General features: G+C 43.1%; 3 protein-coding genes across 9 annotated transcripts; 2 read left to right on the forward strand and 1 right to left on the reverse strand.

Moving 5' to 3' along the window:
• The first annotated feature begins 14156 nt into the window (after positions 1-14156).
• On the forward strand, positions 14157-42714 carry Il15ra (interleukin 15 receptor subunit alpha). 2 transcript variants are annotated; one of them, XM_027405119.2, is made up of 7 exons: positions 14158-14365; positions 25650-25844; positions 27939-28037; positions 32206-32403; positions 32910-32942; positions 40049-40127; positions 41635-42714. In XM_027405119.2, the coding sequence occupies exons 1-7, from the start codon at positions 14272-14274 to the stop codon at positions 41729-41731; spliced, it is 795 nt and encodes a 264-aa protein (XP_027260920.1). In that variant the 5' UTR covers positions 14158-14271; the 3' UTR covers positions 41732-42714. The 2 variants fall into 2 exon arrangements, with proteins under 2 accessions (XP_027260921.1, XP_027260920.1); XM_027405120.2 differs by lacking the exon at positions 32206-32403 and having other exon boundaries at positions 14157-14365.
• Positions 42715-62226: 19512 nt separating this feature from the next.
• On the reverse strand, positions 62227-97435 carry Fbh1 (F-box DNA helicase 1). Of its 2 annotated transcripts, none has more exons than XM_027405114.2 (21): positions 97278-97435; positions 88717-88872; positions 86321-86922; positions 83205-83335; positions 82965-83100; positions 81780-81970; positions 79534-79626; positions 78960-79054; positions 77131-77299; positions 76310-76532; positions 75418-75505; positions 75246-75332; positions 74358-74494; positions 73078-73177; positions 72859-72980; positions 71244-71319; positions 70437-70634; positions 69795-69920; positions 68242-68348; positions 63296-63427; positions 62227-62666 (listed from the first exon to the last, which is right to left on the reverse strand). In XM_027405114.2, coding segments are annotated over exons 1-21 (3141 nt in total). In that variant the 5' UTR covers positions 97279-97435; the 3' UTR covers positions 62227-62495. The 2 variants fall into 2 exon arrangements, with proteins under 2 accessions (XP_027260915.1, XP_027260914.1); XM_027405113.2 differs by having other exon boundaries at positions 97250-97402.
• Positions 97436-97714: 279 nt separating this feature from the next.
• Positions 97715-108965, forward strand: Ankrd16 (ankyrin repeat domain 16). Of its 5 annotated transcripts, none has more exons than XR_003483284.2 (8): positions 97715-98824; positions 99781-100001; positions 101888-101930; positions 102020-102091; positions 104335-104443; positions 105006-105167; positions 106534-106639; positions 108334-108404. XR_003483284.2 is itself a non-coding variant. In XM_027405115.2 (8 exons), the coding sequence occupies exons 1-8, from the start codon at positions 98484-98486 to the stop codon at positions 108489-108491; spliced, it is 1185 nt and encodes a 394-aa protein (XP_027260916.1). In that variant the 5' UTR covers positions 97720-98483; the 3' UTR covers positions 108492-108965. The 5 variants fall into 5 exon arrangements, 4 of the variants coding, with proteins under 4 accessions (XP_027260919.1, XP_027260916.1, XP_027260917.1 ...); XM_027405115.2 differs by having other exon boundaries at positions 97720-98824; positions 106561-106639; positions 108334-108965; XM_027405116.2 differs by lacking the exon at positions 102020-102091 and having other exon boundaries at positions 97723-98824; positions 106561-106639; positions 108334-108965.
• The last annotated feature ends 17966 nt before the right edge of the window (positions 108966-126931 follow it).

Consider the following 126931-nt stretch of genomic DNA (forward strand, 5'->3'; position numbering starts at 1 on the left):
AATGAATTTATCTTGATGTTTATAAAATTATTAATAAATGATATTTTAAGTTTTTCTTGGTTTTTGTTTTTAAAGATGATTAATATTGGTAGATACTAGTTTACATTAAGAAAGCCCTTTGGGATCCTCGGTAATTTTTGATGGTTTTAATAATTTTTGTGGGCTTTTTTTTTTTTTTTCCGAGCAGGGTTTCTCTGTGGCTTTGGAGGCTGTCCTGGAACTAGCTCTTGTAAACAAGGCTGGTCTCGAACTCGCAGAGATCCACCTGCCTCTGCCTCCCGAGTGCTGGGATTAAAGGTGTGTGCCACCAATGCCGGGCTGGTTTTAATAATTTTTAATAACATAAAATAGGTCTGAAAAATTCTGCTAAAAACCTGTTACGCTTTGAATGGGAGATGTCCTCGACAGGCTCTTGGGTTCAAACACTGGCTAGCAGAACTACTTTGGGTTATAGGACCTTTAAGAAGCCCTGCTCATGGAGATAGGTCATTGGAGGTGAACCTTTGAGAGTGCCAGCCCGGCCTTGCTTCTAGTGTCCTTCATCTGCTGTCCTATGAAGCCACCATGTGAGGAGTTCCACAATATACCTCTGTCACAACATATCTCTGTGCCTTGCCTGCCACTGTGGAGTGTACCCTCTAAAACTGTGAGCCAAACCCAAACTCTCCTCCCCTAAGTTACTTCTGTCAGCTGTTTTGTCATAGTGATGAAAAATGTGGCTAAGATAAAGGCAAGACATGGTTTGGAGGCTCGTGAGAGCATCACAGCCAGACTTGGGTACAACTGAGATGTTGGAATTATCAAGAGTGGGTCATACATCAAATGACTACCATGGCATCCTAAATCTATTCTTCCCTTGGTAGTAAAATCTCCAGGTCTTAGAAGAGCACATCCTGTTAGTGTTCTAGTTCATTTATATTGCCAACTTGGCACAACCTAGAGACACCTGGGATGAGGGAACCTCAATTAAGACACTCCTCGATCAGATTGTCTTCACTGATGATTGATATGGGAAGGCTCCGCCCACTGTGAGTAGCATCATCCATAGGCAGGTAGACTTGGGTTATAAGCAAACTGGTTGAGCATGAACCAGTGAATGAGCCGGTAATCAGTGTTCTTCCATGGCTTCTGCTTCAGTTTCTGCTTGAGCTCCTGCCTTGATTTCCCTCAATAAGATTGTGACCTGGAAATATAAGCTAAAATAAGCCCTTTGTTACCCAGAGTTGCTTTGGTTATGGTATTTATCACAGCAATATAAAAGTAAACTAGCCGGGTGGTGGTGGCACATGCCTTTAGTCTCAGCACTCGGGAGGCAGAGGCAGGCGGATCTCTGTGAGTTTGAGACCAGCCTGGTCTACAAGAGCTGGTTCCAGGACAGCCTCCAAAGCCACAGAGACCCTGTCTTGAAAAACCAAAATAAATAAATAAATAAATAAATAAATAAATAAATAAATAAATGTAAACTAGAACAACATTTTCCTTACAAGCTAATGGCATTTTCCAGCCTCCTTTGCAGCTACATGTGACCATGTGGTTAGATTTTGAACATAGAGATAGGAGTAGAAGCAGTGTGTATGATGCTGGGCTGCGCCTTGAAGAGAGTGTGAGTCACACTTAGCTCTTCTTAGCTGACAGGCACATGGTCTTGTAGTGGGAGCTAGAACCACCAGTGGGATAAAAGCCCGTTTTAAGTTTGACAAGGACACAAAATTGAAGTTTAGACATTTGTCTGATGCCAGGAAGAGTTGAAACCTGACTGATTATATTGGACTGTACTTTGGCCAGAAATACCACTCTGATTGAGTCCACTATGACTTTCCCCTTGTTATGGCAAAATTAACAATCATTAACACCTATATTTTTTTTATCAGATCTATACATACACTCTTCCCACTCCAAAATTTTCTCTTGTGGTAATATTAACACCAAAATATTTTTTCCTAAAGACAGAGAATCAACATTTGACTTAAGAGCAGACTCAAGTAAGTACTTGTCTTGTGCTGCATGACTCTCGCCTGAGAGCTCTCCTCCAGCAGGTACATGAGATGAAATGGCATGGGTTCTCCTTCCTAATTGGACTACTTCCTTACTTGTCCTTGGAGATGCAATTAATTTGCAACAACCCTGAAGGATTTACAACAACCGTAAAGGAGTTCTGGAAATTGTTGGTTCATATGGAGATATTCCCGTCAGATAAGGTTTCTGGGTAAATCGAGCGTCAGAAAGAGAAGGCTGCTGGGTGATTTCCAGAGCCCTTCCTCTGATTTCCATTCTGCACTTCAAGAGGTAAGGGATAAAATACATCTTCTCTTCTGCAGCAGCAGTAAAGACTTGTGGTTTTTTTTTTTATTTTTTTTTATTTCAGTCTGGTCCCTAGTCCTACATCAAAAGGTTACAGAAAGGGACCAGTGAGATGGATCAGTGGGCAAAGGTGCTTGCTGCCAAGCCTGATGACTGGATTCAATCCCTGGAACTCACATGTTTGTAAATAAGAGAACTGACTCCATTAACTTACCCTGTGAACTCCATATATACACCATACTACAGGTTTCTTACACACACACACACACACACACACACACACACACACACACACACACACACACACACCTTTTAGGAAGAAAAACTAGAGGCAGAAGTTGAAGATACAGGACTCATGATGTTAAGTTGGTCTTTGGATAAACCTAACACTATCAGTGCCATAGAAGAGGAAAAAAACCTACAAGTTCCTTATGCAGCCCAGAGCAGCCTTATACTTGCAATCTTCTTTCAGCTTCCTGGGATTGCAGGCATGCACCAACATACCCATTCTAAACTTTTATTTGAACCTTAAACTTCCTATGTGTTGAAGTATTCAAGGATACCCTGGAACTTCTGGTCCTCCTGTCTCCACCAGTTGAGTACTGGGATTACAGGCACACGCCACCATGCTGCATTTACACAATGCTGGGAATAAAACACTGGGCCTAGTGTAGGTTAGGCAAGCACTCCCACAAGTCAGACTCAAAGAAAAAAAGTTCTGAGACAAATGACAATTAGAGTCCTAAGTCCTGCCCCATAGGTTGGCCACATAGCCCAGATAAATCTGAAGTCTAGTGGCAAACGCATGTGAAGGGAACTTCCCATCCACACAAATGGAGATGCAGGTTTGGAAACACTTGTAGGAAGCCTACATGCAGAAGTTCCATAGCTGGTGTGGCAGGGTGATGAGTGAAGTGCTGCTTTTCAGTTCACAAGCCAAGAAACCCTTAGAACCACCTACACATGGATTTGGGAAAATAGAATCACTAGATGTTAATCTGGTCACACCTGGTGTATGACCAGAAAAGTGAAACAGGAAACAAACAGAACTGGTTTTGTTCCTACCTACTCATGGCCTCACTGTGAAGGAAAGGGGAAACATGGATAGTAAGTTGGACTAAAGCTTCGATCTTCTTGATGCTTTGTGATTTGAGGAGGAAAGTTAGTCCTAACCCACAATTCCCTGTTGAACTGAAGTACCTGAGACCTTAGAGGTGTCTGTGTTTTGAGATCAGCCACAGACTAGAAATGGGAAATCAAGGGAGAGTTAGAAACATCCCTATGAATTTTCCTCTGGTAAGTATGATCCAAACAAGATCCAAATGTTTCCACTTGCCCGACTCATGAGGAGTGGTTAGCTGAGAGCATGGGCAGGCATACCTTCTGGAGGGTTAATAAGGAAGGTGCTCAGAGCTCTGCTATAAGCCCCCAGGAAACTGACCCTCCAGGTGGGCACCCTCACTGGGAATTGATTGGACACCTGCAGCTCTGCAGGTTGCTGCCTGCTATAAAATCAGATGCTCCCTCATCATTAAACGTCTTTACACACCCAGGACAGAAAGAGAAGTGAGGCTTCTGCATGGAATGTGTGACTAGCCATAGCCTTCTCCATTGTTCCTTCCCAGAGTGTCTGCCTGCTGGAATTCTAGCAGTAGGTACCCAAGGAAGAGGGGATGAGAACACTGAGGAGAAATTTTTAACCAAATTCTGATTGAGTTAATAATTGACTTAGGAAATTACTGAAGTGGATAAAGAAAACCAACTTGGGGTATAAAAAAGTTCAGATGAGATACCTTGTAGGCCAGGAACTTAGAATCAGATATTAACTGCTATGATCCTAAAATATGATTCTTACCCTAGTTTCTTAGGCCTGTTCTTTTGTCTTAGGAGAAACACACACACACACACACACACACACACACACAACACATGGTATCTTTGCTACACAAAAGGCATATTTGGGAGTCATGGCCTTTTGCTTTCCTTGTCAACAATTCACATCCCCGGAGATGTCTTGGGGTTAGCTGTTTTAAACTAAGAAAACATCTGCTACAATTCTGCATTAGTTACTGTGATCAAACACTTGACAAGAAACAACTTAAGGGAAAGAGGGTTTGTTCAGGATTGCTGTTCTAGAGGATGCAGCCCATCCTGGCAGGGAAGGAATGACAGCAGATGTGGAAGGAGGCTGGCTCATCTAAAATCAGAAAGCAGAGTGAATGGTGGTTCTCAGTGTGCCCATGAAATGGTACCACCCACATTCAGGGTGGACCTTCCCTGCTTAGTTAAACCTATCCAGAAGCATCTTCATAGACACACACAGAGGTGTGTTTCCATGGTGATTCTAAATCCAATCAAGTTGACACTTGGTGCCCAGACAAGGGGAGAGAATTTCCACGTAAAACCTGACAAAATCTTCTTTCTTTCTTTCTTTCTTTCTTTCTTTCTTTCTTTCTTTCTTTTTTTTCTTTCCTTTCGAGACAGGGTTTCTCTGTGTAGCTTTGGAGCCTATCCTGGCACTCGAGCTGGAGACCATGCTGACCTAGAACTCCTGAGTGCTGGGATTAAAGGCGAGTGCCACCAACACCCAGCCAAACCTGACAAAATCTTTAAAAAAGGTTCTAAACACACAGAAATGGAGCTGAAGTGGGCTTCCTAGTCTCACAGTCTCATGCAGACCATGGTGCAGAGATGTTGGGGCAGTTGGACTTGAACACAGCATGGCAGAGTCCTGCTGAGGTACGCAGAGGCAGAGTCTCCAAGCCGCACAGGATGCTGCATGTCAGATTTAGCTTTTACTCACTCATACAGACAAAAAAAGGTTTATGGGCAGTGTGATACAAACTGCTTGATGGTGGCATAGGCCAGAGTCAAGGTGCTGAGCGCAGCTCCCAGAGCTGGTAGTAAAAGAACCCTGCCAAGTTGGAAAGTCTAACTGGTTGGAACCGGCTGCCAAAATGTCCACTTGAATCCTAGCAATGCTGTTTAGCAGATAAAAGTCTCGTGGTCAGAAAAAGATAAAGATATACAGTAAAGACTGATTCAGATGAAGAAAACCTTCTAAAGGGTTTACAGTGTGTTTAAATATACACACAGGCTTGGGAGAGAAAAGAAAAAGGATAAAGTCCTTACAAAAGAAATAGAGTAGTTGTGTGTGGTGGCACACAGCTTTAATCCCAGTACCAGGAGGCAGAGGCAGATGGATCTCTGTGAGTTCAAGGCCAGCCTGGTTTACAGAGTAAATTCCAGGACAGGCAATAATACACAGAGAAAACCTATCTCAAAAAACAGAAAAAATAAAAAATTAAAAGAAATAGAGTAATAAAAAAAGCCATGTAAAGATGGAAAATACACAGAGAGTCTGGATACTGTATGTTACTGTGGTGTCTTTAAATTGTTTGACTGCTGAGGAAGGAGCAACAGCTGCTAAAAGACATTTGATTATAAGTGCTGCTGGATTAATCCAACATATATGTTTTTAAAAAATATCTTGACTTCAAAGTTTAAGGACATGTTACTTTGGAAAAGAGATTCTGCTTTTGTTTCCACAGATATGGTTTGTTCAAGCAAGACCCCCTGAAGCAGTGGCCCAGGTGATCCAACATCCAAAACAGCTGAAACAATGCAGCTTCAGACTACTACAACCAGGATTTAGCCAGCTAGCTGAAGGAGTAACATGCTGGAGCCTTCTCCAGTAAGATAAGACCATGTAGAAATACATAGATTAATCGTTATGGGCTAGTAATTAAGAGAGAGCTAGCCAGTAAGAAGCCTAAGCCATCGGCCAAACAGTTTATAAATAATATAAATTTCTGTGAGTTTATTTGGGACAAAGCAGCTGTGGGACCAGGTAGGACAGAAAATCTGTCTATAGACACTCATGCTTAACAATTACAAATCCAAAGAGATCCTAGAAGACATATTATGGGATACATGGGCTACAAGGAGAATGCATCATACTAACTCAAAGTGGGTATAATGTTCATAAATATTTGGTGTCCCACATAGGGAAAATACTCATCATCACCCTCGGAAGCTCAGGCAAGGCCATATGATTTGTTTTAGCCAAGGAGTATGATAGACGCATCCATACTCATTTCCCGAGCTAAAGCTTAAAGAGATAGCACATACTTCAACAACCACTCTGTATCAGTGTATCAGGTTGTGAAGACCAATTGGGACATACGCTTAGCCAATACAATATAGCTCAAAACACACGTAGTGAGGGATCTTTGTTGCTGAAGCTCTGACTGACTGATTGTGATTGATATACATACTTCCAGACCCATATGGAAATTATAGCTGCTCCTTCCTCCAGGCTGGCTAGTGGTCATAGTGTTAGAAAATGCTGTGTAGGAGCTGGGCGTTGGTGGCACACGCCTTTAATCCCAGCACTTGGGAGAGGCAGGCAGATCTCCGTGAGTTTGAAGCCAGCCTAGTCCACATCATGAATTCCAGGACAGTCAAGCCTACATAATCAAACCCTGTCTTGAAAAACAAACAAACACAATAGCAAAAAGAGTGTTGAATGCTCAGTCATTGATGGGCCATTTATACCATCCCGTCATGGAGGATCAAAGAACAGCAAGCTGAAGAATGTAAAAGCCAGAGGTTGGAGCTGGGTGGAGTGGAGTGAAACACTTTCCTCTGGATATGATGTGACCATTGCACTCTTGAAGTCTCAGAAACGGATTACCTGCTCAAGACCTGCATAGGGCCCATCGACACTCCATTATAGAGGAGTCAGGCACTCCCTGAGTATTTATGGAGTTATTGAATGCTGAGGGAGAAAGAGACAATATAATGTTATAACTAATTGTAAGTTGCCCACACTCCTGTAATAACCCCTTACCCATATTCTTGTAAGTTATCTTCTATAAGTAACCTTCATTAAGCTCACTGTACACACACACACACACAACACACACACACACACACACGACATTAGAAGAGGAACCATCTGTGAAGAGGAAAGAGACCATCGACAGGAGTGGGAGGGGGTAAGAGTGTAATGAGGGTGCTTATGATCCAAGTGCTTTATATATAGATGTGTTTAAATTTCATAATGAAACTCGTTATTATGAACAATTAAAATATATGCCAATTTAGGGCTGGAGAGATGGCTCAGTGGTTAAAAGCACTGCCTGCTCTTCCAAAGGTCCTGAGTTCAATTCCTAGCAACCACATGGTGGCTCATGATCATCTGTAATGAGATTTGGTGCCCTCTTCTGGCCTACAGGCATACATGCAAGCTGAACACTGTACACATAATAAATAAATAAATAAATAAATAAATAAATAAATATTTTTAAAATATATATATATGCCAATTTAAAACTTTCCAAAACAAGAAATTGTAGCTTCCTCATTGAATCTATAGTAAATCCAGTCTCATCCACTAGTTGTCAGGAAGGCAAAATGTCTTATCCAGTTTAAACAATTCTAATAGGCAGATATCTCTGGGTCTCTAATTAACAAAAATGCTGCATCCAGACCTGCAAAATGGCTCATCCAGGAGGAGCACTTGCCACTGAACTTGACAACTAGAATTTGATCCCTATGGTCCAGTGGCAACAGGAGAGAACCAGTTCCCATATGTTGTCCTCTAATGTACTCTTGCCAAGCATTGTGGATACAGGTGGGGAGAAGACCAACTCCTTCCAACTTCACAGTACTGTAATGAGTCAGGTTCACAAAGGCAATGGTCCACAAAGACAATGCTACCCTCCACCTTTCTCTAGATACAGACCCTGATTTACCAGCTGAGATTCTCAGCTGAATATTGCCTAAGTTGTAAAAGGTGGCCTGGCCTCTCTAGGGCTGAACATAGGCCCAAATAGCATTACCATGCGGTGGCAGTTTGAAAGAAAATGGCCCCCAAAGGAGGTGGCTTTATTAGGAGGTGTGGCATTGTTGAAGGAAGAATGTCACTGTGTAGGTGGGCTTTGAGGTATTATATATGCTCAAGCCACACCCAGTGAGAAAGTTCACTTCCTGTTGCCTACTGATCAAGATATAGAACTCTCAGGTCCTTCTCCAGCACCATGTCTGCCTGCACACCACCATGTCCCACCATGATGATAATGGACTAAACCTCTGAAACTGTCAGTCACCCCATTACATATTTTCCTTTATAAGAGTTGCCACGGACATGGTGTCTCTTCACAGCAATAGAAACCCTAACTAAGACGGATGTTTGTACCAGAGACTGGGATATTGCTGTGATAAGCCTGAACATGCTTTTGTTTGAAGGAATATGGACCTTAGGACTGTGGATTAGAAAAGCAGTTGAACTCTTTAAGTGCTGTTTAATGAATCATACTAGTAGGAGCATGGAAGACAGTAGTTCTGGGTGTGATCTGATGAACTGTGGAACCCTGGCTCAAGAGGTTTCAGAGGAGAATATTAATATGCATCCTAGAGACCTGGTCTTATGATATTTTAGTAAAGAATGTGGCTGCTTTTTGCCCTTGTCCAAGGAGTCTGACCAAGGCTAAAGTGATTGGGATTAATTCTGTTGACAGAGAAAATCTCAAAACAGCCTAGTACTGACTGTTTTTTGTGTGGTTATTACTGGCCACTCTTACACCAACCTTCCACAAGTGCACACCAGTCAAGCAGCACTGTCCTCTACAAGTGCTGCTTCAGCTGCTGCTGCCATTCCCTTACAATGTACTCAATAAACCTCTTTTCTTATTATGATCTAAAGGAAGGTTTCATTCATTGCCTTCCTACCACTAACATAGACTTTTGTTTGTTTGTTTTTCATTTTTTGAGACAGGGTTTCTCTATGTAGCCCTGGCTGTCCTGGAACTCACTTTGTAGACCAAGTTAGCCTAGAACTCACCAAGATCCACCTGCCTCTGCCTCCCGAGTGCTGGGGTCAAAGGTGTGTGTTACCACTGACCAGCTTGACTTTTTTTTTTTAATAGTATGTAGTTCTCCAGTTGATGAGCTTGACTAAGATGCTATAAATTAATTGTATTTTTTAGATTATTCTTATGTTTACATTGTACTTAAAAATCATGTCAGGCCATGTTTGCTAAAATAATTTATTATGTGTGTCTTAGTTGCTGTGAAGAGACACCATGATCATGGCATCTCTTAAAGTAAAGCATTTCATTGAGACTGGCTTACAGTTCAGATGTTTGTCCGTTATTATCATGGCTGGAAGCATGGCAGTGTGCAGGCAGACATGGTGCTAGAGAAGGAGCTGGGAGTTCTACATCTGGATTGACAGACAGCATGAAGAGAGAGACCCTGGTTCTGGTTTGAGCATTTGAAACATCAAAGTCCATCCCCAATGACAAACTGTAGGGGAAGCTGTAGCCACGCCTTCTTAGGGGCTGGCTACAAGAGTACCTGAGGGCTTATGAGGGCGTGGTCAGAGTGAGTAGGGGGACTGCGTTTTCGGTTTCGGTTTCTCTTTGCTTCTTGCTGTACAGACTACCACCGGCTGGCTGGTTCACTCTGTAAGTAAGGCTTTTCCCTATTAAATACCCTTATATTTCTACCTGACTCCGTATTGGTAATTACCTACTATAACAAACTTCCTCCCACAAGGCCACACTTCCTCCAACAAGGCCACACCTCCTAATAGTGCCACTCCCTATGAACCTATGGGGGCCATTTTCATTTAAACCACCACAATGTGTAAATGAATAAAAAACAAATGATTTTCCAACCTGAGATATTTGCATCTGTCAGGTCATTGGCAGTTCATAGTAACATGGAGTTCTTATATTTGCTTGTTTAAGGTGGTTAAGTAGTGTTTTCCTTTTAATGTTCTATAATAAACATTTGTTTTCATGTAAAAAGATTCGGTGATTGTAAATATGCATGGTCCAAAAATCACTGCATCCCATTAGAAAACTAACACTACTGGACATAAAGGAACAGATAGCTCCAGATATTACAATAGAAGTAAATTTCAATACCTTGCTCTTATTAGAAGATTATCTATACAAAAAACTAATGAATAAACATCAGGGCTAAACTACACCATAGATCAAATGGGCTCAACTGACATCTATCTTTTATCTAGAAGCTGTCCATTTTAGTCACCTCTGGGACTTTCTCTAAGATCACATTTTGGGCGATACAACAAATCAACAAATACACAAAGAAAACATAATGAAGCAATAATTTGTATCTCACCAGAGCATAATTAACTAAAACCAAAAATCAATAACCAAAAAAATTATACAGACATATTGAGCCAGAACAATACATTTTTGAGCAATTAGCAAGTCATTAACAAAATCAGGCATTAATTTGTTCCTGTTTGATCCAGCAGTACTGGGGATAGAACCTAGGTTCTTGTGTATGCCCATCAAGTACTCTACCAGTGAACTAGACATTTAAAAGTGTGTGGCCTTGCTCACAACTGCACTCTGCCCACTGAGATCTATGAAGAAAATTAAGTCTAAACAACCTTAAATTCACAAGGTGTGGTTTGCACAAAGGTATTTATTAAGTACCTTAATTAAGTACCTTAATAAGTACCTTTTTTCCATTTTATTTATTTGAGACAGGGTCCTTCCCTGAACCCAGATCTCACCGTTTCAGCCTGACAAGCTGGCCAGTCAGCCCCTGAGATCCAATCCACCTCTCTCTATTTCCCAGTGCTGGCTATACAGACATGTCCCAGCATGCCTAGCTTTTACCTGGGCTCTAGGGGATCTGAACACAGGTCCCCATATTTGTGTAGCAAGTACATTACCCAGTGAGCCATCTCCCTAGACCTAAAGTATCATCTTTAATGATGAAATGTCAGGAGGAGGGGCAGTTAAATTATGAAAACCCAGTCATTCTGACACCTTGATTTTGGACTTTTAGCCTCTAGAACAGAGACAACATGTTTCTCTTGTTTTAAGCCATAAGATATTGCAAACCTGGGAACCCAATATACATATAAGAGCATGGAATTTACAAAGCACTTGTCACAACACTAAGGATTTAAGTCATATAGTAACAAGCTTCTTGTCACTGGGGATGGACTCCCCTTTCAGAGTCATCAGCTTGCAAAACTGGGAAGTAAAGTATCAGCCTTTTAATTACTGGTCAAATGAATGGCATCTGAGTCCATTCCATGGATGGGAACATGACATTTTAAACTGTCAAAAACACCATAATATTATTACTTATAAGGGACAAAGACTTATCCTTGTCCTCTCCTTTAAGAGTTAAGTCAAGTGGGCTAGCCAATCACCTGGGCAGGTAACCACCCCCCAGCAAGTTTTGTGTTCCAGAAAGTTAAAGAAGTAGTATAAAGCCGGTTGTGGTGGCGAACGCCGGTAGGATTTGCTGAAGGAGGCAGAGGCAGGAGGATCACGAGTTCGAGGCCAGCCTGGGCTACACATTTAAAAAAACAAAACAAAACAAAAAAAGAAGTAGTATAAAACCTTAATGTCACAACAGTGGTCTCTGACAATTGCTCACAATAACCCTGTGTGTTTCCTCTTCAGTGGCCTCTTTGGCCATTGTCTGCTCTCACTTTGTGAGAGTGCTTTTCTCTAATACAGTGTCTTTTGTCACTGTCCACGCTCATCTTTGAGAGTCACTCATACTATTCTATAATAATCCTGCCTGATTTCTGCACTGTATTCTGTGTCTCCTCTGAATTCATGCCAAAAAGATCACAAGATTCTAAAAACAATAATAGGAAAACACTCTACTTCATAGACTAGACAGAAGTGTTTTTGCAGGATGGTGGAACGAGATAGGATTCCATGTAGCCCAGATTGGTCTCAAACTCACTACAAAGCTAAGGTTGACTTTGAACTCTGGATTCTCCTGCCCCCATCCCCAAGAGCTAGAATTACAGATGCATACCACTACACTCAGCTCAGGAATCATTATATTTTTCTTATGCATTTAATAAAACCTGAATATGCTTGATGTTATTAAAAATATTGTTAATTTTTCATTTTACATCCCTACACACATGCTTACCTATTTAGGGAGGAAATGAAATGACATCCAGGTTGGCCTCAGTTGGAGGAGTTGTTCCTGCTGGGATGAAATAGTAGACTTCCTGTGCTCACCATGTGGATGGGTGGTGAGTAGGCTAATTTTGTTTTGTTTTGTTTTGTCTCATAGAGTGCCAACTCTCTATGCAGCTGAAGATGACCTTGAACTCCTGATTCTCCCACCTCTAGCTCCACAGTGCTAAGATTATGGGCATGTGCCACCATGCCAGGTTTATGCAGTATGGAAGATAAAATCTCAGGGACCTGTTCATGCTAGGCAAAAGCTCTGCCAACTGAACTATATCTCCTGGTGTTTTTGTTTTGATTTTGGTTTTTAGCTTTTCTGGACAGAGTCTTTAGACAGGCTAGAAAGACTGAAATAAAATAAAATAGAGAAACATGAGACAGTAAAGGAGTCCCTCACTCAGAAATGGGTTAAAGCTTTTGCCATCTAAGAAGCAAGAATTCCCACACAATCAACATTTTCTGTAAGTGTTGCCAACACAGCAATACCATTCCTTTTGTGGGTACATATTTTTTGTAAGAGTAGCAGTGAACCTGGCTTAAGGCATGAGTGTGACCTGGGGTAGGGTCTCAGGAAGACATTTAGCTTTGTGCAGTAAAGTTGTCTTGCCTTTTATAATCTAAGCCTTTACTTTTCAATAGGTTCCTCTCCCTCTCTTTAAATAGCTACAACATCCAATAAAATCCCCTATGTGACTATTGTAAAGGCAGTGAAGTGGGGCTCCCTCTTAGAGAGCCCCACACCCAGGTTCTAGGATGTGCTTTTTACCTTTCTGAGCTCCACCTTTTTTGAACCCTCTTTTGAAGCTTGGATTAAATATATCAATAGCGCCAAATGGTGTCAGATTTTATCTAGGGAGCTACAAATTGAAACTCGGGTGTGTCTGTCTTCCTAAGGCAACTACATCTAGACTGGGGCATTTCTGACTGAGCCCCTATCCCAGGGGTTTTCCCAGGGTCAGATTCAGTCCTCCATACCATGGGGCTTGACTTAAACACACACACACACACACACACACACACACACACACACACACACACACACACACACGCTTTTCTTAGACTCTGAAAAGTTGTCTATTGTCTAAAGAAATTAAATGTGAAATACAAAGATGACTAACTTACCTTCCTTCCTCCTCCCCCCTCCCCCGTCATCCTCTATATGTTTCTTCCTCTTCCCATTCTCCTCCCTCTCTTCTCCTTCTTCCTCCTTTTCCTATTCCTCCTCCCTTTCCTTCCATGCCCCTTCTCTCAGCTCAAACACTTGGCATTTTCTTGAGTTGGAAAGGTGCAGCCGGAATAAGACGACGTGTCCTGGGCCTGGGCAGTTGTTAATCATTGTCAGCACCACTGCAGGCAGGCGGTGCTCCTTTCTTGGAGCATAATACACAGGGCAGCAGGAAAGTGACCTGGGTGTAGAATCTACCATCTGCCCAGAACGGCCGCACTGGGGCGACACCTCCGCAGTCGCCCAGGGACGGGGACACCGAGCGAGCGTGGACTGTCAATCTCAGGGCTGTCTGGAGAGAAACTCTGAAAACTGCAATCCGAATTACCGAATTCGGACCAGAGGCCAGGGCAGGTGACAAGTGAACAAGGCTGCAGTCAGGTGTGCACACAAAACCGCAGAGTGGAAGCAAAGGAGTTTGCCTCTGCCGTGAAGACAAACTCAAGGAGCGAAAGGGAGATCGCCGGCTTGGGCAGGTGAGGGCCCCGCGCTTCGGGGGGCGGGGGTACAGGAGCAGCCTCTCTGAGGAGGGGATGTCACTACGGGCCGCCGGGGCTTCTTCCAAGCAGGGGTGGGGATGCTGAGTCACAGATCTGTCACCACTTCGCACCTCTCTGCAACCCCGGGGGCTAAAGCAAAAGCGAAAGCGAATGCTCCTGGCTGCCGGCTGGTCCTGGAGCTGAGCTCGCCACCTCCCAGAGACCCCAGCCTTACGTCCCGGTGGGGCACTGAGAGGGACATTCGGCCATGACTTCGCGGCATCTCCGGGGCTGTGGAGTCCACGCCCTCCAGGTGTTGCTGCTGCTGCTGTTGCTGTTGCTCCCGCTGAGGGTGACGCCGGGTAGGGAGCGTCGTGAGCCCGAACAGGGGAGGGGGGGGGACACACACACAGGTGAACTTGACCCGTAGGGGTCAAGACTTGACCGGGCTGAGCCACAAGACCAGCTGGAGAGAATCACGGCGCGGTGAGGGGATTTGGGGGAGCGGGGGAGTCAGGACACGTGGAGGCAGCCGCGCAGAGCGCAGATAGATAAGTGCCCCTTGCCCTGTTCCAGGCTGGTTCCCGAGTCACCGCGTGCGTGCAAGGGAGTCGAGGGACCCTACTGACGTTTCGGTGACTTAGGGAGAAGAGCAGGTCTGGCAAGCTTGGCAAGAGTTAGGGAACTTGGAGACATGTGCATCTGCCAGCCCATACGCGCAGCTATGGGGTGTCGCGCCGCGTGGGGTTCCAGGAGGGACTTGAGGAAAAACCACCCCTCACGACTTTCAGGTCAAAGGAAGGTAAAGGGAAAGCACTGGGCAAAGAGCTGCGCTGTGAGTGGAAGAAAACGTGTGGGGCAGGTTACACATCTGAAAGCTGGGAAACAATTCCCAGTTCTCAAGTGCTCAGGAACCTGTCTGTGGGCTGGGATGGTTAGAGAGGAGGACAGACTGTGCTCCCAGGAAAGAGAGAGTGTTACAGGTTCCAGAACGTGTCACCTAGATCTAATCTCACGGGGAAGAATGAACGGGACCCTAGTTTTGTTCCTATAAGTCTAGAGGGAAAGAGAAAGAACAGATGGGTCTATCTTTTCATAATCACGAAATTCTTCAGAGTCTGATAAAAATCAATGTACGCTCTGTACAGAAAGTACATGAAAACACATGCTTGCAAAATGTGCGCATGATTTGGGGGCCGAGAACTCACTGAAGGTCATCCATGGACTTCCCTGCGAGTTAGCAACTCCTTTTTTCCGAGTGTGTTTTAAAGCAAGACTTCCCAGTTGATGGGCATCAAATCCAGTCTCCTTGGGACTTGGTCATAGCCATCCCACTCACAACTGCTCCTGGGGTTGGCTCTGTAGGGGTGTTATGGGGTTCATTTTCCCAAGGTTATTCTTGGGTCCCTGTCCTCCATCTGTAAAGCTGGCTCTTGTTGGTAAAAATTTTAAAACTGTACAGATAGCAGAAAATCGTCCTGAGCTTCCAGAAATGGCCTGCAGCTATTTCAAATAATCAAATAATTCAAAGTGAATGCAGTTTTTGCTCTGCTCAGCCTAGAGGAAGCACCTCCCAGGTAGCTACCCGACAAGGCCTTTCTGCAGCTCAGGTGCTATGCAGTCTCACTCCTTGTCCTCATGATGCTTTTGCCATCGGCTGGTACCTGAATCTTGGTTTTAAGAACAACCATATTGGGTCATAACCGACTCCAGTATACTGCATGTATTTAAGTTGTATGAAGACAAAAGTGTACACTCTTGAAACTATCACCACAATCAATACAGGGACATGCCCATTACTGCCAAGATCCCTGTGTCCTCCATAATCCTCACTTTCTGACCCACCCTGCAATGGCTTATTTTTTTCCCTTTAGATTTGTTGCACTTTCTAGATTTTTTTTATATAACTGAAGTTATACAGCATGTGCTCTTTTTTATATGGCTTCGTTAGCTCAGTAATTATTCTTATATTTTTGGTTGTGAGCCTAGCCTTTAACGGCTGAGCCATCTCTCCAGCCCGCTCAGTAATTATTCTGAGACTCCATTCATGTTGTCACTTGAATCAACAGGAAAGTCCCACCAAATCTGGTGGAGCATTCTTACTCATAATCCCAGCACTCCGAAGGCTGAGGCAGGAGGACTTCTGGTTCTAGGACAGTCTGGGTTGTATGGTAAGATTCAAAAGCAAAAATAAATAAATAGAAGGCTGGCTACTGAGGAGATGGCTTAGTGGGTAAAAACACTTGCTATTCAGATTTGAGGGCCCGAATTTATGTGAGCAGGATGCACAGCACAGTAGGGTGGGATGAGAGGACGGGATGGGAGATTCCAGATTCCAGAAGGTCAGGGGTGGAGAGAGAGAGAGAGAGAGAGAGAGAGAGAGAGAGAGAGAGAGAGAGAGAGAGAGAGAGACTCAAACAAGGTGGAAAGAGGTGAGGAATGACTCACTACTCTCCTGCCTCAGCATCCCAGGTGCTGGGATTACAGCAGTGTGTATGCCACCATACCCAGCTAAACAATTATTAATTGTTAGAGATGTGGCTGAGCTTTAGCTATCCCCTGATTGTTGGGTATTTAGGTTGTCTCAGCATGTTTAATGTTCTCTAACAGCCCCCCCAAAATAGTAATATTTAAGAGGTAACATGTTGGAAAATGATATACTCTCTTTTTCTTGCTCCTACTCTTCTTCTTTTCTTAACACGGGGTATTACTGTGTAGCACTGGCTGGTCCAGAACTCTCCAAGTAGACCAGGTTGGCCTTGCCAGAGATCTGCCTCCCAAGTGCTGGGATTAAAGGTGTGCACAATAATGTCTGGCCCTGGTGATTCTCTTTCTTATACAATCCCTTCACATGTGTCCTAGGAGTCCTTCCCCTTGAAAGACTTGATACTCTTTTCAGCAATACAGTAGGGGAGTCTGGAGGAAGTCCACTGCTAGGAACTTAAAAGGGTGGGAGCAAACTGTAGTCAGGAGAGCCTGAATGCTGCAAGTAAGACTGAAGCTTCTCGAAGCACAGTGGTATCTATGGGAGACTGCAGTAAGTGAAGTCTTCCTAAATCCGAACAGTAAGGGACAGGTTTCGTTCTTTTCCTGTCATTTGATCTACAACTTCTCACCACCAAGCCTTCTGACCTTCACACTGGATTAGGAAACCTAGTTAATGAAACTAAGGAACGAAGAAGAGTGGATGAGTTTGGGGCAATGAGCTGAGTACAGCCTGTACTTATTGCACCATGAGGAAGTATGTTGGGTTGGCTGGAACTTCAGCCAGGAAGAAAAAATAGGTTACCGGAAGCCTAGATGCCCTGACTGTTTGGGCATGTCTGATTCAGAGTGAGCTTCCAGAGGGCAAGAGCCACATTTTCTCTTCATGGTGCCTAAGCACATACCTATCATAGTGTTCAAATGGGAGACTAAGGAAAAGAAAATGGCGTGATGGATTCTAACTCCACTTAAAGAATGGGAGAGGCATGCTAACCTGATGAGTCTTAGACTCCAGATACAAGAGTAGGTCAGGGCTCCTTGCCCATCTTAGACTCAGTAAACCAACATGATAAAGAAGCCTGATCCACAGGTTCTGGGAAACAGAAAGAGGTGTAGCCTTTTGCTTTATGCAAATAATCGCTAGGACTGTAACTTAGCTCCATGTTCCATAACGTCATCCACTATATGTATTCATAAGTTCTTAACTTAGAGAAACCTACTGAATATGGAGCTCAGAATTGGAAAAGGAGTACCAGGGAACTGCAAAATACATGTATCATCTTCAAGGCGCTTATGATCTAGCAGACAGGATGAGGCTTGCTGGCACTGGATATTTCCCATCCAAGTACCAACCAGGCTTGACCCTGTTTAGCTTCCAAGACCAGACAAGACCCATCAAGTTCAGTGTGGTATGGCTGTAGACTTATACTGGATATCGGGGGGGTGGGGTCTGGGGAGATTAATATCATTGTAGTATTAAAAGATGTAATTAAGGCTGAAGGAAATGAAAACCCTACCTATCACATACCCTTTCTCCTATTCTTCACCTTACTCAACCTTTCTGCTCCCTCATGACCTCTGTATCCCTCCTCTTCTCCCCTTCTCATTCTCCTAGCTCCCTTCCCCCTCTTCCTGTGCTCTAAATTTGCTCAGGGGATCGTGACCCTTTCCCCTTCTCCAGGGGACCATGTATGTCTCTCTTAGGGTCTTCCTTGTTTACTAGCATCTCTGGCACTGTGGATTGTAGGCTGGTAATCCTTTACTCTATGTCTAAAATCCATATATGAGTGAGTAGATACCACGTTTGTCTTTTTGTGATTGGGTTACCTCGCTCAGAATGGTTTCTTCTAGTTCCATCTATTTTCTTGCAAATTTCAAAATTCCATTGTTTTTTTCCGCTCAGCCTACTTTCTATAGAACCCAGGACCCACAATGGGCTGGGCCTTCCCCCACCAATCACTAATTAAGAAAATGTCCTACAGTTTGCCTTAAGCCTGATCTTAGGGAGGCATTTTCTCAATGGAGGCTCCCTCCTATCAGATGACTCTAGCTTGTGTCTAGCTGGCATGACACTATCCAGCACATATGTATTTTAAAAAAAATATGAACGTAAAAGGAAGACTTGTTAGAAAGAAAAGGGGATGGAGGGAGTGTGAAGGGGATAAGGGGGAATTGGGGAGTCATTATAAACATGCATGAAATTAGTAAAGAATAAATTTTAAATATATTTTTTTAATATATTTTTTATATTTTAAATTTTTTTATATTTAAAAAAAATAATTAAAAAAAAATTAAACCCGTAGTACATCTGACAAAAGATATACAAGTCTAGTATGCTGAAAGCTCAAGGTGAGATGGCTCACCTGGTAAAGGTGCTTGGTGTTAAGCCTGGTGCCTTTTGTCAGAATCCTGAAAGCCCCACGGTAGAAAGGAAGGACTCCTGCTGTTGTCCACACACACACACACACACACACACACACACACACACACACACACGAAATCTTAAAGTACTATAAAAAACTTTTTATAGAAATCATGAAAGACTTAAATCAAGGCAGATACTATATTTGGGTTTGAGAAGACTTAACATTACTTAGATTATCAGTTGTCCCCTGAGCTGGTCTACAATTATAACACCCTTCCAGTGGGGACTTCAGCAGGAAATTGGTGTGTTGATTCTATAATTCAGTAAAAGAACACAGAATCAACTTTGAAAGTAATTAACAAAGATTTACATACACAGACACAGTTCAAGACTTGTTATGAGGAGGGAATGACAAGTTGATAAACGGATTGAAGCAATAGAGTGACAGGTGGGGACACACACAAGCACACACTTGGTCCTGGCTCAGGATCCTATGAAAGTACCACTGGATATCTACCTGAGCTGGGGCAGGAGGTGGGGCACTAAAGATACATGTGAGAGCTTAGCTGTCAAGAAAGGGAAGGTCAAAATGACAAAGCTTATTTGATCCCTAGGATCCACATGATGGAAGGACAAAACTGATTTCTGTGGGTTGTCCTCTGACCACACAAATGTCACAGCATGAATGTAGCCATATATATATATATATATATATATATATATATGTGTGTGTGTGTGTGTGTGTGTGTGTGTGTGTGTAAAAAGAAAACTTTTGGCAAAAGAAAGGGTTGGAAATGTGGATTTAGACTTAGGGAGGAATATGCTGAGAAGTAAACAGCACCTGCTCAGGAAACGGCAGTAGTGAAGTCTTAGGGGAAAAATTAGACAGACTCATGTAGCTCAGGCTAGCCTCCAAATGGCTGTGTAGCTGAGGGTGCAGCTGAATTTCTGGTTCTCTTGCTTCTGCCTCCTGCGTGCTGGGATCACAGGCATGGATCACCATGTCTGGACATAAATGCAGGCCATGCTGAGGACAGAGGGAAGGATGCTGGGGCATCATCAGACCAGCTCCATGTTCACTCCTGTTTCTATTAGCTGTTCTGTTTTAATCTTTCACTTATTTCTTTACTTTTTAAAGATTTATTTTTTCTTTGTGTGTTTATATGTCTGTGTGAGTGTCTGCCATATGCTGTGTATGGGCTCCAAGGGAGCCCAAAGATATGGCAGGTCCACTGGAGCTGGAGTTACAGGCAGCCATGAGACACCTGATGTGGGGGCCCGGGAATAAACTCAGACCCTCTAGAAGAGCAGTATTTTCTCTTAAACACTGATCCATCTTTCAGCTCCAACTTTTGTTTGTAAACTTCCAACACATGAGGCAGGTTTTCATTAAGACTCTGACAATAGTAGATCTTCCACTTGCCAGCAATGAGCATGTTCTGCAAAGCCACAATGACGGAGTCTTCTCACAGGAATGTTTTGGAAATGCGCTGGTCCTTGTTGACCAGATTGGACCACTTACCCTGTTTTTCTTTTATTCAACTGGCTAATTCTTGCTCATCCTTGAACTTTTTCAGCAACTGCAATTAAGACAATGTCTGTCAATCCCAGCTGTGTCCATCTGGTCTACTACACTCTGTACACTATGTTCCCAGAGCAGAAGCACTCCAGATGTGTGGAGGGGACCAAGCAGAACTTGGTCTTAGCCTTCAGGGAAAGGGTGTTCCGTACTGAGTTTGTTACCTCTGCAATTGCAAAGGCAGGAAATGTCCTGTGCAAGGCAGGGGTCCTTAGGCTCCTTTGCCTCCAAGGTTTCAGAATGACCCATGACAGGGCCTGCCAGTTCTCTGGGGAGGAAAACAAACTATGTGATCTCACAGGATCCCTGACAACCCAAGACAAGATAATAACATTAAGAAGCAAGCTTGAGGCAAACAAGAAAAGGGTAGTTTAGCTAGATGCCTTCTCTCTGCCTTTTTCCCTGGGGAACTCACAAGGCCCTGGAGATACTGATCTATGGCTGGAGACTATCCATCCACAAATGATGTAATAGCATTCCCAGAGGTCCAAAAGTCCAAGCATAGTACAGGCTTTCTCAGAAGGAGGGAACATTTTATCAAAGATCAGGCATAGCATTTTTCACTGGACTCTCCATTCTGGTCTGCTGCCAAATGTTATTAAGGTTATTTGAATTGATTTTTCAGATTGTTCCTCCCCACTCCACACCGTTACTACACCCCTAAGTACTTTCCAAGCAATGTAACATATAGCAAAGTGCCACAAATGCAAATTTAAAAATTAGGAAACATTGAGCTAAACACATGGAACTGACAAGCTACACACACACACACACACACACACACACACACACACGCACGCACGCACGCACGCACGCACGCACGCACGCACGCACTCACACACACACACAGTGGGTGTATATTTTAGAGATTGAGGTAGGAGAATAAGATCCACATAAAAGCCCAGCCATTGAGATGGTCAGTGGGTAAAGGTACTTTCTGCCATGCCTGATGACCTGAGTTGAATCATGCCTCTCTCAGCACCCACTTGATAGAAAGAGATAACTGACTCCCACAACTTGTCCCCTGAACTCCACATGTGTGCTGCAGTATGAGTTCATCACACACACACACACACACACACACACACACACACACACACACACACACACGTTTTTTAAATTAAAGTCTTAGTATAGAAATTTAGAAGATCATATAAAGACAAATGTGTAAAAGCAATCCTCGTTGATGGGATCAACACCCTGGTCTGAAAATGGTGTGAGCAGGCTGCTGTTTACACCATTGCTTTGTAAGCCAAGTGCCATTTGCTCTGCTGTACTTGTAGACAGAGCAGCAGTTCCCAAAGTACGGTTCCTGCAACTACAGGGCCTGTACCATCTGGCACTTGGAAATACAGATTCCTAGGCTCTGCCTTAGACTGACTGGCTCAGTAGCTCTGGGTTGGAGCCAGTTAGTTTTAACAAGCTCTTCAGATGGGTCTAATCCACACAACTCCTAAACATCACTAAAAAAGAGGACCTGGGGTGATAAGAGGCAGGAAACAGCAGAGCAACCATTCCACGTGGAAATGGTGAGTTTGCCCCCAGAAAACAAAGCTATAGCTAAAATACCAAACACAGAACAAGTGGAATTTACAGCACTGGACCCTGGTCATGGAAGAAGGAACACTAAAAGGTGGTTAATAAGAAAAAGGTGTGGCAAGCCAGCACTATGAAAACCACAACTAGGGGGAATAACTAGAGGAAAATGTCCTCACCAACTGATAATCTTGGCCCAAACTGTCACAGGCTCTTAGAGTTTCCCTCAAGAAGAACCTGGTAGAGCACTTGCCTAGCATGTGCAAGCCCCTGAGTTTGATCCATAGAACACAAGAAGAGGAAGAGGAGAAAGAGGGGGAGGAACCCTTAGAGGTGCTAGTCACAGTTAATTTTTTGTTGCTATAATAGAATACCTGAGACTCACTGGCTTATAAAGAATAAAAATTTATCTAGCTTGTGATTCTATAATCTGGGATACCCTGACAAGGGATATCACCATCTATTCTAAACTATATAATGCATTTGCAGTTGTATGTGGGATAGTTGTATAATGTTAAGTAGAATTATGATCTAGTTATAGTTTTCTTTTGGAAACTAAGCATGACGTAAGGAGATGTGATTATGCGTCAAACTGACAAGATGTGGACTTACAGTGTGCATAATCTTGGCTCTCAGCCTGATTATACCTGTCACCTAGAATCCAAGCAGCTACGCACACCTGGGAGGGCTTTTCTTGATTGGATCATCTGAACCACACCTTCTGGTGGCAGCCCACACAAAAAGACATGGAAGAAGAAAGCTTTTGCTTGTTTGACTGCTTGCCCTTACTCTGACTGGCAAGTTTGTCTCTTGTGCTCCTGAGGCTCTCGTTTGCTGGTTATTAGAACCCACTTCTTCAGGACAATGTAGACTGAAGACCGGCAGCTCTCCAGGACTTCCCTGGGACTCCAGCATCAGAACTGTATGCTGAGGCATCAAGTCTTCATGGACTGAACAACTACCTTTCTGTCAGGAGACAACCATTGATGACTATATTATAGTTATTGCTAACATGTTTTCCATTTTAAAGCCTCTCGAGTGATAAGTCCTAAATGTTTCACTTCTATGTGTGCAATGAATGAGAAGAGTTGAAAGAATCCCAGAGGAGACTACTTAGAGACTCGGAAGATGTGAAACCGCTTGCTGATAATAATCCCCCAGTCTGAAAACAACAGAAAAGGCAGTGGCCCTGAAAAAAAAAAAAAACAAAAAACAAAAAAACAGGTGGATTCACAGTCAAGCCATTTCAAATTAAAATCAATTGATCTTAGGTAAAAATGCTCTAAAAGGAAGTTGGGCAAGCACTGTGCAACCACAGTTCAGGGGACAAAGAGGAAAGAAAGTACAAGATGGGGCTGGAGCAACGGCTCAGCAGGTAGGAGCACTTGATGCTCTCAGAGAGGACCCTGATTCAATTCCCAGCATCCATGTAACAATGACTCACAACCACCTCTAACTCTAGAGCCCATGTTTCAAGGGATCTAACACCCTCTTCTGACCTTCTTGGGCACAATGCACGCATGTAGTACACATACAAATATTCAGGAAAAACACAGAAAATGCAATGAATAAATCTAAAAAGAAAAAAAAAAACAGTACAAGAAATCAACCATATGAGGGTGGAGAAATGGCTCAGTGGTTAAGAACTCTAGTTGCTTGTCCATAGGACCTATGTTTGATTCCCAGCACCCACATAGTGGCTAAAAACAATCTGTATCTCTAGTTCTAGGGGATCTGACATCCTCTCTGGACTCCCTGGGCACCAAGGATATGTACAGTTCACATATATTCAGGCAAAACACCTATATACATAAAATAATTTTTTGGAGACAGGGTCTCTCTATATAGTCCTGGATGTCCTGAACCTTTGCTATAAAGACCAGGCTGGCCTTGAACTCAGAGCTCCTCCTTCTGTTGCCTTCCAAGTGCTGGGATAAAAAGAAGTCAAATACAAGTATGAAATTCCCAACTAGAAATAGCCAACTTTTTAGACCCTCCATTTGTTTCTAGGACCTCAGATATCACCTTATAACACATGCCATTTCTACAATACAGAACCCTCCCACCACAACCAGCTTTAGCAGGAGCTTTGCAGTGTGGGTCCAATTCCAGCTATCATGAGAGTAGACCCATCTAAAGCAGTCTGTCTTTGGGACAATTCATCTTGTTCCTAGTTTCTTCTGAAAATGTGATGATAATCAGAGTAGCTGACTATACAGAGAGAAACAAACTGAACTAAATTACACCAGGAGGTCCAACTCCAGCTTGTTATTGAAGAAAAGTGTTTATTCATCGTTCTTTCATTTGTTTTAGACAAGGATTTGCTATGTAGCCCCAGCTGGCCTTGAACTCACTGTGTAGACTAGATTGGCCTCAAATTCACAGAGCTCTGCCTACCTTTGCCTCTGAGGTGCTGGGATTAAAAGTATGCACCTCCATACCAAATCTACCTATTATTCTTTTTTGTTTTGTTTTGTTTTTGTTTTTCGAGACAGGGTTTCTCTGTGTAGCTTTGGAGCCTATCCTGGCACTCGCTCTGAAGACCAGGCTGGCCTCAAACTCACAGAGATATGCCTGCCTCTGCCTCCCGAGTGCTGGGATTAAAGGTGTGCGCCACCAACGCCTGGCTCTACCCATTATTCTTTTAGCATGTATCTGAGCATCAAGTATTTCAAGGTACTGTACTAGGATCAGGAATACAATGGTAAACAAAGTAGACATGGCTTCTACCCTCACATCATAGCTCAGACTGCAGATGGTAAGACATACACTAATTGTATAGTATCAACATCCTAAATACAAACTGCCATGGAGGGGAAGATCACAGAACCTCAGGACTCAGGTTACCAGCTAAGCAAATAAAGACTTTTCCGGCAGGTAACATGGCAGTCAGCAAGGAAGGGTGGTGGGAGGTAAGTCGATGAGAGTGTGATGGTGCATTGTGAAGGAGGAGGGGCTGTGGGGTGTGGCAGTGGGGAATCATTAAAGGGGAAGACATCTAGAAGGGCAGATAGGGCAGAATCTGACCAAACCTTATAGGCTTCTTAGGCATTTGGGGTTTCACTATGAGAATAGCAGGCTACCGAGGATGCATGGCCAACGATCATGCTGGTAAAGTTGTTAAGGATGCAGGGCTAACAATTATGATGGCAAAGCTAAGGATGTGTGGCTAACAATCATGCTGGTAAAGTTGTTAAGGATGCAGGGCTAACAATTATGATGGCAAAGCTAAGGATGTGTGGCTAACAATCATGCTGGTAAAGTTGTTAAGGGGGCAGGGCGAACAATCATGCTGGTTGCTGGCAGTGGGACACAGGAACACCAATCTGGAGACTCTTGCTATTGATCAAAAACAACAATGTGACATCCCTCAAACAATCTTGACCCAGAATGGAGAAACATGAATAGCTTTGAGAGCTATCATGAGCTTGGAGACAGATAGGTGATGGAGGGTAATGGAGAGGTTTGTTGAAGACTTTTGGGTATCTAGTTGCACTGAATGGCTGGCATTTAAAGGAAACTCCTGGAATGATGGGTGTCCTTTCTCATCACACCCATGTGCTTGGGCCTGGAATCTATCCTATGAGCCCCAGGAGAAGCTCAACCCTAGCTGCAAAGCATGAAGACACCCATGAATAAACCCCAGCCTTCTCATCTCTCTCCCCTCTCATGCACTTTCTAGGCACCACATGCCCAACCCCCATATCTGTTGAACATGCAGACATCCGGGTCAAGAATTACAGCGTGAACTCCAGGGAGAGGTATGTCTGTAATTCTGGTTTCAAACGGAAAGCCGGCACATCCTCACTGACTGAATGTGTGATTAACAAGAACACAAACACTGCCCACTGGACAACTCCTAACCTCAAGTGCATCAGTAAGTACCAGTTCCCCCACTGGTCGCCTGCCTCCTGCCAAGGCTGAACATAAAGGAGAGCTGAATAGTGGGAGCTGTGAGAGCCAAAGAAATCTGTGCTGAGATCTGGGCCCTAACCAATCCAGTGGGATTCCTCCTGGTGTAGGAATACATGGGCAATGGGTTCTGTCACCCAATCTTGGCTCATACCCTAGCTCTGCCACTTATCCATTTTATGTCCTTGGGCAAATCCCTTAGCTTCTTGGAACTCTGCTTATCCAACCAGAAAATAAACCTGATGTCAACAATGTTTTGTAGTGTTAAGTAGAACCTGGTAAAGGTTAACTATTATGACCATCAGTATTTGTTTTGGCATGATAGTAGCCAGAGGATTGGCTATGGTCTAGGGTGTGTGCTCAAGCTGCCCAGAGAGCATTTTGGATCTCTCACAAGGCAGAGGGCTTCAGGAAAACATACACTGTTCTTGTTTGTCAGAACCCAGGAGGTTGGCCTAGCCTAACCAACAGAATATCCCTGGCTTACTTGGCAGTGTAGTGTCCAGCTATGCTCAAGAGCAAAGACGAAGGTTGTGTGAATCAGCTTTTTAAAAAACTCACCCACAGTTGGATGAAGGCCAACATTCTAGGGGTAGAAGCCACTTACTTAGTGGTGCTTCCAGGAATACTAATCCCCATTCTGCTCCCTACAAAAATAAAAAGTGGCCCACAATCTTCCAGGAGAGCACTGCTCCAACAGGCACCCATTGTATATCCAGTACATGGCTAACACCAGTGAGGACTTAGGTGGAAATGCCCACATCCATCTTCTGAGCCAGGCTTTCTCTTGGCGGTCAGATAGCCTTCATCTCCACCCTGCCACATATACACACAGCTTCAGGATGAGAGTTTAGCAGAGGGAGGGAAAGGAGGAAGTCCTGATACCTGTTTACCTGCATAGCCTTTGAAGGACCATACAAGCTGGGGATCTAGCCTTTAAAACATGATCCTGGGGGTCATATTCCAGATGCAAACCATAACACTCAAGTTTTCTCAAACCCCTACATCTTTTGGTGAAGGAATTCAGGATGAACAGTCACTATGAATAGGGGCAAGAGAGTAAGGAGGAAATAAAGAAGTTGCAATTAGAATATTTTAAAATTAAATTTATTTATCTAATTTATTTGGGGAGAGAGAGAGCATCCCAGTTTGTGTGTGGAGGTCAAATCTGTAGCAGTTGTTTCTCTCTTTCTGCCATGTTAGGCCAGGGATTTGAACTCACATCTTCAAGCTTGATGGCAAGTATGTTCACCCACCAAGTCCTCAATTGTTTTTCCTTTTTTGAGATATGTATATGCAAATATGTTTATGTAAACACGTGGGTGTACGGTGTTCATTCACATATGTGCCCATGCATGTGAAGGCTGGCAGTCTATCTTAGGATGTTCACCTCTGTCACTCTCTCCTTTTTTGAGATGGTGTCTCTCACTTAACCCAACACTCACTGATTGGCTAGCTGCTGACCACTGAGCTTTGCAAAGCTACTTGTCCCCATTCCCTCCTGACAGCACTAGGGTGGCAGATCTGTGCCATAATGGGGATCAGAACTCAGATCCTTATGCTTATGTGACAGGCACTTTACTGACAGCCATCTCTCTAGCCCTGTACTCACAATTTCAGAACCCAAAGGCTGCAGGAATCTTTCAGTATCATCTGGTGCAAAGGTTTTGATCTTTTGCAGTTTACCGTCAACGATCTCCTTCATTGTTTTCCTAAAACCTGTGCACTGAGTGATAGTCTACTATATAAATGGAGTCTGTTGAGTGATTTTTTTTCCCATGAAAATCTTGTATGATAAAATTGAGTTGATTGCACATATATCGCTCTGCACAAAAACTATTTGATGACTGACCTGTAGAAAATACTAGAAAGGCATTTTACAGACTGTGCATTTGAGTTGGGAAAGTGACACTCATTTCCAGTGCTTCTAGCCTTGTCCCAGGAAGGCAGAAGTGAATGCGCACTGATGCATTGATTATTTTTCTTTGTAGCTAGTGCTGAAACTGCCCCAGAGTCTGCCCTCAAAATCATAAATGCCATGTGACTGTCCTCTCTCTAGGAGACCCCTCCCTGGCTTACCAGAGTCCAGTGCTACCTTCCACAGTAGTGACGACAACGGTGACCCCACAGCCAGAGAGCCCCTCCCCTCCTGAAAAAGGTAGGAATACTGGGAAAATGTGAAAGAACTGCCATCTAGGATCCATCCCCCTATCCTAGATACCATGGCCCACTGCTGAGGTACGATGCAAACCTAGGCAACAGAACTTTTTTTTTTTTTTTTTTTTTTTTTGGTTTTTCAAGACAGGGTTTCTCTGTGTAGCTTTCTTTGGAGCCTATCCTGGCACTCGCTCTGGAGACCAGGCTAACCTCTGACCTCGAACTCACAGAGATCCGCCTGCCTCTGCCTCCCGAGTGCTGGGATTAAAGGCGTGCGCCACCAACACCCGGCCAGAACTTTATGTTGATGGCAAGATTCAGAACTTATAGTGGTTTAGCTTTTTCAAGGTTATTTGCTATCCAGAATTAATATAATTTATAGTGACTTAAAATCTATCATTAACTTATTAAATCATAGTTAGCTGTAGACACTCACCCTTATCAAAACCCGAAAAGACCCTGAGATTTGATCCCACTTGTTTTTGTTTGGTTGGTTTTTTGTTTTTTGAGACAGAGTTTCTCTGTGTAACCTTGGCTGTCCTGGAACTCACTCTGTAGACCAGGCTGTACTGGAACTCATAGATCTGCCTGCCTCTGCCTCCTAAGCACTGGGGTTAAATGTATGCGACACCACCACCTGGCGCTCACTTGTTTCTTAACTTGTATCAGCATTAATTTTTTTAATTCTTTTATTTCAATTAGAAAGAAGATTATTTTACATGTCAATCCCAGGTCCCTCTCCCTCCACTCCTCCCCTGCCCCACAACTAACACACTACCTATCCCATACCCTTTCTACTCCCCAGGGAGGGTGAGGCCTTCCGTAGGGGGGTCTTCAGAGTCTGTTGTATCCTTTGGGATAGGGCCTAGGCCCACCCCCTTGTGTCTAGGCCCAGGTAGTATCCTTCCATGTAGGATACTGACACCCACATTCAGGGGGTCTGGATCAGTCCCATGCTGGTTTCCCAGCTATCAGTCTGGGGACCAAGGGCTCTCCCTTGTTCAGGTCATCTGTTTCTGTGAGTTTCACCAGCCTGGTATGGCCCCTCTGCTCGTCAGTCCTTCTCTGCATTGGATTTCAGTTCAGTTCAAGGTTTACCTGTGGGTGTCTGCTTCTACTTACACCAGCTGCTGGATGAAGGCTCTAGGATGGCATATTAAAGAGCTTTCCCAAGTGGCTCAGGGAAGCAGGAGCATCAACTCATCATCTCTCAGGCCCTCAGGGAAAGCAGAATAAGCCAGAATACATCCCTGTATGTGTAGCAGGCTGCACTGGGCCAGGGAAGCCTGGGCTCACAGAAGCTGAATGTCTGTCTTATAATCGGCAGCAAGCATGCCTGTTCTTTGCTCCAGAGGTAGATACTGTCTCTATCTTCCAAAGCACTTGCTACTTAGTATTCATGTCCTTGGCAAGATAGTCCAAAGAAAGGGCATGGGCAGGGCTCTTTGGCAAAATGTGAGACAGTGTGAGGGATTCATTGTAGACTTGTTTTTGGCAGTGGGGGAGGGGGTGGGTTGAGGCAGGTCTCACTATGTAACTCTAACTGCCCTAGAATTCACTTTACAGACCATGGTGGCTTCAAAACCACAGGGCTATGCCTATCTCTGCCTCTTGAGTGCAGGGGTACTACTACTCCTGAGTAGTAGTGTGCCATTATGCCCAGCTTCCCAATCTTCCCCATTAGCTATTTAATTTGGATGCTTGTTCTAGTTTCTTTTGTGTTACTGGGTTAAAATATCCCAACAAAAAGCAACATAGAGGAGAAAGGGTTTGTTTCACCTTACATTTCCAGGTTATAACCATCACTGGAAAAGCCACAGTGGCAGGAGCTTGAAGCAGCCAGTCGTATCACATCCACAATCAGGAGCAGAGAGACAGGAATGCATGTGTTCACTTGCACGTGCTCAGCCCAACTTCTCCACTCTTAAGACAGTACAGGAGCCCCTGCCATGGTGTGAGGAGTCTTCCCACATCAATAATCAAGACAATCCCCCACAGACATGCTCACAGGCCAAACCAGTGTAGACAATTCCTCCTTGAGATTCCCTTCCCTTGTGTCACGTTAAAGCCAACCATTATAACATAGCAATAATACAGAAATATTGTGCAAATATCACCCCTCTCTCCATCCCTGCCTTCCTTCTTTTCTTCCTTCCTTTCTGACAGGGTCTCTCTATATATCCCTGGCTGGCCTCAAACTCACAGGCATCCTACCTCAGTCTCCAGAGTCCTCAGATTATAGGCATGTGCCATTGAACCCAGCTCAATATTTTGTACTTCTTTTGGGTGTTATGTAAACTATCTCAATGCCCTCAGCATTTGTCTACTGTTAAGAATATTTGAAACCTATGTTCTCTACCCTACGATGCTCTCATTTTCTATTAAGTTTTAGTGTCACATCATCCAGTTTGTGGTTTCCCCTTGTTTCCTCCTTCCACTCCCAGTTATGGGAACCTCTGTTTGCAACCATTCTCAATTGCTCAATTGGTCACAGCTTCCAGTGTGCTGGGTCTCTGCCTTCAATCCACAGGGAACTCGCTAAAGAACTCCAGTTGGCCTGGGGAAAGCTCTGGGAATCAACAGCTATGGATGCTTCCCAGGTGGTTCTTGCATATTCCAGGGTGAAGACTTCTCTTCTAAGGAGGATAGAGAGGTTTCTGAACCTCATGCTATTGCAAAGCACAGAAGGTTCCAGCTCAAAAAATTAATAATAAAATAGGGCTGGGGCTGTAGCTCATTGGTAGAATGTTTGCCTAGCATGCAAAAGGCTCTAGGTGCAACTTCCAGTACTATTAGGAAAACATAATAAAATAAAAAGGAGTATCTCTTCTGGTGAGTAGGTTGCATGTAATGGAAGAAATTGTAGGTATGTGACCCATTTAATATAGAAGTGATTTCCAAGCTCCTTTGGTATGATGCATCATACATACAGTGTTTACTCAAGAGATAAGAATGATAAACTACTCTCAGCCCTGTCTCTGTGTCCCAAATGCTTGGTCAGATGTTCCTCATTGAGACAAAAATGTACAGACACAGCCTTGGACACTAACTGGTATGCTCATGAGTGCTTGGATGTGAGTCCTCTACAGGGCTGGTGGTTTGTGGAGGGAGGAATGCATCTGATTAGGACCAATGGACTGAAGGGTAAGCACACATCTTACACGGCGCATGGCTAAGAGAGTGTGGGACCAGGACACCACACCATGCCTCTGCAGTCCAAGATGCCCGGCTTCCCAGCATGCTTTCCTCAGACTGCATTTCCCCAGGCTTGATATTTGTCACAGTGGAAGACCCATTTTCATTTGGAAGAGAATAGAGAATAGGGAGCAGGTAGGCCATTTTAGAGTTTAGGGGCATCCATCTACCAGTGATGAACAAGGAACACAGGAACCGAAACCCAGGTGTCTTCCATGCCAGCAGGAACTAAATTAGAATACTCTCCTTGGATTTTTGCCTAGGGCACTCAGGGAGCTGAATGTAATTCCTCTTATTTCAAAATGTCATGCCAACATGTAAAAAGAGTCAGGTGAGGTGGTGCACACCTTTAATCCCAGCATTTGGAGGCAGAGGCAGGGAGCATTGTATGAGTTTGAGGCCAGCCTGGTCTATACAACAAGTTCCAGGCCAGCCAGGGATACAGAATAGACCCTGTCTCAAGAAATCGCAAGGCTGATCAGGGTGGTGGTGGCACACACCTGAAATCCCAGCACTCAGGAGGCAGAGGCATGTGGATCTCAGTGGGTTCAAGGCCAGTCTGGTCTGCAAGGCTAGTTCCAGGACAGCCAGAGTTGACACACAGAAAAACCCTGTCTCAGAAAACAAACAAACAAAAAAAGAACTAACAAAACTAGAAAGGAAAACTAGCATCCCAGCTGTCTTTCACAAATACAGTTCCACTTGCATTTTGGCATCAAGTCTTTGAGACTGTAACATTCTTTCTACAGAAAACAGTCTGATCTGCTGAGTCTCTTGGGGTGTTTTATTTTGTTTCAAATGCACATAAGAAATAACTGTATTCTTTGGAGTTACCAAAAAGTGGACAGTTATGCCACCTACTTAGGGGACAGTTTTCTAGGAGCAGGCCGGCCAGGACAGGCTCCCTGAAGTGGCTCCTTGGGTTCCAGACACTAGTCTGAATTTTTATGTCTCTGTCTTGGAATTTCCTGCAGAGCCAGAAACTGTATCTCCCAAATCAGATACCACATTGGCCACAGAGACAGCTATTGTGCCAGGCTTCCGGCTGACACCATCCCAACCAGCATCTACAGGAACCACAGGGACAGGCAGTCATGAGTCCTCCCGAGCCCCATCTCTTGCAACAACAATGACCTTGGAGCCTACGGCCTCCACTTCCCTCAGGATACCAGGTTAGCCCAAGCTTTTGCACAAGGATAGGCCAGTTCCCCACAATACTGCTTCTGAGACCTGGGTTGGGATCTTGTAGGAGGGTGTCTGCATTAGCGTTGAAGCACTCAGGCTCAAGTCAGAACTGACTGTGGCCCAGTGGCCTGCTGCCCACCATCATGCTTGAATGGTCCCACTGGAAGAATAGCCAGGAAGGAAATCCCATTTCTCAGATACGACATGGCTTACTAATGTGCATGCCAGAGACTGGCAGGGATATTTCACAGTGTGGAGCCATGGTCTGTGGCTAGAGAAGCCACTGGCAAGCACCACAGAATGTTATCCTGTTTTTTGTTTTTTTTTTTTTTTTTGTTGTTGTTTTGTTTTGTTTTTGTTTTTTTGCTAAGACCAGTCTGGTTATCAGCTCCATGTCTCTTCTGGGTCTAAGGTAGCTAATCTCTCCAGTTTCTTGAGAACCTGGTGCTCTCGGATCTCCAACCCTGACTCAGCTCTCCTCTTTCCTCTGCAGAGATTTCTCCAAACAGCTCCAAAATGACCAAAGGTGAGTATTTTCTTTTGTCTGATGTGTTTATAATCAGGAACTGTAAGTCAGACCCAGAATGCTCACCAGCCTGTTCTGGGCCACTCTAGCAAGGTTAACAGCAGTACACCTTTGCCTCTCTGAAATATCTCCATCAGAGAATAACTTGTATAATACCCTGTTGATGGAACTTGTCATTGGACATGATTACTTATCTTAAGATCTGAAGCTTCTACCTGTCACACTAGTGATGTACAAAGGGACACCACAAAAGAGCTTGATGGTTCAGCTACTCACAGGTAAGCCCTTCCAGGCTCCACTCACATCCAGGGCAAATCAGGAAACTGCAGGAGCCTGCTGCTGCCACTAAGACAATGCCATTCTGCTAGAAACTGCCTAGACCTCACAGCCTGGAACACTATGCACTGTTCAGAAAAAGTCCAGACCACTCTGTCTAAATGTTTCTGTTGATAAAACACATGGAGCATTACAGTTGGAAGAAAAAGAAAGAGGCTGTACAATTAACACAGGAGGAAAACAGAAAAGTGTCTGCGAAAAGGAGGAAGACAGATCTTGGAGAAGAAAGAAAAGAGCAGGAGAGAAGGGAGGGCAGGGGTGCAGCTCAGTGCCAGTAGGCTTGCTCATCAAAGCCAAGCTTGATCTTCAGTGCCATAAAAAAGGGTGTGGGGTGCAGAGAGTAGGAATCTAACACTTTATTCTGACAAGATTTTGTTTTGTTTTGTTTTGTTTTGTTTTTCGAGACAGGGTTTCTCTTTGTAGCTTTGGAGCCTGTCCTGGCACTCGCTCTGGAGACCAGGCTGGCCTCATACTCAGAGATCCACCTGCCTCTGCCTCCCAAGTGCTGGGATTAAAGGCGTGTGCCACCAATGCCCAGCCTGACAAGCTTTAAAAGGAACAAAAGGCACTAGAGAGGTATCTCAGTGGTAAAGGTCACTTACTGCTCTTGCAGAGGACCAGAGCTCAGTTCCCAGCACCCAGACAGTTCACAGCCACTCCAGCTCCAGGGGATACAACAGCCTTTTCTGGCCTGTGGGCACCTGCGTACTTGTGTGTATATACAAGTGTACACACACACACACACACACACACACACACACACACACACACACACACACCTTTTAAGAGGATTAAATATTCTATTTTCCTTCCTCTCCCTTCCTTCTTCCCTCCCTTCCTTCCTTTTTCTTTTTGGAGACAGTGTTTCTCTATGTAACAGCCCTGGCTGTCCTGAAACTTGATCTGTAGATCAGGTTGTCATTGAACTCACAGAAATTTGCCAGCCTCTTCCTCCCAAGTGCTGGGGTGAAAGACGTGCACCAACACTGTCCTGTTCTATTTTCTATTTGTAAGTTTTCCTGCTGGAGGATGGCTCACTGGCTTTTTGGTCCTATTTTTATCTGCACTAAGTAACATCTGGGAACCAGATGGAGCTTTAGATATATTAGCAGTTTATTTATTACAGTGGTTTTGTAAATGGCCAAATGAAGACAGGCCTGGTGGTAAAGGTCTGTATTCTCAGCTACTCAGGAGGCTGAAGCAAGAGGACTGCAAACTCAAGGTCAGCCTGGACAACTCAGTGAACACTGTATCAAAATTAAAACTATGAAGAGGACTGGGGATGTAACATCTCAGTAGTAGAGAGCACATGCTCAATCCTCAGACTGCAAAATGAAAAAAAATAGAAAGATAGTAGATAGGTAGGCAGATGGATAGATGGATGGATAGATAGATAGATAGATAGATAGATAGATAGATAGATAGATAGATGAAAGCAAGACATTTTAGAAAGGCTTTTTGAAGAAGATTGGAAAAATTCACTTAATGTCAAGGACATAAACAAAAACATATTCATGATTTAAGACAACAACATATCAGAATTAGGCAAACTAATTTTTCTCTATGACACATAGCCTGTTAATCTTTCCACATAGTTTTGAATTTTTTGTTTTTCAAATTCTTAATAATTTGCACATGGTCTGAACATTAAAAATTAAACAGCATGGAGGCATATGTAAATCCAGCACTCAGAAGGCTAAGGCAGGAGGATTGCTTTGAGTTTAGGATCTGCCTGGGTTACATAGTGAATATCAACACCATTGTGACTACATAGCAACACCATACCTCAACAAATTTAAAACAAAAAAAATCAAAAGTCAGTGCATAATCAATAGAATGAAAGTCTTGCCTCTGACTATGAGCATCCCTGGAGACAGAAAGCAGGCTTCTTTGCCTCCTTCTGTTGGCTGTGTACAAATAATCACACACAGGAGAAGTCTAAGGGTAGATATTTCACGTCTCTTCGCTTACTGGCTGTCCGGATTTCCTTTTTGTTGGTGTGGCTAAACACTCTACCCAAAACAACTTGGGTAGGAAAGGGCTCATTTGGCTTATACTTCCAGGTCACAGTCCATCACTAAGGGAAGTCAGAGCAGAAACTCAAGCAGGAGCTTGAAGCAGAAGCCAAGGAGGAGTGCTGTGGGTCCATTCACTCTCTCACTCATGCTTCGCTAACTTTCTTTAAATTTTTTAAAAATGTTTTTCTAAAAGACTACTTTCTGTTATTTTAAAAATTGTGTGCGCACACACACATACATGAAGGGCTCTAGAAGGCCAGAGGCATCAGAACCTCCTGGAACTAGAATTGCAGGCAGTAACTGTGAGTCACCTGATGAGGATGCTGGAAACCAAACTCAGAGCCTCCACAAGAGCAGTTATGTGCTCTTAACTGCTGAACCATCTCTCCAGTCCCGCCAGCTAGCTTTCTTATACAGCCAGGACCACCTGGCCATGGAGGAAATGGTGCTTTACCCAATGGGATGGACCCCTACATCAGTTAACAATCAAAGAAATCCCCTATAGACATGCCTGCAGACCAACTTGATCTGGGGAATTTCTCAATACTAGGCTGTATCAGGTTGACAATGAGCATTCCCCAGGACACTGTCATATCTTAGCAATCCTCCCTATTTGCACATAAAAAAACACCTTTCTCTCTTCAGTCTACTCCATATAGACCTGAGCACATTTTATTTAGCCAATCTCATCTTTGGGCATGTGATTATTTACTGTCTTGAATTACATTACCAATAGTAACTAATTGAAAACTTGGGTGCAATTATATTTAGTGGATGAAAATCTACATGTAACATTTTCTATATAGAGAGTCAAGCAATTTAGGATCTAATACTTACTATTCCAGTTCATGGTTTTCATGACAAAGATAATTCAGTGCAAGGGCTTGTGGGAAACACAAAGGCTTTTAAATTTTAAATATTTCTTGATGTATAAGTAAGGTGTTCTTCCTTAAATATAGACATGAGGATGCCTAATTATAATAGAAGTCAAATTGTTAGCACAGAAATGAAAATGGGATATTAAAGGATTTTTTGTCTGCAAATAAGGTGTAAACTGAAATCATAATCAATCTAGTTATGTAAAAGTATTTATGACAGTGTCTTCAAAGTTTGCCATTTACATACCATCCACCCTAGCCACCAAAGATCTTTGAGTATCCCCTTCATCAGTTGCATACTATAGATGTTCACTGGCTCCTTGGACACAGGATGAGGCACTTTTTCTTCAAGAACAGGCAATCAACTGAGCACATCTCTGTAAGGCAATGTTAACAATGTTCAACCATAGTGATTGCTTAGTCAGTTAACTGATAATCAACCTACTGATATTTTGTTTTATTGTTTTTGTAGTTTTATGATAAGGAGGGAACAAAGGGCATGCTAGACAAGTGCTCTTCACTGAGCTATATTCCCAGTCTATAAAGTAAGTTATACAAAAGGTTCTCACTTTTGCTTTCTTGAAGAATTTTTATGTCTATGTTATGCATGTGTACCTGCCTGAATGTGTGAAAGTGCAACTTGTGCATACAGGAACCTTCGGAGGTCAAAAAAGGGCATCAAATCCCCCCACCCATGGAACTGATTTTAAGGTATATTGGGACTGGGAGATGACTCCGTGGGTAAAGGCAACTGCCATGCTAGTGTGAGGACCTGAACTGCTATGTGAGTTCTACGAACTGGACCTGGGTCCTTGGCAAGAGCACTGTGCACTCTTACACACCCAGCCTCCTCTCCAGCCCCAGTTATCACTATTTTTAAAAGTTGTTCTTGTTTATCTGTTTATTTTCAAGACAGGGTTTCTCTGTCTAGTCCTGGCTGTGCTGGAATTGCTCTGTAAACCAGGCTGGAATGGAACACACAGAGATCCACCTGCCTCTGCCTCCTGAGTGCTGGGACTAAAGGGGTGCACCACCACCACCAGCTTAAAAGTTGTTTCTTTTAATTTAACAGGAAACAGCCAATAGCTGATGCCCAATAAATACTTAAAGAGTTAGCAAATGAGTACCAGAATTTAAAGATTTTAACATTTTAATAAATAGTGAAGAAATGTAGTTTCCATTTTTATTATCAACTGGTTCACTTGATATAGCCTTTCCTTCCAAGAACTTACTCAATTATTCCAGTATCTTCTCTCTATTCCAGTATCTTCACCTAGGCTGTTATTGAAGACTCCTGATTTTATTTTAAAAATCCTCATTAGTGTGTGTGTTTGTGTGTGTGTGTGTGTGTGTGTGTGTGTGTGTGTGTGTGTGTGTGTGTGTGTCTGCTTGAGCTCATGACACTTGTGGGAGTGTGTTCTCTCCTTCCACCATGTGGTTCCCAGGGATTGAACTCAGGTTGTCAGGCTTGGCGGCAGGTGCCTTTACCCACTGAGCTAGTTTACCAGCCCAAGACTACTGATTACAAAATTTAAGCCTAGCACGCCAAATGCACTAGCACTTATTCTGCTGTATCCAATTCACTAGGAGTGAAAAGGTTATTTTCCAGAATGGTACTGTGCCTTGAGTCTTCTCCACACGTGACAGTGGTTTGTTGTAGTTGATATGCTCTGCATTTGATGGGAACTACACCTGTCATTCTGTCATTCATCTACTTGTCCAATGAAAATTGAAATTTTTGTTAGTTATGGTACTAAGTTGCTATGAAATACTTATTTCTGATTTTAAAAGATATTGGGGTTGGGAAGATGTCTCAGTGGGTAAAAGCAGTTGCCAGGCAAATGTGAGAATCAGAGTTCAACTTTCAGAACCCGTGCAAAGCTGGGCATGGAAACTCATGTCTGAGATGCCAGTACTCCTAAGGGGAAGACAAGAGGCAGAGAACAAGAAAGGGACCCTGTCTGAAAAATTGGTGGACTTCCTCACATGTGTCCTCTGGCCTCCCACTGTGGTCCAAGCATGCCCATGTTCATACACGCACGAGCATGCACACACACATACTCACAGAGAGAGAGAGAGAGAGAGAGAGAGAGAGAGAGAGAGAGAGAGAGAGAGAGAGAGAGAGAGAGAGAGAGAGAACTGCTAAAGCAATCATTTTTGAGTATCTGGTTTGAATACAACATCCCTTTTATTTATTTACTTTTCAGTCCTAAGGAGAGGACCTAGGGTCTTGCTGAATGGTAGACAAGTACTCTTAACTACATCCTCACATCCTGAGCTCATCTCTTCTCATGAACCTAGGACAGTAAGAGACAAAAAAGAAACCTCAGCCCAGGAGCAATGAGTAGATGCTCTTCCTTCAGCACCTGATGCAGACTCCCAGTAATGTCTTCCTGCAGGACTGGCTTGGTTTGCCTGGGTCCTGCTAAGGAATCTGTTCCGTCTGTGTTCACCCACAGCAATTTCATTATCCTCCATGAATACTGGCCCTGGCTGTCTCTGCTGCCTTCTCCATCTTAGTCCCAGTCTACACCATGGACTGAAGAGGAAGGGGGGTGCCAGTGGTCCTCATGGCCTCTTTACCATAATCATTTGTTCTCCTCCATCATCTCCTTCCTCCCTTCTTCTCCTTTCTCATATCAAATCTCTATTTCTTCCTTTTCCCTCCAGAAAGGTTGGAGAACTGGCCAGATGATCTGTTAATTCCATGTCTCCAGAAGTCTGGTTTCAATTTCTCGCCCAACATTGCATGGATATAGTTGAAAAAGAAACTGGGGTTAAGTCACCAGTTTCATGATATCTGTTGCCTGGGAGACTCCTTTCCTGATGATTCTGCAGTTGTTTATTTTCATTCAAGAGGCAACAGGAAAAGCATTGTGAAAGTAGAACTACTACTCACTACCATTAATTCCTCTTTTCCAGTAAGTCACTCCTTGCCAGTAAATGGGTGCTAAGCCTACCAGCCAGTGTGGAAACAGTTTACATGCAACACATCTGAAAAAAAAAAATCCAATATGAGACATCAAGACATCTTTCATTAATTTATTGTGTTTCCTAATGCTTTTGTAACAACTTTGGCATGCTGATTTTATTTACTTTCTGTAAAGATGTCTTCTTTCTGTGATTTTACTGCTTCTTCTGACTACAGTGTCATTTCAAAACTCCGAGGGCAACAAAAATAATTTTAGTGAACGTAAAGATTGTCTGCAGTCTCATCACACTTAATACTGTGTACCCAACAGCCATTAGACTCAAGAGTTTTCTGTGCATGTGGTTGTGACTTGTTGGAAATTAATTTGAGTGTATTTTCGGCCAGCTTCCCTTTTTAGTTTATACTTTTTAGATTTACTTATTTATTTATTTTATTTACTTATTTATTTTTTCGAGACAGGGTTTCTCTGTGTAGCTTTGGGGCCTGTCCTGGCACTTGCTCTGGAGACCAGTCTGGCCTTGAACTCACAGAGATCACCTGCCTCTGCCTCCTGAGTGCTGGGATTAAAGGCATGCATCACCAGTGCCCGGCTTTTAGATTTATTTTACTGTTTTTAATTATATGGAAGGAGTATGTACATGTGAGTGCAAGTGCCCACAGAAGCCAGAAGATGGCATCAAATCCCCTAGAGCTGAGGTTATAGGCAGTTGTGAGCTGCCCAGCATGTATGGTGAGAACCAAACTTCATTCTTCTGTAAAACCAGCATGTGCTCTTGATTGTTGAGCTTCTCTCCAGCCCCAAGGCACATTAATAATGGCAAGCTGGCTAGAAGGGCATCTGTCCTAGGCAACAATAGAAATTGCCAACCATTTACCAATTCTTGGCAATGAACGCCTTCATGGGACTTTCAAGAGGTTCTAGCTTAGTTCTGTCTTTTTCAGTGGCCATCTCCACATCAGTCCTGACCCTCCTGGTTGGTGCAGGAGTTGTGGCTCTCCTTGTCTGCTACATCAGATCAAGGTAAGTGATACAGGAGAACTGCAGTACCCAAATCTTCCTCTCCACCAGAAAAGCTTGATCATAAAGATTCCAAGAGACACTCTCAAAAGATGAGTCCCTTTCCTGACTATAAACTCTCACACTCAGCCCCTCTGCAGAGCTAGAAGAAGTCATGTAAGACTGGGCCGGCCCTGAGGAGGGTCCTTCACTTCTCACACAGTTCTCAGACCATGTGTTTAAAATGGGGTCAGCAGGAATTGAGCCTATGATAAAGGGGGCCATGCCAACGGTAATCTGTGTCCTCTCCTTTTGTGAATACCCAAGAATACATTCTGCATGTACTCATCTCCCATGGCATACATTCTTATAAACATGCTCATGCCAGCCTTAATTCGTATTTTTAGAAACAGAAATTCTACATTGCAGCATTTGGGATGAGTTCCCTCACTTCCTGACATTTCCATTTTATATTTTTCATCTTTCTCAAAACATGTTTATCATTCTTTCTTAAAAACTTCACAGGGCATATTGGCTTTGATCTTGCACTTGTATCATTGAGTAACCAGCTGACATTGTTGTTAACTCCATACAGTCTAGGTCTCTAGATCCTGCCTCTGCATTATTGCATGGGTGACTATCAGTATTCTTGAAACAGCGTGAAGTCACTAGGAATAAAATGCTAACTAGCATATCAATATAAAATTATACATTTTATATTGGGGCTAGAGATGTTGTCAGTTGGTAAAACACTTGCCTAGCATGTATGCAGCCCTATACATGCTATAAAACACTGTGATGAATCTTAAAAGAAATACAGTATTCAAAACTTCACATAAGACTTGACAACTATTAGCAGAAGAACAATTGATACAGATGCCATAAGCTCCAAAAGTAATTCATAAATAACTAAACTAAGATTAGCATGTATTCAATAATTTTTTTAAAAAAAAATCACAAAATTCTACACGCTGACAAAAATAAAAAGTGATTTTAAAGGATTTTCCAAAATAATTTTTTTTTTTGGTTCTTCAAGACAGGGTGTAACAGCCTGTAACAGCCCTAGCTGTCCTGGAACTAGCTCTATAGCCAGTCTGGCCTTGAAATTAGAGAGATCCTCCTGCCTCTGCCTCCCAAGTGCTGGGATTAAGGAATGGGCCACCATCCTTGGCAGACTGTATCTTCTTAATGTGAGAAATGTGAATATTGGTTGCTCATTCAGAGTTTTCTTGACAGTTATAAAATATGCATCAGTAACAATGGGCCAGTATTTGTTCCAGCAACCTTGGTAAACCTCTGGTGGATGGATGGTCAGGTAGAAAATACCCAAATAGTATTAAAGTTCTTGCTATCTGCACATCTGGGTATTCTAGGGTTTCCTAGTCTTTGAGCAACACAGATCTCTGAGAGCCAGGCTGGTGTCTGCTAATGTAACTCACTCGGTATTGGACATGCATGTTCAATAAGAAGTATGATGACTTAAGAGCAGCCCTGACCTCTTTTCAAAACCTGTGAATAAACTATTTTACAGGCAGACTTCTCAGCCACATGGTGTTGAGATGGAAACCATGGAAGCAGTGCCAATGACCGTGAGGCCCCGTAGCAATGAGGACGACACAGAAGCCTAACCACAGAACCTCTAAAACTCAGGGAAACCTGCCCAGCTGAGTCTAAAGAAAAGATATGAAGGCAGCTGTATGTTAGCTAAGGAGCACCAGGACACAGGGAGCTGGGTACCAGGAGAAAGCACTCCGTGATAATACAAGGTCTCCGGAACAATCTGTTGTACTGTGTCTCCCATAGGCACACCTGCGTTCTCTGGCACCTGGAAGGATACCCCACCCTTCCACCTGCTCAGCACAGAGACCAATTTCCCAAAGTGCAAGCAGCTTGAGCTCTCCTGGAAGACTCTCGTGGTTCTCCAAAGAAGCCTCTAACTTCACTCCAACATCAAGTCAAAATAGCTTAGCAGCTAGGCCAGTGGTTCTCAGTATGTGGGTCATGACCCCTTTGGGGGATGTCAAACGACCCTTTCACAGGGGTCAAATATCAAAAATCCTGCATATCAGATATTTACATTATGCTTCATAATTACAGTAGCAAAATTACAATTATGAAGTAGTAACAAAAATAATTTTGTGGTTGGGGGTCACCACAGCATGAGGAATTACATTAAAGGGACAGAGTATTCAGAAGCCTGAGAACCACTGTGCTAGACTCTCTTCTTTGTCCCCTACCCTGATTTACAGTTTACAGAACTTAGCAATACACCTGAGGCTCTCACTTCACTCCAAGGCTCCTCTGGCTCAGGAGATGTCTACAAAGAAGACAGCAGCACTTGAGCTCCTGAAGACTTGGCTGTCACTGCTTTGCACCTATTGCAAAAGAGCACAGAAAGGCAGAAGAGATATTGAGCCAATGAATCCTTTGGTAGAGGATTTATGACAAAAACCGAACTCAGTGACCTTTTACATATCTATACATTTATATTTATACTTTCTTTTGTATTATATCTACATATAGCATATGATTTATACTTGAAAGTACCTTGTATAAACAAAATAAAATGTCTATTTTCAGTACAAAAGCACATTAAAATTATCAACAAAGAGGAATGTTCCACAAAGGAAAAAGGGAGAAAAGAGGAGTAATAAGATATCTGATTAAACTCAGGTTTTCTTTTAAAAAAAAATAAATAAGAGTGGGAAAAGCCCTTGCTTAGAGCTGGCACAGATCATAGCTTTGGTGGGATAGCTACCCAAATTTCACGGTGAGTAGAAGCAGTATCATCTGAACAGTGGCAAGTCTGAGCTTGACCAGCATAGGATGCATACAAATCCCTGCACTCTCGGTCTCTCTCCTGTTTATAATAACTCTTTCTAAAATCATAGGACAAATTCCACCTTTCCATCCTATTTATTAATTTGTTATTATTTATCTATTGCAATGGATAAAAAGAGGGTGTCACCCATGTTGGGCAAGTACTCTACCACTGAGTCATAGCCCCAATCTTCTACCTCCTAAATTTACAGATAAAAATGTTGACATGCCCAAAGGCACATAGTTCAACTAATGCCACCACTTGGACAGAACTGGGGTGGGAAGTGGTGTGGGAGCCAAGCCCTGGTTGTGAGTCAGCTCTAAGCATTCAGGAGTTGGGGTAAGACCCTGGTTCAAAAGCTACCATTCCCCCACTGACTTCTGCCAGTCATCAATTTCTGTGGTTTCTTTCATCAAAACTCAAGGAAGCCTTTCTGTATAGCTCATTTGGGCTTACATCACAAGATGGTGGTCTCTGTCTCTGTCGGGCTGTTTATATGGTGGCCAAAACAAAGTAGAAAATGTCAGTCCCCTTCAAGTAGGTAGCCCAGAAACAGGCCTGTATAATTTTTGCTATCTATCTGTAACCTTTGCTATGTATTCATCAAAACAAGTCACAAACCAGCCCAGAGTCAAGGCAAAGAAATGAAAAAAAGCCAAAGAAAGCATCCACAGAATCTATCTTTGGTAACCAGTTGCCATACTTTTGAAGATAGCCAAGAAAGTACAATTTTCCTTTAGTTCTCTGCTCTTAGTCAATGCCAATAAATAGGAGTTGAATGGGGGAGAATATAACGATCTGGTATTGAGCTAGGTATTGAGATGGCTGGGGTTTTTGTTTTGTTTTATTGTTTTTCGAGACAGGGTGTCTCTGTGCAGCCTTGGCTGTCCTGGAGCTCTCTCTGTAGACTTTTAACTCTCAAACATCCACATTCTTCTGCCTTATGAGTGCTGGAATTAAAGGCATTTACCACAACTGCCCAGCTGAGATGTCCATTTTTAATATTTAGTTTGGAAAGGAGAGATACACAGAACGCTGAAGGAAATGGTATAGCTATTAAACCTTCACCCCAGGTGACTTTCACTGGCTACATATCTAATGTACAGTTACCTCTTCCCCCATTTCTTGCCCTCTACCATATTAGTCATGAAAAAACACATTGATGCCTCCCCATCATTTCTATTTTGCCTTGATGTAGGACTTAAAGTCTTTTGCATCTTTTCTAGGTTCCTTTTAGATGCTAGAGAGTAGTGAGAACAGGAAACAAAAGACACACTCTTTTAGATTCATTGTAGATGAATGACTATTTTGTCTGTGTATATAATTTGTGCACTACATGTGTACCTGGTGACAGAGGTCAGATGAGGGCATCGGATTCCTGAACTGGAATTACTGACAGTTGTGAGCTGCCCTGTGTGTGCTGGGATTGAACTTATATCCTGGGCAAGAGCAGCCAGTACTTTTACTGATGAGCCACTTCATCAGCCCCACAGAAAACACATATAAGGTTCCTCAAGGTTCTAATTACCCACTCTACTTTTCTACTAGGGATCTTTTATTTTTACCCAAGATTGCCCTATTCTAACCTGCAAACATCAAAGAAAATAGCTTAGATTCTTGAGTCTACCTGTTTGCTGTTCCTTAGGTTTGTGCTCCTTTGAGGCAGGAAAGGTTCAATCCAAACCAACCTCTCACACTCCATGACCTGTGTTAGAATTCAATGTGAGGATACTGTTTTAAGTATTAACATGAGTTAATACAGTGCTGTCTTATGGAAGGATCTGTTATAGGTCTGGAGTCATTTAGAGATTTACTAGTCTGGCTATGAGTATATCTTAATAAAGAGGAGGCTTATGTTCAGATACTGGTGTCAGGGCCACACCCAGGACTTGGGATTCCCAAATGTAGCACAAAGCCCCATTCGGTCAGGGATTTAAAAAGGAAAAAACAGGCAGGCAGTAGTGATGCACAACTTTAATCCCAGCACTTGGGAGGCAGAAGCAGGTAGATCTCTGAGTTTGAGGTCAGACTGGTCTACAGAGTGAGTTCCAGGACAACCAGGGTTATATAGAGAAACTCAAATAAATAAATAAATAAATAAAGTTAAAATATGAATAGAAAAATAATAAAGGAAAAAAACAAAAATATAAGGTTATGCTCTGTTTACATGCAGATGCACATCCTGCAATCAAGGGCTCAGCTTAGCAAACATGTCTTTCAGGTTTCTTGTTGATCTCAAGCAAGCAAGCTTTGTTTACAGAAGCAGAAGCAGCGGTACTGCAACTTGCACAAACAAGGACAGGCAATTACTAGAAAAGCTCCCAGCATTCCAAGAAGTTATCTGTCCTTGGGCAAGTGGGACTTACAGGTTAGAGGCAATTTTGTTTTATAGGCCTCTAAATTAAACTTAAAACATAATGGTAGCTATCACAGAATCCACTTTACTATTTCCTTCCCTAAGTGCCTGACTATAAATTCTCATATTCTACTTGTGTTTATAGCAGAATGTAAGTTGGAGAGACTTTGAAGTGAGTAGGGGCTGAGGGAGCCTGGAGGCTAGCATGGGTCAACTGGACATTGAGATGGGTACCAAAGACATATGTTAATAGGGGAACCATGTGTCCTTTCATCAGAGATAAAGAAATGACTTCTTTTAGCATTGGGAACCAATTTCACAAGTTCCTGAGGAATGCTGGCTTTTATCTAAAAGCCAGAAATCCTCCTCCTATAGCCCAAGCTGAGCTCATTTCTTGACATTTGATCTGCCTTTTGGAGTTTGGGGAATCGGAATTTCCTTTCAAAATTGACACCGGGGAACCTCCACATTGTTGGAGTGCCTTATTGCCTACTAATATAAAGGCCAGCTAGGGCAACCTTGACTAGGTCCTATCAGAGCAGCTCACCTAGTATTCTGGGTTATTGAATATGGAATGAATCAAATACAGCAAGATGTGTTCAGAAATGGCCTTGCTACCAATGAACTAGCTGGGGTTGTTTTACTCTATCAGATATGTGTGGCTTGAAGGACAATGACCCCCATAGGGTTATATATTAGAAGGTACTATCAACAGTGGGTATTGCTATAACACACCTAACAATGTTTTTGTTGTTGTTGTTGCCATTGTTTTTGTTTGATTGTTTGGTTTGGTTTGTTGAGGAATGTGGAAGACTTTGGGACTATGGACTTGGAAAGAACATTATAAGTGAGCTTAATGGGTCATTAAAGTAGATCTTGGGAGATGGTAGTGCTGAAAACAATGCCAAATATGGAGATTTCAGGGGAGAACAATAATAGTAACTGGGCTAGAACCCAGTCTTGCCATATTTTGGCAAAGAATATGATTGCTTTTTGCCCTTGTCCTATTAATCTGCCCAAGGCTGAACTGAAGAGTTTTGGACTAATTTCATTGTCAGAGGAGATTTCAAGACAGCCTAATATTGACGCTGTCACTTGATGATTAGTAATCTCTCTTATGCAGATCTACAATGAAAAGGAGCAAGCAGGGAAAAAAAAACACAAAATGTACAGTAGGCAGAGTAACAGAAAATTCAATGTTGGAGCCATGACATGGGCTGGAAGACAGGAAAACTGAAATAAAGGGCATGGTGTCCTCGGGATGAGAGCCCAATCAGTTAATTCTGCAAGTTGTGAAAAGGCCTAAGGGATTACCTCTTCCTAAGGGGGGGCAGAGCAAAGTTCATGTAAATGTAATTCAAGAGTGGGGACAGGCTCTTTCCCAAGCAGGCAACAGAACCTGGCAGCCTTGGCTATGTTCTAGTTTTAGAGTCATGAAGGACACAGGAGGAAAGGGGTTGTGGAATCTTCTTCCAAGGTTAAGGGAAGCTCCTGAGGCCAGGCATGAAAGCCCAAACAGGTCATTTCAGGAAGCTGTGAATGTGAAGCCTGAATTGTGGAGCAGCCCCTCCCCCCAAGATGTTGATGGTGCCAGAGCTGTGGGAAACTTACCTAGGAGAGCTGCAGACAGAGCATGGAACCAGCCCAGGAGAGAGAAGTATGTTGCAAGAAGCAAAGACAGAAACATGAGCCACCTAAGCACTTTAATATCAGACATGAAGCTGCAGTATTTAGAGTTTTCTCTGATTGGTTTTGGTCTTGCTTTTGTCCAGTATTTCCTCATGATGTCTCCATTCCTCCCTTTTGGAATGGTAATATATATTCTGTGCCATTGTATGTAGGAAGTAAGTAACTTGCTTTTAGATTTTACAAAGGATTACAATTAAGAGATTGACTCAAGTCTCTGAAGGGACTTTGAATTTTGAAACTGTGTTAAGAATGTAAAAGGCTATGGGAACTTTTAAAGTTGGACTCAAGGCATTTTGCATTAGGACATGGCTACAAGCCTATGGAGACTGTGAAGTAGAGTGTGGTGGCTTGAATGAGAATGAGCTTAACAGACTCTGGTATTTAAATATTTGGTCCCTAGTTGGTGGAACTGTTTGAGAAGGATTAGGAAGCACGACTTTGTTGGAGGTGGTGTGTTACTGGGGGTGGGCTTTGGGGTTTCAAATGCTCAAGCCAGGCCCAGTGTACCTCTTTCTCCCTGCTGCCTGTTGATCTGTATAGAGAACTCTCAGCTACCTCTCCAGCACCATGTCTACCTGTGTGGCCACCATGCTTCCCACCATGATGACAATGAACTAAACCTCTGAACACTAACTGAGGCCCGATTAAATGTTTTTCTTTCATAAGAATTGCCAACATTGAGTAAGACACCACCCATTCCCAGTTAGTTCTCTCTCTGCCTTGTGTTTATGGATTGATGTGAGCTCTCAGATACTGGTCCAACACCATGCCCAACTGCCTGATGCCATACTCCTCACCATTATGATCATGGACTCCTTCTCTGAAACTGTAATCCACAATAAACACTTTCTTCTAGAAGTTGCTTCAGTCATGGTCTATTGCCTCACAGCAATAGAAAAGTAACTAAGACAAGCCAGAGATCACGGGTAGATAAGGAAAAACTTTTTCAGCATCCTGAGTCCTGGGCTCTTGAGTGTCCAAAGCTTAGGAAATGTTCCATGCATACAAGCTTACAGCTTGGAGCTCCAGAAGTTAGAAGCCAGAGTCTCGTGGTTTTAGTACTCAGAGTGGAAGCTTATTGTTTTGGTTGTTAACCACCAGTGGCGCCTGCATATGACAGCTATTTAATCTTTGTCTTTCAGCAGCAATGGGTGGTGGCAGCAGACAGCAAGCAACAGTGGGTCTCAACCTGTGGGTCACAACCATCCCCTTGGGGTCATATATCAGATATCTGCATATAAGATAGTGATATTATGATTTATAACTGTAGCAAAATTACAATTATGAAGTAGCAACTTCATAATTTTATGGTTGGGAGTCACCACAACATGAGGAACTGTATTAAAGGGCCACAGCATTAGGAGGTTAAACTGCTGCTCTGGAGTTAGGGTTTTTATACAGGTCCTGGATTCTGTGACCCTCAGTCCTTCAGCAACAAGTATTAGAATTCTCAGGCCTACAATGCCAAGATTTCCAACCTTCAACAGCATCTAGTATAGCAGCTCTCAGGATCAAAGTGTCAGAGTCCCTTGTCCCTTAAGGTCCCTAGAACTCTTCCAGTGATCAGGACACACAGCCTGTCGACAGGGACTAGTCGTGGGAGTAGAGGTGGTAGAAGTGAACATGAAGTCATCATCACATTCAAGAAAGAAAGGGCAAAGCACCTGGGATGTGGGCTGCTAACCCTGATGGGCAGGCTGGGTGGATGCAGTTAATGAGGGCTTGACCAGGAGGTTGAGTCTTGGACTTCAGGCACATGCAGGTGAATTATCCACTAGTTAATGCAAATTCCATCTGGGTTCTTGACTATATTTGAATACTTGTCTTTAACATTGAAAACCTAGCATACATTCTCTTCCACAAAAGTACATTCTGAGATCGGCTCACGCCACCAGCACAATTGTCACTCTTTTCTGAGATTCTCCAGGAGACCAGAACACTCAGTGTTAGAGTGGTAAGATTTTGCCTTAGAACTCTTGTTATTACCCTAAAGGGGAAACTGCCTCAACACTGAGGCAAGGGCTTGGCCTTCAATTACTACTCACTCAGTCTGGTGCCAAACCAGTGAAATTAAAATTCATACAATCTGGCTTTTATTCATGGGGTTACCTGATAAAAGCAATCCTCCACTTCACTCTTGAGTTGTATTTTAAAGTTTCCCATTTTAAACAGTTGTAATACTTGATTAGAACAATGTTAAATAAAATTACACACACAAAAAAATTGACAGGAGTGGTGCAGACCTGTATTCCCAACTCTGGGGGGCACTGAGGAAGGAGAATCAAGAGCTCAAGGCCATTCTGAGCTACGAAGGAAGGCCTGTGTCACACACACACAATAAGGAAATGATAAAGCAGAAGTAGTCTGTGTGGCTTAAGCTTCCTTTAGCAGGCTATGAGGATTGCTCAATAACTGTTAAACAAAACTGAAACAAAATTCTTAAAGGGCAAAGGTTTTGCAAAAACTGTACACAATCAGTGGAACCTTGAGTCCAGCCCCAAGTCTCTGGCTCCATATGACCAGCTGCTCCCTCTGGTAGATGACCTTACAATAAAGCTGGGTGCTTCTGGTTAATTTATCCACATCTCTGGGCAAAGAGGTAAAGGTACCAATTACAAAACAAGTATGCAGTCTTCCAAACCCCCTTTAAAATAACCCCCATGGATACTCAACTGCTCTAGGACAAAGTGGTTTCTGCATATGGCTGCTGGTGTTTTCACTGTTCTAAGAAGTCTCGAAGATTACACAGGCAGAAATTCTGAGGCCTCCACACTGATTTCCACAGTGGCTGCACTAGTTTACATCATCCAGACTCTTGATGGTTACTGTGAATTTGACAGGATCTACAATCGCCTAGGAGAGAAGTCATCAGGCACATTTGTAAGGGGTTACCTAGATCAGGTAAGGATCTTTCCAAGCCTGTGAGGGATTATCTAGATTAGTTTGAGGTGGAAAGACCACTCCCTAGTCTTAGATCCTGGACTGCAGCACAATCAAGCGTTCATTGACCTCTTGTTCCTGGCTATAGATGCAACATAACCAGGGGCTGCAAGCCCCTGCTGCTCTGACTTCCCTTCTGAGATGGACTGTACCTTCAAACTGTTTGCCAAGACCAAACCTTTCATTATTAGATCACGTGGGCCAGGCATTTTTTTTTCTTCTTTCAAGCTTTTTTTTTTTTTAATTTATTTATTAGTTCTCGTTAGGGAACAAGTTTGTTTCAAGTCCCTTCTCCCTCTCCCTCCCCTCACCCCCAACCCTCCTCCGCTACCCCCAGCCTACCCCTCTCTTCAACTCAGCTCAGTGTATATCTGTGGATGTCTGTCTCTGCTTCCATCAGCCACTGGGTGAGGGCTCTAGGATGGCATAAAGAGAAGTCATCAATCTCATTTTAGGGGAAGGGCTTTTAGGTTATCCTCTCCACCATTGCCTGGATTGTCAGATCATGTCATCCTTGTAGGTCTCTGGAGATCACCCTGGTTCCAGATCTCTTCTCAGACCTATAGTGGCTCCCTCTGCTATGGTATCTCTCATCCTGCTCTCTTTCCTCTATTCTTCCCCCAACTCAATATTTCTGCCCCTCCATTTCCTCTCCTCTACTCCTCTTCTCTTGCTCTTATTGTAGCAGCTCCTTCCCCCCCTACCCTCATGCCCCCAATTAGTTCAGGAGTTCATGCCACTTCCATTCCTGGGGACCATTTATCCCTTAGAGTCCTTCATGTTTCCTAGTTTCTTTGGTGAAGAGGATTATAGGCTGGTAATCCTTTGCTCTATATCTAAAATTCATATATCAGTGAGTACATACCATGCTTGTCTTTTTGTGACTGGGTTACCTCACTCACGCAATATACACCAAACCAATAGCCAACATCAAACTAAATGGAGAGAAACTCAAAGCGTTTCCTCTAAAATCAGGAACAAGACAAGGCTGTCCACTCTCTCCATATCTCTTCAATATTGTACTTGAAGTTCTGGCTATAGCAATAAGACAAGAAAAGGGGATCAAAGGGATACAAATTGGAAAGGATGAAGTAAAACTTTCACTATTTGCAGACGACATGATAGTCTACATTAGTGACCCGAAAAACTCTACCAGGGAACTCCTACGGCTGATAAACACCTTCAGCAAGGTAGCAGGATACAAAATTAACTCAAAAAAATCAGTAGCCCTACTATATACAGATGATAAATCCAATGAGAAAGAAATCAGGGAAACATCACCTTTCACAATATCCACAAGCAACATAAAATATCTTGGGGTAACACTAACCAAAAAAGTGAAAGACCTGTACAATAAGAACTTTGAGACTTTAAAGAAAGAAATTAAAGAAGATACCAGAAAATGGAAAGATCTCCCATGCTCTTGGATAGGTAGAATTAACATAGTAAAAATGGCAATCCTGCCAAAAGCAATCTACAGATTCAATGCAATCCCCATCAAAATCCCAACACAGTTTTTCACAGACATTGAAAGAACAATACTCAACTTTATATGGAAAAATAAAAAGCCCAGGATAGCCAAAACAACTCTTTACAATAAAGGATCTTCTGGAGGCATCACCATCCCCGACTTCAAGCTCTACTATAGAGCCATAGTTCTGAAAACAGCTTGGTATTGGCACAAAAATAGACAGATAGACCAATGGAATCGAATTGAAAACCCTGATATTGACTCACACACCTATGGATACCTTATTTTGAAAAGGTGCTAAATCTATACAATGGAAAAAAGATAGCATCTTCAACAAATGGTGCTGGTACAATTGGATTCGGACATGCAGAAAATTGCAGATAGATCCATACCTGTCACCATGCACAAAACTTAAGTGCAAATGGATCAAAGATCTCTCCATAAATCCAGCCACACTGAATCTTCTAGAAGAGAAAGTGGGAATTACCCTTGAACAAATTGGCACAGGAGACCACTTCCTGAACATTACACCAGTAGCACAGACACTGAGGTCTGCAATTAATAAATGGGACCTCCTGAAACTGAGAAGCTTCTGCAAGGCAAAGGAAACAGTCAGTAGGACAAAACGACCACCCACAGAATGGGAAAAGATCTTCACCGATCCCACATCTGACAGAGGACTGATTTCCAAAATATATAAGGAGCTCAAGAAGCTAGCCACCAAAACACCAAACAATGAAATTAAAAAGTGGGGTGCAGAACTAAATAGAGAATTCTCAACAGAGGAATCTGAAATGGCTGAAAGACACTTAAGAAAGTGCTCAAAATCATTGGCCATCAGAGAAATGCAACTCAAAACAACTCTGAGATACCACCTCATGCCTGTCAGAATGGCTAAAATAAAAATTACCAATGACAATCTATGCTGGAGAGGATGCGGAGAAAAAGGAACACTCCTCCATTGCTGGTGGGAGTGTGAATTTGTAAGACCACTCTGGAAATCAGTATGGCGGTTGCTCAGAAAAATGGGAATCAGTCTACCTCAAGATCCAGCCATTCCTCTCTTGGGTATATACCCAAATAGTGCATGTTCATACAACAAGGACATATGTTCAACCATGTTCATAGCAGCATTGTTTGTAATAGCCAGAACCTGGAAGCAACCTAGATGCCCCTCAACTGAAGAATGGATTGAGAAAATGTGGTACATTTATACAATGGAGTACTACTCAGCAGAAAAAAGCAATGGAATCTTGAAACTCGCAGGCAAATGGATGGAACTAGTGGGCCAGGCATTTTGTCACAGGAAAGTGACAATTAATGAAGATAGGCACATAAGGACTTTGTCCCTCTACCACCTGTATCCTCAGTATTTGTTACTCTCTCAATGACAGCCATTCTCCCTGGGATGAGATGGAAGCTTGATGTAGTTTTATTTTTCATTTCCTGGATAGCTAAAGATGTTCCTATCTGTACTTTGATAACTGCCTGTTCTATTTATTTACCTATGAATTTTCGTGCCTGAACTCACAAGCTCCAAGAGAGGTCATGATTGTAAGCCATTCCTCCTTGCTGGTGTTTGCTTCAGCAATGGGCAGGTGACCCAAGTCTGGCCAATGAGATACAAGGTCGGAAAACTTCAGGAAATGCTTTCATTTCCCTGATATGGTCATGTCTGAACACAGCGCTTCAAATGCTGCAGCTGGTCACAGCCTGAAGGAAAGTTGGCATGAACAATGGTAAGGACTTGTATCAGCGATGCTAATGGATAGAAGGGTACCCATTGCTACCCATCCTCCTTGACACTCCTGAGTGAAACTGTCACATTTCTGCTGATGCTCTTGAGTTTGCTTTTTGGTTAATCACAGCACACAATACACTGATGTTGAATTTGGAATTGCAAAGTGGGCTTTATAACAGACCTTGAAAGGTGGTGGAACTGTAGAAATAGGGGAGGCCCCTGTGTCAGGCTGTTAGTGTCCCTTTATTGTATTCCTGCGTACCACAGACCCATAGTAGGAAAGTGTACATTAGAAAATGGTTACAGAAAGTTCCAGAACCACTGAATTGTACATCTACAAAAGGCAAAAGAAAAACAAAGCCAGCCATTGTGGCCCAGCCCTTATGAAGCCAATACAAGAATGGAAGTTCAAGGGCAGTCTAGTCTACAGAATAAGACCCCAGGGAAAGCAGGAGAGGATTAAGAAGGAAGAGAGAAGAAAATGAAGGGAAAGAGTGAGCAAGAGCAGAGGAAGAATGAGAAGAAAAAAAGAGAAGAGGAGAGGGGAAGAGCTATTGAAGCTGTGATGGTTACTTCTTGAGTTGAAGTCCTCTCTCTCTCACCATTTCTCAGGCCAAGTCTCTAAAGACACCATTATATATACAGAACTGCTAGAGATGAATATGGAGACAACTACTTTAGGAATTAAAGATTTTCTTAGAAAATCTATAATTAAAATGCCATAGAGAAAAGGTTAGTCCCCCCGAATGCTAAGGAAGCCATTGCATCCTATGTCAACTAAGATGCTTAGAAAGACTTCCATAAGGGCTATGCATGTAGTGAGGTCTGGAGGAAGTGAGTTGTAGGAACTCCTTCCTCTGTGGCCAGCTTTGCCTATAACCATTCAGTAAGGCACCAAAGCCATCAGTTTCCATTCTCAGTACACACCACATTCCCCAAACTCATAGGTGAGTGATCATTAGGGAAGAGCTCATGAATCAGGCTTGAAGAAAAATATTCAATCACGGATGTGACTCTAGTGTCAAAGTCCCCTTTAACCCTGTTAGTTGTTCCCAGAGACAGAGCAGATTCCACCAGAGGAACCAAGTCTGGGTGGAAACATGAGCAGTGACCATACTTCCTGGACAGGATGGTCCACATGAGATTTTATACTTCGCCTTCTATGCTTACTAAACTGCTTTTGTCCCATCATGTGATCAGGGCTCCCACACTGCAGTTTCTAGGTGAAAAGCTACATATCACCAAGGACAAAGTAACCTCAAGGATATTAATGCTGCCTAAAAATGTCGTGTGTGAGCTTTCCATCAGTTTCTGCTCCTTTCAACAACTGCCCAAAACTCCAACAATCTCTCTAGATAATATTATTAATGATTTATTAATGATTTCATTAGAAAAATAAAAATGATTAGGAGGATGATGTGGAGTAATCCAAGCTGGTTATTCTGATCTTTATGGATAAGGTTAATGGAGAGCAAGGCTCCTAAGGATGGGGTGAAACTGGGACTCCATGTCCAGGCCTTAGAAGGGAAATTGCAGGCACTTCAATATCCCAAGTAGATAAAATGTTCCATTCTCCATCGGCCTTACTTAAAGCTGGCAGAAGAGCTTTGGGAACTGTCAGCAGAGCTGCAGACAGGCCAGCAGAGATCAACAGACTCCTCAAACTGAACAACCAACCTTCACAGTGAAAACAAACCCAGGAAAAACTGTTAGAGCAAAAAGTTTGGTCCCTGCAACCTTCGCAGTGAAAATGAACTCAGGGACAACTGCTAACAGCTCAAAGTTTGGTCCCCTCTTCTGCCGATGCCTATCCAGAACTGGGAAAGCTGTCCCTCTGGTTCTCTCAATTTTGAGAATCCTGACCTGCCTCAAGAGCACAGACTGCACACCACCCTCAAATGAAGAGCCCTTCCTACAATCCTCAAGAGTGGGGTCTTGACAGCGGCTGCAGCTGGACCCTCCTCCAGCTATGAAGAAGTCCTCTCCACCATGGGTTTCTATCTGGTCCCAGTCTCCTCCCGCACTCTCTCGACCCTTGACGTTGAATTGCAGCCTGTTTGTTATGACACAGATATTTAAACTTCTTCCCCCTTCACCGTTCGTGTGTTGTATTAATAAAGCAATTTTTATATGTGAAAGAACAAATGTGGCGAGGCAAACAAACATTTTCAACCCCTTTACAGTGCTTCTAGCCTTGCTTCCTTTCTATCTTGTATCTTGGCCCCTTGCACTCTCGTCAAATAACCACTCTCTCTCTCTCTACCAGTCTGTCCATTTTCACACAATATGTAAACCCACTGAATCCCTTGAATTTGAAAAGCAACAACTTCTTCCCAAGGTCCCATCATTCCTGCTTACCTTCTCTTCTTCTCAGCCTTGCTTCTTGAGATAATAGAGTTGATATTTGTTTGTTTGCTGCTCACTCAGATTTTAACAGAAAGTTAGGCAGTCATGGTTAAGGTACCTTACAACAACAACATACCACCCTACCCCTTCATTACCTCTGCCCCAAACAAATCTTTTTTAGGTTTTGTTCTTTTTATGTTCGGTGACAGGGTCTCATGTAGTCTAGGCTGGCCTCAAACTTGCTATATTGCTGAGGTTAGCCTTAAATTCCTGAGCCTCCTGCTTCAACTTGCCAAGTCTTGGGAGTATAACTGCATCACCATGTCTAGTTTCTGAAAGGAGAACATTTAAATACCTTTTTGCTAGTTTTTAGTATGTTTCTCCTGGCATCTATTTTAAGTTCACATTGGCTTCTACTCCCATTTCTTAGTTTTAGACACTGTAACTGACCTACCATGGAAGCCGATTCAATTAATTCTCTCCCAAGTTCATATATTCTCCATCTTCAATACACATAAGACACTATTAAGGTTCCAGTAACACTGGGTGGAGGGGGGGGGCGGCAATGATGGTACAGCCTACAATCTCAGTACTCAGGAGAGTATACAGCAGGTGACAACTAGTGTTCAGCAGGCCAACCCACCAGATGAGTGACTCTCTGTTGGGGAACCCCACCTGGCGAAGTCCATGGGGTTACTGGCTGTGGAAACCACTTGTTTTCTGTCTGTAATTTCTCTTGTGAGCCACTTTATTTCTTCCCTAAGAACAGCTAAGGGTATTAGTTCCACTGCTTGTGTGTCTATTGTGTGAAAATATATTCTGCTTATTGGGCACACATATAGTTGTGAATAGTCAGGAAGGTAGTTTCTACTTAATCTATATAATTCTGATGAATAGAAATACTAGGATAGTTTACATTACTTAGACTGACATAGGATTCTCAGTCACAAAGACAGCCTTTACAGACAGCTAATCATAGACTCCATAACAAATTCAAAGCAGGCTGGTTGCCCTTGGAGATGAATATCTGTTTGCCACTGTTATGCCCAAATCTGAGTCCCCCAAAACCCAACAAGGAGACTGAGTCCTATATGTAAAAGCAAACCGTTTATTCAAGTTCAAACTCAGATTCTCTAAGTGCCCAGTGTATAGGCACAATCAGAGAGCCTTGAACTCAGTTGGGGTGTTTTTGTTTGTTTGTTTTATCAAAGCAGAGGTTAGGGTGAAAGATTTCTAAGGTTCAGGACCCTTGATTGGCTGACATTTGTCTAGGAGTGTCTTGGTGAAAGGGGATGCGTATGTGTGTTGGGTTAAGGGACATCAACTGATCTTATCTACAATGGTTGGAACATTAGGAATTTCCTTTGGAACATTAAGTACTTTTCCCTTGGATGGTCCATTCCTGGGTGGTCTCAGTTTGTAGTCTTTCCTGGAACCAGGTATTGCCTTAGGGTAATCTGAAACTCAGGCTTCTATTGAGCTTGTCATAGCTGGGTCCTACATTCCCCCTTCACGAGTACTGATGCATGTATGTTGAGAGATATAACTGTGTAGAGAGCTTGTCAAAAAAGAGGTTTTTAAAGTTTTAAGTAAAAGAGGTCACCATCAGAAAAGCGTGTGCTTGTTCATTTTTTCTTAGGTTACCAGCAGAAAGTATATGTTTTCCCTCAGATACAAAAGTCTGGCAACACTCAGATAAGAATTTTTCCCAAGCCCTCACTGCTCTGAGATCTTCTCTTTGCTTTCGTGGAGCAGACCTGGGAGCTGACCTTCTGTGTCAGGGTTATCCCCCACAAGCCTGGCTTGTTCCCTCACTCTAGTCACTTAATTATATCCTCTAATACCATGAGGGTGCTAACATAAACACCCCCACTCTATTCATTCTTTTGCTAATTTTGGAATGCTATGGTTCTACTGTCATAGACATTTAGACTTTGGGGCTCCAATACGTTTTTCCCCCCTTTCTGGGAACTTCTGGATCTGTCTCTGTTGTTCTGAAAATGTCACTGTATATTCACTTCTTTACATAGTGTACTGGAGGCTTCCTAACACAATACACTCACAGGTTTAGCTGTGCATTGGTTGGGTGAGTCACAACCCCCTTGGGGGTCAAATGGTCCTTTCACAGGGGTCACATATCAGATATCCTGCATATCTGATACTTACTTTATGATTTACAACACTATCAAAATTACAGTTACGAAGTAGTAATGCAAATAATTTTATAGTTGGGGGGTCGCAGCATTAAGAAGGTTGAGAACCACTGTTCTAGAAATTCATATCCTTAATTATGAGTTATTTTCATTTTTAACAGGGTTGCATGTATCTCAGGCAGGTCTTGAATTCACTATCGTAGAGGAGGATGCCCTTGAACCTTTATTCTTCTGTTTCATCTCTTGAGTGCTGGGATTACAAGTATGGACCACTATTCATGGTGCTGGGGATGAAAGCCTAGGCTTCATATTCAAGGCAAGAACTCTACCAACTGAGCCATTCTCAGTTCTAATTTTCTTTTCTAATTTCTTAGCTTGTTTTCTATGCTTTTCCTGAAATTCCTTTCAAAATTAGTTTCCTACTTTTAAAAAAAATTTATTTACTTATTTGTTTTTGCAACAGGGTCTCACTATGCAGCCCTCGCTGGCCCCAAAACTCTATATGCAGTTCAAACTTCAAACAGCATCTGCCTCCTCCTGGTTAAGAATGTGTGCCACTACTCCTGGCTTCTTAAAAATAATAAAACAAAAAACCCAGAGTTTCACTGTAAGGACTCAGGCATTATGCTGGCCTGCCCATGTCACTTGAGAGAATGCATTCAGGTTGTACCCTAGTCAGGCCAGGATTCCATGGCTACTACATCACTACATAGTCTGCATGTGGGTGCAAAGGACCCTTTAAAAAGAAAACCCCAGCCCGCTTCCATTCTCTTTCCCACTGTTCTTCTGAAGGGGCAAACAGGATTTTTCCTGTCTCTCCCTTTCTCTTCTTTCCCTCCCACCTCACTTCCCTAAAAAAAAATAAAATAAAATAAAAATAAAAAAATAAAAAAAAACTCCCTTAAGTTCTGTCTGCCTGGCATGTTTGTTCCTTGCCTGCCATGGAATCTGCCAAGGTCCCCCTTGCACAATATTATAAACTCACTATGTAGCTTGTCCTGGAACTGTGAATACCAGGCTGGCCTCAAACTCGGAGATCCACCTGCCTCTGTATCCTGAGTGCTGGAATTAAAAGTGCATATTAAAACACTATGCCTGGTAAGTTATTTTTTAATTTTCCTTTTTGCTGTTTTTTTACACCTTCTACTATATTTCTTCCTCCCTCCCTCTCTTTCTCTCTCTCTGACACACACACGCGCACATGCTCTGTGATTCCCCAGATGCACTGTCACCCTTTATTCTCACTGTATTAAGGTTACACTGTAGCACGAAAAATAAAAGACCCAGAGACAGATATTGGGGTTCAAGCTTCAAGCTGAAGATCAGAGAAGAAAAGCAACCAGCTATTAGCTCTTAGCTCTACCTCAGCTCAGACTAAAGGGGCGATCATCAGACTGCTCCCGACTTCACTGCTCCTCAATTCACTCAAACTGCTATGCTCTCCTCAGCGTGGCTAGAGACTCCTGAGACTGACTACTGTAGACCCTGCTCCTATCTTTTATGTCTCTCTAGTCCTGGGATTAAAGGTGTGAACCACCACTCCACCACTGCCTGATCTCTATAGCTTGAGGTTGACTTTGCTTTCTGAATCCTCAGGCAGGCTTTAATCATAGCACCACATTACACAGATACCCCCCCCATCTCCACACCCCCACTCCCCACCCCCACACAGACCCTCCAAGCTGACCCCTGTGACCCCTTCATTTGGCATTCAGTGTTCACCAGGGAGGTGCTTTTTGGCTCTTGGCTCACTGCTCCACTTGAGCAAGCACGGAAGCCCAGTGTAACCATCAGCGCCACTTGGGTGGGGTTTGGTGCCTCCAAGTTTGTTCGCTGGGGCTGGCCTGCTGCTCTAGAGATTTTAACGCCCCTGCTCCCACTGAAGTTAGGGGAACTCTGTGGAGAAGGACACTGCCAGTGTCCCACTTCAAAGACGGATGCTGTCCAACTACCTGCGCCCCTGTGTGATTATCTATTTTCTTTACTATTGCAGTCTGGTAGGTACAATCTTTTAATTATTTTAGTATGGCTTTTGGGTGAAAACAAAGCAAACACATTTAATCCATCAAACCCCTGAAAGTTCCTCACTAACACTCTGGCCTACTACAGTTCAGCTTCTGGCATGAAAGGGTGCTCCCATGTAGCCCAGAGTGACTGGGAACTTGTGATCATCTGGCTTCAGCCTCCCAGACGCTGGGATTACAGGCAGATGTACCACCAGGCTCACTGAACTGGCCAGCTAACATCACCACTGATTATACGTGCCTGGTGAGGGGCCATCTCTTCACTTTTATTTCTCATGGTCTCTTTAAACACTGGATGTTAATGGTCACTTTTTCTTTTTCTTTAAATTAGAAACATGTCAATCTCAGTTTCCTGTCCCTCCCCTCCTCCCCTGCCCCCACCAACCCCCTATCCCAATCCCTTTCTGCTCCCCAGGGAGTGTGAGGCCTTCCATGGGGTATCTTCGAAGTCTGTCATATCCTTTGGAGCAGGGCCTAGACCCTCCCTGGTGTGTCTAGGCTGAGAGAGTATCCCTCTACCTGGAGAAGGCTCCCAAAGTCCATTTGTGTACTAGAAGTAAATACTGATCCACTACCAGTGGCCCCATAGATTGTCCAGACCTCCAAACTGACCTCCTCGTTCAGGGGGTCTGGAACAGTCCTTTGCTGGTTTCCCAGCTATCAGTCTGGGGTCCATGAGCAACCCCTTGATCAGGTCAGCAGTTTCTGTGGGTTTCTCCAACCTGATCTTGACCCCCTTGCTCATCACTCCTCCCTCTCTGCAACTGGATTCCAGAGTTCAGCTCAGTGTTTAGCTGTGGGTGTCTGCTTCTGCTTCCCTTAGCTACTGGATGAAGGCTCTGGGATGGCACATAAGGTAGTCATCAATCTCATTATCGGAGAAGGGCATTTAAGGTAGCCTCTCGACTATTGCTTAGATTATTAGTTGGGGGTCAATCTTGTGGATCTCTGGACATTTCCCTAGTGCCAGAATTTGAGTTCAGTGACAACCCCACCATGATGGCCACTTCCTGGAATCTGCTATCACCCATGTTTGTAAAACCCTTTTGTTTTCTTTGCTCCACATCTTTCATTCTCCACCTTGTTTCTTGAACTTCTGCTCTTCTTATTCTTCACACTTCCATAGCACAAATTCACTGAAGCCCTTCAATTTACCGGCCTCACTTACCAATTGCATTTGTACTGCAGTCCCCAAACCTGTTATTTCCAGTCCCTGGTTCTTTGTCAGAACGTAAAGCTCTCCAAGCAAAAGCTGCCTGATGGTTCTTCTTAGATTCCTCCATGAGCCCCCAAATCCTCAGCACTGCTTTTTCATGTCTCCCGTTTAACTGTTATCAATGAAGGCTGCCCTCAGCTCCTTGGAGAACCTGGGCATATTGCGATTCTATCAGTCTCCACACTCATCTAAGTACCAAGAAGTGGCTCTACCTTCTTAATATCAAGAGAAGTTCTCAAAATTTAGTGTCTCGGGGTCATTTGCAGGACTTGCCAAACATCAACTGCTAGGCTATGAGCGAAAATGTCTGACTCTGGAGTGGCTTAAAAACTCCTAGGTGATGCCAACAGTGGTCATCTGAAAACTACTCATGCCATAATAAATAACCCTACTTATGTTAACATGGGCCAGCCCATCAGCCATCAGACTTTGCTGACATTATAACTATAGCCTTTAACTTATCTGACCTTTTTAAAAAAATTAATTCACTGTAATTTCACTTTACATTCCAACCACAGTTCTCCCTCCCACCCCTCCTCCAACCCCCTCCTGGCCTGACCCCCAGCTTGCCTCCCCATTCACTTCTCCCAACAAGTAAGAGCTCCCATGAGGAGTCAACAAGTCTGGCACATTAAACTGGGGCAGGACCAAGCCCCTCTCTACTACATTAAGGCTGAGCATGGCATCCCACCATAAGGAATGGGCTCTAACAAGCTAGCTCATGTACCAGGGATAGATCCCAGTCCTTCTGTCAGGGGCCCTCAGATAATCCAAACTTCACAACTGTCTCCCACATATAGAGGGCCTCTTTAAAATACCATCTAAACTAGAACTGGAATGACCCTGCTAAGATCTGATGCTAGAAGACTTTGGACACTGCTTGGCCTGACTTCTGGCTAACATGGTAAATTCTTTGGGTGATGCCATGTGCTTCAGCATCAGAAAACTGCTAACCAGCAAAAATTTCAAATACTAAAAATGATGTACATGGACATGGTACAGGTATTTCTGCTGATGGTTTCTGTAAGAACTTACCCTTTAGCGTATTAGACGCCCTACACCCATCTCTCCCTTACTGACTCCCCGTCCTCTCCACAGTGGCTGCTGACCTTACTTTCCTGCACACGTTTTTGATCTCCAGCTGTGCCAGGGGAAACTGGAGAAGTCTAGCTGCTGTCATTTTGTCTTCTCACATGACGCCACTTTCCTGTTTATATCATGAACCCTAAATGACAAAGACACACTGTGTCATACTCACGTGTCACTCCTCAGCGTGAAAACCATGTGAACAGTGACAAGATAATGAAAGAGATTAACGGAAACAGGCAGTAGGAGAAAGCTTAGAAATGACAGTACTGAAGCTAGATTTCACAGTGGCATGCCAATGGGCAATGCCTATTTAATTGAAACCTTGTAATAAAAGTTTAAATACATAAAATGATTTTTTTTATCAAAAGGACTTTTCCCACTCCCTGACCTAATGCATATAGAGGACAGGCAAGTGGGAACTGGCTATTTGTAAGGAACGGAGAAATGGCAGGTCCAACTCTAGTTGGTATCTTCTTCCTCAAAAATGCTCTGTGATTGAACTCAGAGTCTCCCATAAGCAGGGATGCAGCACGTAGAGTCACAGCCTCAGAAGACAAGGAAGAGCAGGGCCTCGTGCCTGGGTAGCACTATGTCTTCCACAGTGCGTTCCATGGCACGCACCTGCTCTGGGGAGGCAGTCAGGAATGCCAAAGGCCCGATCCGCTGCTCTGCACATGAGTGGCAGAGGTAGCCACCCATGTTTTCCTTTCTGTTGCTCTACAGGAATGGATAAGAAAAAGAGGTAAGGGGGCAATCTAAGGGCAAGAATTTCCCACCAAAAAGTACTGAATTACTGTCCCAGCTGCCAGTGTTCTCATGCACTATGGCTGTGATATTTTCACTCCTGTGTAGAGCCACAGAGATAATTCCTACACAGCACTATCATCTAGATTCAATTCTATGAAAAGTCCTTTAGAGGAGAAACCACAATTATCCAGTCAAGAGATAAAGATGTAGGGACTGGAGCACTGCTGAGTGCTAGAATACATGATTAGCATGTTCAACCCATGGGTTCAATCTCTAGGGCCAAAGAATTAAGAAAGTGACAAAGAACCAAGAAACTCAACCAGGCCCTCCAGGCAAACAGCTCTCCTCTGAAGTGTCTGGCCTCAACTGCACCTCTCTGACTGAAAGGCTTGGCACACCCAGACAGTGTCATTCAACCTGGTAAGTTCAATCTCTGACAAAAAGGCGACCTCATGTCTGCCTTGCTTCCATATCAAAGCTCTTATGAAAGCATTATACAGATTTCTCTATACCTTCCTCACCCAGAAACTAGATAGGCACAAAGCCCACAAGCAATAAAATGGGTACAAGTGAGTTAACCCTATAGTCAGTGAACGCACATAAGTGATAGGCAGTTTCTTCATGGTAAGGATGGTGTCCACAGGGATGGTGTTGTTGCACTGTCCCACACAGCAGTGGACTACTCCTGTTTTCAAGACGTTACTTGTCAGCTCTGCTTGCAAGAAATACTCCTGCCAAGGAGAAAGACAGAAAGAGATGAATGGCAATACTGCTGCCTTCTACTTGAAAACTCCAACAGCCAAGGACTGCTATACCCTTTGGACAAATCCAGAAGCAGAGAGTCACTATCTTGTTTCTTATTTTTATTTATTTATTTATTTATTTATTTATTTATTTATTTATTTTTTGAGATAGGGTTTCTCTGTGTAGATTTGGAGCCTGTCCTGGAACTCACTCTGTAGACCAGGCTGGCCTCAAACTCACTGAGATCCGCCTGCCTGACTCCTGAGTGCTGGGATTAAAGGCCTATGCTACCATTTTCCTCATTTCTAATGTTCTTAACTCCAATACTGTTGCAAAGAAAGAACACTCAAGACAATCCAATTGGCTTTTTGGTAAAAATGTTAGATTTTTAAAAAAAAAAACAGACTGGCAAACGTGAAAAAGTACCATTTACAATGACATTTCAGGACTATTTCTGGATTCATAATGCCTATCCACAACTGCAACATTAAACAATTATTATTGTTGTTATCATCATCACTATTTTGACAGAATCTCTCTATGAAGTCCAGGATGGACTAACACTCAATCCTCCTGCCTCTCCCTTCCAAGGACTAACCCTGCAGACACACTTATGCTTGACCCAAACAATTACTGCATCAATTACACACCAGGTGAGGGAAACTCAGACTGTAAGAAACAACTGCCCCAGTGGGCACAGTTCAGTGACAGCACTTTCATATCAAGTGCACAGCCTGGTTCAATCCCCAGCACTAAATTCCAAACTGACACCAATACTTCTCTGCATTGCTGACTCCCCAGCTGCTGGCTGCCTAGCAAGGAAGGTTCTTGTAGCTTGTTTGTTTGTTTGTTTGTGGTGATATTTTGTTTATGATCTAACAAATAAAGCTTGCCTGAAGATCAGAGTGCAAAGCCAGCCACAATAGTCAGCCATACAGGCCAGGCAGTGGTACCACACACCTTTAATCCCAGCAGCCACACTAGTTAGCCATAGAGGCCAGGCGTTGGTGGCGCACACCTCTAATATCAGTGCTAGAGAGGAACATAAGATGGGAGGAGACAGGAGTCAGTCAGTCTGCAGTCACTCTGAGGACAGGATCACCCCTTTTGGTCTGACCTTGGTAGAGGTAAGAACTCTCTGGTGGTTGGCTGCTTTGCTTTTCTGATCTTCAGCCTGAACCCCAATATTTGTCTCTGGGTTCTTCTTGTTCATGCTATATTTGTTTCGTTTTTTAGTTTTCAAGACAGGGTTTCTCTCTGCAGCCTTGGCTGGCCTTGAATTCATAGAGATCCATCTGCCTCTGCCTCCCAAGTGCTGGGATTAATATAGGCTTGGGCCATTATGCCCAGCTCCTTGAAGCTTTTTTACCTGAATCTATTTTATATTGTCTTATAAAGAGGAAACACCACCGCACACTCTGGTGTTAATGCCTGGCACATACCAAGCAAGCACCTAAACAGAACATTCAATACCTCAACTATAGGTACCACTGGGTCAGGGCCCTTCAACTCAGGTTGTGTGGCTCCTGAGGAATTCTACACAATACGGACACATTAACAGACTACTAAAGTATGACTTCACATTTGCTAGATAGCAACTAGCTACTTACTGAATTTTTCACTAGCTGTGACCCCTATTTTGATTCATTTGGTTCTCTCCCTTGCAGGACTTGCCTACGTGTTACAGAAAATAGAAGATACATAAGCAGTACAATAGTCTTGACTGTCAGGTTGACTGGATAGAGAATCTCCTAGAAACTGGTGATGTGTGACTTTTGGTGTGTCTGTGAGGGTAATTCTAGAGACAATCAGACCCTGAGGGCTCTGACCAAATAGATGGATCCATATAATGGCATGATTGGGAGTGGTGAAAAGTAGGAGGTGGGGGACCAGCTGAAGTGAACAGGTTATATCAGGTGCTTGACCTTGCCCAGACCTCTCGCTGTGTAGCTCCTTTTCTGCTACCTTACTAGCATGGTGTGAGCGGCTCTGCTGCACCACACCTTTCCCACTGTGATGAACCCTCTAAACTGTAAGCCAAAACATAACTACCTTTCTTTGATTACTTTATGTCAAGTATTTCATTAAAGCAACAATAAAACCGACACAAACACTCAAGTTCCAGCTGAGTGCTAGCAAATGACAATATAAAATCCCTGAAGCTACAGATGCTTGTAAGTCCCTTTCACTGTCATCACCAAGCTCCTTCCCAGAGCAGCAGCACAAATTCAGCATGTCTTCCAACTTATAACGAAATAGTTTCAAGTCTACACACGTCCAAAAGCAAAAGGCAACATTATTAATAGTATCTGCTTACATTTTTGGTTTCCTTTTAAGCTATTTATTCCTCCCAGGCCCAGGTTCTCTTAGCCACTGAGCCTTCTTTAGCCCTCTAACTCCAATAACGAGGGACCCAATGCCCTCTTCTGACCTCTGCACATGCATAGGCACCTGCAGCCCCACAGGCATGCACATACACTAATGCACACAAACACAAATAAAACTTTTTTTAAAAGTACATATAGCCAGCATTTATTTAAAGAATTGTGTAACAGGGACTACCTGCAGATGAGAATGATACTCTGCTTCCTCGTGGGGTACGGGTTTAGAGATCTAAACTGAAGTCGGCAAAGTGTAAGTGGGTCAAATCCAGACCCAGACCCGATTTGTAAATCAAGATCACGAGAACACAGACACACTCATACATGAAGTGGCTTACCCAGGACTGCTCTCATGGCACACAGCAGGCCTAAGTTACTCCTCAGAGAACATGTGACCAGCAAAGCATAAAATATTTACTCTCTGATACTTAATAGAAAAAGTACCCGGTGACCCAGGTGCCACTGGAGATGTGAATTAAATGAAAAGGCTTGGGTTCTAAGTTCTGATGAGAGGCTGTCATATGCAGTGAGAGACAAGTCAAGACCAGCTTTTGGAAATATGTAGCTGATTTCAAACTTCACAGACTATCTCAGAGGCTTAAGGGAAAATGCTAATGAGGAATAGAAGGTAAAAGTCTGATTAAAATGCAAGCTAATTGGTTCTATGCCAAAGGCTTTTGCACACCTGTTTTGCTGCTATTTAAGACAGGGTCTCACTATGTTCCCAGGCTGGTGGCAAGCATCCTCCCACTTCAGTTCTCTGGCATAATTTTTTGTTGTGATGTCATATAAAAAATTTACTTTCAAAGGCTCTTCTTTTTAAACTCTGACATTATCATTCCCCAAACACATTAAAAGAATTCCTTTTCATGTTTTTGTTTTTTTTTTTTTGTTTTTTTTTTTTTTTTTTTTTTTTTGTCTACCTCTTAATCTAGATGTAACTTATGGGGGCAGGGATTTCTCTTATGCATCAATGTAATTCTAGTACCTAGAAGGTGATTGGCACATATGAGAGACACAGCCAATATTCAAGAATGAGTATCAAGGGTCTTTTCTCCCTCTTCTTAAGTAATCAGGGGGCTGGGTGCTGGTGGCACACACTTTTAATCCCAGCACTCAAGAGGCAGAGGAAGGTGGATTTCTGTGTTCGAGGCCAGCCTGATCTACAGAGCAAGTTTCAGGACAGGCTCCAAAACAAACAAACAAACAAAAAGGAAAGAAAGAAATCAGGGACATCGATGTCTCCACTAAAATCTGGTAACTGTCTCATCGAACTACTGTGGATGCTCAAAACTTTAAGTAGCAATGTTTAAACTCTAGAGCACCAACAATGTTGTCTCCTCGAGAAAAGATGAGGCACAGAGAAATGGCCTTTCTGTACTGTCTTACACTGTGGGATAGATAAATGTCCTGGCTAGGTTTAAGTTAATTTGAAACAACCTAGAGTCATTTTAAAACAGAACCTCTATTGAGAACATGCTTCCACTAGGTGGGCTTTTGGTACATTCTCTCGATTGATCATTGATGTGCGAAGGCACAGTCCACTGTGAGTGATACCACCCCTGGGAATACTGCTGGGTGCTCTGAGCAGGCTCAGGAAGCCATGTGGAGGAAGCCAGAAAGCAGCCATCCTCCATGGCCTCTGTATCAGCTCCTGTCTCCATGTTTCTGTCTTGACTTCCCTCAGTGATGGACTGTGATGTGGAAGCACAAGCTGAAATAAACCTGTTCCACCTTAATTGGTTTTGGTCACAGTGCTTCATCACAGCAATAGAAAACCTGACTAAGACACTAAAAAAGAAAGCACTTCCATTTACAGTTTAGATTTCTGGCTTAAGCAACCGTGGTTCAGAGAAAGATGCACTTTAGTGACTGTTCACGAAAACAATTCAAGGTTGGTAAGGCTGAACTGTTTAGACTTCTGCATGTGAAAAGCAGGGCAGAGACATAAGGCAGGAGTGGGGAGCAAGCTGTCTGTGGAGGGTAAAGGTTGAGAACTGCAATGAAAGACTGAATATGAAGGAGCTCACTTTCTTGCACCTCCACAGGGGAACTGGCCCAGATACCTAGAGACTCATGTCCCCAGAGGGTGGATTCATCTGGGAAAGTCTATTGCTAAAAGCAGCTGCCATTTCAAAAGGAAGAAATGTAGTTACAAATTACAAACTTGCCAGGAAATGTGCACTGGATGAGCAAATGAAGAATTAAGAAATATAAGAAAACCACTGACATTTTAAACAGACCTATGCAGTCTGGCACAAACTTGTTCCCTCATTTCACTGGGTAGAATACTACCTGCTCTAGTGACCTCATCTCTGCATACTTACGAGCCCACTCAGCACCCTTACTGTAAGGTTGATCCCTCAAATCACATGTGGCTCAGACACTGGGAAAGTAACTCTATTACCCAGCTCTCTTACCCCAGCCAGAGTCAGGATGTTCTCTAGTGATTTGGTCATTATGAGCCGCTTCTTGGCACGAGTGACAGCAACATACAGCAAATTCCATTCATCCTCAGAAAACGACTCTTAAAAAAGGAAAACAAACAATTCAAAAGACTGCCTGCAAAAACTCATTTTCACATCCAAATACTTATAGCTCCTCACTAATTTCCTTACAAGCCTCTCAACATTTTCTAGCTATACAAAATTTTCCTACAAATACCAACTGAAAAACTAAAAGAAAACTTCAATAACTAATTATATATTTTAAAAAAACCTATTTCTTTTAAGTCTTGCTACACAGTAAATCTTAGGACTATGTTAACTAACTATTCAACACCTGAAATGAACCCAGTGGATACTAATGTGCACAATGAAGTCAGTGGATACTAATGTGTTCAACGGACCCAGTGGATACTAATGTGTTCTGCCCCACTTTCTTTTGTCTGTGATGCAGATGGTAAGACTGTGTTTACAGAGGGTATGTCATTCACAAATTAGTCTACCACTAATTATGAGGCAGAGATAAACTGAGGTCTATGCTCCTCCCACTTTCCTACAGTTTCTATCTGGATTAGTTCACTCTAATCTGGAATGCCCATCACAAGAAAGATGACACATTTCTAAGGCCATCCTCACATCTATTGTCTCCCAGTCTCAATACCTAGCAAACTAGATCAGCCAATCTGTGCATAGACTAGAAGCAAGTGAGTTGTATGTATAATCTGAATGAATAGCCTCTTCTGAATGAATGGGCTACGCAATGTATAAGTCATATCTTAACAGAGCAGGTATCCAAAAAATTAGGTAAGTAAACATTGAGAGCTTTTTTGGTTTGGAAACTTCAAATGCTTTTATTCTGAGATTTAAAGTCAGAGCAAAAGTACTACTGTACAGATTTTAACAATGAGTCTCAAGAATCTACTGATAAAGCAGCAATTGATAAACAGACTCTCTGGGGACTGGGATATAGCACCTGAACACACAGGACTCTTTTCAACTTCTAACACTGCAAATAATAACAAACACACAAATTTTTTTTTTTCTTGCCAGGTGGTGGTGGTGCATGCCTTTAACCCCAGCACTTGGGAGGCAGAGGCAGGTGGATCTCTGTGAGTTCGAGGCCAGCCTGGTCTACAGAGTGAGTTCCAGGACAGCAAAGGCTACACAGAGAAGCCCTGTCTCAAAATAAATAAGTAAATTTTTTTTCGTTTCTTGGTGAGTAAGTGAACCAATGTTTGGAAGTTTGCATGAGGCTTGGACACCTAGTCTGATGATGCAAAGGCCAAAGCTGATAAGCAGTTGTGTTCACAGGGATGTCATTACTCAATACCCTATCAGTCACCTGAGAGAAAGACCCAGGGAAGCCTAACTTCTCTAAAACCACAGTATTCAAAATTAGAAGTTTAGGACTAGTTGTAACTTTTTGTCCTAGACCAGGAGGCCATTCTATCCCATCCAAAAGAAAGCAGTCAACTCCAGCTACAAACCAGGAGGATCCCAGTAGGTGTGTCCCAACCCAGTGTTCTTACCAACTCTGAAGTGAGGAAGCTGGGCAAGATTATGCCGGGCACAAGGCACTTTCACAAAATCATCCAAAACATGCACAGTGTCAAACTCTAAGCCTTTGGCTTTGTGCACAGTGCCCAGAATGTACTCTAGAACAGAAATGTAGCAAGTTAGATGGGGGCCCACCGGGAAAGAAACAAGAGGCAAAACACCCTTATAGGTGTTTCCCTGCATAGGAAAAGGTCACAGGTAGAAAAGAAGGGCCAAGAAAGTAAAAAAGTTAAGTCACAGGAATACCTCAAAGGATCCCACCCAAGAGGCCAAAGTGACTTACTTGACCACGTCCCACACTCACTTTAGACATAGAGGGACAGAGGCCCAGAAGGCAGTTTTGCAGCTTGCCCAAAGTTACACATGGTAGAGCTAGGTCTAGAAAATCCTATTTCAGTGGCTTGAAAGTGGAACAGAAATAAAGAGATCCTGTGGGAAAATGACTGCTCCGCTTCCAAAGTTATTTATTATTTAACATGGTGCTTGGGATCAACACCTGGGCCTTGTCCCTTTTCCCTTAATGAGCATAGCCACTGGCAGCCATAGATGCAGAGATACTTCAAGGGACCATCTGCTCCTCCTCTCGAAGGGAAGGCAACAGCAGCTTTCCTTACCTGCAAAGTCCAAATCTTCTATGTGGCATCTCTCTATTCTTTCTACCAGTTCTGGAATCCTGATATTGTATTTTTCCACTACTGCGATTTTTGCTTCCAGCTCCTTGTCCTCAGCAGCAGTCACGTACCTCTTGAAGCCACTAAAGCCTTCTTTGTGCACCCATCTTCTGATGAACCTGTCTTTAATGATGAGGTTTCCTATGGAGCAGACACATCCAGGTGAGAATGAGAGCTTGTCCAACACAGCACAGCAGCTGTGTCTAACCAACAATACAATAGATGGTCTTGGAGCTGGGAGACCCAGAACAGTAGCTATACATGTCTAACCAACAACACAACAATGAATGGTCTTGGAGTTGGAAGACCCAGGTTTCAGTTCTGACTGAACCACTAACTCACTGTGTGTCCCTGGGCAAGTCAGTACAGTGACCTTGCAGTCTCTAACTGAGCATCACAAGCCACATGCTAAGAATCTCATCTACTTGAGAGAATTGAAACAGTATAATCCAAGGTATGACTTTGAGGCCCACAGCAGTAATGGGTGTACAGCTGCCCAGGCAAGCAGAAGAATGCAGGAGAAGGTGGTTTATAGCACCAACATTGGCAATTAATGAGACTAGCAAGAAGGATCTGGAAAAACCTGCCAGTAGTTCTAAAAACAGGCTCCAGGCATCCCTTGAAGGTATAAGAGGAAACCCTGCTCCTCAGAGGAAGAGGAAGAGGAAGAACCCTGACTCAGGAGCAGCCTCATTCCCCAACCCTGGCTGAGTATTGGTTTCCACGATCTAAGGCCAAGCCAGTACTCACGTTTCCTCCGTTCTTCCTCTGGCTGAAGAAGGGTCCAAATGTCAATGATTCTGTCCAATCCAAATGATTTAATCCCCTGAAAAATTTTTCAGTGCAATTTTTGTTTTGTTTTGATTTTTATCAAAACAAAACAAATCCAGAGATGGGCTCTTGAAATGAGATGGTTTCTTAGACACAGATCACAAATATTGCCAAAGCACACACAGAAAACAAAGTACTGAGCTACCACCTCAAACTCCACCTATGCTTTAGAAAGGAAAGCCCCACTGCGTACTGCTTTGTCATCAATAAAAAGGTAAGTTCAGTGCACCTTCCATAAACACACAACGGTTACAACATGGACACAAATGATAACTGAACACAGCTGTCAAGCAAGACACTCACCACTGTTTCTTATGATAAACAACCAGAAGGTGCCTGCTGGTCCAGTTATTCTGTAATCTAAAACCAGCTCTTTCTTGGAGGAAAGGGCCAATCGATGCCATGAGTTTTGCCTGTTCTACCTAAGAAGCACCTGATGAGTCTGTGACTCCAGCACTTGTTGGGATCCGGGCCTAGCACAACAGACAGATGTGACAAGGACTCCACCTCTAACAAGTTCCCATCCTTTGGTGAATGTCACATATAGAACACTGACAGAGTACAATGATTTATACCAAGTGCGTGGTTTAGCACCATGACACACGTCACAGGTAGAAGTGAATGCAGAAGGAGAACAATACACTTCATATCCAACATGGATGATATTCCAAAATGACTATCTTCTTCCAACAATGAAAATGGCTATAACTACTAGATGAAATATTAGAGACATCAACACAATGATCAAATAAGCTGTGGTATGCTGAGTTTAAAAAAAAAAAACAGTTCTTTTAAGTATACCATTAACAGCAATTATGTAAAAATATGAATTTATAAGGGCAAAGACAAAAATAATTATTAAAAATGAGACTTTTAGGAAATACTGGAATTATATGTTTTTGTTTTCTTTTAGTACCAAAATGTCTATATTTATTTTAAAACAAAAGAGATATTTTATGATTTAGTAGTTTACTGAGTATCCAACACATAGTAGACCCTCGAAAATATTTGTCCATAAATACCCTTTATTCATATAGCTTCAAAGTTAAATATGCCACAAACAAGTCATTTCATTTTCCCTGTCCATGAAAAAGGCAAAGGCACCGCACTGCTGTGTCTTTGGATGGAGAATGAGGCACACAAGTGGTGACTTGCCCTCAGCCACAGAAGTTAGTGACAGAGCCAGAGTGAGAGCCCAGGTGTTCAACTCTACCTTCTTTCAGGGAACTGGTGCTACCCAATGTCATGCACTTAACTGTACTTCCACTAATGATTAACACGCAGTCAGAAGCCCCAGAGTCAGGAGCCTTACTTTATAGTCAAATGTAAGAAGAAACCTCATTCACTGACTGGAACTGACTCCACACTGACTGTTTCACAAGCACAATCAGAGTGTCCAGTCACAGTGAGGTCCAGGGAGAAGAATCCAAAATCCAAAGGCTTTCCTACACAAGATCCTAAGGATGCTAGCACTTTCCTGGGTCTGGTCTCTGCGCTGTTTCTATATATGAAGTAGTCAACAACTCACTCTTACCCCGATCAAATGTATCCTTGAAGGTGATTCTCCTTCTGTTACCCGTACAGCCTCATCAAACACATTGGCATTGGTCCTGGACAGCAGAGCCACTTGTCCCTTTACATCACCTCTGATGCCACCTGGAGGAGAAAGTGCAAACTCCATGCAAATCAATATGTAGAGCACAATTAACTTTGGTTTAACAACAAACAAACAAATAAAAATAGAAAGCCTTACTCTGATGGTTCCCTCCAACCAACGTCTTTTTCCTGACTCTCTTGCAGACATCCAAGATGGTAGCTCCCACGTAAGCTATTTCCACACCAAATCTAAAACTCTGTTGGAAAAACAATATAAATGTAGTTAGCAACCTGCTTGGAGATTTGTGAGCTCATTTCTGTCACTGCCAAGGCCTAATTCACTCTACATAGGAAAGGGACATTGAATTTTACTAAAGTAAAATCACATAGACAAACAGAAGTCTGATGATTGAAAAATTACTGTTTCTATTAACAACAGCATTTTCTAAATTAAAGATTATTTTTATTATTTTTAATTAGGTGTATGTTTATTATATTTAATTAGGTGTATATCTGTGTGTGGGTATGTGTAGGTCAGTGCAGTGTTGTCCACTGAAGCCAAAGGCAATAGATCCTTCTGGAGCTGGTGGTACAGGTAGTTGTGACCTAACATGGGTGCTAGGAACCAAACTAGAGTTCTCTGCAAGATCATTAAGCACTCTTAACCTCTGAGCCATCTTTCCAGCCTCAATAATACAATTTTCTCTCCTGGGTCCCCAGGATGATCTATCACCCAGGGTATCCCACACACACAATCAACACTCCTTTTCTTACCACTGTCTCCAGCTTCACTTGGCCCTCAAACTCGTCTCCCTATTTGCTTCTCATCTCATATTTAAACAATTCTGTCTCCCTCTGCCACAGTAATCGTTCCCAAACACTTTAATTGAGCATTCTCTTGCTATGAAACGCGAAGCATGATACATACAGAGAAAGAAATGTTCCACTCCCAGGATCCCCCACTATCTAGACAGCCCATCTCTACAATTATCCCCTAACACCAACTGTAAACTTCTTTTAAGCAAATCTACTCTTGCCCCTCTCAAGTCACATCTTGTAGAGTTTAATTATGCAAAGGTGAAGAGATGGCAGAGCTTTTGCCCTTGCCTCTAAGACCTCTTTAAACATCAACTTATCACCTTTGTTACATGTGATTCCCCCATAACCCTCGTCTAATCATGAGAAAAAGCATCTAAGAAGTTTCAGCACACAGACTACTTGACCAGTACTGTCCATAATGCACAATCCTAAAGCAGCAAAAACTTAAAAACTATGAATGAACCATGGAGTTCAGCTATAATAATATATTGGTATGTTATTTGTGAAAAATAAAATATACCTTCCACAGTGCAGGCCCACTACAGAAAAAAAACTAAGAGGGGAAAGAGAATGCTTGCTTAGATGCTCCAGGGCCTGAGAAGCAGCAGAAGTTCTTACCTGTGTGAGATAAAAGACGTGGGTGTGGGGGACTGTGAACAAAGCATTCACTGCCCCTCGGAAGGTATAGATTTGTTGGTGGGGGTCCCCTACAAAGATCTTCCCACATGGCTGAGACAGAACTATGTTCATGATAGCTGCAACCAATAAGGAAACGTGAGAACTCTGAAGAGCAACATCCACACAGCAAAAAGAAAGCATATTTAAGAAAGAAAACAAGCCAGGCAGTGGTGGCGCACACCTTTAATCCCAGCATTCAGGAGGCAGAGGCAGGTGGATCTCTGTGAGTTCGAGACCAACCTGGTCTACAAGAGCTAGTTCCAGGGCAGCCTCCAAAGCCCAGAGAAACCCTGTCTCGAAAAACTTAAAAAAAAGAAAGAAAACGAACCAAAACTAAACCAGCCCAAGACAAACAAGAGTTTTCTTTTGTACAAGGCAGGCATTCAATGAAAGGGCACAATTTTATCTCGAGCACATTACCTGGTAGGTGAATTGATTGTTAGAAAATATATAGACAAATGTAATTTTCTATTCTAATATTATAACATCTCCAAATTACCTAGAAAGTCAAATTTTTAATACTGTCTTTTCTCTACTGGTTATGCAACACAAAATTTCACTGTAAATGGACTACCTTTTCTCACCCAGCATGAAGCTAGGTCCCTGTATTCTGATAAGGTAGTCACCAAGAACAACTTCAGTAACACATGGAGGTGTGGGAAACAGGCAACTGTGGAAATCTTAAGTCTAATTTCTAAAAGACTAAGAATCATTTGCTCCTTTTCTTTATTATAAATAAGAACAACCAACTTATTCTGTGTCCTCTTACATAATCATGATGCTGTTTCTATGTATTTGAGACTACTGATGTCTTGAATAGTTTATCACCTGGGGTACAGTCCTGGGCCTCATCCACAAAGATGGCGTCAAAAGAGGCAAGCAAAGGCTTGCTCAGCTGCCAGAGTTTCAAATAGCCTAGAAGAGAGTAGGAACCAAGAATCACAACTTGTAAGCAAAGCAGTTCCATCTTATAGACACCCATGTTAGGAAAGCTGCCTACCATCATGTGTCATTTGGTATGCCTCTTCTTTGCACTCCCCCAGCTTCCGCATGTTGTCCCAAAGTCGGCTTGCTTCATGGACACCATTCTAAAAAGTAAGTAACACAGGAACCCAAAGTTTAAGACCCTGGAAGAGACAGTACCCTGAAATCACACTTCTGCTTCCACATAGTGCAGTGGGAGCAAAGACATCATCCCACCCTTCCCGGGCTCTGTAGAGTTTTAACACTGAGATCTCAAGTGCTCAGAGGGGTGCAAGGCTGGGGCCACAGCACAGCAAAGATCAAAGACCTCAACAGCTGATGAACCACAAAGACTCAACTGTTTTTGAAGAGTCACTACTGACAAATCATTTTTTTAAAAAATCTATTAGGGAACAGATTTTTTTTCACAAGCAAAATGTGTGTAGAGCCATAACGGGGGGGGGGGGGGGGAGGACGGGGGAAGGACGGGGGGAGGACGGGGGGGAGGACGGGGAGAGGATGGGGGGGACAGGACCCCAATTGCTGAGTAAGAGATGAGCTCTTACAAACTATGGACAAGTCGCTCCATGTCTGTTCCCACCTGGTATGTGGGAAAACTAAGGATAATAATACACTTTTCTGTGATCCTAGCACTAGGGAAGCTGACGCAGAAGAATCTTGAGTTTGAGGTTAGCCTGGTCACAGAGACCCTTTCCCCTCCAAAGAAAACAGAGACTAACAAGACCCAGTAGGACTACTACAAGAATTAAGGGAGATGCCTATGAGTGCTCCTTACAGAAGACATCACGTGATTCCCAGATGACATGAAAGGCATTTGTCTCACCTGTCCACTTTCAACTTTCTACAAATGGTTCGGAGGAAATGAAAGACAAAGATCATACCAGGTTCTGAATATACTGGAGACTTACCAGCTTCTCACTCTGTTCAACCATGACTCTCTGTCCTTGGCTATTCTTGCACCAAATAGGCACGTGATCGATAGTCAGCTCTTCGTCAGCTGATGCAAAGAAGTTCTCTAAAGTCTTACACACTAACTTAGCCCTTATGAATCCACCTTTCCCTTCTGCAAGGACAGAGTTAACCATGAAGGGTGTTAACTTGAAGAGATTCAACTTCTTCTTCAGCTGGTACCTGTAATGCACACCACAGTGAATGACATAGGGCTTTACAGGCATTGTGGTATTTACTGTATCCCCAGTTCTCATCACTGACAAGGTAATTCCAGGTTTTAAAAACTACATCTGCATTGAGATGACTTGCCTTAAGCTTCCATGAACTCTCAAATGATAACCCAACCCAGAGTGTTGTACGAATCGGCTCACAGCAGCTCTACTGGTCTTGTTGTGATTCAGGCTCCAAATAGTCCCTCCCCAACACAGTAAGACACCCACAGTTCCTAAAACCTTCACATTCACAAACCCTCAGTTGTATGAGGGTTTCCCCATTCATCCTCCCCAGGAATGCTTAAAACTCTTCAGAATTTGTGACATACTGAATTCCAATGCCCCGATTTCAGAGAAACACAAATCCCTTCTTAGTGAGATAGCTATTTGTAAACAAAAGCATTTTTATGGTGTAAAACTACAATCATCAAAGCTCTGTTCCTATCTCTTCCTTTTACATGGTGAGAACAGCATAACATTTTCTTAGTGTTGTAGAGTATGATCATAACGACCATCATATGAAAACAGTAGCCACATGAAATGACACCAGCACTTGTGATGCTCACTTTCGCCCGACGTGACTATAGGCCATGGAGTGGAAGGTTTTGCAGATGACATTGCTGGGGAAGACAAGCTCTGCCTGCTTTGCAATGCTCTTGTTGAATGTGACATATAGAAACCTGCTCTGAGACCACTTCTCAGCATACTTGACCAGGGTAGAAGTTTTCCCGGTGCCTGTGGAAGCCAAGAGGAAAGAATGTGACCCTCTGACTAAGCAAATCATTCACCAGGATCCCCATTCAGGTCTTTCTCAGGCTTATCCTTAACTCTGACTTGAGACTGACATCAACACTGATAAAAAGCAGTAGCAGTAGCATGAAAGGAGTAGCAGATCTCACATAAGATTAAGGTACCCAGAGTCTTGGCTGTGGCCAAGCCAGAAAGGGAGGAAAGGCCAAGCCGACTGATCTCACTGACTTGTTACATGGGTTTGAGAGAACAAACGTCCCCAGGAGCAAGAACTCAGTAACAGCTAGCTGTTGTTGCATTAGTCAACCGTGTCTCTGGAGCAAGAAAATGCATAGGGGACTCATTCCTCCGAGCCACTGTGAACTTCACCTGTTCTACCTTCCTACCACTCATCCAATTATTCGGTTAATCAATCTGTATTTCACTTAACAAATATTTCCTGAGTACTTACTGAATGGTCACCTATGTGTCAAGCACTGAGAAATGATACAAAGATTATAATCTAGTTAGAAATAAACACCAGCACAAGGTGAAACAAGATAACAAAATGAGAATATAAAGTAGCACAGGGTAGGAAAAAGAGTGAGAACTAGAAACAAAAATGGTCTCATCTGTGAGGTGAGACTGAGAACATGACTCCTTCTTTCCAGTCTAATAAGGCTGCTCTGAAGATGCTCATCGACCAAGCAGACATATTTACAAAATAATGCATATGCTACTACTTTCACTGTATGGTAATGAGGTACAATCAATTAGCAAATTAGTTACATTGAGTTCAGCAATCAATCAGATCTCTGGAATTTAAATGACTAAAAAAGGCCTTCATCAGGAAGCGACAGAAATGATGAGAGTCAACACAGCACTACAGCAAAAGAAGAGAAATGGAGTGGGAGGGGGAAGAAGGGAGGGAATGAAGGCATCCTAGAGAGACAGAGTTCAACCGATTCTGGCTCTGTCACTTGCTTATTTAAACTTATTTAAAAGTAAGTCTGTCTGAACTTCAGAGTCTCCATAAAACAAGGCAATCTAACCAACCTCACACAATGCTGCTGGACTAGCTCCAGGGCAGGCCACTGCAGGTGTTTATTAAATGTGGCCAGCAGGATATCAAGGTAGAAAAGCAGCAGGAAGGAATTACAGAAAGAAAAACTACCATGAGCAAAAGTTCAGACAAGACTCTCCAAGTATTTCAGGAAACTCTAAGAACAGAGGCACAAGTGACTATATATTTAGGGAAGCAGGCCGAACCAAGAGAGGACCTTCAAGACATCACCTTGTAAGACTAGGGAGCTACTGAACCCTGTAAAACTGATTAATATGGCCTGCCTCTCCAGGAGGAATTGCTGACTGAGAATGTATAATGATAAAGGAGGGGCTCACCCTACTTCACTGACAGACTCCATAAAATAATGTGTAGGAACTACCTGCCTAAGCAGAATCCAATGTGGATATTATAAACAGTGGTAAGAGAAAACCAGTACTTCTCAGCTGGCTGCTTTGGGGACTAGTTAAAGTAATTCAGTAAAAGATCAAGGTCAGAATGTTCCGGGAGGTAGTAGAAAGGGGATACAATGATTAGCCAGGAGAAGCAACCACATCATGAACCTGATGCTATACTCCAGGAACCTGACAGGAGCTCCCTTACCTGCAAATGCCATAATTTTTACCACCTGGAGAGGCTCCATCTTATGGTTCAGAATCAGCTGTTGTTCATGTGTTAGCTGGATAGATGTTTTCTTGCTATAATCATTACAGAAGAGAAATTAGAAAAACAGGAATTAAAAAGTCCAAGGGATGGCCAGTCCAAAAACCAAAGAAGCAAACTGGATACACAACAGTAGACCCCCAATATACCTCCCCTGTGTGTGTGTGTATGTGGGGGGGTTAAAGTGGGGTGGTGCTGAATGTTCTGAAACTAGGTCAAGGTGCTACTAAATATACTAAAACCCACCAAACTCCAAATGGGTGAACTTTACACAATGTAAATCATGTCTCAATAAAGTGTCAAAGCAAAACACCTCTTGTCCTCACACAAAAAAGAGTCAAGAAAGGAAGTCAAGCCAGCATTTGGTTCATGTCTGTAATCCCAGCACTCAGGAAGCAGAGGCAGGAGGAGTGTGAATTATTTGAGTTCAAAACAAGCCTGGGTTACACATTGAGACTTTGTCTCAAAAAGGAACAGAAGAGCAAGCAGACACCCACATATAAAGTGTACATACCCTGGCCAGACAGATGGCTCCTCTTTAACTTTGGTGGCCTGAGTACAGGAATTCTCCTGAAGATATAGGCAATAGAAAATGTTGTAGTGAATCCTAATGGGGGGGAAAAAGTAGGTTTAGAGACTTTCAAATTTAAGTCATAATCTATCTCATTTTCCCTTGGATGTATTCCAACTCCTTATCATTTCCAAAAAGAATATTCCTATTACATTTTGTTGAAAAAAATTTAAAGAAAAGACTTCAGTTTCTGTAGCTGACAAAAGCCCTTCTGGGAATGCCCATTCTAAGAAACAGGCACTGTCTCTTCTATGTGTACCATCAAACAGAGGAGACCAGGACACACTCTTGAGGGAACATGAGTACTACCCCGGGATCTTAAGAGGCAAGCAATCAACAGAATAGAAGATCCACTGGAAAGCAGGCATAAACACCACTTCTAGCAATGTGAACCCTGCTTAAATAATACAATCTTACTGCCAAGCTTAAGGCCATCTTTCTGAATCCCAGTTGCTCTTCTGCCTGGTGACATTGGTTTAGAACCATGAATAACATTCCCCTTTAAAAGTTCCAAAGGAAAGGTGTTTCTTGGCTAGTAAGACAAGAACACCAAAGACAAGATGACAGAAGAGCTAAAGGGGACCAAAGATGACAATAGAGGAACGAGACATTAACAAACTCAGTCCACCCAAAGCAGCTCCAAAACCTCAAATGTGTACACGGAGCCCACATTCAGCAGCCTGGAACACTAATTCCCCAATCAAGTGCTCTGCTCCACTCCAGAGTGAAGAGCTGATCTCAAAGCATCACTCTTTTTGGTGAAAAAAGATACCTTTAATAACATTTCAGGGGCTGGACATACAACCAGAGCAACATACCACACTACTATGGACTGAACTATATGCCCCTCCTGAAATTCAAAAGCTGAAGCCCTAATACCATAAAAGGACTGCTGAAAGAAAGGAAGGAAGGAGAGAATTATGATTCAGTGCAGTTACAAAGCTACAGCCATGATCCACTCGAACTCATTTTTAAAAGAAGAGACACAATGTCAAGTGTTCTGTCTCCCCTGCTTCCATCTCTCTCTTCCTGGGATACAGAGAAGATGACTCACTAGGAACCCAATCTTCCCCACCTTGTTCTTGGATCTCCAGCCTCCAAAAGGGCAAGAAAGCAAATGTCTGTGGCTTAAACAACCTGGTTTATGGTACTGTTATAGTGTCCATAAACACACAGAATTGTTCTGTACTACCTTACCAAGGATGATGAGGTCACTGCTGTGTTTCTCTAGGGGCTCACTAATCGCAGGGGTCAGTCTTTTCCTAGAGATGAAACCCTCTGGGTTTCTACCTCTCTAGAACTGGATGCATGATGGCTGCCTGTCTTCACCACTTCAGATGAAAGGGCAGGCCATTCCATATATACCACCCATACTCAGGATTTTAAAGATCTGCCCTCCCCTGGTCCCCAGACATCTCTCATAATCTTGCACTAGCTTCTCCCATATTCAATGCACTCTGCCTCACTGAACTTTCCTGGTATTTATCAAATTAATTCCAACTTTGGGTCCTTAACTTACCTCTTCTTTCTCTTAAAATGCTCTTTCTCATACCTCCAAATGGAGGTTCCTCTTTGACATTCAGACTTCCTCAGAGAAGTGTTTGCTCATTCCATCTAAAACAATGATCCCCACTGCCCTCTCACAGAGCTCTGCTCCACTCCCATTACAACACACATTCCCTAAGGCGGCTGTGTGCTTATGCACTGCCTGTCTTCTTACACTGCACAGGCAATGTTAAGTATTTTCACAGTGGACTCTCTTGTGCCTGGACAATTTCCAGCTTGCTATTTATCTTTGCATACTTTATCACTGTCAAGATAATGGTGAATGAGCAACCAACACTCTAGGCCTTTCTTATATTAAGAAGACACAGTCATTAAGACTCCCACTATAGTCCGCTCCAAAAGTGAGCAAGGGAGAAAAAAAAAAAAATGCTAACGTTTTCCTAGAAATATGTAGCCAGGTGTGAGTACTGTGAGGCATTTCACCTTCACCTCTAGCTTCAACACCCAAGAACATAGAAACTATGTGAAGAAATCTTAGTTGACCAGCAGATGATATTCACAAAGCACTTGGAATTGCATTTCCACAGCCCAGTCCCCTTACACACTACACAGGGAGAAAGGAGGCGCTAGGACAAGTCTAGGGCATTGTGATTTATCATAGCAGCTCCTTTCCAGGGTGTTACCTATTGCTGATGTTAATCCCCTTCTCCCTCATGGCATAAAGGAGCACAGCTATGCAGTATAAGGTCTCGGTGACATCTGGCATGGTCACTGTGGAGCTGGGTCTCCTGAGGCAGAAGAGCAGATGCTGGATGTCGTTCACGCAGCTGGAGAGGAGCACCATGACAGCCACCAAGGCCCAGACGTTAATGCCCTTCAAAGAGAGGTATACAGGATAGGAGGAGAAGCTAGACTCAGCCACAATCTGGAAACTAGTGAGGAAACTGATAGACATTTCCAGCATCTTATTTTACTGTGAATCTATAGTAAGACATTTAATCTTTCTGCCTCTTTCAAATTACCCAATGTATCAACAAGGAGAGAGCCACCTCAAGGGCTAGAGAAATGGCTCAGTGATTAAGAGCATTTGCTGTTCTTGTCCAGGACCTAGGGTCAGCACCTACATGGCAGCTCACAACCGCCTGTAACTCCAGTTCCAGGGGATCTCTTCAGACCTCCACAAGCTCCTATACTCATGTGTGGACCTATCTACATAAAAATATATATATAAATGCATATATTGGGTTGGGTCTGCTTTTGTTTTGTTTTGTTGTTGTTTTTGAGATAGGGTTTGTCTGTTTAGCCCTGGCTCTTCTGGAATTTGCTCTGTACACCAGGCTGGCCTCAAACTCAGAGATCCACCTGCCTCTGCTAGAATTAAGGGTGTGTGCTACTACTGTCTGGCTTATATTATTTTTAAAATATAAATGGCTATCATAAAGAAACCCTATCACTCCAAGTGTTCAGAGACTAGATAACTAGCATTCAAGAAGCTGAAAATAGGGCCTTTTATTTCTCCAAATAGATCATTAACAAGATTAATGCTATTCAGAGATTCAATCAAAAATTTGAATATTGGGCTGGAGAGATGGCTCAGCAGTTAAGAGCACTGACTCTTCTTCCAAAGCTCCTGAGTTCAATTCCCCCGCAACCATATAGTGTCTCACAACCACCTTGAATGAGATCTGGTGCCCTCTGCTGGCATGCAGGCAGAAGACTCTATGCATAATAAATAAAAAAAAAAAAACTTTAAAAACATTTTTGAATATATATATTATCTTCAATTAATCTTAATCAGCAACAGACTTCCAGTGAGAAATGATGTCACCATCCCCCAAAGTAACCCCACAACCTCTCAGTTCACATACCCCAGCAGATGCATAGAGGTCAGGTAGTTGTTGGCGCATGCACGCCTCAGCCTCCAAAAGCAGAGGGTGATCCCTCAGGCTCCACAGCACCCTCTCAGGGTCTACACTTGGGGAACATTTGGTAGTGGCTGTGTATCTGTAAAAGGCTCAGGAAATGAGTCCAGAAGGAAGACAATCGTGAGGAAAGACATGAGAAAGGACTTTGAAAACTGTCTCACAAACTGGAAGAAAGACACTCACCGGATGAGGTTCAGCACACATAAGTCCGAGTCCTTTTCTATGCCATGGCTCAAGAGAATGCCATCCACTTTGCTGACAGCCTGCTCTTCATTTATCAAGTATCGATGATACAGCTTTTTCCAAGGAATGAACTATGTAGTTGAAAAACAAAACGAAATAACATCCAGGCCATGATTCTTAGAAAGACTGAGACACCAACAAAGAAAACCTACCAAATACAAAGCAAATACAGCTCCCAATCCAAAGCTGGGCAGACCAGGGAGAAACTGTCTGCTTGAGTTGGAAACTAGGACAACTGGGCCTTGGTCTTGGCTCTAATACAAATGTCACAGGAGCTAGGAAAAGCTAGCACTTGGTTTTCTTATCTGAAGTACCAGGTGAGCAGCACTTCCAAGTTCCAAAAGCCATACTCACCTTAAGTCAACTGTTACATGACACAAAGGAAGGCATGATGGAATGATAATGCTACACAGTGACATCTTCACCAAAATGTGACAACATAGAGAGTAACACCATCTACTAGAGTATACAGATACGAAACAAACACTGACAGAACTGAATGAAGAAATATTTGGCAGAGATGTGTAAAGAGATGCTGGATTTGAACACACTACAGACTACTGAACCTAACAGATCCATACAGATGCTCAATCCAACAGGAGCAAAATCCAATCTCATCCCAAGCCCCATGAACATTCTCCACACTGGATCACATCCGGAGTCATAAGCCAGTCAATCAATTAAAATGGCTGAAGTTATACCACGAATCTTTTCAGTAACAACATGAGAACCTATGCTACCTATAACTTAAATCGGGCAGGCATTCCTGTTCTTGAGATGAGGTGTACATAGTAATGTAACTGAGGCTGGCCTGGTACTAATTATGTATAGCTGAGGCTGGTATTGAATTCATGATCCTCCTACCACCACCTACCTAGTGTTGGGATACAGGCATCTATCAGTGCATCTGGCTACACAGTGCACCCCTGGAATAACCAATGGGTCAAAGAAGAAATCACAAAGAAAGTACCCTAAGACAGGTGAAAACAAAGACACAAGGCAGCAAAACTTAGGAGACAGTGTGAAAACAGTGCTGGTCAGCAAGCTTACAGTTAAAATGTTTCTTTTTACAACAGAGAAGGACTGAGCATTTGTTAGAATGTCAAAGGTAGAGAATTTGCCTAGAAAGTGCAAGGCATAGGTTCAATCCCTAGCACTGAAAAAGATCTGAAAGAACAAACTACCTTCACACCTCAAAGAACAACAAAAATGGACCTCAACTCAAAACCAGCAGAAGGAAGGAAATTACAAAGGGTAGAGCAGAACTGGACACAGCAGGGCACATCTATAACCAGAGATGGAGAGGTGAAAACAGGAGAATAAAGAATTGGAAGGTAGTCCGGAATGCATAAAGAGACTGCCTGAAAACAGCAATAATAACAGTAATGATATTAATAACAGCCCTTAGCTAGATCAACTAAGAAAAAGGAACATTAAAATGAATGCCATAGAACTAAAAGGACTACAAAGGGGAAAAAATAGATAAATTCCTAGAAACACACATCCTACCAAGTCTGAATAATAGAAATAGAAAATTTAAACAGAATGATAATTAGTAAAGAAATAGAATCAAAAATCCAAACTTCCATCATAAAGAAGCCTAGGACCAGATGGCTTCCCTGGGGAATCCTACAGAACATTTAATGAACAATCAACACCAGCATGCCTCACACTCTGCCAAAAGACTGAAGAGAAGGGAAAGGAGCCAAATTCCTTTGGTGAGGCCAACACTGTTGTAACATGAGAGCCAGACATAGATGCTACAAGAACCTGCAAGCCATGGCAGACTACTGAAAATAAAGACATGCATTGCTGTTGCTGATGATCCGAGTGGCATTGCTGTTAACATTTTGGGAGGGAAGTGCAAGCTTGGATGTGGTCCCAAGAAATCTTGGCAAACAAAAAACCGTTATTTAACCCCACCACCAGGACTCAGCTCACACAAGAAAGTTTGCCATGTAGTTGACAGAAACAGTATGAGCAAACAAGGTTCACATCTAAAGTCATAAAAACATTTCTCAGGAACTAAGTAAAACCCTACAGTAGAATGCTAAAGTGACATGAAACTTCTCCCAACATCTTTTGTACTTAGCTTTCCTGTTTGAGGCTGTACAAAATTCAGCTCATGGATCTCTGAGATCTAAAACTTTGAGGTTTAGTGTGAAGGCTGCATTTAGCAGCTGGGCAGTTGTCACTGTGCTACAAAATAACATACTGAATTGTACCATAAATGCTATTGATAGTGTTTAGATCACCACAAGAAAAAGAGAAAGTCAAGAGTGTAATGAATGTACAAAGAAAATATTCAGAGGAGTGGTCTGAAGACTAAGCTTACCATAAACAGTATCATGTTGAGAAAATACAAACAAAAAAGATGATCAAGAGCCAAGAAAAACAAAAGAATAATGACAATTCTACAGGGAGCAACTAAACTACCTCCCTGATGGACAGAGGAGAGTCTGAACAAAAGTACTTTCCCCAGCATGATTGTACAAAAAAGTAGAAAAGGCAAAAAAACAGGCAGTCCCTCTGCCCGTTCTGTGCACAGAAAACATAAATATTAAATGATTCAAACAGGGAAGAGAAAAAAGCCATGGAAGAGAATGGGTTACTAAAACCGAATACAGTAACATAATTACACCACCAGAGGTATCAATTGCTATAATATTGAAAAGGAAGTGATGAACTTCAATGGGACAGAATGGGAAGGCATAGTTCCTACAACTGATAAGCTTTGACGAACAAGTGAGATGGCAACAAGTAAGGTATGGTGACCTTTCTCTAAGTGGCATGGGGGAATTACATCACGTGGTGGCCCAAATATGCAGTGTATGACCTGGGTATAGCAAATCATGTGCTTCAGAGAGAAAACAGAACTGCGAGAAGTGATTTGGAAGGTTCGTCAGGACAAGCTTGGATGGCCCAGATGCCTAAGGAGTTTGTACTTTATTCATGAAGCAAACGGAAACCACCACTTTGAAAAGGTCCTCTCCTCAGAAATCTGCACTAAGTAAAGCTAATCTGTATGCTGCTCAAGGCCTGAGCACTTCACTTACCAGTGGGTCACTGATTATTTCCCTCCAAAGGTGGCACACCAAGCTGAGGTTCCAGTAGAGGTCTTCCACTGGGAGGAAGGCGAAGATGTGCCTCAGGACTTCATTAGGCAGCCTACAAATGTGGCTGGGTACCTCTTGGCAAGGCAAAGTTCCAAGAAGCCCATAGTATGAGTCAGGAAAGGGATCAGGACCAATGTCTTCAATGTCTCGGCCAGGTTCTCTAGACTCTGTAAAGCACTGTGACAAACCATCCTCTGCTTCTTGCTTGGCCTCCCTAAGCCTTGTACATGATGAGAGCAAACGATGGCGTGGAGTCTTCTTAGTAACTCCATCCCACTGGCTGGCCTCTGCCGTTTTATTGCTCTCTTCCTCAAAGGAACGAGATCGTTTCCTGGCAGGAAGAGCAGATCCTGATGAGCCCAGCCTCACTTCTCTATTATCGTCCTGAGGCAAAGTACAACTGCTCTCTGCAGGAAAAATCATATCACCCTCAGAGTCCTGACAGCTGTTCCGGCCAACAGAATTGCTTTTGGCCATGTCATTGGTACAACGCTGGTGGCCAGCTAGGAAGAACTCAGTAATAAGTCTCTGACATCCTTGACCTGTGTAGAGAGAACCCAAACAGAACAGAAAAGGAAAAAAAAAAAAAAAAATCAATGGCTATTGACATACAGTAGACCCAAATAAGATTATCAACTTACCTATATTAACGGGAAAGAAACTCTAGTGTGCTTATGGGTCAGATGGTCATATTAATAAATAGCTAATACAAAAATAATCATACAAATTAAGAAAGAGACAACTGATGTCCATTGACCAACACTCTATGATGCAAACATATATACGCATAAGGTCAGATGCCACACACTGCACACCGGAGTGGGCAAAAGAAATGGCTCTCACATTCACATCCCAGACCCAGTGCAGCTTTCTGGCTTGTACCTACAATAGCAATTCTAAGTTTGTATGAGCAGAAAAAAATATGTTTTTTCAGGCCCAGAAGTGTCTATTCTTCATCTGACCATTCAAATAAGTTTAATTTATTTTTATTTCCTACTATAATCTGTCACTTTTAAACCGGAATTTTCTCATTGTATTAGCATGACACCCAGTCTCTTCTTCACACGTACTCAAATCAGCATTTACTACGTACATCTACTTTTGAGAGGACTACGAAGTGACATTCCCAGACCTTAATACCTTCCAAGTCAGAGCCCAAACAATGGTGATCTCAGAAATCACTACAGCTTTTTCTAAATAAAGTATCAATGTACAACAATATACATGGTTCCTTTCTAAATGGTAAAGCCAAAATTCTTACCTTAGAAAGAAAGAGAATGGATTGAAATCAGAATTAGCCTTTAAATGGATTAACAGACATGAAATTAATGGCATATCAGGGAGAAGGATATCAATTATAATTGCTTCCAGAGCAATAGGAAAGACAGGGTCTCACACCAGTAAGGGCTGGCTAAATCCAGATTCTTCTTAATTGCCAAAGTCAGTCAGTCACACCACAAGTGAAAACACCACTACGCACTCAGCATCAGAGACCCAAGGAACTAACAAGATACGAGAGAAATTGGCTTATCCACAAAAGGCAAACTGAACTTCAGAACTTAGAATTAAGTATGAGACTTATGCCAATTAAAAAAAAATAGAGTTTTTAAATAAAAAACCAAAAACAAACAAACAAAACCCAAGCCTGTCAGCTGGTGTGAGAATGAGTCCATTACAGTATCAGGGAAGCATGTTAACAGATTCTAGGACTCTGTGTGACATGGTAGAAGATTGTCATGTTCAAGGGTATTATATTAGGCTTATTGGACAGACCAGGTACCAAGAAGCAAGGGCACAATTGGTGAATCTCTGGGGGAAACACAGGCCTGTGAGCCAGTTACTCTGGAGGCTGAGGAGGAGGATGAGAAGTTTAGTGAGAGCTCATCTCAAGACAAAAATCAGAAAGAGTGGGGATGTAGCTCCTGGTAGAACACATAGAATTCTAGGTTCAACAACCAGTCCTATATACAACAACCAAAAGAAAAAGCACCACCACAGGCAGGAACATTCTAAAGGAAAATACTGACCCTGTGGACCTCCTAACAGGCTAGCCAAGATGCTTGCAGACTGGGTGACTGGTGGAACAGTGACAGTGGTCTGTGTCTTTTACTACTTTATAATTATGGATGCTGACAGGGTCTCTTGGGCTCTAACATTATAGAAGGACAGAATTTCCATGGAAAACATACAAATAATGAATGTGTCAACCTGTTTTAACAGGTCTGGAAAACTAAGCAATGACATTTACAAATACTTGTATGAATGAAACTAGAAGACATTCAAAGTTCACACCAACTACAGATTTTGAAAAAGAAGATACTTTTTTGAAGACATACCCCTATTGCCTCCTTTTGTTCTGAGTCTAGGATAGAGGCCATGGTTTGGGTCTCTGTTTGTCCATCTCTGACTGAAGGGCTGAGTCGAGGCCAAATGTGTCCAGGCCAAATGCTGGCAGTCAACTGCTGTAAGATGTTTCCGCTTGAATCGTCTCACTGTTTTGGAATGAGAAGAAGTGGTATACTTACTAGTTACTCCCAAACACAGACAGACACTAGCCAGTGAATTACACTCAAGTTATAGGAATACACTGAGGACTGATTTTGAAGAACACCACACTAATTTGGAGTCTGTAGAGGGTACAGGGAAGAGGCCTTAAGGAGTGAAAGGATGTTATACAAAAGAAGTCGCCATTAATGGATAACAGACTTAGCAACTTTCCCAGCCTTCATTTAAGCCACATTTCTATAACAACCACAGAAAATTAAGAGCTGGCTATAACTTTATTTTAAAAATAAAAACTTAGGCTGGGAGATGTTGGTGCATGCCTTTCCCAACACTCGGAAGGCAGAGGCAGGAGGATCTCCGTGAGTTTGAGGCCAGCCTGGTCTACAGAGCAAATTTCAGGACAGGCTCCAAAGCTACACAGAGAAACCCTGTCTCAAAAAAACAAAAATATTAAAATAAAATAAAAATTTGGGGTTTTTGTTTGTTTGCTTGCTTGCTTGCTTTTTGTTTGGAGATAGGGACTTCCCAGGTTACCTTGGCTAGCCTAGAACTCAGAGATCCTCCTGTCAGCCAAAATGAAAATTTTTAGTTTACTTTCTATCAAAGGAATGACTTAAACTACTTCTTTTAAATTGCAACTTTTAAAAAGACAAGTATGAGGACTTGAGTTCATATCCTAGAACCCATGTATAAAAAAAAAAAAAAAAATGGGCACATCAGCTTAGGGGCTGTGGATCTCACCTGGGGAGGCTAAAACAGGAGGACCCCCAGAGCTCACTGGCCAGCCTGTCTAGCCGAATCGGCAAACTCTAGGTTCAGTGAAAGACCCTTTATTACAAAGTAAGATAGAGAGTGATAAGTGAGACATCCACTATCAACTTCTGGCTTCTGTGAATTCATGTGTGTGTGTGTGTGTGTGTGTGTGTGTGTGCATGTGCCAGGAGACATACATACATACATACACATGCATGCACGTGCATTCAGAAGATACATATAATAAGGCCCTGGGTTTCAAAAGATAAAATACTGAGTATAACTACAGATCATGCTTTCTAAGACTACTCCTGCTCAGTATCCAGCCAGTTGTGAAATCACCATCCCAATTGCAGTTAATTCTTTGAAGTTTTAATATAAGTTTTTAAAAATTATACTCCATGAATACTGTAAGACATCTAAAAAATTATTTCCATACACACTAATAGTCCTCCAGGACTTCCTAAAAAGACGATGGAGACCTTATGACTATCTCAATTCAGAAGACATAGCACTACCATGTTAGGCACTGTGACTGAATACACACATGCACTGCAACTGAATATACACAACATGACTCTCATGAAGGAAGTACTGGGTAGTTCTAACTTAGGACATTTAACTTTTATCATAGAGGTGCTACTGATTAATGAGAAAACACACAGAGAAAATCAAAATCATATGCAAAGTTACCCACCTACTTGTATTTAGCAAAGCTTATCTAACTTGAATAAAATGTGGAAATATAGACAGGAAGTACAAGGCAGCCCAACTGTGGCCAATCTACTGTTCCTGTGTTCCTAGAAATGCCTTAAACAACAGCAAGCAATAAGTCTCAGTCACATACTTAAAACAAAATCACATGTTTAATCCCAGTACTCAGGATAGGATTCGATGAGTTCAAGGACAACCTAGACTACATAGTGAGCTCCAGGTCAGTCAGGGTTATAGTGAGACCCTATCTCAAAAAAAAAAAAAAATCTTTTCAATTTCAGTTTTGCAAATACACTGTTTTTGTTGAAATCTCTGTTCACTAAACACCAAAATATATTCACCCGTAAGGAAGCAAGACAGTTAATTTTTTTCTATATTTAAAAAGTTTGAATTTGTTTATATTCAAACAAAATGAGAGTAACAAAATGGAAATTCTCATTATTTTAAAAGACTTGATGACAGGTGAGATTACTCGGTGGATTAAAAACATTTCATAAACCAGGCGGTGGTGGCACACGCCTTTAATCCCAGCATTTGAGAGGCAGAGGCAGGCAGATCTCTGTGAGTTCAAGGCCAGCCTGGTCTACAGAGCTACACAGAGAAACCCTGTCTCAAAAAATCAAAAACACTTGTCATGTAAGCCTGACAAACTGAGGTCTATCCCCAGAACCCAAGGTGGAAGATGAAAGGAAGCTCTTCACACCTGTCCTTTGACCTCCACATGCACTCCGTACATGCCTGCCATGGCATGTACACACTCACATTTACACAGACACACACAATACTGTTTTTGTTGTAATGAGAATTGAAATTTTACCTTTCCTGTTCAGACCCTTGCAGATTATACACAAACCCAATTATTATTTTGGCTGTAAGAAGGAAACCTACAAGAGGCTTTCCCAAGTACAAACACATCTGGGCCATGGTCACTCCAAGGACAGCTGCTAGCCTCTAACTTCCAAGTCAACTGACCCTGAGACCCACAATAGGAGTCTCTGCTTAACTCTCAAAACATCTAACTGCTTCAAAGCTGACATGCACAGTGTGTCTAATCATAACTGATGATATCAGACAATAGTTACCACTAGTCAGAAGATATCTCACATAAATTGGCCTGGATGGAGATGCTCTCATGAATAAAATCACCAAGAAGATAAGCATTACTCAATTTATATGATCTAGCACCATGTGGCCAGTCACATGCTTAGCTGAGTGGAATAAGTCAGATAATAGAAAGCTCCTGCAAATCAATGAAAAGAAGCATTCTCAATTACCATGTTCATCAGTTAAGAATTCAGATGCCTACCCAAATCTACAACACAATCTCTGGTTTATAGACTAACTTGAGCAATACAAAACAGAAGTCAATGGATTCCTCTACATCTGTATACATGCATATCTAGCAGTAATCTTGGAACATTTTTGTAAAGCAGGTAAGAATGGCTTCATTCCAATCAACTAATTAACAACAACGCACTAATCAAGAGAAAGCTAAGGCATCGATAATGACCATCAACACACATATGTCTTAATCATATGCCTAGGAATAAAAAACACATGTAAATTTGCTCCAAGGTAAGCAAATTCTCTGCCTTTTCCCACTGTTGTACCCTCTGCATGCAGCATAGTGGCAGAAACATAATACATTCCTGGGGACTGAATGCTCGTGTGTTCCCCAAATTCTTATGTTGAGATTCTAACCACCAGTGTTATGCTATTAAGAATCAGGACTAGTCAGGTATGGAGGTGCATGCTTGCAATCCCAGCATTTGGAAGGTAGAGACAGCAGGCCAGACTTGGCCTCAAAGTCAGTTCAAGTTTGTCCGGAGCTCCATGAGACCCTGTCAAGAAGGGGTGGGGGGAGGCAACCTGGATCATTAGGTCATAAGGGAGGAGCCCCATGAACCGGATTAAAACCCTATCAAAGAAAATCCAAGGGTCAGAGATGTTATTTAGAAGTAAAAGTAAAATAACTGTCCACCATGTGCAAAGTCTTGGGTTCAGTCCTCAAACCACAAAAATAAAAGCAAACAAGAAGGTCAGAGTGTTCCGTTGCTACTTCATCCACCTGAGAACACAGTGAAAAGACAACCATCCATGAACCAGGAAGCAATCCTTTACAAGACACCAGTCAGGTAACTGTTTGATCTTGGACTTTGCAGCTTCCAGACTGTAAAAAATAAATTTTTGCTATTTATAAACTATCTAGTCTTTGGCCTTTTGTTATAGAATCTGAAAGGACTAACAGAGCATGCTTAGTAAACACTACATGAGTGCAGGAAAAGCAAGGCAGGGTAGAAGTGGTACAGGAATCTAATTCTACATCACTATGACTTTTATGGAGAACTTGGCAACAGCAGGTCCTCAGCCTCCCCAAAAGACCTCCTCAAAGGAGGACATATAAGAAAACATCAAAAATGTTTGATCTCAAAAGGATCTGTTATGGGGAAAGAACAGAGGTGCATTTTTTATTTGTATTTATTTCATGAAATATACTTGAATCTAAAATGCTTGTGGAGAAGATTAAATGCTTGCAGAATCATAACAAAGGCACAAGAATGAAGGAGCTAAGAACTGTTAGAACAGCATTATGCCAGTTATGTGGCCCAGGCTATTTATTTCTCCTCTTCCTTAGCACAAACCCTCTTCACATCTTGTTTCTGATGCAGCTGGTCTCGCTTTAAGCCTGGTCCCTTAGCAATACCAGGCACATAAAAGGATGTATGCCCCTTCAAGTTCTGCCCCCATTCCCCCCCCCAAGTTAAATGGGCTGATTCCTCTGGATGCTACTACAATATTCTAGAACACGATATGACTTTTTGTTCTTAGGATACCCACGGGAAGAATTCTCCTAGCAGCCTGAGCTTTAAAAAGAACCTCCTCCACCAAACACACATACATACAAAAACACCCATGAGCTACCACCACCTGGAACCATTTTAGATTGTTATATGATTTAAAAATAAAGTTTACAGGGCTGGAGAGATGGCTCAGAGGTTAAGAGCACTGACTGCTCTTCCAGAGGTCCTGAGTTCAATTCCCAGCAACCACATGGTGGCTCACAACCATCCATTATGAGACCTGGTGCCCTCTTCTGGTGTGCAGATATATATGGGAGCAGAATGCTGTATACACAATAAATAAATAAATTCTTTAAAAAAAAAATAAAGTTTACTATCAGGTCACTTCATGTTTGGAGCTATTTGCTATTGCAACCAACTTTATGCTAATAATTCCAGGATTACTTAAAATTGACACCAAATAATCCCATTATCTTTATTACTCATACTTTAAAAGCCCTCTGGAACTTACAGATTATAGACCTAAATGAACAAGATGATGAAGATAGTTAACTTCTTAGACTTCCTGGAGAGGCTGATTACTGAAGAAGAAGATCCTAGTACAAGGTTCCTAACTGGAGAGAACACTGCTATGTATCACAACCAAAGATAGTTGGTAACAAATATACTGAAAACATTAACTGTAACAGAAATGTCACTATACAGCCAATAGTATAGACTCAAAATGGGAAAAAAAAAACTTACAAATATTTTGTCCCCTTTTAACTCTGAAACAAACAAAAACAAAGCAAAAAAAAAAAAAAAAAACACCAAGCACAGGAAGAGATTACACTCAGTTCTCATTCCCCTCTCTGGCATTCAGTCTTCTGTAAAGCCAGGATCTACCAGCCAAAGATCCACGTCAGTTGGCCCAATCTTTGTTACAGGGAGTATAAGGGGAAATGATGCTGGTATATATGCATCAGGAGGCCAGGTCAACCAACCTAGCGTGTCATTCCTCAGCATCTATCCTGTTTTTAACAGACAGGTCTCTAGTTGGGACCCAGGGCTCACCTAATACAGTGAGACTGACTGGCTAGCAAACCCGTCTGTGCTACCTGTCTTGTCTCCCCAGTGCTGAGATTACAAGGCATGCATGGTAACGCACAGCTTTTTATATGGTGCTAAGGATCCAACTCAGGTCCTCATGCTTGACTGGCAAACACTTTACCAATTAAGCCATCTTCCCAGCTCAGCAGCCTCAATCTTCTGCAGTCACCTCATACCCTGAAGTACCTATGGCTTCCTTAAGAAAAGCACCCATTTATTATAGCAAGAAAGGAAGGGCTGAGCTGTTCATTCTATGTTCCTCAGAAAGAATGATAGAAAACAAACATATTTTTTGTCCACAATACATCTTTATATACTTGAAATTTTTTCCTATTATTCATTCATTCCTCCATCTATTCATGTATCTACTGCATCCCAGATTTACTATGAACTTCATGAGAGCATTCCTTATGGTATCCTTGTTGCTAATGCTATTTTAGACATTGGAGAGCATACAAAAATAAGTAAGTCTGACCATAAGGCAGCTAACAAAACAAACACAAATTGCTAAACATACAGCAATCCAAGCGCTACATAAATACATGCATAAGGGCCTATGGTAGTAAATATAATTAGGATCATTGGAAGAAGCTCCATGAAGAGTTGAGTTGTAAATGATGAATGGAAATCAGTTAGGCATAAGAAAACAATCTGAAGAAAAACAAACAAACAAAAAAACAAACAAAGGCATAGCAAAGCCCTCTGTGACAAAAAAGTTTCATTTCTAATAGGGAATGATAGGTAACAAGGCTGGAAAATAAACTTGGGGCCAGAGACTACAAAGGTCCTCTTATATACTGCTGAAGAAATTTCCCTTTATTGCATAGACAATTCAGAGTTTTGTGCAGTTTTTAAAAGCAAAGTCATTACACAATCAAGTTTAGATAGACATGAAGATAGTCAGCAAAACAAATCAGAAAGTCATGGTACCAAGTTAAACAGGAACTGGACAGGGCCTGAGAGTACAAGTTGGGTAGAAAGGGCAGGTGGGTATCAACAAGGTGTTAAGAGTTAAGATATAAATCAAGGATAACTGAAGTTTCTTATGCAACAGTAAGAGAAATGGCATCATTAGCTATGTAAAAAAGCAAAGGAGAAATAGCTATTTTAATAGTTTTTCCCAGAGTGAGAGAAAGACCTAAAGTTTTAATTTATAAAAATAATTTTTCACTAGGCATGGTGGCACACGCCTTTAATCCCAGCACTCTGGAGGCAGAGGCAGGAGGATCTCTGTGGGTTCAAGGTCAGCCTAATCTACAGAGCAAGTTCCAGGACAGCTAGAGCCATTACACAGAGAAACCCTGTCTCAAACAACAACAAATAATAAATAAAAATTTAAAAACCCAGGATTTCTTCTGCTGTTTTTTGTTTTGTTTTGTTTGTTGTTGGTTTGTTTTGCTCTGCTGCAGTAGGGTCTTAGAACAAGTCCAGCTAAGTGCTGGGATAACAAGTGTGTGCCACCATGTCCATATTATTTTGTTTTTAAAGGTTCTGTTTTTGTTTTGTTTTGTTTTTTACAGGAATACCTGGTTAAGCTCCAGAAAAGGTCTATGAAATGTAAGAGCGCCTTCTAAAAGCATGTGACTGACCACTGACAACATGAGAGTTGGCTCTGGTGATAAATTTCTAGAAGTTATTTCACAGCCAGAACAGCAAAGACAGAATCTAAATTTGTCTCTAAACTAAAGTCAGCCTGGAAGGGGTAGAAAAATAGAAGAAGAAGAAAAAGACATAGTAACACATTTGAAATTAGAATCTAAATAGTTTTACGTATTCACAAGTCAGGAAACATGTTAAAGAATGGGTTCTTCAATGAAGACACCCAAATGCCACAGATCCACGAGATACAGCAAAAGTCAGGTAGAAAATCCCAATTCCAATGACAGCTACATGGAAATTTAGACAGTAAAGGTCAGGCCATAAACTCCAAAAACCTTCACTAAAGAAATGGTCAGCTCGACCAAACAGACAGAACAGCAATAGCCCTATTACTAAGCTTCAAGCACAAGTACCCACTACTCTCCAAATCACAAGGGCTGTGGGACAGATTCACAAACAATATCTAGTTTCCCAAAGGAAAACAGACAACAAAGTAAATTCATGAAGCAGAGGAGAGGCAGAAGCTTACTTAGAACACCAATTAAATAACCAATTATCCTGGACTTCAAATATTTCATCTTCTTGTGAACCACGGGTCTCAGTTTTGTTTAAATAATGGGAAACTAGAGATATAAAGCAAAAATCCATCACCATTTGTAAGGAAGGAGTAGGTAGCCCAGACTAGCCTCGAACTCCAGGTCCTCCTATTTTAGTCTCCCAAATGTTGAGACTTAAAACCATGCAAAATGGCAAAAAGTTTGAAACTACCAGATGCCTCAACTTACCAACACGTGGTAAAAATCACTAACTTCATTAGGCCTCAATGTCCTTGCCTCTAAAACCAGAATGCTACCTATGGGCTGTTTATGGAATAGACAATGACAGGCACTTTGTGAGCCAGAGTGCAGGGCCAAATGCAGAGAAACTGTTTTTTAAGCCTGACAAGTAGCGACTTCCATTTTTACCCCCCAAACAAACAAACATATCAATGGTTAAATATCCAGGTCCTCGAAAGGAATTAACAAAGCTTGCTCGGATCTCAATGAGCCTTCCAAAAGCCCCCAGGCCGCCTTATGTCCCCTGAATCACCAGTTCAGGCGAGGGGGTGGAAGACTACCAAGGCAAACACAAATGTCGGGAGCAGAATACAATGACTCGCCCAAGGTCAAAAACATTACAGTGTAGACAAGTCAGGCTTGCCAGCAGCAGAGGCTACTTCTCGAGTGTTGCCCCTTCCGGAACCTCAGGGAGCGGCGTAGGGACACCGGTCTGCAGAGATCCCCCGGCCTCCCCCACCTGACCATTGCGGGCGCGGCCAGCTCCTACATCCACCCTGTGCTCGGGCCCCACCCCCGAGGCCGAGACCCCTGCGCTGGGCCCCACAAGATAAAGTTTGCCCGGCTCGCACCCCACGCCAAGTCCACGGTCTCACGCACTATGGTGGCCCGGCCCAGGACCCAGCCGCCGACACCACCCGGCCGGTGCCGCTGGACATCCAGCCTTCTCTCGACCAGCAAGCCCCTCCTTTGGCCCAGACAGCGAGCAGAGACGACTGTAGACTTCCTCCGCGAGCTCCGCCTCCTCGCAGCCAAGATGCACCCTCCGCCGGAGACGACGGACGGACCCATGAACCAGTCGAAACTCGGAACTGGAGGGGCGCGCAGACAGACGGCCTCTAGAGCCAATCGGTACGCGAGGCGGGAGGGGGCGTGGTTCAAGGAACTGAGCCACGCCCCGTTGGTCCTTCCGCTGGCGCGGAGGAGGCGAAGGAAACTTTCCCAGAGTTCCTTCGAGCTCTCTGGGTTCCCGTGGGGGTTGAGGCGGCAGCAGCGGGCGGGGAGGGGGCTGGGGTCGGCTGCGGATTGGATGAGGAGAGGGCGGAGACAGGGACACTGTCCCACCTCCGAGAGGCCCCAGAAACCCTGCTGTTGGGAGCCTGGGCCGCCCGAGACCCCGACTGGGCAGCCCGGCAGACATCCCCACAGCACACGTGAGCCGGGTAGGCTCCAGGGTGGTTGGCAGCGTGCATTCGGCTGTAGAGAGCCAGCCATGCTTCGCACTCCCGCCCCTCCGCCTCTGTAGCAACCACCGGAGCAGCCCGAGACCCCGGCTGTGGTAGACATGCCCATAGACTGTACAGTGGAGAGTCGCACGGTGCGAGATCAGGCTGCAAAGCCCCTCTGTTCCATTTCAGGACTTGGCGGTACAGCGGCGCACTACATTCCGTTAGGTACTTCGTCCCCAGATCACTCGGGTGCAAGGAACAGCTCCAGGATGTCAGGTGCATAACCTTAACCCAAGCTGCACCGGCTCCGGGAACCCAAGGTCCCACCCTGACGACTCCGCATGTTTGGAGCAAAGTTAACAGAATGAATGGCCCATGAGCGTGCTTGTTGTCGACCCGATCGCCTGAGGAGACACCATTCTACGTGGGGAATTGTGACTTCCAAATCAGTGCTGGTGGCATAAGAAAGACGCTGACAGACCGAATCCCGCTGAGGGGCGGAGCGTCTGGGAGAGCGGTCACGTGGAGGAACCGGAAGTCCTACCCATCATCTTCTCCCCACCTATTGCTGCACTGGTTTGTGTTTAGGACTCGATCTCCGTCTTCCTCCTACTTTTGTCGCTCTTGGTCTAAGGTGATGGCTCCGCCTGGGGATCCGCGACGCCTCTGCAGGCTGGTGCAGGAGGGCCGGCTGCGCGCCCTGCAGGAGGAACTGGAGGGAGCCGGAGGTTGTCAGGGGCCGGAGGCGGCCCGAGGTTGCCAGGGGCCAGCAGGGGACACCCTTGTCCACTGTGCAGCCCGGCACGGGCGGCAAGACATCCTAGCTTATCTAGTGGAGACTTGGAGTATGGACATCGAGGCTGCCAACCGAGACTACAAGCGGCCTCTTCACGAAGCTGCCTCTATGGGCCACCGGGACTGCGTGCGCTACCTCCTGGACCGAGGTGCAGTCGTGGACTCCTTGAAGAAAGCTGACTGGTAGGTGTCCAATGTCCAGAAAAGTTACATCGCCACTCTCCGAGGAATCGCAAATGTTCTTGCATTTTTCAGTGTGTCCGTTAGACGTATAGCTTTCCTCAGCTTTTAATTCTCAGCCCAACCTTCCGTTCTTCGTGGGTTTGGCTCTTTAGTTAGGATAGTTGTTTCCCGTTGACAGAGTATAGAAATGTAATCAAATGGTTAGAAGGTGAATTGTACTGTTCATGTGCCCAGAATGTGTTCTTCTGGAGACATCTTGTTAAATTACTTGTTCATGATTGCATTATTTTAATTGACATGGCTGCAGTGGATAGGTTTCAGTTGCACATACATTGAATATTGAGCTCTATGCAGTTTTGTCACATCTAGCGTTGCAGAGCCACCAGCAAGAATGTTGGTGATGCTCTTCCACCACACAAATCAATTTCATTTGTTGCTAAAATGACATTTTTTTTGTGTATGTGCTATGTCTGGTTCCTGGAAGCCTGTTAACTTTTTTAGGCTCCTAACTTAATGAAGTTCCTGCCTTCCAAGTTATTTCAAATCTGTCAAAACAAAGGGGTTAGGAAATATATCTCAGCACATCAAGGACAGGGAAGCACCATATAATTAAAAGTACATCTCCCTCACTATTGCAAAGTAGTTCCACTGTATCTTGAGCCTTATCTGTGGTTTTTAATCAGTCCTCTGCTTGGCTCATAAATAGTTTTTGCCTCTCAGATAACCTACTCCTGTGGATGCACATTCAGAATCAGTTTCCCTTGTTATTTCTCCACAGTCCTCAGAGAAGTCAGAGGCTGACAGTTTGAGCTTTTTTTCCTGCCTGCCCCCACCACACTCCACCCCCAGACTCCTCTAGGTGTTTTGTCTGTACCAAAGACATACATTCCCTGAAAGCCTGGAAGACATACGTTCTTCCAAATGCCTCAACTCCTTTCCATCCTGGTTGACCTTAGGACTCCTCTGATGATGGCTTGTACAAGGAAGAACCTTGAAGTGATCCAGGACCTTGTGGAACATGGTGCCAATCCACTCCTAAAGAACAAGGATGGCTGGAACAGCTTCCACATTGCCAGTCGAGAAGGCGACCCTGTGATCCTCCGGTACTTGCTCACTGTCTGCCCAGATGCTTGGAAAACAGAGAGCAACATTAGAAGAACTCCTTTACATACTGCAGGTATACCCTGCAATCACTGCTGTCTGCAGTTAGCTTCACCCCAGCACTGCCTACACTTGGTAGTTCAAGTCATCTGCAAAGGGAATGAAGGATTTGGGAAACCAGAAGGCACAGCATCAGAGCATCTTGGGATTTCTTGGCAGACTATAAGTTTGTAAAGTGATGGAACCCTTGGCTCTTGTGTCACTGTGTTAGTCCATTTTCATGTGTATCTGTCTTACCCTTCCTGGTCAGTGAGATGGTAAGCTGGCTCTGTCCTTTCCAAAGTCTGTGATCCTGAGTAAAGAGCTCGGTCTATGTTTGAGCAAAGGTCCTTCTTAGATTTTCACAATGGTGATGATACCATACTGTAGTGTTTTGGCAAAAGCAAAATTAGTGTGGAATGTGTGCATAATGGGCTCAAAAGTCCAAAACAAGAAAGTTGGAAAGTAAACCAGGCAGCATGGTGTGTATCTCTCGTTCTAGCACTTCAGCGGTTGAGGTAGCAGGATCCCTGCAAGTTTAAAGCCGGCCAGGCAATGTTAGAAGAACCTGTCTCAAATCCCCCAATACCTCTCCCCTCAAAGAGAGAACTTTGGAAAATAATTCTTATTCTAAGAGTCAGTTCATTGAATTAGGATACTGAGCTCATACTGTCTCTAAAGATCAATGCCTGAGATGTGATATAGTTCATACTGACTGAGAACAAGCAGCCAATTGTTCTCCAGCCATAGCTGGCACTTACGGACCAAGGAATACTTTCTGAAACTTTTTGAGTAAGTAGGAAAAATCTACCCAGTTCATAAAATACTTAGCTAGCACCCATCATATGAACTCCCGAAAATAATATTCCCTTGGAGAACCAGTCACAAATCTGTCACTCGCCCAAAATAAATGGAGGCCAGATAGTTAGAATCTTTTCTGTTAAGCATAGGTATCCTCAGTAGGAGAAGTAAGTTTTAGATAATTTTCATAGATTACTACTAAATAGGTACCTTCAAAACATTTTTTGCTCTTTTCTGGTGAGAAAAGCCTTTGAAACTTACAGCACTAAAATGGGGACATAAGTTTAAAATTGGAAGTTTGCCATGAAAATGCTCGTACAGATGAAATAATCAATTGTATAAAGTGAAAACATTCCTTACCATTTATTTGGTTGGAATATTTTTTTCATAAGACAGTAACACTACCTATTTTAGGTTTTTCTTCTGGGAGAAGACCAAGGAAGATGAAGAAATGGCTCAACAGTTAAGAACACTTATTGCTCTTCCAAAGAACCTGGGTTCAGTTCCCAGCAACCACGTGGTGACTCACAACCATCTCTAACTCGCAATCCCAATTTTCAAGGGATCCATCACCCTCTTTTAACATCTGTGGGCATAATCCATATGTGTAGTACCCATACAAACATGCAAAGAAAACAGTTAAACACAGAAAATAGAATAAATAAATCTAAAGCAAAATTTTTTTAGAGCCAGGAGAAAGAATTTTGCTTGTTTTTAATTATTTATTCATTGTATTAGGATAAAACCTAGGGTTTTGCACAGCCTGAGCCAGTGTTTGGTCAATGAGTTACCTTCTTAGCTGTCTTAGTTAGGGTTTCTATTGCTGTAAAGAGTCACCATGATCAAGGCAACAGCAACTTTTCTTTTTGTTTTTTTCTTTCTTTTTGGTTTTTCAAGACAGGGTTTCTCTGTGTAGCTTTGGAGCCTGTCCTGGAACTTGCTTTGTAGACCAGGCTGGCCTCAAACTCACAGAGATCCACTGCCTCTGCCTCCCGAGTGCTGAGTTTAAAGGTGTGCACCACCACTGCCTGGCCAACGTTTTCTCTAAAACTACCACAGCAGCCAAGAAAGTTTCAAGTCTACACTAAAAAGTTCTAATTGTCTCCATTCTTTTTCCCCCAGCAATGCATGGCTGTTTTGAAGCAGTACAGGAGCTTCTTGATAGGTAAGAACAACATGGTAAATTGGTGGAAAGTATTTCTAAGTTATAACAAGGAGTTAGGTTTTTTGTTTTTTGTTTTTCCTTTTATGTAGAGAGCTCAGTGTCTACAAACTGAACAGGGCCACAAACCAATCAGCATGGCAAGGAATTCAGGATCCCCAAAGGTGTGTGTAAGAGGAAGACCCAGTGTAAATGAGTGAAGACTGAAGAAATAAATACCTCAGCACCGGTACAACCGAGGCTGTTCCCCTGAGGGGAAAATAACAGCTGTGAGTGAGGGGCAAGAGAGCTTTTTGCACCAAGAAAAAGGGTAGCACATTTGAGTGACTGGAAGTCGTTTGGGATATGCTGAAGTCTAAACAGTAAAGAATATGGATGCTGTCGACCATTACATTCATTGTATGTATTTGAATGTTTTGCTTGCATGCATGTCTGTACACCATATGCATGCCTGGTGCCTGTGGCTGCCAGAAGAGGGTGTTGGAGAGAATCAAACCCAGGTCCTCTGGAAAAGCAATAAATACTCACCACTGCTGAACTACCTCCCCAGGCCCCTTGTTGAAGGGTTTTAAGCCAATGGTCATAAGAAATTATCAGTTTTTAAGCATCACCTGGTTACAAAATATAAATGAACCTGGGATAAGAACGGCCTGTGAAATTGTCTCGGGTTGATAAAGTCAAACAGGAGAGAAATGAAATGATGGTGGCTGGGCTGAAGAGATGAGCATGGAAAGCGTGGTGGTTTGAATAAGAATACCCCCATCTGTTTGAATAACCAGTCACCAGGGAGTGTGGTTTAGAGGGATTGGGGGGGTGTGGCCTTGTTGAAGGAAGTGTGTCCCTGGGGGTGGACTTTAAGGTTTCAAAAGCCTTTGTCAGGACTAAGCTGTCTCTGCCTAGGGATCAGGATGTAACTCTCAACTACAGTTCCAGTGTCTGCCTGTATGTCACCATGCTCCCTGTCGTGATGACAATGGACTAAACCTATGGAACTGTAAGCAGGCCCTCATTAAATGCTTTCTTTCATAAAGAGCTGTCTTTATAGCAATAGAACAGTGAAGAAGTGGATTGAAGGCCATCTTTAAAAAGTGGAATCAGTAGAAAGAGGCAGATAATTTGATGAAAAGGATCTGAGAGGGCCTGGGGATGTAGCTCAGTGGTAGAATGTTAGCCTAGCACAGTCAAGGCCTTGGTCAAGTTTCATCTCCAGCACCATAGAAAATAAAGGAGGAGCAAGGGATGACTTTTACAGTGTGGAACCTGGGCCACTTGCTGAGACACTGAACACTGGAAGAGGAGCAGGGTTGGGGGAAGCATAAGAATTTCACTTTGTCGCCCGGCATTGGTGGCGCACGCCTTTAATCCCAGCGCTCGGGAGGCAGAGGCAGGCGGATCTCTGAGTTCGAGACCAGCCTGGTCTACAAGAGCTAGTTCCAGGACAGCCTCTAAAGCTACAGAGAAACCCTGTCTCGGGAAGGGGGGGGGTGAAATTTCACTTTGGAACAAGTGGAGTAGTTGTGTCTGTGTGAGAGATCAAAGCAGAGTTCAAGTAGGCAGAGACAAGATGGTCTGGATACAAATTTGCAACATAGGAATGGTGATGGGAAGTTAGAAGTGGAAAAGATAATGGGTAAAAGCAAAGGGCGTTGAGCCCTGGGTTCCAAAAACGTGTCAAGCATTTAGAACCACAGATGGGACACATTTGCTTTTCTTCAATTTTGTAAATACCCTTAACTGAGGAAATACTTTTCAGTCACCTTTGTGTGTTAGGTCTGGGTAATAAAATACCAAACATAGCTCTTCTCTAGGGACCTTCATAGGCTAATGAAAAAGACAGTGCGTATTACTAATTCCATGAAGCCCAAGAATTACTACATGCAGTGGCACACATCTGTAATTGCACCCCTCCGAAGACTGAGGCAGGAGAAGCATGAGTTCCAGGCCAGCCACCTTGCACTGCAAGATGACTGGTTGTTCTGGAGAATGGGGGCAGGGAAAGGGTCGTGATAAGAGGAGCAGTAGGAAGCTGTTGTCAGTTGACCTGTGGATAAGGGTGAAAGCAGAGATAGAGGATCGAGATGTTTTAAGTAGCCTAGCTGCAGTATTATATTTAGGTAATTGCTTGGGAGAGAAAGGAGAAAGATGGTAAGGGTGAGCTTTGTGGTCACCCACAAAGCTGAAAAGCTGAAGAAATGAAGGCTCCTGCTGAGCTGATAGGGAACATTAAACGAGGAAGGTTCTAAAGACGTGGAACTTGGCTCAGATGCTAATGTGGTAAAAGGAAAGACAGCTCCAGATGGTCACAGATCATCTAAGGCATGCAGCCTGCCTGCAGGCCATCATGTCTCCTGTCTTGGGTTTAAAATGGTGAATAGTCACATTTTGTCATTTTTGGATTTGACTCTAGGTGTCACTATGAACCAGACTGCAAAGATAACTGTGGAGTCACACCCTTCATGGATGCAATTCAGTGTGGCCATGTTGACATAGCCAAGCTGCTCCTTGAAAAACACAAGGTATACAGTGTTTTTGCTTATTCCTTTAGTTCTTCCTTAGAAATGTTCGATCTGAGGATAAACAGTACATCATTATTAAGTTGCTGGCTTCAAATCCTGGCTCCTCTGAGTTTCTCCACCTTTGACCTCTGTAAACACACATACATAAGTGTTCTCATCTCTAAAACTGTGACAAAATGTGATTTCTTCAGAAGGTCCCTACCAGGACTTAATGATGCTAGGGTTGGAGCTCAAAGTAAAGTGCTAGTGTAGCATTCTCAGAACCTTGGATTTGATCCAGGGAGGATCCAATAATCCAACATACATAGAACATCTAGAAAATTAAGGATTCAGTAAATAGTCACTTTGATAGTAATAGCAAGAAATTGTGCTACCAGAGCTTAAGGCACTATAGCCAGAGTGTTGTCTTGACCACATTTTAGTTCAAGTGCTTTGAGAATCAGGAAGAAATTATGTGCTCTGCCCAGAACTGCACAGACAGTTAAGCTACACCAAAACATCTGCAGGACTATGGACCTAGATTCCTCTGCTTTTCACGGTGCTCCTCTTTTCTGCCTACTAGGCTTGCTCTTCAGCTGAAGATAGCCTGGGGGCCCAGGCCCTCCACCGGGCAGCAGTCACTGGGCAGAATGAAGCCATACGATTCCTGGTGTCCTGTCTTGGCGTTGATATAGATGTGAGAGCAAAGACAACGCAGCTCACAGCTCTTCATTATGCAGCCAAGGTCAGTTGCTTCTCATGACAGCATTTCTTTCTTTAGGCTTGCTTTGCTCCAGTGATGGACAGCTCTGTAGTCTTGGCATCTTTGACTCCATCTGTTTTCTATATTCCTGAGATGTTTGTATTTCTGATTCTCTTTAAATAGAAACATGACATTTTTGTTTCTAGGCAAAAATGGAGAGAGGAGAATTCTTTTTCTTTTTTTTTTTTTGTTTGTTTTGTTTTGTTTTTAAAAACAGGATTTCTCTGTAGCTTTGAAGGCTGTCCTGGAACTTACTCAGTAGACCAGGCTGGCCTTGAATTCACAGAGTTCCACTTGCCTCTGCCTCTCGAGTGCTGGAATTAAAGGCATTCATCACCACTGCCCAGCTGAGAGAATTTTTAATCCTACATAATACTTTGGCTTTATGTACTCCTTCCCACTCTTATTTTCAGGAATGTTTTTTAAAACCATGAAGATGTTGAAGAGTGATGGAGGCCTTTTCGGTTGTCTCTTTAAGTGTTTGAAAGCGATCTGTAGAACTCCATTTAGTATACTAAAATTAGTTATGTGTGCTTGCTGCTGTTGCAGAGTTCCCAGAACCCACATAAGGCAGCTCACAACTTTCTGTAACTCCAGCAAATGAGCAAAGATTCATTATATGAAATTTGTAGCTCTTTCTTATATTGTATTGAGCATTTAAAACCTCTTAAACTAGCACAAAGAAATTCCATCTTCTGGTCTCTCCAATGTATAAAACTTTCAGGATGTGCATAAATATTTCACCAAAGAAAAGGCTATTTTAGGAGCTTTGCTTATTATACATTGTTTAGAAGCTGCGTGCCTTTATTTGGCTTTTTAGAAGCAAGAGTTTCATGTTTTCTGACCAACAATCCCCACCATACCTCCCGTGAACACAGGGATAGGTACACAAATGGACTGAGGGCCCAGGCCACAAACATTTCCTCCATAGAAAGGCCGAACCTGAAATCTTGATTTTAGCCTCACCACTTTGTAACGAGTTGACTGACTTGGCAGGTGTGTATAAATTACTGTGTGAATGATGCTAGCTATAGTAGGGGTCTCTTCTGAGAGCCTCAATCTCACAATTCCCCTCTGCCTTAAAGATTTTAACAAAGAGTTCATATGCTTGGGAAATTTTGCAATGTGGGTTCTATATAAACCACAAGGCTTTGTACTGCTGACCTAATCATATTATCTATCCTGATAACTGAATGTTACAAATACTTAACGATTCGCTTGAGAATCATGGATGATATAGATCTTCCTTAAGACAGGAGGTTCAGTGTTTGCAGTTGGCTGCATCAGGAAGGGTTTCTGTTGTACATTAGAGATTGATTTTAAAGGTTTGCTTTTGTCCTCATCACAGCGGTAATGAATCTATTTCAACACTCAGGAAGGACAGACGAGCACAGTTCAAACTCTGTTATCCCTGGGTGCCAACATCAACTCTAAAGATGAAAGAAACCGATCAGGTATGGAATGCAAATGACTCAGGCACTTTTTAGTTGAAATCATTGATGTAGGTTGAGCACCTCAGTGCTGAGCCCATTCGGCCCTACATTCAGCCCCTTATATGTAAACCTTGCTGACCTCAAACTCACAGAGATCCACCTGCCTCTGCTCGTAGAATGCTGGAATTAAAGGTGTGGGCCATCACAACTGGTTATGATTATACAACATGATTATGATGATAAATACTAACCACCACCCTGGTTACTATGGTTGGTTGATTGGTTTGTGTGTGGGTTTTCTCCCCCCAGATTTACCTATTTATTTTTGTGTGTATGTGTGTGTGTGTGTGTGTGTGTGTGTGTGTGTTTCTATGAATGTGTACCACTTATATGCAGGTGCCCCAGAGGACCAAAAGAGGGCATCAGATCTGCTAGTACTGGAGTTACAAGTGGTTGTAAACTGTTTGATATAGGTGCTAGGAACTGAACTCTGGTCCCCTGGAAAAGCAGCAAGTGTTCTTAACTGCTCAGGCATCTCTACAGCCCCTATTATTACTATTTTAAGCTATTACAATATCTGTGAGGTGAAAGCATTTTCTATCTACTCTATAAGGGCTATTCTATAGATTTTAGGTTCAGAGGTATAGTCTCAGAGTGCTTTTCTTTTTCTTTGTGTGCTGGGGACCAAGCCCAAGGCCCAGGTAGACATGATTTACCATTAAGCTGCATCCCCAGTGCTGTCTAGAGCTGATCCTTTAGACTTGACTTTAGAATAAACCATTCAGTTAGTATTCTTCGAGCCAGAGGTCATCTCATAGGGTTCAGTGGGATCTTCAGTCTTGAAAGCCTCACAAATGACTCGTTCTCACTTGCAGGTCACAAGGGATAGCTGCTGCTAGTCTAAGCAGGGATTCAAGACCAGGCAACAGGACACACTTGGACTCACAGCACACTTAGACCTTTAGTGCTTATTTCTACTCGTAGAGTAGAAAGATTGGTCAACATATTTTTATCACTGCATCCTAACTCATGGTACTTCAGCAAAACATCGAGAAATTTTTATGTACCATTAAATTCATGTTTAAATAGCACATGAGAGTGAGCCTAGGGAGAAGCAGTTTCCTCTGTTCCCCGTTAAGTAGGAAAACTTGTTGCATCCTTTCTGATTTGTTCTTTTTCCTCCATCACCATCCCCCCCTTTTTTTAGACAGGGTCTCTCAATGAGCTCTGGCTGTCTGGGAACTTGATACATAAAATAGGTTATCCTTGAACTCACAAAGATCTTCTTCCCTTTGCCTCCCATTTGCTGGAATTAAAGGTGTGTGCTACTACCCCTAGCAGGTTTGTTTTCTTTAGAAATATTTTCAACCCAGTCAGTTTTAAATTGTGATCCATTATAGCCTATCGTGGGTAGATTATGAAAGAGGAAAATCTGTATCAGTGGGTAGCTGGCCAGATGGCTCTGTGGGCGAGAGCACTTGTAGGCAAGCCTGGTGATCCATGTTTTATCCCCCAGGCCCACATAGTCAAAGAGAGCCAACTCCTGCCCGTTGTCCTCTGATCTCCCTCGACACATGCACTGTGACAAAATGCACATATACACACACATTCACACCCTGACTAAATAAACATCAGCTCTGTGTAACCGAATAATCCAATATCTTTTCTGAATGCAGTACATGTTCTCAGCATAGACCATTTTTGTCTCCCTTTAGCCCTGCATCTGGCCTGTGCAGGTCAGCATGTGGCTTGCACCAGGTTCCTCCTGCAGTCAGGACTGAAGGATTCTGAAGACCTAACGGGCACCCTGGCCCAGCAACTCACAAAGTGTATAGACATCCTTCAGGACTTTGACCACACCATGAAATCGTAAGGATATTTGAAGAAGGAGGCAACGAAGTTCATGGTAATTCACATCGTGTTTTTTCAGTTACTGACAGATGAGTGAGTTATTCCTCTGCCAGTGTTTTCATCTCCTTCTGACTTCCCTTCTTCATGTTCCTCTGATGGAAGACTTGCCAAACGACCGGGACAATGGATTCCTGGCATGTTGTATGATCCTGAACACAGCCATTTTTTGTTTGTTTGTTTGTTTGTTTTCTTTTTTCAAGTGTCCTGGGAAATGAATTTGGAGCCTTGCACATGCTAAGCAAGTACTGTGCCACTGAGCTACATCGCCAGCCCCATATTTTGTTTTTCTAGCCTTCGAGTAGCATGAGATTAAATATGGGTCTTGGGTATCCCTAGGGAAGAATGTGATGTGAATGGATGTAATATATACCCTTCTTTAAGTATGTGTAATAAAACTAGAAATACAATTGCTGTTTACAAAAGCTGTAAAACATAATTGGCCTGTTTAATTTTTTTCCTTCATAGCTTTTATGTGGCCATTTGGTTTCATAGCCAGGGAGGGCATGCATTTTTTACTCGCTTATAACAACATTTACAGGAAATTGATGGACACCTTTTCATATTCTCATTACTGCTAGTTGAGCCAAGGTTGTTTTTGTTTTGTTTTGTTAATGCCTATTAATGGCATTAACAAATGCCATTAATGGATATTTTGCCTGCATGTATGTCTGTGTACCACATGCATGCCTGATGCCTTCCAAGGCCAGAAGAGGCTTTCAGATCCCCTGGGACTGGAGTTACAAATGGTTGTGAGCCTTCATGTGGGTGCTGGGAATCAAACCTCAGGTCCTCTAGGAGAACAGCCAGTGCTCTTAAGCACTGAGCTGAGCCTTCTCTCCAGCCCCAGCTGTAAGATTTTAAACTCTAAGGGTTTTCTGTTTGTTTTAATAGATAAGTACAGTCATGAGCAAGATTTAACCCTCATTAGTGTAGTGTGATCCCACAAGTACTATTTCACACCTACCTCACTCCAGTAGTATGCTTGTCTTGGCAAATAGCAAAGACTTCAGCTCCTCTTAATTATTTTCCTGTGGAATTCATAAATTCCTGTTTCTAACCACCAAATAAATGTTCCTGTAGAAACGCAACCCTGTCTTGTAATCTCTTCATCATACACTGTACACATACGCTCATCTGAGATGGGATTACCACTCTCCCCCTGTCACAGATCTCTGTTTCAGTAGTTTTGGGTCTGAAGATGATCTTGGTGTGTGATATTCCATGTATGCATGCTGGGGCCAAAAGGTCAACACAAAGCATCCTATCCATTCTCATTTATATTCTCTCTCCCCTCTCCACTCCTTCCCCCCCCCCCAAAAAAAAAAGCCTCTCTGTATCTGAAGCTAGCCTCCTCAGTGCTCTTGAGTGCTGAGTTTAAGACCTGAGCCATAATGCCTGGTGTCTCTTGTTTGCTACTCTGATTACATAATTAATTCCCATGTGTTACGTTGCTTCTTCCCTTCCTAGTACTAGATTCCATAAACCTTGACTACTACAGGCACTGCTAAAATCACTCCACAGCCAGAGATGCCAGTGATGATCACAACATTAATTGTAGCCAAGAAAGTAGTAATGATATATGATAACAATACACTTTCTCTATAATACTATATTAGAAATAGCTAATAGCAGTGCAAATGATAATAATTATTCCCTCCTAATTATAGTTAACTTTTTTCCTTTGGGTTACCTTCTCAGGCTTCCCTACCTACAACTGTATTCCTGTCTTCAGCATTTGATACTTTGTTACAGTTAGTTTTAATTGTCAGCCTAGGTGTTAAGACAACCTAGAGTCACCTTTAAAGGGAGTCTTAATGACTGTTTTCATTGGGTTGGCAGTGGGTGTGTCTGGGAGAGATTGTCTTAAAAATAAGTTAATTAATATAGGAAGACCCAGCCCACTGTGGGTAGCACCATTCCCTTCTGGGTAGGGGTCCTGAGCTGAGTGAGAGGTGAGAATTGAGCTGAGCATAAACAGATAAGTGAACACGATGCATTCATTTCTCTCTGCTTTTAATTCTGGGTGTGAGGTGGTAGCTGCTTGAAGTTCCTTCCTTGACTACTGTGCAGTTATGGACTGACTGTAATCTGGAATTTATAAACTGAAATAAACCTTTCTCCTCTAAGTTGCTTTTTGTCAGGGTTATTTAATCAGCAACAAAATAGAACTAGAAGGAACCCCCTGCCTTGTTTGTTCTTCTTAGTATTTACCGCTAGAAAATACATCATATGATTTGAATAACTTTTTTAATTGTCTCTGCCCACCATTGATATTTAACCAGCTTCGGTCAGGACTGAGGCCCAGAGCAGTCTAGGTACAGAATAAGTTTATTATAGTACACTGGTGAATACATGATACTAGTTATTTGTGTTTATTGGGTGTTTAATGTATGCCAGCTGCTGTGCTAAACATCTTGCCTGTGTTGGCTCATTTTGTTCTCTCACTTTTATACTTTGTGGATAGTTATTAATATCTACAAGTTATCTATTTATCTTCAAGCTGTTACTTGAAGAGTCTACATTTGGCACCTCAATTCATGGGCACCATCTTGCTGCCCTGGATTCTGGCTTCATTGCTGCCTCTCTGTGTAGACTACTTTCTCAGAAGTTATTGGGGATTTCCTAATTGCCTGGTTAAGTAATCCTTTTTTGTTAAAGATGGGGTCACTATGTAACCCTGGCTGTTTTTGAACTCACTCTGTAGACCAGATTGGTCTCAAACTCACAGATCCTCCTGCCTCTGCCTCCCAGGTGCTGGGATTAAATTTGTGCAGTGCCTAGTGCCACCGCTAACTGGCTAAGTAATGTATCCTCTTCTGCTATCTGGACTCTTGTACCTGAGATAACTCACTTCAAGTTTCTTCTTTTCTTTTTTCTTTTCCCCAGCCCCCCTTTTTTCTTTCTTTCCTCTCTTTCTCTCCTACCCTCCCCGTCTCTCTCCCTCCATTCCTCCCTCCCTTCCTCTCTCTCTCTCATTCTCTCTCTCTCTCTCTCTCTCTCTCTCTCTCTCTCTCTCTCTCTCTCTCTTTCTTCAGAGATAGGATCTCAGTGTATATCCTGAGCTGGCCTTCAAGTTGTGATCCTCCTGCTTTAGCCTTCTGAGTGTTGGAATTGAAGGCTTGCCTTGCTTCTGAGGTTTCCTTTCTCGAGCCTCTCTCTGTCTCCTTTGTGCAATTCTCTTTTAGGGACTGTCCCTTGAATACTAATGTACTCAGTCTCATGCCCAGTTCATGCCTCTTTATTCTGCACTTGCTACTGAAGTAATCCCATTTGGTTTTCTGGTTTTACCTACAGTGGAAGCCACTCCAGCCTTATTTTCAACTGCCAGCTGAACACATTTTGCATGCCCTTACTAAGGCTGTCTTACAAGCTATTCCACACTTAATTCTCTACACTGTGTTCACCCCCATCTTATACTTGCCACCTAGTTGAGGGTTCCTCAGTACACGAGTCCAATCAGTTGGAAACTGGAGGTCACCTGTAAGAACTCCCTCCTTCTCAGGAAGCCCTGTTGTGTTCCAGCTGTTGGATAACTCTGTCTTCTCTCAGGCTCTCATACATACTCTCATCTCAGACCACCATTGCAGCAGCCTTGTAGTTACTAGTCCTGCTTCTACCTGTGTTCTCAAATCTGCCTTTCCTATAACTGCCGGAGAGCTCTCACTAATAAGGACATTGACTGCCAATGGCAGCTGGCGGCTTGTCCTCCCAAAGAATAGAGACTTTGTTAATAGGTCCCTTCTTGTAGCACATGACTGTTACTATTGATTGTCATCTTTCGAGGACCTAGAATCACCTGGAACATACCTCCAAGCCATCTGTGAGGGAAATTCTAGATTCGGTTAATTGAGGTAGGAGACCCACAGTAACTGTGGGCAGCAGCGTTCCTCAGGTTAAAGTCCTGGACAGAATAAAAAGGAGGAAGTGAGAAATTGACCTAACAGCAGCATTGATCGCGCTGCTTCCTGACTGGGGATGAAGAATGACTAATTAATGGCCTCCAGTTCCTACTGCCATGCTTTTCCTGGCATGATGGTCTATACCCTTGAGCTGAAAGCCTGAATAAAGCTTTCCCTCCTTAACTTGATTTCATCGGGTATTTTGTTGCAGCAACAAGAAAAGTAACTGATACACTGATGACACAAGGTCTTATTACAGAGCCGAGGCTATGCTGAGTAGCCCAGGCTGGCCTCAAATTTGTGATCCTCCTGCTTCACCCTCTTGAGTGCTAGGATTACAGGTCACAGCCACTTTGCCTAGCTGACTGGGGCTCCTGACCCTTCCCGAAAGACCTCCTTCCACAAGGGCTGTCTGTTGCTCTGGAGAACAAACTCTCTTCTTCTTCTTCTTCTTCTTCTTCTTCTTCTTCTTCTTCTTCTTCTTCTTCTTCTTCTTCTTCTTCTTCTTTTTCGAGACAGGGTTTCTCTGTGTAGCTTTGGGGCCTATCCTGGCACTCGCTCTGGAGACCAGGCTGGCCTCGGAACTCACAGAGATCCACCTGCCTTTGCCTCCCGAGTGCTGGGATTAAAGGCGTGCACCACCAATGCCCAGCCAAACTCTCTTCTTCTTAAGCACATCGCAATTAAGCTCAATCAGGACAGTTGTCAGGGACGGAAATGGATAAAAAACTGCAACCACTTGAAAGCAGCTAGATCTAATGTATTACTTCCCTTACAAGAAGAATTCTATGATACAATAGTTACAAAAGGAAATGAAAATGGACCTCGAGATGGGAAAGGTATGGAACTCTGGCTTAAGAAATGAGAGAAGCTTGCAAAGAGAAGCCTAGAGCAAAAGGAAGAGAACAGAGGCTGCATTTAATTTACCTTGGACTCTGCTGCTGTTCACCACCAGGTGGCAGGCCAGAAAAATGTCTTTTCTTCTCCAGGCCTTAAGACTCAGACTTTAAAACAGAAAGTGCTAACCGAGGAAGCCAAAATCACCAATAATCCCACTGCTCAGTTATAGCCACTCTTTTCTTAAGTACTTATTTTATTTGTTATTATTATTGTGTGTATGAAGTGTGCACATGGGCACACATGAGCAGAGGTCAGAGAACACTTTGAGGAACCACGTTTTCTCCATCAGTGGTAGGATACAGGGTTCTGACTCAGTTCATCAGGCTTGCATGATGTGTGGTTTGCGTTCCTGTTGCTGTGAGAAACACCATGACCAAAGCTACTTGGACAGAAAAGGATTTCTTTCAGCTTACTACACTTTACATCTTTCCCTCTTGAGGGAAACCAAAACCAGAGCTCAAAGCAGGAGCTTGACTCAGAAACCATGGCCACTCACTGTTTGCTCCCAGGCACACGTACATTCAGCTACAGCCTGGGCCCACCTTCCTCAGGATGGCATCTCCCACAGTGGCCTGGACCCTCCTACATCAATTAGCAATCAATAAAATGTTCCTACTGATATGCTCCCAGGTCCATCTGATCTGGCCAATTATTCAGTTGAGGTCTCTTTTTTCCAGGTGACTCTAGGTTCATATCAAGTTGACAGCTGAAGCTAACTGTCACATGCCAAGAGCTTATACCCACTGAGGCACCTCACAGGCACAGTAGCCCACTCTTATTCTTATCTTCCTGTCAAAATGAGTGTGGCTGAGACAATGCAGTGTATGCAATTTGCCCCTAACTTTATACTAAGAAGTTTGTGTACTCTGCTTTTAAATCTGTCAAGTACTTCATCTTGGTATTTGTCTGTATTAATTTGTAAGGATTCAGGCATCATGCTGGCCTGCCCCTGTCACCTGGCAGAATGCACTTGGGCAGTACCCTGGTCAGCCCAGGGTTCCATGACTACTAGTCTGCAAGCAGGTGCAAAGGAAAGACCCCACCCACTTACAATCTCTTTCCTGCTGTTCCTCTGGGACAGGCAGGACTTTTTCTGTCTCCCTCTTCTGTCCTCTCTGTATCTCTTTACCTCTGTTCTCTTTCCTTCTTCCCTCCCTCCCTTTCTAATAAAACTTCTCATTGAAGCTCTGTCTGCCTGCTATGTTTGTCCCTCCGCCTTAGTCACCTTTGCCTGCTATGGAATCTTCCAAGGGTCCCCCTTGAATTATCATAACATAATTATTATATATACATTTTTGTTTGTTTGTTTTGCTGTATTGAGGGTCAAACTCGGGGCCCTGAACATCCTAGACAACTGCTCTGTCACTGAGATATGTACTGGGTGTTGGCAAAGACAGGACAAATCAGTACTTTTAGATACTACTGAAGAAATGAGGTAGAGTCTAGAAATAGAAAAAGTCTTAGATTTGATCACCTGCAGGGTAGAGGCTGGGTGAATGGCTGAGGAACAGTAAAACCACAGAGGCCTTGAGCAACCCTGTACTTCTTTGGATATGATGAGTGATAAAGGGGGAAAAAATGGGCTGGAGAAATGACTCAGTGGTTAAGAACACTGGATGCTGTTCCAGAGGGCCCTAGTTCAATTCCAAGCATCCACATGGTGGTTAACAGCCATCTGTAACTCCAGTCCCAGGAGATCTGATTCCCTCTTCTGGCCTCTGCTGATACCAGGCACACATATGGTGCACAGACTTATGTGCTTGGTAAAGCATTCATACACATAACTTTTTTAAAAAAATTAAAAATTAAAGCCAAGCAGTGGTGGTGCACACCTTTAATCCCAGAACTCAGGAGGCAGAGGCAGGTGGATCTCTGAGTTAAGGCCAGCCTGTTCTACATAGTTCCCACAGCCAAGGCTACACAGAGAAACCCTGTCTTGACTGCCCCCCCCAAAAAAATTTAAAATTGAAAACAACTTAGCTAGGGATGTACTAGAGTATTTGTCTATTCCATGTAATACCCAGGATTTGATCTTGAGCATGCTCCAAATAAATAATGAAATTGTTGAATTAAACACAAACCAGAAAATTTTTCAGAGAAGAGCACGGTGTCTATAAACAGAGGAAGACACAATGAAAGAATTAAGCTGATGGGAGCAGGGACCTTCAGGGGTCAAGAGAAACAGGACCGGGGACTTGGGAAGGCTCCGCCTAAAACATGGAAGGAGCATTTTCTGCTTAGAGGCATTGAAAGAGAAAGGAAGGCCTGGGGAAGAGGAGAAGGGCTAAAGCAGAATGTGTGGCCGTAGCTTTTTGATGTCGGAGTCTTGGGAGATGGGAGTAAGGTGGGTAGGGGTGGAGGGTTGGGAGTAACTAGTGATTATATTTTCTACAATACTGAGTAATGTGAATTTACATTTGATAGTCTTTATACTTTTAAAAGTTGCTTTCAACCAGGCCTGGGAACCTCACAGGTGGCTGAGGCAGGAGGATTCCAAGTTCAAAGTCTGCCAGGGCTTTGAATCAGCATTCAAGGCCTAAAGATGCAGCGTGTGCCGGGACAGCCTGAGTAACTTAGCTTCCACATAATGGTTAGTTTGATTAGTGCCTTGATGGGATTTAGACTTCCACGGCCATTATCTATGAAGGTGTTTGCAGGCAGGTTTGACTAAGGAGGTAAGACCCTCCAAGAATGTAGGTGGCACCACCTTATGGTGTGTGTGGGGGGGTGGATTCAGCTAGGTAAGCATCCTCTTTCCTGACAGCAGATGTAGTGTGATCGATCAGTCAACCTGCGTCCTGCTCCTGTCAGTCACCACACCTCTCTGCCACCATACCTTGTCTGTCATCCTCATTCCCAACAGCTGGTACAGTGTGATCAGCCTGCATCCTGCTCCTGTCGAGATACCTCTCTGCAACCATATCTTCTCCTTCCTAACGGACCCCTAAAATGTGAGCCAAAATAAGCCCTTCTCACTGTCACCACAGTGAGAAGGATAGCTAATATATCCTATCTGTTATTATGGCATGAGGAGGACCTCGGAAGGGTTCCACAGTGGGTGAGAAACAGAGAGCTGCAAATGTAACATGTGGAAAGTTTACTGGGGGAAGACAGGGGAGTAAGGAAAGGGAAGAGAAAGAGAGACAGAGACAGACAGACAGCTGCCTCCTCAGAGAAATGGCAAAAGGAGAGAGAGGAAGTGGGTGGAGTTCGCCTCTTAAAGGGACCTTCACACCTGTGTACAGAGCCAGGGTTCTGCTTGCCCTGTGCCGAAGTGGCACACTCTGCCAGGTCCCCAAGGGTGGAGCAGGTTTGCCTGGATTATCATACTATCATTTTTTTTTGGTTTGTTTGTTTGTTGTTGTTCATTTGTTTTTGTTTTTTAAGACAGGGTTTCTCTGGATAGCCTGTCTGTTTTTTCAAAACCTGAAAGACAAAAGAGTGTGCTAAAATTATAGCCAGGAGCTGGGCAGTGGTGCACACACTTTTAATCCTAACACTCAGGAAGCAGAGGCAGGCGGATCTCTGAGTTTGAGGCCAGCCTGGTCTACAGTAGCTGGAGTTCCAGGACAGCCAGGGCTACACAGAAAAACCCTGTCTTGAAAGACCCCCAGGGGCTCAGGCCCCCAGAATCTCAGCCCAGGACCACAGGGACCCCAATCACCAGGTGGAGTCGAAAACTTGATGCAAACAGCAAGAGGCTTTAATGTAGTTGTTTAACAAGCTAACCCCATGTTAGCTCCGGCCTCCCATCCATCCACGGCATAGAGATCTTATAGGGCAGCATAAGGGGAGTGTCTAGGGGTACACACAGGCTCAGGATTGGTATGCCTCTGGGCTTGGAGGGTTTGCCCTGTGTTGATTGGTCAACTTGTTGTTATGGCCCATAGGCCCTCCCAGGGCAGTTGCTATGCTCTGCACATTGTCCATAAAGCACACCCAGAGCCGTAAAGCATAGCACTACCAGCTAACTTCTGATTGGTTCCCTGCCATGAGGCAGGCATCTGACCTCCTAGTGACCAAGGCAAGGTCAGGCAAGCACGGGTTAGGCTGTTATAGCTGCTGAAATGGGCAGGTGGTCCCTTCAGTCTTAGGGAGGGGAGGCAGGGAGGGGAATATAGCTGGGGATATAGTACTTACTTACACTGTAGAAGGCCATAGATTCCATTTCTAACTTCCCAAAACAACATGGCTTTCATAACCCAGAAACATGTCCAAGGTCAAGATCCAAGTGTAAAAGGTGATGTGGCTTTTCCTGCTAAGAAAACAAGGTAAAGGTAAGAGGCCTGGCCTCCTACTTCAGCAGGCATAGCAAAGGGGACAGTAAAGATTGGGTGGTGCACATAACTGCCTGTCGCTCAGCAATTACAAACTCCCAATTCCTTTCTCCAGTCCTGAGAAAGGTAAGTGACTTAATAATAGGGCTGCCTCTAGGCATTCCTGAGAAAAAGCAGGGGGAGTAATTACACTTATCAGTTCCCCAGCTCCTGCCTCTGTGGGTTTTCCTGCCTGAACACATCAGCCTGGGAATCTCTGCAGGCTTCTCCATAGCAGCGCTTGCTGGGAGCTCTCCTCCCCTCTGCTCTGTAAAGGGCCCAGGGCGTCCTTGGGGTATTTGGAACAATGTTTAAAAAATACCAATGATAATTCAGTTTTATACAGAGTTTTCACTGCTTCAGAGATTTTTTTCTTCTTCAGAGTTTAACAGTTTAGTCCCCAGTCTGAGCTCTGGATTTAAACCCCAGCCTTTTCACATGCTAATTGTATGAGCTCCGCCTCTCTAATCAACTTCCTTATCTCAAGTATGACTGGTCTTCTTTGGCAGCGCCTCTGATCTCAGCATTCAGCCAGCCTGGGCTACATAGCAAGACCCCACAAACTACATGCGGATAAATATCACTGCCTGTCCTAAGCACTGAAGGGGATCATCAGTGTTCACCTAGTCAACACGGACTGCACACTTGCTTATTTGGTGTTTTTTGGGAGGTGGGGTTATCTCTCTACAGATCCTTGACTGTCCTATCCTGGAACTCACTATGTAGACCAGGCTGGCCTTGAACTCACAGTGATCCTCCCGTCCTTTCATCCTAAGTGCTGGGATTAAAGGTGTAGACCTCCATGCCTAGCTACTATGGGTTCAAGCTACTGTGCCAGCCACATTCTGCACCACACAACCTAAAAAAGCATTTCCTGTTGTTTTGGGTTTTTTTCTTGCACTGTTGGGAATCAAACATTACTAGGCAAGTACTCTACCAGTGAGCTATACTCCCCTCCCACAGAGAGAGAGAGAGAGAGAGAGAGAGAGAGAATAGATGCAAGTGAAGGTGCATGTGTGCCATGGTGAAAGTCAGAAGATGTTTTGTAGGGAAGTCTGTTTTTCCTTCCATCATGTCCATCATGTAGGACCCAGAGGTGAACTCAGGTTGTCAAGCATGGCAGTAAGTGCCCTTACCAGATGAGACATCTAAATGGCCTGCTTTGTTTGTGTTTTGATTAGACTGACTGGCCTTCAAGCTCTGGGATCAACCTTTCCTCCAGAGCCAGGGTTACAGAGTTCACCACATTTCACCACTTAGCCCAGCTTTAACATGAGTTTAACATGAGCTTCAAACTAAGGTTTTCATGCTTGTGCATCAGGCAGGCTCTACCCACTGAGCAATCTCCTCAGTAACAACCCCCTTCCCTCTATGAACACCTTTTTTTTTTTTTAAAGATAGACTCTTACAAAGTTGCCCAGATGGGCCATAAACTTGGTAATCCTCTATCTGAGCTATCCCAATAGCTAGGAATGCAGGCCTATGCACTAGGGGATAAACAACTTTGGATAAACATTTTAGATTCATTGCTAGGCAGTGGTGGTGCATTCCTTTAATTCCAGCACTCAGGAGACAGGGGCAGGTAGATCTCTGTGAGTTCGAGGCCAGCCTGGTCTACAGAGCTAGTTCCAGGACAGCCAGAGCTATTACACAGAGAAACCTTATCTTGAAAAACAAAACAAAACAAAAACAAACCAACATTTTAGACTCACTGTAGTGGGGGAGACAGCCTGTTAACCAAAAGCTTGTGAAATCTGCAGTATGTAATAAGATGTTCAGAGTCCTAGAAAGAATATAAAATGGTGAGGGGACCCATAGGGTAAATTTGTCAGTTAAATCCATGACAGCATTCTAGGCAGAGACAGCAATGCCAGCCTAGGTCCTCAGGAGGCTGTGGTCTGTCTGCTGTGCTGGAGAACAGGGCAGGAAGCCAGCGTGGCAGAAATGAGTAAGAAGGCAAAGAGCAGTAGAAAATGAGGTCAGAGCCAGTCACAGAGGTCCCTGTGGGCCACCTTCTCTAGTGAGATGGTGGAAGCCAAGGGGGTTCTAAGCAAAGAATGATTAAATCTGAACTGATTTTTAGCAGGGTAGTTCTGAACATTTGGGCGGAAAGCCATGCAATAACTTTTGAGAGACAGGATAGTAGTGTAGACCATGGTGATGGGTGGAAGACCAGAAGTTTTACGACATGCCTTAAACTGACAGTTGAGTGTGGGAAGGCGGGAAGGATAGAAAGGTTAACTCTTTGGAACAGATGGAAGGTCAGAACTCCTGCTCACTGGGTCAGGGAAGACTGGCATGCAGGGAGGTAAGTTTGGACGTATATCTAATGTGTGGTGCCCCATGTATGTCCAAGTGGAAGAGTCAAACAGGCAGCTAGAGAGAAGAGGAGCCCAGGGATGAGCTGGGTGGAAGGGCAAGTACACAGATGACATGGAATGATGAGGTCACCAAAGGCCATGTCAAGAGCAGCAGTCCCAGAACTGAGCCCTGGGTACTCCAGGACACAGGATGAAAGATTAGAAAGAACCAGCAGAGGCCTAGGATGTAGCAGGGAATCAGCAGGCAACTAGAAGCTGGGACTGGCCTTATCCTAAAGGAGGGCTGTGCAAACCAGTGAGTGGTAGGCTGAGACCACTGATCTGCCAGCACTCGTACTTGGTGGGCGGGGGGAATCCCCCACCAGGTGCTTTTAGTGAAATGACGAGCAAGAATTGTGATTGGAACAGATTCAGGAAAGCATGGTAGGGGCCAGACAGATGATTCAGTGTCGGGATCAGAGAAAGCCCTGAGACAGTCCTGAGTGAAAAACATGCTGTTGACATTGGGCATGGCCATGTCAAGGATTCCTTAGCCTGAGACCCATGGAAGAATGGCAAGGCACATACCCACCCACGAGAGTGAGTCTTGGGGAAATGGCAAGGCCTGGGGTGGGGGGGGGGTGGATGTTGATGATATGTGCAGATAATGTCAATTGCTTTCTCTCCCAAGATGTTTATAGTCTGAAGATTGCTTCTCTACAGAGACTGTTCCTACTGAGATTAGTGTAACCTGTCCCCTTGATCCATCTGTGCACACTTAAACCAGCACTGCCTCCTTGTTCAGCTGTATAAATAAACCTGCCTCTCTGTTCAACTCTATATAATAAACAGGCTGCATTTCCAAGGTGCTGAGGTTTCACTATCTGAAAACCCAGGCCACCAGACCCCAGCTTTTCTGTCTCTGTGTCTGTGATTTCTTTATCCCTCTATACCCTAGTCTAGTTCAAGTCCTTGGAGCTGTGCTGGATGAGGACATTCAGAAAGTAAGAGTACTTGTTCTGAAAGCAAGAGGACCCGAGTTCAAATCTAGCACCTACATAATATCCAAGCATGCCTGTACATGCCTATGAGTGGGCACTGGGGGGAAGAGGCAGATCCCAAGAGTTGACCTAGCTGAAATGGTGAGCTTCTGGTTCAGTGAGAGACCATTGGCTGCTCTTCCAGAGACCCTGGCTCAATTCCCAGCACCCACATGACAGCTCACAAATGTCTAACTCCATTTCCAAGGGATCTGACACCCTCACACAGACATACACATGCAGGCAAAACACCAATGCACATAACATTAAAATAAATAAAAGCACACAATGTATAGAGGAAAAGAGTTGTCCTCTTTTGGCCCCCAAATACACACTCACAGTCATGAACACCTGCCTCTGTGTATGTGTGTGTGTGTGTGTGTGTGTGTGTGTGTGTGTGTGTGTGTGTGTGTACAGGTACATACAAACAAAAATGGAACGATGACCTTGAGCCAATAAATGAAAAATAAGATAAAAAGCAATTCTGTAGCCATATTTTTTTTAATAGATAAGCTTAAATTTACAGTTTGAATGGTGAGAAAAAGATCTACCAAGGTGGAAATATGCTGAGGAAAAAGAGTACCGTTGTGGTGGGGTGAGATCCCTAGGAGAAGAGGACCTGCATTCACAAAGCACCTGGTCTTGTTAAATATAGATTCTAATTTGAGGGCCCTGAGAGTCTAATTTCCAGCAAGTTCCCAAGAGATGCCACCACACTTGTGGACTGTTCCACAGACCATGCAAGTAGCTTGCTGACAGAGGAGGAAAATTAATGTCAGCATTAACAACTCCTGCCTAGTAATAAGAGGGGGAAATAGTAGAGCCTGAGGAGGTGTGCTGGAAGGAATAGGAGGGGGTCTTCTGGTTGTTTCTTTTTTTTCTCAGTGACAGGCAAAGACTGGAGACCCAGTGTAAACATACCGGGAGAAAGATGTGTTAGCAGAGCTGAAGCTTAAGCAGAGGTTTTCAGATTCACACTGGAGACCTATCAGGCAGCCCAGCATCAGGCCTGGCTGGAGTCTGGAACTTATTTCATTTATCGTGTGCGTGTGCGTGTGCGTGTGCGTGTGCGTGTGCGTGTGCGTGTGCGTGTGTGTGTGTCTAAGTGTAAGTAGGTGCACATGCATGTGGGTGCCCACAGAACCCAGAAAAGGGGATCAGATTCCCTGGAGCTGGAAATACAGGCAATTGAGAGCCATCCATTGTGGGTGCTAGGAACTGAACTCGGGTCCTATGGAATAGCAGCAAATGCTCTTCACTATGGGCCATCTCTCCAGCCCCTCTCTTTTTTTTCAGCAACTTTACTGAAGCAAACCTGATAAACCAAAAACCACATGTACCCACTGTATATAGGTTAATGAGTTTGGATATATACATACCCAAATGAAACCATCCTGCCGTGAAAAGTAATAAACCTGGAAATGTTTTGTGCTCTTCTGAGTATTTTTTTATTCATCCTCTCATTCATTTGCCTTTGTTTTGTTTTCTCATTTGGAACCCTTGCCCGTGCTGGGCAAGACCACTGCTGTGGAATTACACCCCCAACCCTGCTGTTTTTACTTGGTTGATTTTGTAAACATTCTGCCCTCTTTTCACACACCGTTTGGTGCATGGTACAGTGTTCTTAGCTACGGGCACTCTGCCATATGCAGATCTCTGGAACATACTCATGTCACACAACTGAATCTTTGTCTGCTCCCCTCTGGAAATATCCATGTCTTTCCTCCAGGTTCCCTGGCAGTGCTGACATGAATGTTACCAGTAGCTAGCCCACATTTTCAAAACCAATGGGATAGGGGAATGTGGCTAGGTCTCAAGGATTGTCTGAAGTCCACTACGCTGAGTTCTCCCCCATGAAACCCTCTATCTCTACCTTCCAAATATACAATTCCATGAGGCCCCCTTGCCTACCTGGAAGTTATCTGGGTACTGGGGATCCAAACTTCGATCTTCACATTTGTTTGGCAAGTACTTCATGTACTGAGCAGCCCCCCCTCATTTTTAACTCTACTCAGTATTGTTTCCTGACTCAGAAATACCATAGTTTATCTGAACCCCACTGAGAATGCTGGTGGGGTTCTAAGAGGTATCCTTGTAAGCAGTGCTATAGTGATTCATCTTTGTTTGCTCTGAACAACTGGAAGATAGTTCCTGGAAGCAGACTAAAGTGGATTTTAAGTTTCAGTTACTGTATCAGTTATAGTTCAATGAGCAGAAACAACAAACATTCTAGCCTGTATGCCCCTCCTTTTTCTTGAAAAGAAAATTTGATTTTATTTCTAAATCCATGCTAAGGTGTTAAGACACAAAAAATAAAATTAGTGAAAGAAGATCAAATTATTTCTTTTAAAAATGAATGAATCTCTCAAGATGAAAGACATATATAATTTTGGTTTTTGTTTTGTCTTTCGAGACTGGATTTTTCTGTAACTTTGGAGCCTATCCTGGAACTTGCTCTGTAGACCAGGCTGGCCTCAAACTCACAAAGATCTGCCTGCCTCTGCCTCCTGAATGCTGGGATTAAAGATGTGTACCGCCACCACCCGCCTACACATATATAATTAAACATATAAGAAAATATTTTTCAAAAATTTATTCTAGGGTTGGAAGATGGCTCAGTGGTTGAGAGCACTTACTGCTCTTACAGAGGACCAGCGTTCAGTTTCCAGCACTCACATAGAGCAGGCAGCATGTAACTACCTGCTTCCAAGAGATCTGATGCCCTCTTCTGGTGTGCACAGGTACTGCACACACATGCTGTACATACAGAGAAGTAGATATTCACATAAATTTAAAAATAAATGAAAATTAAAAAAAATTCTATCCTGTCCTTCCCTGGTATCTTTAGAGTCAAGATGTTCTCTGTCCCTTCCATCTTCACAATCACATGCAACATCTTTGATAAGTTCAAGTCCACTACCACTATGCAAGTCCCAGGCACTACTCTTGTTCCAGTCACAGTGGCTTCATAGAAGATCAACCCAGCATGGAACAGCTGTTTATCATGGTTTTGGATGCTATGGGTAAGCATCTCAAGCAAAAGACAGGGATAGCTTCCCAGTGACTGGGGCCTTAACTAGATCTGAATGCTGATGTCACACAGGCATCTGGCAAGGGACACTGGCAATTGTTTGGCAACCTCGGTTCCTTTTCAAGTTAGTGGCTCGCTGGAGTCTCTCCAGAGTGTGAGCTACAGAAGAGTGAGCTAGGCAAAAGCCACATTGTCTTTCATAACCCTAGCTCTGGCAGTCACGCAATGACACTTCCTCACGGTCCATCTGTCAAAGCCATTGAGAGTTTCAGCCAAGTTCAAGGGGAGGGAAACAGACTCTACGTAGGCCTTGATGGGAAGAAGTGTTGTTCTGGTTGAGGTGTCTTCCAAACTAGTACTGCTACTTCCACTTTTGTGAACGCGGTCCTCAAAGCAGCCTGGCCAGTTTTATTTAGTTTTTAAACTGTGTGTGTGCGTGTGTGTGTGTGTGTGTGTGTGTGTGTGTGTGTGTGTGTGTGTGTGTCTTCATTTTGAGTGCTGGCATGGGTATGGGGACCAGAGAACAACTTCAGTTCTTGGACCTTGCCTTGCACCTTGTTTGAGACAAGGTTTCTTGTTCACTTCTGACCAGGTACCTGAGACTGGCTGCCTCTCTGGCCTATAGAGATGCTTCTGTTTCCCCTTTCCATCTCAGTGTAGGAATGCTGGGATACAGATGCACATTACCACAGCTTTACTTGGATTCTGGTGATCCAAACTCAGACCCCTGCACTTTAACCCACTGAGCCATCTATCTCCCCAGCCCCAGGAAAGCTTCTAGCAATAGATCATGCAGACTCCTCCCTCCACTTGCTATCTGGGCAGAATCCCCCACGAGAGCCTCATTAATATGGCACAGGCTTTTCACTTCCTCAAACAGAGCATACTATGCAGTGTCTTCTATCTCAGTGTCTTCCTGGAAATTTCTCTACTTGACGTGTCATGTGCTTTCTGTTGCCTCCTGTTCCCAGCCTAACAAACATCACTCCTCAAGAGTTAATTGTCCCTGATCTCACTCTAAAAGCCCTTCTCTAAATTCTGTCATTTGTAACAATGTGTGCAAACCAAGAAGACATTTTACTAATATAAATAAGCCACAAACAAAAAAGACAAGGCATTCCAATGACACAAGATTTAACTTTCAAGAGGAATCAAGGCACTCTGCCACTGACCTCTACTCTACTCCCAACCCTTGCATGTAGAGTTTTTCAAGGTCAAATCCATAGTGGCAGAGGATAAATGTTTCCTTAGAGAGGTTGGGGAGAATGTGGAGAATAGGGAGATGCTGGTCAAAAAGAACTGTACTGCCAGGCAGTGGTGGTGCAAGACTTTAGTCCCAGCACTTGGGAGGCAGAGGCAGGTGGATCTCCATGAGTTCAAGGCCAGCCTGATCTACAGAGAGAGATCTAGGACCACCAGGACTGATAAAGAACCCTTGTCTTGGGAAAAAAGGCTCTACTCTCATGACCCAGTTACTTCCCAAAAGCCCCAACTCTTGTGGGGTAGTATATAGACATTCAAACCATAGCAGCATATTAGTTATTTTTTGTTTCTTTTGTTTTCTTTTGTTTGTTTGTTTTTTTGGTTTTTCGAGACAGGGTTTCTCTGTGTAGCTTTGGAGCCTATCCTGGCACTCGCTCTGGAGACCAGGCTGGCCTCGAACTCACAGAGATCTGCCTGCCTCTGCCTCCCGAGTGCTGGGATTAAAGGCATGTGCCACCAAACAGCAGCATAGTAGTTATAAAAATAACAATAAAGAGGGCTGGAGAAATGTTTGGAAGTGCTGGACATAGATTAATCTGTTTACCATATAGATTAAAGTGATTATTTCATGAAGTAGCCCCAAATTAGCCAAGTTGTATATTAAATATGTACAGTTTTTATATAACAATCATACTCCAATAAAAATAGTTTTAAACAAATAGAAGCAGGGAATCCTGCTTATATTTGACTCATTCAATCTGAATTTAAATAAACAGTGATTTTTAGGGCAAAACTGACCCAAACATTTTGCAGGAAATGCTTGTACTGTGTTTGTTAAACAAATTCAAGTAATAACCTCTTATTTTTATTCATTGAATCTAGTGATGTTTTATGAAATGTTAACTAGCATGGCAACTTAGGTTCTTTTTAAAATGTTTAATTTTGGAGGTTTGCATGTTTATGGTGTGAGTTTGGGTGTGCAATACATGTGCGTGCAGGTATCCTCAGAGGCCAGGGGAGACATTAGATCTCACTGAAACTGGAGTTACAGGCAGTTGTGAGCTGGTAGCTAAAGCTCTTCCTCTGGAAGAGAGACATACACTTAACCTCTGAGCCATGTCTCTAGCCCTGTGAGTTCTTCTCAAAATGGCAGAAATAACATGACTTCTTAACTAGCTATAAAAACAAAAACAAAATAAAACAAAACAAAGAGCTGAATTTGGTGTCCATTTTGTCTCAGTAGCTGCTGTGATCCTCAGCCTCAAAATCTCAGGAACTTAACAGACCCAGGTCTATATCTTGTTGAAACAGCTAACAGGATGCTGAGTCAGTGGCTGTCCTCAACAGTTTGCTAAAGCACTAAACTGCAGGACACCTATGATGTCACCACTCAGAATCCTTGGTCTGTACCATATAAGTGGCAAAAGAGACAGTGTAAGAGGTCACATGGCCCTTGTATGCGTCTAAGTCCACTCTAGCCACATGCCATTAACAACAGGAGACATGTGTCTCTACCTACACACAAGAAGGACCTGGAGATGGTATCTCACATGAACCTCAGAGTTCTCGGCAGTTGAGGACTGGTTGGTAGAATAAAGGAGCCAGGCTCTAATACCAGAATTCTGAATTTACATCATAGCCCAGCCTTTTGCTACCATGAGATTCCAGACAAATTCCATTTATCCTGTGTCTTAGGGTTTCTATTGCTGTGAA

The sequence above is a fragment of the Cricetulus griseus genome, chromosome 3, assembly GCF_003668045.3.
Source record: "Cricetulus griseus strain 17A/GY chromosome 3, alternate assembly CriGri-PICRH-1.0, whole genome shotgun sequence".
Taxonomy (NCBI): Eukaryota; Metazoa; Chordata; class Mammalia; order Rodentia; family Cricetidae; genus Cricetulus; species Cricetulus griseus.

Coding starts and splice junctions, on each gene's coding strand:
- Il15ra (XM_027405119.2), top strand. CDS start 14,272: ATGACTTCGCGGCATCTCCGGGGCTGTGGAGTCCACGCCCTCCAGGTG. Junction 14,366..25,649: donor CCCGCTGAGGGTGACGCCGG/GTAGGGAGCGTC, acceptor TGCACTTTCTAG/GCACCACATGCCCAACCCCC. Junction 25,845..27,938: donor TCCTAACCTCAAGTGCATCA/GTAAGTACCAGT, acceptor TCCTCTCTCTAG/GAGACCCCTCCCTGGCTTAC.
- Fbh1 (XM_027405114.2), bottom strand. Junction 79,627..81,779: donor GGGATTAACATCAGCAATAG/GTAACACCCTGG, acceptor CCCCCCCATTAG/GATTCACTACAACATTTTCT. Junction 69,921..70,436: donor AGAAGATTTGGACTTTGCAG/GTAAGGAAAGCT, acceptor TTTCTGTTCTAG/AGTACATTCTGGGCACTGTG.
- Ankrd16 (XM_027405115.2), top strand. CDS start 98,484: ATGGCTCCGCCTGGGGATCCGCGACGCCTCTGCAGGCTGGTGCAGGAG. Junction 100,002..101,887: donor AACTCCTTTACATACTGCAG/GTATACCCTGCA, acceptor TTTTTCCCCCAG/CAATGCATGGCTGTTTTGAA. Junction 105,168..106,560: donor CTCTTCATTATGCAGCCAAG/GTCAGTTGCTTC, acceptor TTCAACACTCAG/GAAGGACAGACGAGCACAGT.